Here is a 144179-nt window from a genome sequence, read left to right as displayed (position 1 = left end):
TCTTCACCAAACAGACGGATGTGCACTAATAGAAAGTTACACAGATAGGCTGTAGGCGAGTCTATTCCACTTTATTACTATTAAATACTTTGCGTTAATGTTTCACATAAAAATTCTCCCAAAATTACAGGGAGGTTTGTTGTAATGTGGAAAAAAATGTTTTTCCCATCCACTTTATCTCCATTTTAAACAACAAATGACCAGAGTTAGCTGCATATATCTTAATGTATCATAAGAGATCTAAAAATGTGAGCTTAAACCTTCATGGCATGATCAATATTATGCTAAATCAACACGTACTGTGACATTTCAATTCTGTATTGGAAGAAGAAAAAACACTTTCACTCTATGTGGCAACATTCTGCCCTTTGTGTATTCAGTGGTGGATTATAAAGAGGGAATACTGTATTTTATTTTATTTTTTTTCAAATTGGCTACAGTACAATATGCACTGAAATTTAACATTTTTACTTAAACTTTTGGTTTGTTGTTTTTTTTTTTGGCTAGGTGTTGCTACTATAAATATATTTTAACATGGGTGTGTCCAGATTCAGGAGTTCACAAATGAATTTTGTTTTTGTAACATTGATAGCTGAAAGTATACAAAAATCTGGCTGTACAAAAGTACAAAGCTTAAAGCTGTTGTGTTGTTTCACATTTGTATTTTGCATTAAGATGTTTTATAATGTTTTTAAAAATAGCAGTTTAGTTATCTTAAGTAAAATTTGTGTTTTCTAGGATTTTAGAGGTTTGAGGTAACTTTATAATATGACAGTTTGTGTTTTTCATCAGACTCATCATCTATTTTGGGGTGTTAAATGATTTATTTCATATTTCCCAGCTATGAGTGTGGAGTGATTTCAACCAGAGCTATTTCAGTCAAATTATCTACAGAAATGAAATTAATTAACTTTATCTTTTACTAACTGCTGCAGGTAAGATTTGGTATTTTAGCCAGTTAAGCATTAGGTCAGAGTCTGATAAAACTGTTAATGCGACACAGTTACCTGAAGATTCCCGCCACTCTTTTCTAATTAAAAGTTGAGAGAACAGAGATAAAAGGTTCAGAACTATATCAGAACGCCGATGCTGGAATGGAAACCAATTTTTACACTGTTTTGTTTGGTGCCACTTTATTACCAAGTCTGAAAAATGTTGTCAAAAAAATTTTTGTGATTAAAAAAATATTTCTTATGGTGTCTTGCTGGAGTAATTCATTGAGGAGATTCATTCGTATCTTGACACAATCCAGTGTATTTCTTAAGACGTAAATAGGAGTGGATTTACAGATGTAAAGATTTATGTTTATTAGAAAGAAACTAAACTGAACCTCAGGGAGATAGCCATGTTGGTCCTGGAAGGGTGGATAGGTGAATATTATTTCTGGATGGAGAGCAAACTGGCAGACAGTGATGGACAGGTGAAGGAAAGATAAGACATGGACATGAAATTGTTTTGTTGATGAACAGCAATCCGTCTTTTTAACTCAAACAAAAGACGTCAAAATTTGGTTCTTCTGCATGCAGAGGCTTCTGATGTGAACTTAGATGTTTCATTAAACCCCCCACCATGTAAAAAATAAATAAATAAATAAAAAATGTCCGAACTTTTCACGGATTTACAGCTTATGAGACTGTTTCTAATCTGGGCTGAGGAACAGAGTGTGCAGGAAGCATATTAGCATTCAGTGAGGCGCGCAGTGCCGTCTCATCAGCTTGTCAAACTAAATTACAGGTGCAGAATACACAGTGAATCATTCATCACCTCACACTGTCCTCCCAAGTCTCCAACTGCTTCCTCTTTGTTTAGCCACGATGCTCCATTGAAGATTCATCCAATCAATGTAATTGCTGGTGATTGTGCGACTCAATCCAGTGCCTCCTTACAATCACAGCTACGATCAATGCCCATGGCTCCCTTCCTTCTGCTGTCACCGTGAAGGATTATTCATGCATGCTACAAGGAGAGAAATTATTTTATGTGAAGATTTATCCGATTATTGCTAAAGTACCCGAAGGCAGCAGTTTATGTCTATACTACCTCAGGCTTTTGTCATGTTTTATGGAGGTGTCCCATTATTTAAGAAGGAGGACTGCAGATTAAGATGCTGATATATGTGCAAGTGGCAGAAAAGTGACATTTATTTATTGCCTTTATGGTAATTACCATTAAACTTTAGAAGGGGAAGTATTTTGTGAGTTCCCTGTACTTTTTTATCTTAAGACGGATGTAAACAAAACACAGGTGGCCTGTTCTTGTCAGTTCTGCTAAAAGTAACCATGGCCTGATTGGACCTCATAGTTCCTGGGAGGGCACCATGGAAAATAAGAAAAAAGCTAATTGTTTAATTAAAGAAGCAAATACTTTTTACATTTTTTTTTATTTCTTTTAAAACAATTGTTATGCCCTTTTTCACCATGACTGCTCTCTCTAGACAATTGTGATGTAGCTTCTGCTAATCTAAGAAATATAATCTCTTAAAATGAACACTTATGTCAGAAGGACTCAAGAAATACTTTTAAAGTAAGACTTGTATATTTATACTTATGAAGAAATTGGAGTTTGCTGAAATCTGGATCAGCACAAAATGGACCAGAAATTCTATGACTGGTGCATTTTTAAATATTTAATTTGTGCCTCAAATGTCAGCTTTTTAATTACTTTCTTCATCAGTGTTTTTATTTTTTTTCAATTTTAGATTTATTTTGTGACTCTGTGGCCTTTATCAAACTGCAAATTGACAGTAAATAGTGTAGAAATAGAGGAGGAAGACGTGCATCAAATGGCCTTGACCGTGAATTGAACCCAGAAGAGCAGCGTTGAAGACGCTACTCTCTACGCTACTTTCTACAGATGGTGTGCATGTTCCACCAACTGAACCATGCAGCGCCCCATTAACAGGATATAACTTTTCAACATCACAGTGAAATCCCGAGATTCTAGAGACACAGATGACTGCTGGAGGAACTATTAGTGTGTGGCCATCATTGAGATAAATTGCAGAAATGACTTTTAGAGTGTCAACCTAGCCGTTTCTAATTTGAAGTTTCATTGGAGAAAAAAAAAGTAAAAATTTTGCATCTATTCCATAAATCCTGTGTGATTTATTAGAATTAGCTAAATGATCTCATTAAATGCTTTAATAAAGATGAACTCTGATGGCCCCAGACAGCTACGTGGGACTTTGTCTGGATTCTCCTCCAGCATGCTGACAGCGTCTTAATCTCCTCTTTACATATCAGCCTCTTCTGAAAAACTGCAGCTTTGCTCTCATCAAGCTTGACCAGTTGATGGTAATGAGCTCAGAACAACACTCGCCCCGACAGTACCGACACAGAAACTGCCTTACGTCATACGGTTATAAATATATAGGAATTATAGTTTGTTTTAGCTTTAAATAAAGGGTGTCCAAACCTTTTGTCACGTGGGACAAAATTGAAGACTCAAAAGTAGTCACAGGCTAAAATGCCCACCTTATAATCAAGCAAAACAATCCAATATAGATAGAAATTTTCTAGAAAAAACGTAATTAATCACATGATTCCTGAGTTTTTGGCAGACCTTTACTAATTGTTTTCTGTTAATCTAAAAATTTTATTTTTTTTTCTTTTAAAAATAATATTTTTTTCTAGAAAAAATAATTTGGCAAAAATTAATTGTTTTATTTGTTTGTTTGTTTTTTCCCTTGCAGTGGCCGTACGTCATAGCAGATTTTCCATGATTGCTGTATTAAAAGAAAGAAATCTAGTTTTCATTTTCTTTTGGGCTCAATTAAATAAATTGATTTTCAGTAGTAAGAACATGATGTGAGTCACTTTTGTTTCAAAATGTTTGTTATATTCAACCAAGTTTAAGAAAAAAGAAAAGCTGATTTGTATGAAGCAAAGTTGGCTTTTCAGTAAAAGTCTCTTGGTTTTACTGTTGTTAAAACTTGGTTTTAAAATTACAAACACTTTTTGTTGTACTTTACTTTCTCCTGTGTAAGAAAATTATGCTGGTAACAATTTTTACCCTGATTACAAATTAAAAGTCTCTATGTGCATCTACGGGCCAAATGGGGGCCGTACAAAATCATTCCAAGGGCCATTTGTGGCTCCTGCGCCGCACTTTGGAGACCTGTGCTTTAAATGAAAGGATTTTTTTTAAAGAGCTCATATTTTGGATAGAGTTCCAGTAGTAAAAGAATCTATTAATTTGAGAGGATTTAAGTAATCACTGCGTTTTTGGGGAGCTCACAAAAATGTCAGAATGTGATCCAGCAGTCTGTAGCTCGGGCATCTTTCCTGCTCTCACTCCATTTCAACGCTGCTCTTAGTTGATGAAACTCAACATGTGCTTTATAAATCCAATTTGTCTGTGTATTTCCAGGTGGGGCACTGTGTGTCGGCCCCGCGCCTCGGCCACGGTGCTGAGCAGTGGCGATGTCCTGAGCTGTGCTGATAGATTGCTGGGCCGCAGGCTGCCGGGTGCAGGCGCTCGCATCAGCTCCCATCGACGCAGCGCCACCCTTTAGCCGAGGGGGATGGCTTAGAGTGCAGCTATTAGAGCAGCGCCCGAGAGTTCCCAGGCTCATTATGCCCAAATGTTGCATGCACACAGGAAAGCCAAAACTGTGGCCTCTCAGGATGCAGGTCCATAAACATCTAGGCCAAAAAAATAAATAAAAATCTGCTAAAAGCATGAGATTGGGCCTCATCGATGCACCACATGGCAACATGTACAGGAAATTGCTTTAGAGTGAAACAATTTACCAATTTTAAAATAGCAGCATCATTATGTGAAGAGCAGATATGCAGCGTTTAAGCCTCAGGCAGGGTAGCTTCTCTACAACTAGAACTACAACAGGTGCACTGTTAGATTTGGTGCCTGTTAATTATATTTACTTGTCTGAGCGGAGCTTGTAATTTTTGTTTGCTTCCTCTGCTGGTGTTTGCGCGTCTTTTGCACTCATTAGGAAGAGAAATGGAGTTTCATCAGAGCTGCAAGCAAGATGCCATGTCTTTAAGTACTTTCACTACTCGCTGTAGGCCTTCCTTAATGGGTTTGTAATGACGGCGGCTTTTTGGAGTGGTGTTAAAGTGATTACATCTCTTTTAATGTTTTAATTCTACCTGAACCATCATGAACCGTAGAGTGAGGTTGGTTTGGACAGATTTCCTTTTTCCTTTTCCCAGTGTGAACTAGAAACAACCAATCAGAGCCAGGAGGCGGGTCTTGGTGCTGCCAATCACTGTTCATGTGGTGTTTCTCATCCTGGAAGTATAACTGGGTTTAAACATAGATTGATTGAATTCACAATATAAAGTGATGCTAGCATTGTCATAAAAAGTTTTAATATAAATGTATTTTTGTTTAACTCACTGTTCTGTAAACATGTTGACTAATTTCAAATGAATCCATTTAAAGTCTGTTGGTCTTGACATTACATTTAATGATGTAATTACTAGACAAAGGGTTGTTACACCAAAATCAGCTGTACTCAAAATGCCAAGACATCAGGATCACCAGAGAGGATGAAACTAATAATGTCTGTTTTGAAGTTCAAATATGTTGTCTACCAAGTTTTATTATAGTGTTTTAACATTTTCACATGAGTAATGTTTATAGCACACTGGTGTAGGTGGAAGATATGAGTCATCTAAAATCAGAAGCTAATGTGGAAAAACAACAGATACAAAGAATGAGCAGAAAAGTTGCTTACCAACTGAAATGTTTGGAGATTATTCCTGGGCCATTTTCCAAACTGTCAATCAGCTCATTGCAGACTTACAAAGCTGTAATGAGAAACACTCTGCCCATGGCTGCCCCGTGAGTCCAGTTAGAGGTTTGATTTATTGAAATTTGCTGCTGGCTAGTGCTGAGTCACCAGCTCAGTGGTGAAAGGACCACTGATACTTCACAGTTCCTGTCACCACTTTCATTCTGTTTAGCATCAGTCAGACATTTTTCTTCCTCTCTGCAAAGGGTGCAATCATTTAGTCAGCAAAGCCACAACTGACAAGCGATGTTTGAGACTGGTTGGATGTATGAGAATAAACATTTAGCCTATAAATCCACTTATGTCTAACTGCATATGCACACACACACACACGCACACACGCCTGCCAGCAAACCATTTGTTTATTAAGAAATCATAAACATATTTCCATTTTTTAGTTCTTCTGCAGATGGACAGTCATATCGGTGCAGTCTGCATTTATGTGGTACTCTGGATAGTGACCAAAACAATGAGATGGAATATACAAGCAACTGAATACGCATGGATGAATGTTTAGAAAGTTGGTTTTTTTCCAGGATTCAAACATAGACCACTGAATATGAGACTGTTTTATTTTAATTATTTACTTGTGCAGCATTAATTCACAACAAATGTCATCTCATGGAAATTTACAAAACAAACAGACCCAATTTCTAAACAAAAATACTCAGTGAATTCAGTCCGTTTGACAGATTTAAAAACCTTCACGCCTTTGAGGTTGGAAACCCTCCCTACCTTCACCATAGTCTTCAGTTCTCTCCACAGAATCTATTGATCAGATTTACATCCTTAAATCCAAAACAGCTTCGCTGGTCACACACCCCCGGTTCCAAACCCAACGTTTAACCTCATATGTAAAATTGACTGCAAATAGATGTTCAATTACACAACCGCACATCTTTGAAAAGCAAAAGTGCAGGCTCCTGCACAGCCAATGATAATGTAGCAAGCGGTTTCTGAGTGGCAAGTCAACAACAAAACACATTCCTTCTCCAGCAGCCATTGTAAACCAGCTGACCAAATGTGCTGGAGCTCAGCTTCAGTTGCTAAGTGACGGGCAACCAAAGCTGACTTTACGTTCCAGAGTTTTTTTGAAATGGGTCGTTTTACAGACACAGCCTCACCACCCATGTAGCCCGTGTGTTAGCAAACTTGTGTGTTAGCAATGTTTTTTAACACACGGCTAATTCTCAAACGTAAGCAGGGGTTTCCTACTCAACACCAAGGGGTGTCAACAGGACAGGAGTGTAAGAAATAAAATGTACTTGGGGTACAGGTGACAGATTATGCAGTAATTGTGCATAACCCTTCTGAATGCCACTCTTATCAATTGCCCCAATTAACATATCTGATATATATTAGTGTATGCTTTACGTGTCAAAATCATTTTACATTCAGATCATTTAATCCATTTTACACTGTAGCTACTAAAAGAACATGAGCTTTGGGTGTAATTTTATGTACTTTTCCAAGTTTTAATAGCTGCACTGGTGAAACTGATGTCCTGTCATGCTGCTGCACAGAGCATAAAAGCATGATTATTTTCTTTGCTTATCTCTTCTTGTCTGTTATGATTCAATTTTCGCTGCGGCACAAGTCCTGGCAAAGACTTAGATGCGCGCAGGCCTTATCAGAGCTTTCCTTCAGTCCTTCCATGGCTTTGTAGAAAAATCTCTCCTGCCTCTCCCGCTCTGTCCGTCTTCCTTTAGCTTACAACCCTGAAACTGATGATAATCACTGGAATTTTAACATGCATCGCCTCCATCCAGACAAACACAAACAGTTCACCGTTGTACTCCAACACACTTGTCTTCCTCTTAATCGCATTTAGACGTGATACTCCATCTGTGAGCCTCCATTTGTCACAAACTCCCAGAGCTGATCCCTCGCAATTAGTCCTTGTTCCAGATTGAAAGATGAGCAGCCCATAATCAAGCAACTCAGAAACTAGAAACTCTTTGTGACTGATCACAACTTGTCAATAATGGAGATATAATATAACTTCCTAGAGCCAAAGAAAGTCTGTTAGGCAACAGAGATTAGGAAAGATGAATCATCTACACTTTTTCTTAGTGAAACTGACTGAAGAACACGGTGCCACTGTTCTTTCATGTGCAGTGTTTCCATTTTGTCCTTGAGAAAAGTTCCTCCACTTTCAAGTTTTAACACCTCCAATGAATAAGATCTAAAGAAAAACTGCTGGCAGGCTTGTAAAAATGGGAATCATTAGGTGTGAACATCATTAAGTATGTGACTTAATAACTTTTTTCTCTTTCTCATGTCTTTTTCCGTCAGTAGAGTTCTTCGCAAAAGTATTTCTACCCTTTGAGGTATTTTATGTGATAGACCAACACAGAGTTACACGTCATTTCAAAGTGAAAGGAATTAATGTATGGTTTACAACATTTTTGCAAAATAGACATTTGAAAAGTGTGCGTTTCTTTGCAGAGTCAATATTCTGTGGATTCTGCAAGTTTTTAAGCATATATTTCTAGCAATTTTAGGCTCTCATATTTGCCACATTTTCTTTGTGAAACTAGTCAAACCCAACTGTAATGGATGGAGAACAGATATTTTCAAGTCTTTGCACATTAATATCCGCCCCAGTTTTAAGTTTTCTGCAACTTCTAATGCAAGGGTTTTAAAACCTACACCTCAAAGGCAATGTAAATGACAATGGTTGCCTTTGTCTGTTTCCTAACTGCTCTGATTGCATTTCTGCCTCTACCTCTGACCTTTCTTTCATGTTGCTGAAATTTCGATCCCTGCCTCACAGATTTTGGTTTTGTTCTGCCTCATCGTTCTTCTTTATTTCTAGTATATATAGTTCCCTTCTCTGTATGGTCCAGCAGGTGAAACAATCCCCAGGAAATGGAAACTTCTGTATATTTTGTGTCCAGAATGTACTGAAACAATTACAAATATGTCATTTAGGAAATAACCACCAGCTGTGTTTCCATTGACACAAAAACCGTGAGTTTTATTTTATTTTTATTTTTTTGTGTGTGTGTTTTTGCTCTAGCATGAGGTTGTGCTTTGGTTGTATCAAAATTAGTGTATTTTGCAAAACTACAATGGAATTTTTTTTTCCTCATCACGAGTCGTGATCAAGAATTGGATGTTACAGCTGGCAGAAAACAAAGTGAATAAGCTCCATTTATTATTTCATAGAAATAAGAAATGTGAAATTGTTTTTGCTTTTTTTTGCTTTTTTTTACATTAGTTGAATATTGTCAAAGTTTTGTGGATATTTGTAATGTAAACACAACTAGTGACAGCTTTTTTAATTGCTTTAACCATAATGTTGATAAATGCTTTTCTTAGCCACTTATATAGATCCATTAAAAAAATTAAGACCAATGTTTTACATCTTTTTTTCTATTAATCAAGATGTTTTCCTGCTAATGACTAACGAAAACACGACTATTTCTAAAACAGAAAGATGGGCTCAAGAAAAAGTATGTCTAATACCTGTCTGAAGGTAATTTTCGAAAAGTATTGTAATTTATTGAGCATGACTGAATATAAATAGCAGAGCAACACTCAGTTTGTAAACACGGAGGAGCAAATCTTCTCTTCATTTCTGTGTGGGTGAATGTGAAACAGATTGTAACGCATTTTGTGGAGACTGCATATGTTTAGAAAGCTGTTGCAGAATATTTAACATTTACATTTCCAGTACTACATGGCAATCTGTGCAATTACTGACACATCTAGTAAGAGTGTGTAAAGAGGCTTAAATTAGCGCTTTTACACACCTTTTCTTTGACTACCTTAGCCAGATATGGCACTGATAATTTTAGATAAATCCAATCTTTGATCTGAATAGATTCATTCATTTATTGTTTGTTAATTTCATTGTTTGGATGAGAAAACAGTCCCATTACATCACACCTCCTCCACCAAGCTCAACTGTGAATATGAGGAGCTCTTCCACGTTTTCATCCTTTCTATCTACATTTGAAACCAGTTTCTGTCAAGCATTAACTTAGACTAAAAAATTACAGTTTTAATTACCAAACGGATTTGATGAATGCCACAAATACTGAAACTTTTTTTATAGCAATAGAAAAGTTTACACATCTTCCATAACATATTTTTTATTTCATTCTGTTAATCTTGATCGTTCTGTGATCATTTTTATTAAATGTAGTGACTCACAAAAGTAAGCGAGATATATTTGTGCTTGTTTGAATATTATCTCTCTTGCATGGCTCAACAAACAGCTGAGGCTCAGCGGGGGGTAAAGCAAACTACTGCAATATGTAGGCTGGAAGGAAGCACTGCGTGGAATACAAACTAGGACAGGAGCAGAGACTTCTGAGAGGGAACTGGGAAAAGATTTGCTTCAATTAGACTGAGAAAGGTCAGCTGTTTGGATGACAGATTGTTAAACAGGCAATGAGAGAATATGTTAGGGAAAATCCATACGGTGATAGACTCGGCAGCCATGAATGCTATTTATTGAAATAAAGCTCTCAGGGCGCCATCATCTCTTCACCTTTATTGGTTTTTATATATTTTCTGGGCATTTTCCAGTGATTCTTTTCCCCTTGTGATTCCAATACTGAAGAGCATTTTCTCTCTATCAAAACCATCCGTCTAATACTTGCTGTGTTAAAGCAGCTGTGATCCTTCATACTGTCCTGGCACAGCAGATTTTGCTTTTGGTTCGGTGTATCCTGCCGATGAATGATCAGATTTGCAGCTGGTTTCCTCTGCTTGGCGGTGGACATGCAGGGAGCTTTCACTGCAGTTGTTGGAGGAAGGAGAAGGAAACACACATCGGTCGATGATAGAACCAAAACCAAGAAACTTTTTGCAAACACACTTTCAGCAGACTGCCTTAAAATGTTCAATTATTCTATATTAATGTTTTTTTGATTGTGGGTGGAAGCTAGAGTACCAGAAGAGAACCAAAGTGCGCCTCAGGAGACGATGCAGACTCCTTGCAGAACACAAACTTGGCAGGGATTTTAATCAAGAATCCTTCTTGCTGTGACTCATCTGAAGCCTATTTCTTTTAAATTTTGGCACTACCGTACTACAAAAGTTAATATCTACAGTTTTTATAATTTTTGCTTTTGGAGGTTCAGAAAATAAGGACCAAAGAAAATAAATGGCGCTATCGGATTGGCTGTTTTGCAAACACCAGCCAATAGGGTGTCAAGTAGCGTTGTGCTCAGGTATTTCAGTTTCCCAAGCTGCAATGTCTTAGACATGCCCAACAAAAAAATTCACAAATAGGCACATTTTACATAAATAATATGGAGTCATGTTCCACAGAATATTACATAAATAGGCTATCTTTTTATGTCAAATGTAAATAGAGACGTACATTTTTCCAAAACCGAAACTCCTTTTTTCATTGTTTTATAATATTTCGACAGACCTGTGTCATTCCTCAAACACACATCTTTATTATGAAAATGTTTTTTTAAATCTAATCTTTTTAAAAACTCGTTTAAGCCACATTTCTAACAGGCAGAATGGAAAAAGATTTCTGGATGAAGGCTGAAAGCTCTTCCAAGAACCAGAAGAAGATGGGTTCAGTGGTTCTCTTTTTAAATATTCATTATGTTTCCTTTCCAACCGTGTCTGGTTTTAAAATTGCATCACATTTTAAAATGCAGAACAGCTGACATCAAATTGCAAAATATTTACTGGTATTGCTACATACCAGTTGTAGAAAACTCTCCAGGCTCTGGGTTATGGCAAAGACAATCTAGAAGGAGCACAAGCATCTAAATTATTTTTATTCATATGTATTTATACAAAATGCCCCAAAAGAAAACTAATTAGCAAATGGAGAAATGTTTGGGTCCCTCTGCACAGCAAGCATATGACATGCAGGACTAATTAATTAGCAGCTTAGTGTGATTATATCTCATCTGTTGCCTCCATCCTCTTTTTTTTTCTTTTTTTTTTTGGAAACCTGAATTTTCTTCTGTCTCACAGCAATGTTGGTGACGAAAGTTTTCTGTAATGTTTTTGTACGTACATCAACTTTGCCTGAGGTTTGTTGTATGTTGTGGTTGTATGACCACATGGACTGATGATGAAAAAATATATAATTATAAGTTCATTACTAGGAGTTTTTTTTACATTCTGTGTGAGTTCCTTTGGCAAAACAGTCGGAGATCTTTTACTGGAACTCATACAAAAAATATTTTGTATTTTTCAGGCACATAGTCGCATTTTAAAGCACAGTGAAGTAACTGTTAAGTTTGGTTATTAAAAAAAGGCTACATATATCAGATATTAAAGATATTAACGGCTTGAAATTGGGCCTCTGTCTCTTTAAAAAACGACTGAAACTCCACCTTCAGGAGGTCATTATGACATGGCTTCTTTAATAATGAAGAAACGATTTGATCAGCGTTGCAATGAGAAGTAGTTTGCTTAATGACCTCAGCAGATGTGGAGTTCCACCAGATGTTTGCTAATTGCTTCTTGCTAGTCTGGAGGAGCAGAATGGGAGAGTCGCTGTCTGAGGCAGAAACCTGGAAACTGCAGCTGTGAGGAGGAGCTGCGTCTCGAAGGCGAGGCTACGTCCCCTGAGGCGTTTAGCACAGGTGAATGGTTGCCATGAGAGATTAAAGAATTACTCAAACATGTATTGAAGAATAAAAGCAACACTCCATGTACGTTTTTGTTGAGGGAATAACATTAAACATGATGTAAATCTCAAAAAAGTTAATTTTACATAATACTGCCCCTTTAAACAGACAAATTGTTGGTTGTAAACTCTTATTGGAGCTTGCCAATAAATCACACAGATGCACAACAACAACCCTACCCAGACATGACTTTGCACCTCAACTGACAGAAGCAGCAAATAGGTCCATGGTGACTTTGGAGGAATCACAGAGCTCTCCAGCTCAGGTGGACAAATCTGTCAGGACATCTCTGTGTCATGCGTGCCTCACGGCTGTTGATTATTTAATATTGCTGAAAAATAAAATTTTTTTGAAAAATACAAGTTCTGTTTGCAAAAACGTCTCCCTGAAAAATATCTCAAATAATTGAATAAAATCCTTAAAATAATGACATTCATGCCCAAACTGAATGTAAGTAAACATCAGTCTGAAACTGCACATAAAATATCAAGAGATTGTTGAAATATCTTTCTGCCTTCCTCCAACACAAAGCAGCAAGCTTTTGTGTCGCCTCCTCTGATACATTTTCGTGTGACGTGTTTACTTATTTATATCCAGCTTTCATTAAACGAATTTCGTCGTTGTTTTTCGTGTTCAGGAAACCGTTCCAGTCTCAGAGTCACAGCTTTTTGTAGATTTTAAATTGCTTCAACCACGATTTTGTCAACAATGAGCTAATTGAGATTACAGCCAGGAGAAGACAGCGAGCAACATCAAGAAATCTGGGTTATATGTACATAATTACAGCATGATGAAAAGCTCTGGAACAATAACAAAGAGTTTGTTGTTCGTCTATTTGTTTTGCTTGTGCTCTGATGGTTCATGTATCGCCTAAAGAAAAGTCTCTTGAAGGCGTTCATCTTCCATGGATGGGGTTGTTAAAAGAAACACTTTAAAACACAAATGGTCGGAAGATGTCAACAGAGTGCAAAAAGAAATTGCTCTAATTTTAATATTTGTTTTCATGCATATCTGACATTTACTCTGTTAGGCTTACAGAGAAAAGGAGATACAGACACGATTAATATTCATGTGCAAATCCCAGCTGACTTAATGCATCGTTCTTGTTAGACGTGTCTGTTTTTGTGGAGGAACAGAAAGAAAAAGAATTGCTCTTTGCATTTCCCACTTTATCCTGCATTTTAAAAAAAAAAAAAAGATAATCTGCAATTATGTCAAATTACACAAAGGTAGGATTTTTTGAAAACAATGTAAGAAAGTGTCTTAAAGAGGACAATTTCGGATGATTGTTGATGATTGCCGTCAAAGTCGAACAAACAAGGCAAAAAAATAAAACTCTCAATCTTCCTCTTAGAAACAGTAAATACAAATCCTGCTTGTCTTATTTTTATTTTGATGAAAATGTTGAAACAAAGTAACAACAGAGAAGGACTGAAATCATATTTCTCGCATTGCCAGTTCATTTAGGTTCAGAAAAATGTACATTCCTGTTGTGCTTTCTGAGAGGGAGACAATCAGTTTTTACAGCATGAACTCACGCCTGAATAAACTAAAAACTTGTTTTGCATCTTTTTTTGTACTTTACTTTTTATTGTTGCCGTTTGATACCATTGGTTGTGGTCTAAATAATGGTGATTTTTTTCCTTACAGTTTATGTAAACAAATTCACTATTAGAATATTATATCAGACCGTTAAAAGCAAATGTGGGTTTAATGAAGTTCATGCTTAAAGGCTGTTTTCAAAAGAAATCTAATCTGACAAAGATTCACACGAATGCATTCAAATTTATTGACTTTGTAAGGTTGGAGGAAAAAAAATGTAGCTGTAAAAAGAGTGAAAAATGTGATGGAGGTTGAAACGGAAGAAGAGGACAGGACAACCAGAGCTACAATAAAACTAAAAATAAAACTTCAGTCTCAACTTTATCGCTTCATTCCCCCTGCAGAGACAGTAGCTTTGTAGCAAAATTAACCAATAAAATCATTTAAAAAATACTGGAAATTACAATAAAACACAACAATAACAGAAAGTGTCATCAATGTAAATTTTAAACATCAACACAGCTTCATTCTGCAACTCCATGAGGTCCTGCAGCAATCTCCTGCCCTACAGACTCTCTACATCTTGGAGCCAAGAGGTTTGAGGTAGCAGACAGCTCAGGTTGGACGTTTCCCAACTAGCTGAGCATCACAAGCCAAATGCACCAGGAAGGCATTCACTATCAATAAGAGGCCTCACTAGGATGGACAATCGTGGGCAAACAACCTCAGACTCTGTTGCCCCTTTCTTTCTGCAAAGTGGCTGCCAAACTACTGTTGGCCTCTTTCATGTGTGTTTCTTCCTTTCTTTCTGTTTTTTGTTTTTATCGTCTCTCTCCACTATCAGCTTCTGCAGAATCTGATTAAGAAGGATTTTCGTGGCTCCTGCCACGGCCGCTGGGAGCTCTTCTTCCAGACGCACCTGAACTGGCGAGCCAAAGACACTCTGGTTTGGCTGAAGCAGCAGAGCAAACAGCCTGGAAACCAGAGCACAGATGCAAATAGAAACACTTGATTTCTTGTATTATTTCACTTTTTAACTCTGAATTATTCTCATAGTTTATTTTTTCGCTGAATGAATGCTCTGTGTATTTTTAAACTTTAATGCAGCAGAAACAACTGCTTGTTTTTTTCCCCAGATTCTGCTTAGTAGCTCTTTGATGTTTTGCAGAGGAAACAGTCTGTCTTCTTGTCAGCAAAGAGTGAAGTGAGTGAGCAACGTTTTGGCAATTCCTCAGCTAGAAACGTTGTCCCAACTTAAAGGAAAACAGAGTTTGAGCCAAAACTGACCTGCTTTATTCCAGACAGTTGTGAAAAGTAAAAACATCTACACAACTTCTGCTGCTTTCAACTCGACAACATTAAATATTCTTTTCATTTTTCACTTCGATGCCGGACATAATCAGTTCGGTTCATGTCCTGGCCAGGATTGCTTTGATTACTGTTTGAGCAAAACTTTTTATCTTGGAAAAACAAGCAGAAATACCAGGAGAAAAATGTGCCACAATAAAAGAGAAACAAAATGACACTTTGAAATGTAGCTGATCGATTACAGTTACTGTCTTTAGAACAAGACAACTAGTTTGCTCTTGCATAGATTTACTATGGTTATGCTTTTTTTGTCACACAAAAATGTTTAAGGGCAAAAAAAATGCCAAGTAAACCTCTCCATATCCATAGTTCAACCAATAATCAACTGTGATTGACCCAATTTTAATTAAATTTCACTACCAGCACACAGAGCTGTTTACTGCCACACATACAGAATCAAGAAGTCACCTAAATAGAAATTGTATGACAACTTGAAGTTTGCTGAAAGTGCTGGTAAAATAACACATCATGCCCCAATCTTATAAAGTTCAACAACATAAAAGAAGCAAAGTCAATGCCAACGTCATTTCTAAGGCTTTGGAACTTCAGCGAACCATATTCAGTCATTATCCACAAAGGGAGAAAATACAAACCAGTAGTGAACCTTCCTGGGGTTGGCAGGTACAGAAACTGATCAACTTATTCCAGAGATCACAAAACATCCCAGAATCTAAACAACTTCTTCCTTTAATCAGCTGTGCTCATTATTAAAGTGAAAACCGCACTGTAAAACATTTGACGGTGGTTTAAATTGAAAATGAAGCTTCACCAGCAGCCTTGAAAATACAAGTCAACTAGAAAACTGATTTTGTTTACTTCAAATTAAAGTCCACTAAGTTGATTTAACAGGAAACAAGTTGTCCGAGCATTGTTTTCTAAACCCTGATATCTCATTAATATTGAAGTGAGTTATTACATAAAACTGTAATTTAAACCAAATAATTAGTTCACATTATGCAGTAAAACAGCCCTCAAGTTAAAATATCTGTTTGTTTTAAGTTAGAAGAATTTAAACATTTCACTCGGCTTGTATGAACAAAATATCTGATGATGCAATTTATTAAACATCGCTCTGATTTCTGCTCAAACTTTTATTTTTAACAAGGCACAAGCACTGTGAGAAGACACTTTCCTTAACCATTGCAAACTGATTAAATCAATAAAATAGACATTTGCCTTGGTAACGCATTAGAGGCTCTCATGGTGCAACGCAGACCCACACACTGAAGTTCAAAATATAAAACTTGCTAGATTTATTTTGACATAAAGAGTAAAACTTGGTGGAAACAACTACAGTAAATGTGGCTATAATAATTTACAGTGCACAGCTGGCAAAAAATCCCCCATGAAGTTGTGATTTAAGTTAGTTTGTTTTCTTGACATTGCTCAGATTAGCATGTGCAGCAGGTAAAAACTTTTCAAAACACATTAAAATCCAGTTATCACATTTCAATTCCACACAATTTATTCCCAGATGTCACAGCTGGACCAATTTCATGGTCCTGTGAACAGACTAGTAAAATGTTATCCTGTTATTATCTTCCAAAATAAAAATATCTTTAATAAAAAAACAACAAAAACAAACAAAACAGTCCTCTTTAAAATATTGCATCTCGCCATATGTCCCAAACATGTGCACACGAGAACAGCGGCACTGCGCGAAAATAAATTAGCTGTCATATTCATCTATAAATTAATCATCATGCTGGTCCGAGAAGCACAAAGCATAATCAACCTGTGTCAGTCATACACTGCTGGTTGCCGTGGTGAATTCAGGAGAGTCCTGTTACTTTGTGCTGAAAAGGTCAGCCTGCCTCGGTCTCTGTTGGTGCCTGCCACCGCCACGCTGAAATAGAAACGTCCCTGTGCGATGTGACAATTAAGCCGACAGCTGTTAACAAGCTAAGTACATAATGTGCACATTTTTTCAGCGTGACCTCTCCACTTCAGATTCACCCTCTGCTCCATTATCAGGTTTTTTTTTTGTTCGTTTGTTTAAGATGTGAAGAAGAAGTTCTGACGCCGTTTATCTTCCTTATTTTGTTCATGTGAACAACAGTTGTTGTCTACTTTCTTCACAGTTTATTTAAACTGCTGTTTGACAAACTGACAAAAACAAAAGGGCAACTTTTAATTTAATAGAACTTTAAACCAGCTATGTTTTCTGAAAAGTGTGAATTCAGTTGGTTCCCAGTTGGTTCTGGATGTTTCTAAGGCTCATCTTGTGAAGCTTTTTCTGCTCTTTTTCTCAAATTCTGGAGCAAGATCCCTCTTACTGTAGGGATTGCCAATACAAAAAATTATTAAAATTCTGGTTTGGTAGAACTTATTAAGCTGTTCTTATCATGAGTGCTTTATTTTTTATCTCTCTTTTTCCTGATTTATTGTAGGTGCTTATGTTTTATTGGTTATGTTTTATTTTATGGACTTGTACAGCACTTCGTTCACCTTGGATGTGTAATATACTCTATAAACAAATGCTGATTGATGTCATGTTATGTTGTCTAAAATCTTTTCTCTCTAGATAATGATCTAGTGTAATAAGTCAACAATGCAATGAAATGTTTGGCTATAATGTCAAGATGTAGTAATAGCATCCAGTAGGAGTAAAACAAATATAGTAAACAATATAGTAAAATATAACAGTGTGAATATGAAGTATTTCACAGGTGGTAATATTGTTTAAATGATGATTATTATTATTATTATTATTATTATTATTATTATTATTATTATTATTGTGTTGCAGGTTATTGTAAGTAATAAGTGACATTGAGATGAGTTTTAACAGTGAGTTGTGATGCAGTCGTGATTGAGCATTGATTTAATATTATTTTGACACAACTGAGATCAAACTAAATATAATTATTTCGGTTAACCAGTGGATTGCATGTGAGCATTGTTTTCTTTCCATGGACTTACAGTAGTTTGTGGATTTAAATCCTGTGCTGGAAGAGCAGAAACAATACAAACCAAAATAGAGAGGAAATTACTCAACATGACAATCTGAACGGCTTTTGTGTTGAAGAAAAGAAAAGAAGATTTGGGAGGAAGAAAGAAACTTGTAGATAATCTCTTTATGGAAAATTAAAACCATCTGTTTCTTAATTAAATAACCTTCTTAAACAGTCTATAGTAAGTCATAAAACCTTAATGGTTGGTGTAAGACTGCACCAGAGGCAGATGTTAGAAACTCAGACTCTGACTATTATTCATCCATCAGTAAACATGCCTTTGGTCTCGGCAGACTGAGAGGGGTCAGTCAGCTCCCTCAGATTTGAGGCATCGACAAGGATGAAAGAAAATGAGGCTGCTACATAAACACTTTGGAGACGCATCCTGCCGAGTCTGATGGATGTAATGCACAAGCTGACATTATACCCACTGACCTAGCCTGCACAAGCACATTCCAACCTTTTAAAATATGCATCATGGTGACAAAAAATCTTTTCCTGTAACGATTTCTTAACCGAGCCCATGCTCCACTGCTTATATTTGCAAACACAAACAATGAGAAACGGTTTCAGAATCTATTTATATTTTGTGTTTTTATTTTTTTTCATAATCCTTCCATGTCAAGCTCCGGATTTGTAAAAGCAACCTATTTATTATAATGAGCGTTAAATCCACTTACAGTTGTGTCTGCACACTCATTTTACTTTTAATTAAAACATCTTGCAGAATCTATGCAGACTTCTTGACAATTGCTAATTAAAGAATAGAAAATACGTCCCTAGTTTTATAAAGACATTAATTCCTTCCTTTTTTGTGCATAACAGGCTCACAATAAAGTGGTCCTCCATGTAGCATGGGTGATAGTAATGTCATGTCTCTTTCTAAAGAATAATTCATCTCATTCTACATTAAAAGGTTAGACTGGAAGTGAATATTGTGCTACTATATTTTCATCCTGAGCTTTGAAGATCTTTTTTTCCTTCACTACTATCCTATCAGAGGTCAGAGTAAAACTTGACTGAAATTAAATCACAACTTTCTCTTTTTTTCACTATTTCTATAAATAATGCAATATTATGTATCGATTCATGAACCTCAAGAGGAACAAGAAAGCTCAGAAGCCCCAATGTTTTTGAGCTTTGCCTCAAATTGAAATTTTTTTATGGCCAGAGGCAATGAATGGTCTTTGCACTGTATTTCTGCTTATCACAATTTCATTTCAGGTAATGAATTTTTTTTTTTTTTTAGCTTCATTTCTTATTTAGCTCAAGAAACATCCAGCAGTATGTACACAAGGATTGAAAGTGATTTTGGCGAGGCAGAGGTTCAGCGAAACCGAGCGCGTTACTGGCCTTGATGAGCCTGCTGATCGGGCCGACTCCGTGTCAAAAGGTTGATATGATTGATACGTCTTATTTGAGAGATTCACGAAGGTCATTAACCTTGTGAGTCTCTTTCTGGCGTGCAAGCAGGACCCCGATAACAGGAGCGGACCAGAAACCTGGAGCGAGCCTCACCATAAAAGTGACAGCGTACTCCAGCGTTTTACAGCCTGATGCGTAAATCATGTCGAGCGAAGGGTTCAGTCCTCACTCCTCTGCATATTTCACACAGTGTGAAAGTTATGCATATTAAGAATGGAAGAAAATATGATTTCAAGCCAAATGACTGTTAATAACGTTGAGTCAATAAAAATGTCAAGCATTAGTCATAGTTTATTATAGAGTGCAATACGGGATTAGATGGAATTATTTTGGCTGTGCTTTAATTGCTTAATTTTCTTCATTACCTCTCTGCCTACATCTTGGCAGCTGCATCTATTTATGCTCCATCCAATACCTGAATAAGACCTACTGTATGTGTCTTTATCACAAGCAGCACGGCTACAGGACGTTAGTAAAGCAACACATTCAAATTCCACTGAACTATTGAGTTAATATGCAAAGTTAAACCAGATGAATATCAATAAAAAAAAATCTATGGGTTTTTATTCCACTCCCAGTAGTAAAAATGCACTACTTTCATATTTTATTCAAATGCAGAATTGCTGGCAATTAAAAATTTTAACTTTATTTAAATTTAAACTTTAAAATTTCAAATTTATTTGTCAAAATAATTATAGCTCATTAAGTGAAACAAACACCCAAACTAAACAATCTAGAGGACAGAAATCCTACAACCAGGCTACAGGCTAACAGGGAAGGTTTATGACAAGGCTATAAAGTTTAATGAAATCTAAGATCCATTAACAGCGTAGATGTCTCTCCAGAGTCTTAAGAAAGAGCTTTTATAACCTAGAAGTCTGAGTTCTTGCATCTAACATTCAAAGTTTTAAACCATTACACAGCCAGTAAAAAAAATATTATTATTATGAAGAATTAAACTAGAAAGAGACCGAAAATATCAACAAACCATCATTGTAGCTGCAACGATTGTCATGACCGCAGCTGTTTTTCCATTTGAAATTTAAACATGCAATCAAATCTATCTGGACGTAAAATAAGTTCATGTCCAGTACAGAGCTATTGCATTATGGGTAATGTAGGAATCAGACCCAGAACGGCCCAGAAAATGGTTAAACAAGTTTTATTGACAAGAAATAAACTGTGCAAGATGGACAGAAACTTTTTAGGGTTTTTTTTCTATGAAAAACACAGATAGCTGAGCGACTGATAAAATAAATGATTCATTATTCATCTTCCTGCTCAAGCTAGCAATGGAGTAGCACAGCTAGCTGTTACGAAAAGAAAAAACAAACTAACACTGCTTGAAAAGTAAGCCAACGGTTCATTAGGTTGTTGAGTTTTTGTTGCTTCAAGGAACATAAAATATTACAACAGATATTGAATCTTCACTTGTTATTCAAGGTCACTTAGAAGTTCTCGTTAATACAGCAGCAAAGCCAGATGCTAGCGGCTAATTAGGAAGTAGATGCTTAGAATAATACCAATCATTATTGGTATTAGGTATTCTGGTATTCCGACGCACCATTTCTGGTTCAGAAAAAATGCAAAAACCTCAGTTGCATTGATTGACCGTCTAGTTAGTATATTTTGTAGAGAAGCAAAAGAGAGAAAATACAGGTTGTTTCATTCTGTAGAAGCAGCATTGCAGCCAAAACAGCATCATAAGCTGTTAGCAGAAGCCAAAGAACGGAAACTTTATAAACTCCAGATAACTATTTATAACATTGAGTCAACAAAAACATCAGGCATTTGTTATAGTGTGTCATATTTGGTTGGAGGGACCTATTGTAGCTGTGCTTTAATTCCTTAATTTTCTTCATTACCTCCCTGCCTACATGTTGGCACAATAAACCATGAACAGTCCAGTTTCTGAATCAGACCATGTGCACCCTCAGGCATCAACAATTAAAGTGATGTCCTGCACAATGACTCACAGACCACTATCTTTAGTTTTCAAGCCCTGGACTGCCATGCAGTAGACAAACAGTGAATGAGCATTGCTAAATGCTGCAAAAGAGACCTCTAAGCAGCTTCAAGGGCTAAATGAAGAAAGGAAGCAAATGTGTGCGGCGGTAAAATTGCCGGAGTTTGATCACTGTACTTGCATGTATTCTTTGGGGATGGCAGAGATTGTTTTTTTTACTTAGTGCCTCCCACAGGCATGGATGTGTTTTGAAACGTGAATTAAATTAGACAGTGCTTAAGGTGGGAGCACTGCACCGACCTCCGCTCTGATTTATGAATGGTGACAGTTGTCTCCAACGCTGTGTGTTGCATAAACTCGTTCTGAATTCTGTCTGACAACCGCAGTCAGACTCTAATGCATCAATAGCGCATTATTACTTTTCTGTCTGTTGCCATCAGCGATAACCCACATTTCTCAGGTGTATTTATTTAACGGATGAGAGTGGGAGAGCTGTGCATGTGCGGGCTGGCGTGTGTGTGTGTGTGTGTGGAGGGGGGGTCTATGAAGAAAGTTGGGATGATGCTTGAAACTTTAAATGGCACGATACAACTTAATATTAGTATTCTTTGGCCCTTTTCATGTAAAAAAATACAAACAAATACCTAATTAGGCAAAATCACAGTGTGTTTAAACATAGCAATTTTACCAACCTTCCAGCAAAACAATTATGTCTAGCTGTGCAGCAATTACTCAGTTTTAGTTCCACAGACAGGCTTCTAATACACCGCTCATACATGGGTTCAGAATTACAGCCAGCACAACCTTTACGCCTAAATTGTGTTACACCAGTTTAATTTCAGCACCAGGGACAGAGTGTCAGCCACACACTGCTTGGTCTAATTGTTCTGCAGCTGTTCAGCTTCGTCCATGATACGACTTTCCAGAGCTCTGTGGGTTTCAGCACCATGGACAGCAGACTAACTGTTTCTGTGCTGAACAATTTCAGCACCACTGAAGAGACTCTATTAAACGTTTTTCTCTTTTAAATTTAACACTGAGGTGAGATTTGTGTGCTTTACTCATGTTAAAGGCCAAGGTATCCTACTGGAAATTTGCTTTGTTGTATAATCCATCCTAGTTTCAGATTCTTAGAAAGCACACAACATATATATATATATATTTTTTTATTATATAGATTTTATAGACAAGGTTAGCTGTGCTCTAGTGTGTTATGCTTAAGTGTTGAATTTCTTATTAGGAACTGAAAAGCAAGGACTGTGTGGCATAAAAGTTCCTGTTTAACATTAAAGTTGGTAGATTGAAATTGTACTTGTGTTGCTTTTAGGAAGCAGAAACAAACTACCTGCTACACTGTAGCAGCTACAGGAAGGTGGAAAACTGGAGACATAAAAATCCTCATGAGCTGTTTTTTTTTTTTTAAAGTAAGCCAAAGACTTAGTTAAATTAAATTAAATTATGTTGATATATCCAGCACCAATTCAAAATAAATGTCAACTTAAGATACTTCACAAAAAAGGAGATCTAATTTATCTAAAAAATTATGATAAATCAAATTATTCATGTAGATTCAAATCCAAATGCTTTTATTTGTAGCAATCTGGTCGCCTGAGCAAGTTTTCAAGATGATTCTGATTTGATTATTGCTCTAAATATTATTAAATGAATTTCTTTCCTCAAAATTCTATACAAAAATTATGACAACGAGGAAAGAAGAATAGCTTAATCTTCCTTCAGATGTTTCTACGACTTACACGGAGTTCACCTGAGGTAAATTCAGTTGATTGGACTTGATTTGGAAAGGGACACACCTGTCTATATAAAGTCTCATAGGTGGCAGTGCAGGTCAGAGGTCAAACACCAAGCAGTAAATCAAAGCAATTGCCTGTAGACTTCTGAGACAGGGTTGTCTTGTGGCACAAATCTGGGGCAGAAACAAACATTTCTGCTGCTTTGAAAGTCACTATGAGTTCAGTGGTAAACGGAAGAAGTTTGGAATCGTGAGGAGAAAACATGAGAAATGAGATTCTCTGCTCTGATGAGACACAGATTGAACTCTTTGGTGTGAATGTCAGGCGTCATTGTTTTGAGGAAACCAGGTGCGGCTCCCTATAGTGAAGCATGGTGGTAGCAGGATCATGCTAGGTGGATGTTTTGCAGCAACAGCAACTGACAGTGTAGTCAGGATAGAGGAAAAGACGAATGCAGCAACGTACCGAGACATCCTGGATGAAAACCTGCTGCAGAGCACCTTGACCTCAGACTGCGGCGACTTCTCATTTTTCAGCAGAACGACGACTCAAAACACACGGACAAGATCTCAAAAGTGTGAATCTGACTGAACGTCTCTGGAGAGATCTGAAAATGGCTGACAGACGTTTCCCATCCAACCTGAAGGAGGTGGAGAAGAACAGATCAAACCGCCTGAAGATGGCTGAGCTCATCTGGCGGAGTTGAATTCAAAAACACTCGACTGTCATTGATCCCAAAGATGAGTCAACACAGCATTACACACATACTTATGTGAATCTGATTTCTTGATTTTCTACTTTCAATAAATTTGCAAAAATGTTAAACTTTTTTCCCCCACATTGCCGTAATGGGATATTGGTGTGAAGAGTTTTGAGGAAAGAGATTATTTTAATACAATTTGGAATCAGGCTGTAGAATAAAGTGTGAATACTTTCCAGACGTATGTTTAATTTATTCATTTTTGTTTCTTATTGCACCGTATTTTGTTCTAGGATCCATATGTTGGCTAATAACTCAAAGTGTTTTCTAACCTGCATCAAGGCTTCACCGTAAAGGACAAAGCTTTGTTAAAAATATGATGCTTCAGTGTTTTTTTTTTCCCCCTTAACTGTTTATGCATCAGACTGATTCTTCTTTTCCCATCCATGCCTTATGTACAAGCTCACGATGCCAGCGAATGAATAAAAATAAAGAAAATCCGCATGACTTGATCGTCCCGTGGCGCTGACACAAAGAGAGAGCTGTGCATGTTCAAAATGCAGCAGAGACGCGAAAAACCAGCTCAGTTGTAACCGCGGCATGATAAGGAGCGCATCTTTCTTTCTTTTTCCTTTTTTTTTTTTTTTTTTGCTCCCCCGTACTTTTGTAATAAGCCAAGCCTTTATAGGAGAGCATTCGGCATCATCAGCTGTTCCAGGTTGGACTCTCATTGCTGGAAGTCGGAGCTGAAGGAGTCACATGACAGAACTGGAGGCAGGGAGCTAGAGAGAGGAAAAGGCACAGCATTCCGCCTCGCACCGCCATACTGTAGCCTCTTTTGAGCCATTTCACATTTTTATTGCAACATTTTACTCCCGCTCGGTGAGTACACTTCCACTGGCTATTTTTTTTTTCTGTTTTTCTAAACAAACATTTTTTTTTGGTCTTCTAAATTCACCCCCTTCTTTTTCTTTTTTTTTCTTTTTTTTTGGGTTGTTTTTCCTCCTTTTGCTGGTGTTTGAATTGAGCATTTGCCGTGCTGGTTTCAAGCGTTTTTTCCCCCCCCCTCACCTCTACAGTCAGTCCATCCAGGCTTCAAGTTTTCAGCATGCGGTGATTCAGATCGAGAGGGTATAAATTGAAAGAAAAGAAAGGAAACGAGTGCGTTATCGGTCTCTGAGAAAGCCTCTCACTTTGCTTGCAGTTTTGCAGAAACCGAGCAGATTTTATCAGTAGAGAGATTTTTCTTTTTCCTGCGCATTTACTGGTGGGTTTTGGGACATTTTTTTTTATTATTTTGATTTTTTTTTGTTGTTGTTTTCTGTCGACTTTTGCTGTGGCTTTGGTTTGCATTTTGGCAGTGTGGTTTGTGATTTTGATGAATCTCACCGGTGAAACCTCTCGCTTTTACTTTGTTGCTCTTTTCTTTATCTTTTACCAAAAAAAAGAAACAAAGCAATCCTTTTTAAATCCCCTCTCTGGCGTTTTAACCTGACACTTTTCTTGCAGCTGAGCTCACAGGTTTGTGCTTTTTGTTTTATCTCTTTTTTTCCCCCCTATTTCCTGTTGTACTCTTGCAGATGGCAGTGTCAAGTATTTTTGGATGTAATTTTTTCTTACTAGATTCTTGGGAGAGTTCAATGCGTTTTTCTTGTTTTCTATTTCAACGAGGATGAACAGACATTTTCCCACTTGCAGGTACATTAACAAATGTTTGAAATAAAGAATGAGGTACCAGAATTCTGCACCTGTGGCTGATGTGTTATTTTGTAAAGCTGATGGAAATTGTTCGATAGAGCAAACAATTTTCATTGATTTCACCTGAAGGTTACCTGCTGAGATCACAATCAAGTTTCATTCATTTGGATTCCAACAGTAGTTTGCAGACATATTGACATCCTTTGAACTTTTTCATATTTTGTCACCTTACAGTCTCCAACTTTAATGTGTTTTTGACTCGACAGACTGACTTACAGTAGTGATTGCGAAGACATAGTTCTAAAGAAGGATGCATGGTTTCTTAAATAATAAAACTGACACCCCTAAATGAAATCCAGTGCAGTTAATGGCCTTTAGAAGTCGGCTAATTTGTAAACCGAGGTCAAAGTTTGTCACTCGTCAGAGCTAGTATATTTCTACCAGATTTTTCCATATAGGGACTGAAATTTTTTGCCCATATTTCTTTGAACAGAAGCTCAGGCTGTTAAATTGGACAGATAACGTTCAGTAAACTAGTAGATGGGATTTAAGTCTGGATTACAAATGTGTACGGATACAAACTAGTAAGACAAACATTTAAAGATTTTTCTTACCTTTAAATTTTGATCATCATCTGAGATTTGAACCAAGTTGTTAGATGAAATAGCTTTGGAACAACAAATTGCTAAAAATAAATAACTAAAATAATAATTAGACACAACTTGATGCTGCTAATCATTGCAGGCCATAGCAATTGTGTAATGAACCTGGATTTCTTCCAGGATTAACAGTTTTTTCCCATCGTGCTTTGCATTAGTTTTGACCTGTTTGCATCCCCACAGGATGATGCTGCCACCTCCATCTCTCACTATAAGAGCGGCTGGTTTCGAGTGATGATCAGTTCTTATTGCTTTTAGGTCATAAAGATGTTTTAATTCATCTCATCAGAATACCTTTATCTGCATGTTGACTCCATCTCATGCATTACTTCAGACAAAATCTTACCTAAAATCCCATTAAAGTATGTTCAAGTTTGTGTTTGCAACTTTGATAAAATGTTGAAAGATTATAAATACCGTTAAGTAACTGTTTTCAAAACCCTTGGAAAGGATGCACCTCTGAGATTATAAACTAGTATCCAAGCTGTATCTATAGATCGATCGGGAAGGGGCAGAAATAATCAATTCCTCTAAGTTGGAAGCATAAGTAGCTGAAGCAAATATATCGCCACTCATAAGTACCTGCTTTATTGCTGGACAAACTCAAATCGGCTTTCCCAGCCCTGCAGATACATAAAGTACTTCCTGGATTTGTCAAATCTGATTTTTGCAGGAAATTAATAGAACCACAGACAGGACTAAGAGAGAGGCTTAGAGGAAATAAATCCCTCAACAGGAAGGTTTGACTTCAGATTATTGGTGTGCTGCAGAAAACGCAAAAAAAAGACATTGTATGGTTGCGGTGAAGGAGGAATTTGCAGGGAGTGTAACTGAGCCAACATGAGACTATGTGAGTTCATGACAAGTTTATTCCTGTTTGCCTTGAATCCAGCTTTAAATGCTATTAAACGTCACCAATTAACTCTCCGTATGTATCCAGCTTGACAGAACAGAACAAAGGTTTCATCGCCATAATATGGACCCATAAAACAAACGAGAGCGGACCATTAAGTCCGTGTATAGACCGTTAACTCGGGGAGTCATTAAACAGCTCGCTGCAGTAGACCGGAAACGACCACTTCTCTCTTTTTTTTTTTTTTTTTTCCTTTTTTTTTTCCCCGATGGAATTGAATTTTGATAAATACAGAATGCAGATCTCTGTGTGTAAACGTACATTTTTAATAAGGCTGGCTAATTAGAGCAGTTAAATTAAACATTGTATCCAGAGCTGAAAGGCTGTTAGTGTGTATTGATTCTGCTGCTGTCTGTTAAATCTATGCGGGTCATAAAGCAGGTGTAGATAAAAAGATGGGGTTGGTTTTAATGCCTTTTAATTTGCGAGGTAATTTGAGAAGCAGTGTATATTATCAGTCAGGGCTCACTTGTGTTTGGACTGACTAAAAGATTAAAACTATCAGTAAATGTAAAAGGAAAAGTTACCATAGTGACTCGTTAGTTGTTTCAGAGAGCCACAAGTTTGATTTGTGTTGTGTATTTTCTGTAATCCGCACAGTAAAATTCATACACGCCTCCACTAATGTTTGGTTAGACGTCAGGTTACACTCTGAACTCAGGTTTTGTAAAACGGTAATTGGTCTGCACTTTTATATCTTTATCAAGTCCAAGGACTCCAAAGCACATTACACTACAATCAGTCTTTGTCCCACAAAGGGCAAACGCAGGTGTAGCAAAGTGACAAGCAAACGAAGCATGTAGATTCACACAGAGACAGAAACATAAATTAAGACAGATTAAATATGAAATATTCTACAGCACGAGTCAAACTCAAGGTCTGCAGGTCAAATCAAGACTAAAAAGAGCCACATAAATAGAACTTCAAGATGAGATTTATTTTATCAGTCGGTTTTTATTTGGATAGTGCCGAATTACATAAATCTGAAAAGATGCTACATATTTTAAGATTGCAGAGAAGGCTAAGATGTTTAACAGGTTCTTAATATGTATTTTTTTTACCTTTAGATTTTGCCACAACCTGCCCTTTGTATCTGACTGTATAATGGTTCATAATTTTGAATAAAAATGAGTTTGGTACCTAGGCGCTACAGCAAGGACAAAATTACACAAAAAACTGTGCAGTTATTTCCTGAAGCGTAATCTGATCCAACACAGTTCATAAAAATACAATATCACTGAAGTTAAAGCTGTTGCAGTGAAGTTAAACAATCTGTCCTACTCCTCCATTATTCCATTCACTCTTTGAAGTGCGTCAGTTATGCTAAGAGTGAATCAGACCTCAGCATGATGCTTCCACCTCCATGCTTACCTATCAGTACGATGCTCCTAGATTTAAATATCTCACTTTGACTATATTAATTCTGACTTTGTAAATAGCTGAACCTTTGTTTTTCACCTGAAGATATTTGGCAGCTGCAAACTTCACTCAAGCTTGAAGGAGTTGTATCTTCTTACTTATAGTCTATTTTAAACTCACTCTTGTCTCAACGTCTTCTGTTTGTGTTGGAATTGATGCTAGGCTTTGTCTTGAACATTTTAAGCATTTTTGTTTACACAGTTTGGGTTAGATGAGTGTAGCATTGGTCCAATTGGATGTTCTGATTCGACAATTGACCCAAGCATGTGAAAACTGGCTAACATTATGCTTGATCTGAGTCCAACGGTGTTGAAAAATAGGATAAACTTTTTAAATATCCATCATCTATCCCAGTGGTTTCAAACTCCAGTCCTAATAAGCACCATTTAAAACTCAAGTTTATCCAAAGTGTTTTACTGGAAAATAAAGCAACAAAGATGAAGAGACTTACATTAAAACAACATTAATTTTGACTTGCGTGAGTTGAATACATGATAAAATACCACATTTGGGAATATTTATTCAAATGTTGGGATAAATTTGGACATTTGAGCCTTTAATTGTAACTCTGGTTCCTAATGAATTCCTTCTTGTTTTTAAAATTGATTGACTTTGTTGTATGATCCTTTAAAATCCCCACCAAAAGCTACAAATTAACTACATCAATCTGAACTTTATCATATGTAAACTCGCACTGAAGTAGATTCACTCTATTTTTAGCAACTTCCAGAAATCATTTAAAAAGAGATTTAAATTCACTCTTTTCGCATAGCCGATAGTCCTTTTCCACATTTCCCATCCCTTTACCTAAATCAGTCCATCTTGTCAGCTTTTAAAACCTTGAGCCACTGCATCAAAACAAACCGACGTGTCCTCACACTCTGAGCTGAGAGGCGTTTCCGTCTCGCCGCCACGAGCCGAGCTCCTGCTAAGCATTATGATAGCTTCCATTACGTCCTGCAGTGTTGGTGTCTCTCGCCTCCAGGCAGGTTTGCTGTTATCTGGGCCAAGCCAGAGCTGCACAGGAGACTCAGATAGAGAAAGGGAGAGGAGGAGGAGGAGGGTGTGAAAGCTCATGTGTTGCCTATACCTATGCTGGCATAAATAAAATATCACGAAGGAATCTGTTGTCTGCACCTAGCATGTCCTCGGCTCTCTCGGGTGTGAGTGTGACCACATGGCTGCTTGTTGGCGTGAATAGAGATTGAGTTGTGGGGTAACACATTTCATCACATAAAAAAATCGTAAAATATGCGAATTACTGTGTATTTGTGACAGGATGAGATGAGAATGGCAGATAGGTACTATTTTAATTTATGCAAAATTCACATTTTGCATGTTTTTGTATTTCCATTTGAGTCTCTACTGTTTCTAAAAGCAGCCCAAACGCTTTAGAAAAACCACCCAGCTATTTTATTTTTGGTAATAAGTTCATGTTTTTTTAGTGTCTGGAAAATGAGCCATTTCAAAAACCTTCTGAATGTAAATTCATATGCACTGCCCGTTACCTAGCAACGCCAGTAAAGCCCAACCCATTGCCTAGCAGCCCAGTGGGTAAAACCACCTTTGGTCAACTGCTTTTACTGCTGTATGCTGCTGGAAAAGCGTTTTGTTGTTGACTTGACATCCAGAAACCACTTGCTGTATTCTTGATGATTGTGCAGGAAGCTCCACTTCTGCTTTTCAAAGATTTAGTGTTGCATAACTGCGCATCTGTTTGCAGCTATTTTCATGTGCAAGTGTAAACGTTGAGTTTGGAGGCAGCAGTTTATTTGGATTTAAAGTGACGGAGACCCTAAAACAGCTGAAAGGAGCTGAAAATAGGCAGGACTGACCAGGATAAAGTTTTTATCTAAGAATGATTTCGTGCAGCAAATGTAAAATGATTAGTCCGTGGACCGATCCTAATAGGTCGCCTTTGAACTTCCTATGCCCTAAACCTGTATTGGCTGCCATAGTAAAAAAAAATATCCTGTTATTGTTCATTATCACGAGAGAGATGTTTAACTCGGCTCAAATATTTTCTATAGGATTTCGGTCTCAGATTACCATGACAGAAAATTTATTTTGTCTCATTTTTGTGTAGTATCTGAGAAATGTCTCTGTTCATATTTTTGTAGAGAAACGAATCGTGAACATTTTTCACCCTTCAGACAGATGCCAATAGATTTTAATTCAACTTCCCCTGGTATTTGGAAGATGTCGTCATGCTGGGCAGTCTTAAGAAGCTACCCAGGGTCTTTTGGAAGAGACGGGCCCACAGCATCACACTTAAAAAGTCCCGTCTTTCTCTCATGTGTGTAAGTATGGGTGTGTGTGCAAGAATATAGGTGTTCGTCTCCAAAGTGCATTCAAATTTGGGTTTTAGATGGGTCACTCCAGTTAATGTTTTTTGTTTATTGTGGATAGTGCAGTTGAGAGTGAAGAGAACAGCAGATATGAATGAACTTTTTCATTTTGGAGCACAGATTTAACATTTTTTGAGTCAAAATCATTTTGGTAACATTATTAGATACATGAAAGAACTCAATTTGGCATCTTTACTGAGTCTTTAGGGGAAATTGCTCATTTACTGCTATTTTTGTCAAAATCTTGGAAAGAATTACATATTAATGATGTTTCAGAGCTTATTTTTCCTTCCCTGTCACCAGGAGAAAAAGCTGTCATCTTAATTGGCTTTGGCAACATTTGGTTGTTTTCCTTAAAGATGAAAATTTCAATGCAGATTAGGCTTGCAGGAATTCAGGAAAACATGTATTTTTTTCTGATGTGAACGTAGCAGAACGGCTTCAAAAGTCTGCAATCTTTTCCATTTTATAATCCGACTTCAATCTGTGTTTACGAGTTGCACTGTCTGTCTGTTTAGTGCAATATTGTAAATGAAAACAAAATAATGAATCTTATTTATCATAAAAGAAAATGCAGAAAACCAAATAGCATCTCAATGAAGCTTCATCACTTTTTATAAAAAAAAATAAGACTCATGGAAGCATCTAAGCATTTATTACAGCAGATAGTATCCAAGTTGCTTCTAATGTAAAGGTAATGAGCTGTAATTAAGCCGTATTACCACAATGATTTTCAGTTGTACAGGCTGTAGTTTCAGCCCTCGACTTTTCTACAAAGGAGATTATTTTCCATGATTTTAAAAAACATAAATTTATCTTCAAGGCCTGAGTTGACTTCTGTTTTTTTTAAAAGCAGACAAAATCTTCTTTTAAACCATTTCCTGTAGTTTAAACTCCTTTTAGTGAGAAAGCAGAGGCGGTGGGGGGTTTTCCTCAGGCCAGATGTAACCTTGAGTAACACTCATCTTACCCCGCCTGCTGCTGCCAGCTGTCAGTCAGCTGCATGTGATCGCTGAATGAGCAGAAACCTCCTGAACTTTTACCTCTGTTAAAAAAGGAACAGTAGTTTGTTGCTATTTTTGTTGTTTTGGTTTGTTTTTGTTTAGGGGTGGAAAAGGGACAGTCATGCCTCGGCTGACTATTTGTTCTGTTTTTATATATACTGTATTTGCCTTTAAGAGTATTACTGTCCTTTGTACTGAGTCACATATGATCATGTTACAACCCCAAATGTAAATGTGTTTTATCGGGGTCAACAAAACATCAGCAAAACCTGTTTGTCAACAAAAAAGCACTTTTTGCCTCAATTCCAGCTGCAAATCTTAGAGTTTCTACCAGCTTTACGGAGCTAAAGAATGTATTTTTTATCCGTTTATCTTAGGATGTAGATTGTCTGTGAACGTTGGTTTTCTAGTGTTTCCTCAGATTCCCAACTGGATTTAGATCCAGACTTGGACTGAGCCATTCTAACACATAGAAGCTTCTGGCTGAACCTTTCCAAAGTAGCTTTGACTCTTTTACCTCTTAATTTAACAATAAGTACAAAACACTTCCATTTTGCAATGATTAAACTACAGGACATACCTGGAAAAATTAAGTCTTCACCCTTAAGTGGATTTGAAATCTGCAATCTGTGTTTTCTTAAACTTTGATAGATTATCTTCTTCCCTGCTCAGCGGCATTTCAGTCACAATGTGGCTTCAGATGGCATCTTCACCAAGTCTCTTGTTTTAAATTCGATTTGCACTAAAACATGTCGTTCTCTGGGACGCCGACCTCGTCTCCTCCATGAACGGCTGGACGTTCGCTCAGTGTTTATACTTGTGCATTCTTTATTTGGGGCGATGAACGTGCCACCTAATCTACAAGGACTGAAAAATACCTTAATGGGGAATCGTACTGCGTTAGGCTCCCGTATACCAAAACAAAATATTAAGCATGTTTTAGCTGCATTATTAAACTTTTATGTTTCAGTTTCAACGTAAAACACATACAGAACAACCTGATCCAGTTCAGATAGGTGTTGAGCACCTCACTACCCTTTTTTGAGCTCTTAATTTGATAAGTGAGGGGATGTCACAGCTCATATTCTGGGCAATTAAACCCGTATTGAAAGAACTGGATCACAGTGAGTGTCTTCCTCACATTTTTACTGCTTCCTTTCGACATAGAGGACAGCATTGAAATGAGTACTGCTGTCTGACATGCTGAGGCCTGATTGTAATTTCAGGATCACACCAGAAAATATAATTTTGGTTTGTTTCATTACTAATTAACACCGACTGTGTCCTTATGCTCAATAATAACAGAGACAGGTTTGTAAAGAAACTGATTATAATCATGTTTCATTTTTGATTTTCACAGAAAACAAGACAGATGCTGTAAATGTGGTGTGTATTTGTGTAAAATGCTTAGTTTAGAGGTTAGGAAGGTCTAATTAGGCAAGAGTTACATCTGGTTCCCCCTGTGGAGGGAAAACTAATTCACAAAGCACTTTCACAAGGCAAGCACAGTCTATTCACATCCAGATATTCTATAATCAAACTCAATCCAGGCAGGTATGCTCACATCCATTTATGTCAAGTCAAATTTATTGCAGTTATAATACAAAGTGAAATAAAATGGACTATAATATGGCAATTGCCTGTAAAAAATAAAAAATAAAGGCAGCAGGTTGAATCATGTTGCAACAGATGACATTTTCAGCAAACTTCACTTATTATGAGGAGGCATCTGCCTCGACTGGCTGGTAGTTTAGAGGACAGGAAGGAGAAGGAGACAGAAAATAAACACAATTCTCAACGAGAATTAACAATGGGATAAAAAAAAGAAAAAAAAACATATTAAGGAAATACTATGTTAAGCGTGGAAGCCAGGATTATTTTTGCTTGTATAACTGTTTAATTAATGACTTCATCTCTGAAAGAGGAATGGTTTCTAAACACAGAAACTCTGTGCCAGTTGCACTTTCTACACTGTAAAGCATTTGAGCCTCATTTAGTTTTCTACTAAGTCCTACTCTTTAAATCAAATAAATTCACAGTTTTAGATTTTGATCCTAAGAGTGTTTGTGAAAGATAAACGTACAGCAGTAAGTTGCGTTAACTTTTTATTAATTCTGTCAAACCGCCAGAAGTTGAATAAACAAGTTTTTAAGTCAGCATTTATAAAAAACTGACAGAAGAAAAGGACAGGAGTGGGAACTGTTTCCCAGAATGCTTAGCGGCATGTTTCTGTATCCTGAGATGGAAGTGCGGTGCATTATTAAGGCAAATGTTTATTTTAATTCCTGTAAAGCACTTTGTATTGCCTTGTTGCTGAAAATGTGCTACAAAAATAAAATTACCTAGCGAAAAGGAGACTTTTAAAATTTTGGTTTTGTTTCTGATTAATTTAGAACTGAAAAGATAAAAAGGTTCATTCTGTGCAAATCACAATCACGTTTTCTTAGATGTGCTTAAAGAAATGCCAGTGTTATTGATCAACTTCAACATCTGTGTTGAGGGGCGAGTTAACACATCCAGGACGACTTTTTAATCAAATTACAGGCTGCAGCAGCATCACCAGGGATTCAAACATGAAAATTTGTTTTTAGATTACATATAGATTTGGCGCCGCTGTCGCTGATACATATTGTTTCCTGATGACTTGGTCGGTACCACAACAAACTCTCGCCACAGCTCCTTGTAATTAAACTGCAGTGCTGGAGAATGATGGTCTGCCTGTGTGTAAATCTTGCTCCATCAGTCTTCTTGGCATATTAATGCGTGTTGCTCACATCCGTCTGCCAAATATGATCATTAAAGTTTAACCCGCAGGCAGGCGGGTGACCTTGCCAAAGATGATTCCCTCCTGTGTTTTTTCATGTGCTTGTCTTGTCTGAAAATGATGTGAAGTCTTGGCTCCTGTACATGTGGATTGTCTGGAGATGTGACAGAAGTCAGCGTTGCTCCGTGAAACCTGTGAACGTGACATAAAACCTGCTGTATAGTAATTTAGACATGCAAGAGCAGCAGAAAGAACAACGGAAACAAAGAAGCTCAGGAAATTTTTGCATCTGCCGTCCTTCACAACACAATATTTTTTTAATTCCCTTTTTAATCACATCATTTATATTTAATTTCACTTTTAATGAGCAAGCAGAAACTATTTAATGAGCATCAAAACTATTTGTACTGTAAACTCTTAGCGATATTGAGATGAAAATATGAAAAAGAAAAGCAAAGGAAAACATTTAAATCATTAAATTATTGTGTTAATGATGTGCAAAACACTTTAAAATAAATATATCTTTTATTGCAGCAGTCTAATCTCACAATGAAGAATTTTTTTTTTTCGTTTTGAAAGGAATTTATTCAGAGTGATAAAACCATATAGATTTTTTACATTATATGTGCCACAAACAGTGCGATATGCTACAATTTTTACAAGCAGGACTTATAACATGCGATCGATAGGATTTATGTCTAACTTTGTAATTTTTGTCATTTTAACCACTTTTGAGATGAGGTGGACAAATGTTTTATCCTGGAGAAGGATCTAGTGATGGTGTGCTTTCTGCCAGAGACGAACATATTTGTATTTAAAATGCCCCGGTTATTCAAGACGTTTATGATTATTCACTTAAATAAACTAAAAAGACGTACAGCTTCACAGTATGAGGTGCTTTTCCGCGGATTAATCCCGTTTCACATTAAACCTATTGCAGAGTCTCATTTAGAAAAGCTTAACTGTAGTCTCAACAGAACAACATACACAGTTCAGGTTGCATTTACACATGTTTATACATGTGATAGTAGAAAACCTGCCTGTTTGCTGCAGCTGTGTTAGTAATGGAGAGAAAAAATTAATGTTTCAAGAAAACTGTTTATCTGAAGTCATCGGTGGCCGTGCTAGCAAGAATGCGCATTCACAGTATAGGCTCCTCTATGGGTGGTGGAGAGCTGTAGCGCAGGAGAGATCAATGGGCAGGGAGTGAACAGCATACACGAGCATGATTGACAGCGCTAAGACCCTCCTCCTGGCTCTGATTGGTTGTTTCAGACAGGAAGCGGTGTACAGCAGCAGGACCACAGGAGCTTGACTTTTTCTCACAGATTCTCATATTGTACTGTCAAGATATAATGACAGTTTTGCTAAATTTGTGAAAACATGTCTTTATAAAAGGAACATACTGCAGCTTTAACTGCCTCCAGCATCTTGAATTGGTAATTATTAGCATGGTTAGTGGAGCTAGCATTAATGAAAAAGCCATTTTCACCCTGTTGTATTTGTGAAGTTCCTAAAGAACTGCTGACAATCCTGTTAATTTATTAACTAACACTGTTGATTTGTTTGAAAAAAATAGTTTTTAATGTTGGATTTAAAGTAAAATTCCAGTGTGAGATTATGCCTATAACTATAAGCCACTTCTTTAAAAAAAAAAAAAAAAAAAACTGGCTTAATAAAAGGTGAACACATTTTTAGCTGGAGATAAGACAACACATGCAGTTTATATGTTTTTTAAATCACTGGAACCTAAAGGTACATCAAGTATGGAAGAGCAACATAAAATAGAGACCAAAAAACAAATAAAAACTCCAAAAATTCAATATTATTATGTGTCTGGGAGTGGAGGCTAATTTCTGTTTAAGCAAATAGACCAAAAGGCAAATCTTCCATAATTATTTTATTGCTGTCATGCAAAAGCGAATAATATACTGGTAATTTCAAGCTGACCAGAGAATGAACGTAGTAAGTGTACGACCAACATCTAATTGGTGGGATCGTTTCTGTCTGCAAGTGTAGAAGCAATTGGGCATCGCTAACAGCAATTATTTCAGCTGAGACAGTTAGAGGACTGGTTTGATTGTGGCGGCACAGCACAAGTCAAGAGCTTCATACCTGCTTTTCAGGCACATATGGTGTCTAAATGGCTGTGTGATGTTGTTAGCTGAAAAAGGGAGGCAGAGTAGTGGCGTGAACCCCTCCAGATGCTGCAGAGAGCCACCGAAGCAGATAATGTCCTGCCTGGATTACCACAGGGATGGTGGTTACAGCGAGAGTCCTCCCCTCCTCTGGGTCCGGTCCAGCCGGTTCTGCAGGGATCAGCTGTTCTCTCCAGCCTGCTGCTGGCCTCAGCTGTCCCTCACCTGCATCTGACCGGCTGCGGATGTGTCTGCATACTGACACGCTTCCAAATTATTGACAGCCGTGACGGCCAGGTTTATTTATGGCTTGGACTGTGCAGTTTGTCCTCTGGGCCAGCTTCATCTCTGAAAGTTGCAGCGTTGCAGAAAATCAACCAAAACAAGACGCAGCGTGATGACAAAGTGATGCAAAAAGACAAAACTCTAAGCTGGATTCCAACACATTCTTCATGGCTCATTTTTATGCTTTTCCTGAGTCCTCGTAGCTTTCTTAACCCATCCCTCAAAGCACAAGTACAAAAACTTTCAACAAATTTTTGGCAGAAATTTTTACACTTTATGGATGAGTGGAAGCACTGTAAAACCAAATTAGTTCTCCTTACTTAATGCAAACTCATTGCCTCAAAATTCTTTAGCTTTCATTAACTTGTGCAATTTTAGTGAGTGTAACTTAATAAACTTAATACATCTGGTATGTTGTAGTGTCTTAAACAACAGCCAAAACTTTTTTTTTAATTTTGCATAAATCGCAGAGCTTTCTGAAGGCACTTTTTAAAAACATATGTTAAAAAAAAATTAGCTAATTGAAGCAGTACCTGACTTCTGCTTTTTATTTGTTTCTCTACTCAAACGTTGACAGAAAATAAAGCAGAAATAGTTTGCTCACTTTTTTCAGTTAAACACACAAAAGCATTTGCAAGGCCGCACCCTCTGGCGGAGCAGGTTGGTCATAAAAACAAACATACGACTCACTCATGGTCCAGCTTCATGCATGCAAATATAAATAGCAAAAAAAAGCTAATAAGAGCTGCATTGCTCTAAAGTCGGCTCATTATTGATGACCTGACTGCAAATGAAGCTTTGGAGTCCCTCTAAACATCTTTAAACTAATTTTTGTGACAAATAAAAAAGTGGTTTAATTAGTTGCTGCCTCAATTCACCACCAGTGCCACTAGTAATTTGAACTTCAAATTAACGAAGTTAATTTTTAAAATGTTTTCTACGTCAAAAGGCCCTCAGTTAATTTAAATCATGTTCTTATTATAACTGAATTTAAAAAAAAGTAAAATCCACAAATTTATTTGATTAAAGTCAACATTGTAATTCACTATACATTCAAAAAAATCACTGGACTTTAATGGAGTGTTACAAAACCTTGACAAAAGTCAAGTTAATGTTACAATTTACAGTGTGGATGGACAAATGGATGGGTTTTGGTGAGATAATACTACTTGTAAATATTTACTTTCAATATATTTTCTTTCTCTATACTTATGCAGACCTATAAATTACTCCATAGTTGTTAAACTATGTATGAAAGAAATGCTAGCTGAGAAGAAAGCACACGCAGCAACACTAAACAGCTACTGGGGCCACAAAATGACCACACAGAGATACAAACTATCTTTTAACAAGCTAAATGCCTGCAAAGGGACCAAAATCAGACCAAATATTACAACATAATGGCTTTAATAAAATACTAACCAGCGTTACGGAATACAAAAATACACAAGAGACAAAACAACCACAGAGAAGCACAAAATGACCACAAAGAGACAGAAAATAACTACAGAGCACCACAAAATGACAAAGACATGCAAATGGGCTGCATGGGGCCCACAAAACAGCTGCAAACAGATTTAAATAAAACACAAAGAATCACTTGAAAGTAACCTTAAAGAAAGATGAAAAAAATCTTCTTACAGAGACAAGATCGTTGTGGAAAAGAAGAGAATTAAAAGATGCAAAACAAACCTATCCGGGGGCAGTTTGGAGGTTCGGCTCGGCTGCTTTGCTTTGTCTGGACATCGTGCTTGCTCGTCGCTTCAGTGAAGAAACCGCTTTGGACTTAAATTTCAATTAGTCTTTCAGCGTTTGTGGGAGTGCATCAGACACAGAGCTAACCCTTACACACAGACTGCAAATTGAACGGGGCGTGATGGTAATTTTGTTGCAGTGCTTTTAAAAGGATTTGCTCCAGTGACTCAGGTGTATTTACATTAAACACTTCCCCCAGAGTTTGGTGCAGCACGAGAAATTAAAGTGAAACTGTTCAGGTTGTAATTTATACAGAATCAGTTGAAAGCCACATTTGATTGTTGTCCAATTTAAAGGTGATTTCTACAATCCCGGTTTGTCCTTTATCATACTGTATTGAGATCCAGGTTTTGTATTTTGACCTTTTATCTCCAGAGATTTTCTGCCCACTTCAGCTAACCAGCTGAACGTTATGAGTCATAAAATGAACTCTTAGTTTAGCTAAAATAAAGCTTCCTTTTTATAGCGCTAACAAAATATCTGTCTGCTCTCAAAACTGTTGTGGGATCTGGAGAAAAAACCTTAAAGGATAATCACCCATAATTATTCACTGTAATATTAAAGCTGGATCAGTTTTAAAATTAGGATTTATTAATAATCTTTTAATTGAAATGAAAATCTAATTAATTAGAGGCTTTATAATGAAGTCATCTCCATTAATCTCTCTTTTTCATGTATTTGTTGTATCTATGATGCTAGATCTTTAATTTTTCAATTTCAAATTGTTACCCCTCTTCCTTAGAGGGGAAATAGGTAATTAAACTGAAAATGTGAAAAAACAGAAACACTGTAAAGAAGGTTAATGAAAGGTTTTTTTTTGTTTGTTTTTTTTAAATCCTTTAACTTAAGAACAAATCTGTTAGATCAGTTGCCTTTTGATAACTTCAGGCCATAAAATGTTACACATTTAAGAGAATGTAAACTGAAACTGACACTTTAGACATTTTTTGCAACACTAGAACTTAAAGAGATTCTGATAATTAAGAAGATGCCTTCAAACACTGAAATATCTCAGAGCAACTGTGGGGAAAATTCCCCAAATAGATATTTCAGGAAGATCCACACTGAAACGGAGAATAAAGACGAGCATTTCCACATCGAGGCATCTTGACTCGCATACTCACGAGGAGCATGACCTCAATTTTCAGCCGCCGCCACTGTAAGAGAAGCACAGGTGCACTCGAGGAGAGACGGCTATGCTAGCACGCTAGCTATTGAGTTTGTGTAACCCTGAGGGCAGAAACATGTTCACCGAGCAAACCTTTTTATGTTTCCCCCAACAAACGGATCACTGTGGGAAGCAAGGGGACTGTCAGTGGTGGTGGAAATATATTCCTCCGCACGTTCAAACTTGGATTTCTGCTGACAGCAAATCTTTTCCAGAATGCAGCGTATGGATAAACACGGGGCTTAGTGGCAGGAGAGATTCACATGCGGTTTAATCTGATTTAGTTTCTAACTTAGAAAAGTTATCTACATCTATTTCATTATCTTAGATTTTTTTGTTCTGTTTTGCACTAAGAGCAAAAGTGATCTTGGCATATCTTCGATTCACAGATTAAAGTTTGGCGTTCCAACTTTGTGATTACCGAGCCGTCTGATAACTCAGACTCCGTTTCCTCTGAGAAATCTGCACTTAAAAGAGAAACTCTCTTCCTGTGGTTTAAGGTTAAAGCAGAACTTCTGCTGCTTGATTTCTCCCAATTTGCTTCAAAGAAGGAGTCCACTTCAGACACATTATTAGCTTGTCAAGACTTTGCAGAGAGACACTTTAACTGCAGCTGGTGTGGTGCAGGTTGTCACATCAGAGGAAATCCAGGCATACATTGCAGTATGTGTCCTGTGTTGGTGGCAGCCACTTCTGATTTTAAGCATACAAGAAGTTTTAGAAACTCATAAAGGAAAAATATTTATAGAATAATGTAAATGAAAACATAAAATTCAGTTTCTTTGACATAATTCCTCTCATTTTTGCACTTTCAATGGCATTGCCTTGAAAATACTTTAAACTTACTTAGCAATAAGTGTGAAAACCACTGATAGAAGCTTACCAACCTTGTTAAGAATCTTGTCCATCTTTTTTTTGCTCACTAGTAAGAGGTCATCTTTCTGGAGAATTTATTTTCTTCAGTTCACAAGTACTTTATTAATCCCATAAGGAAATCAAATGTTGTTGTCACTCAAGTTTGTTCAAAGAGTTGGTGTAGATGCTGACGGCTGAGGGCAGGAAGGATTTCCTGTAGCAGTCTGGGTCTCAACAATCCTTGAGAAACCTCTGACTGAAGACACACAGTTGTGTGTTAAGAGTTGTCTGTAATGTTTTTTTTATTATTGTATTTTATGAGGAATTCTTATTTGTTAGTGGTGCTACAAAATTAAAATGTTTAATCAAATTAATTATAGGTTTAGTAATTAATCACATTTTAATTGAATACTACAGTATATAAGAAAATAACATTTTCAATTCAAAAATCCATTTTGCTGCTACATTTCTGAGTGGACATGAGTTAAATATCAAATATTTATTGTTTTTAATCTGTCATGTTTTTCAACCATCAGATTGGTTCAAACATCTTTTGTGCTCATTCACCGCAACCCCTGGTCATCCTTTGGAAATATGGACTGTTGACACTGACGTTAGTTTCCAGGATGTCGGCCCTGCTGCTGCATGTTTACCATCGACTTTAGGCAAAACTCACTTTAGAACAACCGTCGTTCTCAGTGTCCCGTCAGGTTGTTTTTTGAAGCAAAAATTAACAAGAGAGAAGCTGCACAATTGTGTCTCCGTCAGATTTACGGTCATACCAGAAACAACTGAATACAAAGGTTCCATTTGGAAACCTCTGGCCCACCTATGTGTCTCTTCTGAGTGCGTTGGGCCTGGAGACCCTCCACAGGGAGCCACCCTGGAAACATCATGATCAGACGCTCAAATCACTTGAACCGACTCTTTATGATGTAGAGAGGGAACGGTTTTACTCCAAGCTCCACTTAGATAATCTCACCTTCACCTTTTCTTAAAGTCTGAGCTTGTCCACTTGACCTAGTAATCTCATTTTTAGCCACTTCCCTCTGGGATCTTGTCCTCTCACTTAAGTTTCCTTTCTCTTCACCGGAGACATACGTGGACTGGTAAATCATGAGCTTTGCTACTTAGCTCAGCTCTTTTTTCACTACAGCAGACAGAAGCACTGCCTGTATTAGATTCCAAGATGTTTGAACTCCTCTTTTTCAGGCAGACGCTGATCCCTGACCTAAGGGACCCTGCTTTGGAATATTGATTTGTTGATAAAGATTTGTTGTTCTCTTTCCATTTTCTGTACACTTTTTAGGATTGTTTAAAATTATGCAGTGTGCGAATCTAGGCTAAAAATAGAGGAAAGAAGAGAAGACTTGTGTATGTATAAACAAACGCAAAAATAAATTAGGGAACAATATTTGACTCTTTAAGCTTTTTTTTTATATAGTTTCAACCAGATCACTAAAGAGATCTTCTCTGTAGATGCTACCTGGAAAGAAAATCAATATCTGCCAGTCTGTGACAAGTCAGCAGATGACAGCGAATGTACTTGACAGGAATAGATGTAAAAGTCTGGAGCTGCAGGAGCTCGACAGCTCCACATCACAGGTGGAGTCACAGTTCCTGCAAGATGCAGAGCAACATCTGCACAGATTTCCACATCTACCCCTCTCTCTCTGCAAGACACCTGTCAGTGACATCATCAGGGCGAGCATACGTAATTAAGTAATCAAGAAGATGCATCACATATGTAAATGACATTAATTGCAGACATGGGTTTGGAATACTCATTCAAATTAACCACATCGTTTAGGCATGGATCTCCTGCCAGCGTTAAAATCATTGTACTAATTAGGTCAGTCAGTGCGAGTTGAAACAATCTGAAAAGCAATTTCAGTTCCAATTAATTGTAAACTGAGAGAATGGGACCAATAAGGGATCCACATGCGTGAAGGGACAGGAAGGACACAATAACACAGTCGCACACACGAAAATAGACAACAATTACTGGAAATCATAAAGCAGTGCTGTGCTATTATTTGTCAAGAGCTACTGACTCAGATGTGACAGTCACGATTTTGGGGAAAAAATAAATAAATAGTTTCTAACCAGTTGGAAAAATTGCACCATCTTTTTTCCAAAACCAACTGATGTTGTTTTTTTTTAGCTGTCTCAATTTAAAAAGTCAAAATATCAGCTAAAATCCCATAAAAGGTTTATTTATGAAGAAAAATTACTTTTAAATGGCAGCTGCAAATATGGACGTGGATATTGCTGCATTTTGGGAAATGGAGCAGATTTTCTGAAACCTTGTCACTTTGATTGATGTATGTTTTTGCTGAATGGTGTGTGTATATTGGGGTCAAGGCTGTGAACAATGTTTCTCTTTGTTTGATCAGAGAGAATGGTTGCAAACTACAAAGGTCTTCATTTGTTGTTTCAGGTGTGTTTGAAATGGTTTTTAAAGGTCATGAATGCATCTAAAGTCACAGTTGGAAGCATAGTTTGCAAGTTTAAAGGTAAACGAATTAGGGCGGCACCATAATTCGTTTATGGTGCCGCCATGGAAAGATTTATCTTTCTGAAGAGAAATCTTGAGGAAGTTAGTAAGCAGTCTTTGATTTTCTATTGCTAAACTTCAAGATGTACACCACTACTGACATCAGAAAAGTAAGCTCCAGTTTTCGCACAACTGTGTAAATAAAATAAGGTTTCAGGATTTGGTTCAGTAAATGATGGTTGGATGGATAAATGAATGATTAAGAGATTAGTGATAAACAAACACAGCTCTGGAAAAAATGAAAAGCCCCCTGCACTGAACCCCATTGGAAACCTCCTGGTGATTCCACCAAATATTGATTTCTGAACTCTTCCTGAGTTAAAACATCAGTATTGTTGTTTCTAAATGAATATAAACTTATTTTCTTTGCATTATCTGAGGTCTGAAAGCTCTGCATCTTTTGCATCTTTTTCCTTATTTTGACCATTTCTCATTTTCTGCAAGTAAATAGGAAATTTTTGCTTGGCATGTTCAGAGACATGTTGTCAGTTGTTCATAGAATAAAAGAACAATATTCATTTTACTCAAACATGTACCTATAAACAGTAAAATCAGATAAACTGATCATTTTAAGTGGTCTCTTAATTTCTGTCAGAGCTGTAGATATGTGGATCAATTAATGTTGAACAAACAGGTCAGTGGATGAATAAATGCATGGATAGACAATGGGATTTGGAATACATTCTGGAAATAAAAATATTTTTGCAAACTTTTATAGATCTGGAAAAAATCTAAATTCCATGTTTACACCAATTCTGCTGTGTTTGTGGCGTGAAGTCACATTTTGAAAGGATAACCAATAGAGGATAATAGGTCTGCTTGGATTGGCATTCATGCTATTTGCTTTGTGAATTAAACACTGGTGCTCTGCAACATGATATCTACATATACAATGGGGTACAGTACAGTCTTACAGATTAAGAGCTTGTGTGTTCACTTTATTGGGTACAAAAATTGTTTTTGTAATTGTGGGACAAGTTTGCCCCATTTTTTGCCAGCAGTTTCCTCTGGGTGTTGCCATGGAAACATGGGTCTGAGTTCAGCATTAGCCTGTGGGTCTGTGGATAAACACTTGAAATATGTCAGTCTTTATTTATTCCTTTTTGTCGACATAGCATAAGAATGGGCTTCCTGTCCAGGGAGCCAGTGCTGGATTTATCAAATCAAACAATAACAAGTAAACAGTTTCTTTCCATTGGACAGAAATGAGAACACTTTTCCAAACTACAATGAAACAGCTGCTGAAACAATGTGATGTGTCCTTGGAGATCCTCCTACACTTGTTTTGTCTTTTACTTCCTCACCTTTCTGTTCAAGTTATCCTGATTCTCACTTCCTTCCGTCCATCCGTCCTGCGGCACTTCTTCACATCCCCTGTCTTAGAGATCTCACCTAGAAAGACAGCTGCTTTGTCTGTTCGTTCTGTAATTACATTCCTCTGCCAGATCCTTTGCAGGCTGATTATTTAGCTGCCTGCCGCGCCGCCTTTATCCGCTGCCAAGCCACTTTGTGCAGGTTAGTTCTGATTTGATAGAGAAGGAAAAGACTAATATCATGGTTCAGACATTAAAATCAAGGGGAAGAACGTGAATGACCTGCCCGATTTGTGTTTACTGCATTAATGCGAATGTTGGTGATGAAAATAATGGCTGAGAGAAAAAGAGAAATAAAATATCCTGCCATTTATTTCAGCTGACGACGCATCCTGCAAAATGAAGAAGAGGAAAAGGCATAAAGTTGGCTTGCAGAAAGCCAGGATCAACCGCCTCCCGGCTTTATTTCTTGGCTTTCTCTTTCGTACTCTCTTTAAGTCAGAGCATCACCAGCTGTTATGGCAGATGGGCAAAGCGGCATCCAATTCAACATCTATCCATTTCTATGCAAGCACACATGAAGCCACCCCTCCCGCTGCCTGTCTCACTCCCCCTCTGGCTCCAACGCCATCTAAGTTGATTTCCTCTGCGACCCCACAGGAGGATGTCGGGTCGCTGCCTTTTTGATTCCAACACACAAACGTTGTCAACTTCATATGCAGAACTCTGCAACACCAGCTGGTCAAATGAGAACTCCTTGTTGTTTTAACTTTTAAACATTTAGTGTGATTCACTTGTGTTTTAAACTAGAGATGTGCCAATCAGATGGCTAGAGGTCAGATTGTGATTCTAGTGATAAACTTTGACCTGTAATCTGTGATGGTTATAATAAAAATTAAAAAGTCACAATTTTATAATATTGACTTTTCTCAATGACTTTATTCTCAAATTATTTCAACTTTATTCTTGTATTATTTCGACTTTATTCTCATAATATTATGAGTTTATTCTTGTGATTTCATTTTTTTAATTTTAATTTTTTCTTAGTGTGGCCGTAATATTTCATTATATTAATCAGCTGATCAGTACTGAAAAAATATTTCTTTTTCCTTTTGTTTCCGGTAAAACACTTTGAGTTGCCTTGAGTTTTGATGATGCTATATGAATGAATTTGTTTTGCTTCATTCCATTTATTGAAGAAATGAAAACTAACTCCAAACATTTACAGCCTGTAAAGACATCAGTTAACATTCAATTTGTTAATTTAGCAAAAATCAGAAGGAAGTTTAGGGACATTTGATCGAAGTGAAACAAGGCCTGATTATTTGTATCATCATCCAAAGATAAGACAACGCATCACGCTCTACTGATCAAATATCAAAACCTTTAAAGTTTCTCTAAAAAGAAGCTTGGACTTTATATGTGCATATTATTCAGTGTGTGGAGGAGTGAAGAAAATGGGTCTAGATGCTCATTAAACCAAGGTGAAAAGGTAAAGCCAGAGGAGAAACGTTGACGGCAGTGCTGGTCTTATTCTGAAATTACCTACAGCAACTTTTAAAGAGCGTGATGAGTGGGTATGTGTTGGGTTTTAGAAGGCATTTCTAACCTTTTATGCATATTTTACTAAAGAAACCTTTGGTGTCAGATATTCAGTTTCTCATGCAATACTTATTAAATACCTGCAATACCTCAGTGGAATGGCACACTTACCTGTCTTCTTGCCGTCTGGTGTGATATTAAAGAAAAACAGTGGAAATGGGAACGCTGCGTGCGTTTTCACACACTAAGATCTGTCTTTACCAGAGCTTCACTCTGCTGCAAAACTGCAATTTAGTTCATGGATCCTACAGGATTCTGAGCAAATTCATTATCTTCCACTTCACCGCATATTACAGTAAGGCGGTGCTTGTTTTCTGATCATGTTGAACCTTTCTCAGATTATTGCAGGATGCATTGTATTTCCTTCTGTCTACAGTAGAAAGCACTGCATGTAATTTGGGGCATTTTAGTAAATTTCAAATAATTTTGATCCAAGACTTCAAAGTAACAACAAAATACTATTATTTTGTCATTGCTGTCTCTTCAAAGTGAAAAAAAATACTTTAAAAGGGCAGTTTTATAGAAAAATGACTTTTTTGAGTTTTACATCATGTTATTATGTTATTTCCTCACCAAAAACATACCTGGAGTTTTGCTTTGATTCTTTCATTCATACTGGAGAAATCCTTTAATCTCCTGTGGCAACCATTTGAGGGTACCTAAATGTTTGGGGGACCAAGCGGCACCTTCACCGCTGCAGCTGTACCCCTCCTCTGAGACTCCTCCACTCCTTCAGACTAGCCAGCAGCAATTAGCAAACACCTGGTTGACCTGCACATCTGCTGAGTTCATTTTACAAGCTCCTTCTCAGTGCAACGCTGGTAAAAATGTTGTTAAACATCAGCCTGTCGCAATAAGGACTAAATCAAATAATTGCATGATAAATTAAAACAAGCTCAATAATCTCTAATTGCATCATTTATCTTTTTCTACCAAAAACTGGATGATGAAAGTCTTCAGTCTGGTACTTTGGTCTCAACTAGCCCCTTTTTTTAAAGCACAATTTTGTTTACAAAAACTTTATAATTAACTTTATTTGTTGTTTCTGTTATTTTCTTTATGCATTAATAAATTATTTTTACAAATAATTCAAAATTTTTTCCAGTTCCAGTGTTCATTTTAATTTAACAACTTAAGGTAACATATGTATTATATGGGCACTATACATAACACGGCCCTATAAATAATAAACAAATAGTGATTTAATAGAAGAATTAAAATAAAGTAAATTCAGTAAAATCCTATGAGCCAGTGGACCTTGAAACAAGCTGTGTAAGGCTGCTCTCATTTAAAAGGAAATAAATATATACATAAAATGGACAATGATGAGTATTTGCATGCCTAAAACAAATATTTTTAATTTCTTAAAAAAATGCTTAGGTGGGATTTATTGTGTTAATGTCTGCCTTTGGATACAGTATTTAGATTTTCTGGTTTTGATTGGTTGTTTTGTCTTTATCCAGTGTTTGCAAGGAATACTCTGGATTAAAATGGCTGTTTGTGATTGGCTAGTGATGCGGCTCATTTACATAATGATGGACACCTGCTGTTAAGGTCAGACTTTAGATACCAACGTCTTAAACCTTTACTGACTAATTTCTCACCTTATCCTGCACAAGTTTTATTCAATTGCATGTGTTGAGAGCAATGGGTTTACAATGAAACTGCAACTATATCCTAGAAAATGAGAGAAACACTCAAACCGTCTCATCTAAACCCGGCTCACGTTGGTGATTCAAGACCCAAAGTGTGCAAAGAAAATAATCCTATTGCATAAAATTTTTTTACTGTTTAGCTAAGGCATGCTGGATCAGTGGAGTTATTCTCTTTTTTCACTTTTCTGTCCAGCTTTTGTGACTTTCTGCAGTGTCACAATATTATCTTTTTTTTTTGGCTCTGAGGATTGAACCCAGCACGGTTCCTCTGCTGTTGTATTTCTCATTACATGTCCACAGCAACCATTGTCAACAGGACTTTTCTGAATTTAGTTTTTCTTTTTTGTGCAAATTTCAAGGAAGAAATCAGAACTCCTTCCACACTCTAAACACACAACAGGGCTAACGTGTGCGTATGTCTTGCCACTCTGGTTAAATAAGTGGGAATGGAGAAGGTCACCTTCCAGAGAAAAGCCTTTTGGGACAAAAGCAATTCAGACCTTATAATGGTAACAAGGTTGTTTTAGTCAATTTCAGCTTGTTTCTGAGGCTTTATGCGATATTGTTTGGCTTTCAGCTAATGGAAGGCCGCTCTGGAGTACAGTACTTGGTCAACATCCCATTCTTTCTCCTTCTGAAGGTAAATTTGTTTTTCAACCCGAGCCCATGTCTTATCTGAACGCAAGTCTAGAAGATTGATATTTAGTTTAAAAAGGAAAGAACCATTAAATGTAAAACATTTGTATCTGATATTAATATGAAAAGCTTGTTGAGCTTGCATGGAAGGCTTTCAGACTATTGGCTGGTTAAACACATGTTTTGAAGCTGAAAGAAACTGAATAAACTGCTGAAATAGATGAAAAACAGTTAGTGGGATGAATAGTTTAAATAAATACAACAGTTTCAAACTACTCTGGTGTCTTCTAGGCCTTTTGGAAAACATGTTTGTACAATATTTTGGACGATATTAGAAATACATTAATAAAATACAAAGTAACAAAATCACTTTTTAAATAAGAAAATGAACATTGTGTTGTCTAAAATGCAAGTGTACGCTTGATCATTTGTAACATAAGATGCATCTGCAGCTAAAAAAAATACCTGTAGCATCAACATATGAAACTCCTCTGGCTTTTCTTGACATGTATAAAATTCAAGGCTGATTTCTTGATTATTTTTTGTGTCGGCAAATATGACACGTGAAATGCAAACGATGAGCTGATTAACAACTGGAAAGCAAAAGGTGCTTTGATAGATTTTTTTCAGAATTTAAACCTGGTGTTGTGGATAGATATATCTACAGAAAAAGAAGGATTTTGTCTTGTTAATTTATATATTCAAGCCAGTTGTGGCTTAATTGCTTCTTAGAGTGTGTTGTCCTTGCAACAAATGGCATGTAGTCTAGACGGTTAATAAATTAGTTAATGATTATTTCAATAATTGATTTATCACTTACACAGCTCTGGAAAAAATTAAGAGACCAACTCAAAATCATCAGTTGTCTGATTTTACTTTTTATAGGTATATGTTTGAACTACTGATAACATGTCTCTGAAATTCTAACCAAAATTTCATATTTATTTGCAGAAAATGAGAAGTGGTCAAAATAACGAAAAAGATGCAGTGCTTTCAGACCTCAAATAATGCAAAGAAAACAAGTTAATGTTCATTTAGAAACAACAATTCTAATGTTTTAACTCAGGAAGAGTTCAGAAATCAATATTTGGTTGAATAACCAGGAGGTTTTTAATGGGGTTCAGTGCAGTGAGAGCTGTATAGAATCATACATTGAGACTGCCGTCCTTTTGCCCTTTCCACAGCGTCCAGCTGTGGGAGTCTGCTGACTTCAGGGATGTGGGAATGTCTTGGTTCGGGTCCAGCATCAAACTCCTGCTTTGCACTGGGCTGGGCATTGCGTCTTATTGCAGAGGCTCGTTCTGTATCACTCGCCTACATTTGTAAACAGCCCAATACTTCACATCCCCAACAAACTGCCTCCTCAGAGAGCAAAACACGCTTAACATTTTCAAGCAGTGCTGAATCATGTGCTCTCATATGGGAAATCAGCACATCAGAAGCAGCAAAAATACCTCATGTAAACTCTCCGGATGGCTTTCTGTATCCCGCTTGTGCCTTCAAGTCCCGGCTCCTGGCCTGGATCTCTGCCAGTGTCACAGTGATGTGTCAGAATGTGTCATCGTCTTATCCCTGCAACACTTTGGAGAGGAATGAGTCGAGAGCTGCCTTTTTTTTTCTTTTTGCTTTTTTAGAGAGCTGTTGTGATGCAGCAGACGCAGTATAGACAGAACTGGGTTTATTTTTAAATGGCCTTTCTGCTGATTGTGTTTTGGCTGATTTAATGGTGTCCTGCAATCCAGAGAAACCTTACTGGGTTAGAGACGTCAATCCAGAAAGGTCAGCAGTGAATTGTGAAGTAGGAGAGAAACTTAACCTTTCCTTGGTTTGACTGGCAGACAGATGGCGGTGGCTTGATTGCAGCCATTGTGTACACTTGTGTTTGATGATAATTACATATCCTGTTGTTTGCTTGGATCCCTAAATAGATCACAAGCCCCTGTTGTAGACTCAGAGAGAGCAGAAGTCATCCATAGCTCTAAATCGAAATATTCCCACCCTCAGTTTTTTCGGTTATACTGCCTTTCATAAAATTCACAGATTTTTCTTTCCTCCAAGCATAAAAACAATAATTTTTAACCAACTTTTCTGCACAGATTTAAAGGGGACCTGCTGTGCAAAATTCACATTTTGCATATTTTTATGCTTCCATTTGGGTCTCAAATGCCTCTGAAAACATTCCATTAAAAAAACACTGGTGTTTTTTGGCAATACGTTTGTTTTTTGGTGCCTGGAAAATGAGCCGATTCAAAATGTTAAGTCACAATCGACCGCTGTTCCCTAGCAACCCAAACCATGAGCTGTACAATGGCTGCTGGAAAAGACAAGTGTTTTGTTGTTGACTTGCTTCATCCAGAAACCACTACCTGCATTCTTTTTGGTTGTGCAGGACGCTCTACTTCTGCTTTTTAAAGATGTACGGTTGTATAATTTTGCATCTGTTTGCAGCCGTTTTCGTTTGAGTGTGAACGTTAAAGTGACAAGAGGCCCTAAAGCTGCTCATTCCAAGAAGAGCTCAAAATAAACAGAACTGAGCAGATTAAAATCTCATTATCCAGGAATACATTTGTGCAAACAAACGCAATGATCATGTTTTGTAGCCTATAGATCTATCCGAACCTATTCAAGGAAGCATAGTAGGCCACCTTTAAATATGTAACCTTCAAAATCTACAGACAATGTATGGATTTATTTAGACAATGCAAAACGGACCAAACTGTCACTTTACATGACAATTTTACCACTCACAGGCATCTGTTAGCTCTACATTGCATGTAGTAATTAAAACAGAGGCAGAACCCCTTTACGGCTACATTGCAATGTTCTTTCAGTAGGACACAAGAAAAACAAAAAACTGACATGCTGCAGCATGAAAACGCTACATGATGCATCTTGATCAACAGCTGCTGGGATGCCAACCAGGAGCTTCTGGCCAGGCTGCAGGATCTAAAGGGATAATTGTTGCAGCACCTTTCTTCCTGCAAACCGCAACATGTCAGTTTTACAGTTTGCTACCAGTACAGATTAGACAAATGAGTTAATTAGCGAGTTTTTAGAGGCTGGCTGTATCCCTCTGCTTCCAGTCCTTAAACTAATTAGCTAATCAGTGCCTGCTGCCTAACCCAATGCACAGATATTGTGTAAGTCTTCCAGATTATGTTTGTGAGCTCAAAAGAATCTGTAATAAACAAGACTCTCATTTTAAAGTTGCAATCTGTCTTTTTGACACTTTTCAAATTTAAATTCTAATAACCCTGGGAGTCAGCATGTATTCATGAGATGATATAGTGATTTTGCATTTGCATTATTGACTTTTTCAGATCCAAAATTGCAAAATTTAAATATAAATTTGCATTTCCTGAGTTATTTGTAAACACTGTCTTTGAATGGGGGCTGGGAAATTATTGTGCCATCTTTCTGTGGGGATACTAAGTTGAGTTTTATTAGCTTCCTTAATTAAATCCTTGTGAATATAAAAGACTGTTATGATGGGAGTTTAGTGATCAGTGGATTTCCAGAACCCTCTGCAGAGGATTACAGTACGCTCATTTTTTTTTTCTGTGGAGATGAATTGTACCTGTTGCTCTCATGAAATGGTTTAGTTTAGTCTTACCTTGCAGGGTACATTACGGTTGTGTAAAAACTAGTCACACATTATTTATGCTTCCTTAATATTTTTATTTAATTGATTAAGTCACACAATTAAAGGGGCAGTATGTATTTTCCAGGCACATAGTCCCATTTTAGCACAAGTAACTGTGTTACCTTCAGTTGTTATAAAAAAACCAATTTCACACCCTGAAATTGGCCTCTGACTCTTTAAGAAGCTCATGCTCTTTTTTGACCATTAGAAAATAGAAATTATTCAGATGAGGAGTCGATGTCAAAAAAGAAAATACAATTTTATAGAACAAAACGTACATTTCTGCCTTTAAAATGTATTTTACATAAAAAGAAAACAAGTAAGCTTGCTGCTTCATTTTACAAAGAAAGCTAGAGCACTCCCTGACTATTTTTCTGTTATTTATCGTCCCAGTAACTGGAGATTTATAGGGCTTTTTGCACTGCATAGTAAACACGCATAAATCCTGGCTAGCGAAAGCACCATGGGTCACAAATACACTTTTTAAAAAATGACACCTGGAGGCACTGTGGACTGCTGATGAACATACAGTTAAACTGAACACATTCAGATGGATGTTAAGTGAATACTTTCTGCAAAAGAGTATCAATAAAACACTTGGGTAGGAGGGAATTTCAGAATCATCCACTTTAAATTAAAACAATTGAAACGCAGCTTTAGCTGTATGTTAATGGTGTTATTCACAGGGGTTGGTGGTCTGTTTCTTATAGTAGACCTGGTATGCTGCCACTTACTAAGCAGCTGTTTACGGCCAAAGTACAAACCCTGATTACAAAAAACAACAGTTTAGCACAGAAGTACTGAGACACGAACCCTTTCTGGACACTTCCATGTTTCATGAATGTTATATAACAAGTGAATTAGTTTTGTTTGTAAAGATGAGAAGCATTAAGTTAAGAGTACTTTTTACAACAAGCAAAAATAAAGAGAAAATTCAGATGTATTGCAAATTATGCATATGGAGAGCAGTAGGAGAAAATAGCAAAGTGAAGAAAAGTGGGAAAAGATACTGAAAACAGTCACTCTGGACAACTTGTCTTATGTAAATAGTTACATGACAAATATTTATAAAAGTAGCTCAAATTAAAAAAAAGTATGCATTATCACAAAACAATCCAGGTCTAAGTGATTTTCCTTACAATTATAGTATCCAATAATTTGGATTTTTAACATCTTTGTTATTCTGTTTGGCTTCACTGCAAAAAACCCAAAATCTCATCAAGTAATTTTTTACTAGTTTCTAGCGCAAATATCTTAACACACTTGAAATGAGACAAACTCAAAAGTAACTTTTCAGCAAAGCATAGAGGCTTGTTTTGAGTAAATAATTCCTTAATATTAAAGAAAAAGTACCAGTTTCATTGACAGATAAATCAACTTATAACATGGGAAAAATGGCTTATTAGTAAAATAATCTACCAATATAACTAATACTTTTTCATCAAAATTAATGATATATTTCTATATCTTTCTGAAAAGTTACTTTGAGTTAGTTTGACTTATTTCAAGTGTAATATGATATCTGCACTAGAATCTAGACTAAAATCTCTTGGTAAGACTTTGTGTTTTTGTAGTATTGAAGTGAAGTTATCTTTATTGTGAAGACCTAGACACACAGACTCAGACTACATACTGACTTGAAGGGGGGGAGGCTATTTATACAACAAAATATGTTTTTATTTGTCAATATTTCATAGAAATCAGTTTTCACTTTGACATTATAGCTGTTTTTTATTTTTTTAGTCAGAATTTGTTGAACATAATTAATATGTAAACAGAAAAAGACTTAAACATCCAAAGATGTGAGTACATTTTACATACACTGCATTTAGAAAATTATGTTGTCGTATTTATAGAAAAAAAATACACTTTCAATTACTAAAATAAAGACATGTTAGAGAACAGAAGTGAAATGCTTAAGAGGCCGCTCGCTGTTTGTCAAAAGCCGTCTGCTACTAACAACTCATAAAATCAATAACTTGGTGCTTTTTCAAAACACCTGACAGTCTGCTTCAAGAAATATGGATGTAAACTGGAAATTGGCTGTAAAGTGCACAGCGGGAAAATGTGACAGACAAGAAACAAAGTGCTTCTAAGTAATCCAGTTGATTTTTTGAAGCGTTATTTTACATCATGTTACGGTGACTTGACTTCACCTGGCTTTATGTGTCCATAAGAATAACAAATAGCCTGTTTTATCACCACATTAGCTAGTACAGTCATTAGTTTCATCTAATATTCAGATTTTTCTTCCGACTCCCCCTGCATGTCAACAATTTTGCATTATGCATTTGCGAAGGACCCACTTCCAGGAAACTCTCTCATCAGCCTCAGCTGTAGGAGTTTTATTCCCAATTATTTCAGTTGCTGCTTGAAAGCCCATTTGTTTGGGCCCACAATAATTTATGTTGTAATTTTGCCCCTACTGTGCAGTATGTTTTTCTAAGATCTGTTTGTCATATATGTTTATACTTTTGTCTTTGTATGAACCTAGACGCATCGATTGTCTGTCATTTTGCTGCTGACTTAGCACCTCCAGTTTCCCACTGTGGGAGTATTTATTTTATTTTCTATTCTGGTCTGAATGGTTTAGGTTCTATTTTGGGTAGTGGACACAAAATAGTGCCATTTTGCTGTCACGTATAGCTTTAAATTAAATATATTGTCTGATATTTTTAGATATATTATCGTAAAAATCTTGTGCCCTCTTTCAAAATAGAAAGAGGATACAAAACAAATTTGTACAATAAATTGTCCCAGTATAAACAATAATATTGTTGTTTTGAGACCATTTTCAAGTAATATCTTGATAATGCCATAATAATGGAATTTTGTTTTAATTTTGTAAAGAACTCTTAATACTGGAACTGGAAGATATTTGAGATAAAACATGGCAACCAAAAACCAGTAAATATATCAGAGTTATAAACCATTTATAACCAAAACCATAAATAAAATCGATCATAATTGTCTCTGTAAACAAAATTGGCCTTCAAAAAATATAAATCATCAGAATGGAAGTGATCAAACTCATTTTAATTCATTGTGAGATTAATTGATTGAAGCGACAGATTTAGTCTCAAAACAACCTAAGGTTTTATTTTAAGAATTTTGGAGAATATGTTTTATTATATTAGTCTCCAAAGGCAATGTAGTCAGAAAATTGTGTTTTAATTACCTTAAAATTTGCTGCTTATATACAAAAAATAAACAGTATTGTGTTGCAGCAATGACCAGCATAAAAGAAACAAGATCCTACATTTAGACATAATTTATTCTTCTTCAGAAATTTACAAACTGTTTTTATTCTTGTAAGCACATTATAAGACTGTTGTTGTCTAAATCAGTTTATACATTTATAATTTATTTGTAGTTCCTAAGCTCTAAAATAGTAAACTATCTCGACATAGTTGTTCTCTGCTCCACTGAAACCCATCTACTTTTATGTATTAAATCCAGAACATATGCAACATTCAGACTTGGAATTGAGATGCAACATCCAATTTAAATGATAAGTGTAGTACATTGACCTTAATGATAACCTCTCAATACCCATTATTCATGCAAAGAAGCAGGAAACCATGTCACTACCGGGACTGTCTTTGCATCAGGTCTATCTATTGATGTTCCTGGTAACGGTTAATATTCACTTACGTTGCATTTTTGCTGTTACAAAGCTACTTGTAAATGGAGATATGAATACTTTACATTAGTGTGGAAACATTCAAACTGCATGTTTCCTGTGAGTAAAGATAGTTGTGAGTTTTTATTTTGGGGAAAAAAGAAGAATGAGAAGGAAGAAGAGATGGAGAAAGAAGAAGTTACAACTTGCTGGTATTATAATAGAAAATGGAAAATTTTCTTCTGTCACTGTGAAATTATTAGATAACTGTCTTTGGAGTCTTGGTGTGACCAGTTCACACTGATCTGTAAAAAAAAAAAAAAAAAAGGTATTGAAACATCTTTGCTTTTGTCAAGAAGTGAGAAAAATACCCATATTAAAACACCTTAAAATTAATGCACAGAATGTGAAGCTTGGTGTTGCACATTGTTGTAATGAAAACCTTTTATTCTTACAAAGAGATGCTGATAAGCTGTGTTGGTTGAGTTTAGGCTCTTATGTTACTGATACATAGCTTTTAATGAGAATTCAAAGCAGATACGCTGATTTACACATAAAGAAAGATCCTTTCTTGTTTGAGTATTTTTAGTTTTAAAGATTGTCTTTACTGTACTTTCTGTTTAATTACCTGATTTCTCCATCAAAAACCACTTCAGCCATATTCTATTAGGCAAGTCAAGTCATCTTTAGAGCCAAAAATGTCTCTAAAGATGTTATGACAAAATCTTGAGCTTTAGATTTAGTAAAAATGTTTCGGGTGTTTGTTTTGTTTTTTTGTCAGTGAACATTGGATACCTCAAGCAAAAAAGCTGCTCACATTTGAATGTTGTTTTATGTGACCCTTCATATCATCTGGGATTTAATCTGAACTGACAGCAGTGTCAAAGAGGCACTCGGGCTCTGCAGCGTCACATTTTAGAACCACGCAGAACCGCTGCTGTTCTTTCCATTTTCATTCAGCTAAATCAGATCATGCATTTATATTTTGCAAACTACCAAAAAAAAAAAAATCTAAGAAAGTCAGTAAATTTACATTTTTCCTTCAATTTGAAACAGCTTCTCTTTTACGTTGCATTTTAAATTCGACTCCATCTGATTTTAATCCAATGCCAGATGCTGTTTTTGCATAAAAAAAGTTAAAGTCCCAGCATGCCATCTGCCCAGGAGAAAACAACAGACAGAGCCAGCGTGCAGCCAGTGACCATAGCAGAGGATTTAGCAGCCACAGTAAAGAGCAGGCAGACATCTTCCTGGGGGTTTAGGTGTCAACTAAAGCAAGGCTAAAAGGAGAGTAAATATTGAATTTACATTCATAGCTGTGACTTCAAACATGACTGCGGATGAATATTAATGTGGCACCATGTTGAGTGGATCCATAACAAGTGACTCTTCGAGTAATTAAGTGTTTTGTGACAAAGGAAAAATCAGTTGCATGATTTATTTTCTTCGGCTTCTTGCTCAATCTCAGATAAAATGTTAGATTTCTGCTTTATGTTATGTTGTAAAAAATAATAATAATAAAAACATTTGAATTGTGCTCTGAACCTGCAGAATAATTTGCCTTCTTTTATTCCAGTGATGATTTGTGCCTTTAGGTATGGTAGTGCATAACTAATAGAGATTCAACAATTCAATATTAATCTCTGTATTGGTCCGATATTGAAAAAGATCTAGATTGGGTGACAATGTGCTCAATCTACTCAGTAATTCTATGCTTTGTGCTCTGAGAAACATTATATTTTTAATTCCTAATTGCATTTCCTGAGCCATTTCTAAGAAGGTTTGTTGCTGTTTATTTTTATGTCTGAAGGAGGCAGTCAACCTATTGTTTGATTATTTATTTTAAATTGGTTTTTATGCTCCTAAATACACTGACTGAACAAAATAAAGTTGTTTTTACATGTTTGACCAAACTTATAAAGCTTATTGGTGCTATACTGGAGCAGAGTTATCAAATACATTTGAAATACTGTATATTTATGTCTGTGTTTTAAATAAAGAAACATTTTATGTTTTTCTGTATCAGATCGATATCGATCCCAATCTTAACACTTCAAACACGCAAAATTTTACCAGCCATTTTTTGCTTAGTTTCTAGTGTAAATATCTTGGTACACTTGAAGTAACATAAAAACTAACTTACAAATAACTTTTCAGTAAGATTTATCAGTTTGTTTCCAGTAAATAATTCCTTAATATTGATGAAAAATTATTCCATTGGCAGATTATTTCACTAATAACAACACATTTTTTCCCATGTTACAAATGAAATAATCTGTCATTGAAACTTTTTCATCAACATTAAGGAATTATTTACATAAAGCAAGCTCTTATATCTTGCTGAAAAGTTAGTTATATGTTAATTTTGTATTATTTCAAGTCTACTAAGATTAGGCCTGTCACGATAGCAAATTTTGCTCAACGATTAATTGTCTCAAAAATTATTGCGATAAACGATAATATTGTTTGAAGACTTTCTTACACTGATTTAATGGAAATGATGTAATAATGCATGCGATTTCCTGCCAAAGATAGATACACTTTATTTTCAAAAGAACACTAAACACTGGAACTGATAAACAAAATAAACAAAACAGCCAAAAACAAAAATAAAATGGATTCTCAGTCTCCATTAACAAAAAACTCACTTGAAAAAAAAAAACTAAACAACATAAAGCCAAAGTGGAAATAAATACTGCATTCAACCAAAATAGTGCAGATTATGAAGTCTGTATATTATGTTGCCCTTCAGTAATAATTAGATTTAAATAGAGAAGATGGGCACATCGACTACCTGATGCAATAGTTCACACTACATGATTTTTTGCTCCTATTTTTCCCCTTACAACAATCTTAGAACGTTGGTCTTTCTAAGATTGTGTGGTGTGTTACGGTAGATCGTCGTTGCCGCTCTGATCCAAATCAGGGGTTTTTCCCCGACTGGGATCTTAACGCAGCCTGTTGAATGTGACAGGTAACCAATCCTCCGTGTTTTCTGAGGGGAAATTACGTCGGGGAATCCCAAAGAGCTGACACGGCGCAACCCGAAGTCCAGCGGACATTGGAGATGATATGTGGAAACAACATTAATGTTTATTCAACATGCAAAGAATATAGAAATGACAAGGGGAGGAGTTGGAGCGAAATTGCTACCCAGTTGATAAACCCGGTAACGTTTCAGCTGTTCTTCGTTAACGTGACGTAAATAGGTTCTAATGATTTTCATTCAGTCAGGACTTTACGCTGACACTAGCCACATGCATTGCAGGTGCATAGATTGTAGTAAAGCATTGATTAATGCCTGGTTTTAAAATTAGTTCACTGGACTTGTAGCCATTATTTTGTGCCCATTGTTGGACACCACACGGCAGGAACGAATGGAACCGTTATACCTAGGATTTCTGTCGGGTAATGTGTGGTCTGTCAGGTTTTGAAAATGGGCCAACAATCGGCCGATAGCTCATGTTCGCTGGGCTTTACACTAAGTAAAATGAGGAAGGGAGGAGTCAGTGGAGAGCACCGGAGTTGAGCCTTTTTCCGTTCGGTGTCATTAACAGAAAGAGAAAAAGGCCGGAAGAGACGATAATGCCGATAATTAAAATGACGTCGATAGTTTTAATTTATCGTACGATTAATCGATTTACCGTTTATCGCGACAGGCCTAACTAAGATATTTGCAGTAGAAACTACTTGGTAAGATTTTGTGTTTTTGCAGTGCAGATATTGGTATCCATGTAAAAAATGGATCAGTGCATTTATTAAGAGTTTTCTGTTCCAAATTATTTATCTTCTGCACCAACCATTCACATGTATGCTATTAAAGAACAGATTAGAAACATTTTCAAAGGTACTGTTTAAAATGTGAGAAATATAAATAATAAATTGGTTCCTAAAAACACAGGCCAAAGACCACACTACATGTGATATCAGAGACTTGTTAAAAAAGTCTAAATGCCCTGGGGACAAAACAAATCTCCATTCTGTATCACAGGCAATTGAGATGCCTCCTGTAGCAGAGGCTGTGAAAATGGTGTCTGCTGTTGTCCATTATTTCTCTCACTTTGTCCGTTGTGGTCCTTTACAACACCGTTTGTAATGACTTCAGGTCATTGCCAAAGCACAGCGCTGGGCCTTTTTCACCATCTTATCCAGACAGCGTCCCCAAAACACCTCAGCAAATGTTTGCTGTGTGCTTCTGTTGGCAGAAGCCGCTGAGGTTCTCACAGTAGGATAACATTTTATTTAAAGAAATGGCACGATTCAATATTGTCTCACAAAACTTTGAAACGAAAATGCATAATATGATCTACTTGCTTGAAATTAAAACAGAAAAACAACATAATGTTTGACGAGATGTTAAACTTTTAAAAATGAATCTTTAAAATCTAAAATAACTTTTTGAAATCTTCAAATTTCACTTGATAGTACAAGAAGAGGACTTACGATGCAACTTTTTCCATGTTTTTATACTTTGATTTGGGTCTCAACTGCTTCTAAAGCCCAAGTGCTTAAAAAAACAGCCATCCGAATTTTGCCAATAAGTTGATGTTTCTTGGTGTCTCTAAAATGAGCCATTTCAAAAAAATTCAGATTGTTGAGTCACAATTGACAGGCTTAGCAACTAAATCAAAGTTCCAGCATGTTTGGTCAGCTGGTTTTATCGCTGCATGCGGTGTACAATGGCTGCTGGACAAAATGAGTGTTTTATTGTTGATTTACCATCCAAAAACCCCTTGCTGCATTCTTGTTGTTTGTGCAGGAGGCTCCATTTCTGCTTTTCAAACATGCACGGTGGTATAATTGAGCATCTCTTTGAAGACATTTTTATGTGTGGGTGTAAACATTGAGTTGGGGTCGCGGCCAGAAAGTCATAGAGGCCCTAAACCAGCTCATTGTGAAAGGAGCTCAAAATAAAAATACAAAACTGATTTTATGCAAAAAAAAATTTAATGACATGTTTTGTGTAGCCCATAGATCAGTCCTAACCTTTGAAGATTGACAAAAGAGATTTGCTCTTGTATTGTGATGTATCAATATCAAATACCATAAAAAAGTTTGAGCATAATAGGATTTTTTTTTTCTTATCGCCAATCCAAGCATACAAGCAATTTGATGTTTTTCAGTCAGTGTATCAGTGCAGTTTCATTTCCATTCATCCAAAACGGACCTTCAGTTTACTGTCTTGCTGGATCTGTCCGAAGGGGACTGCTACTGTCTATAAGCCAGAGCAGAAATCCTGCAGTTCGATGGAGCTGTTTGCATTGATATAATAAAGGAGAGGTGCAGTGCAGCAGGTATCAGTGAGCTAAGGAGGAGCAGAGGTGATAGACGGAGACACATCGGGCCTGCCGTAGCCGTGCCTTCAGCTCCTCTGAGAGATGTGAGGCAGTAAACACTATAAGCCGCCTGCAGCTGTGTCATACATATTATTAGGTTAGCCGAGGAAACCCAAGCCTAATCCTCTTCAACTCTGCAAGGCAAAGCAGGGAATCTGCGCACATTCATTATCACACTACGGTATTTATAGATTTTATTCAAGTAAATCCGTAACTTTGCGAGTGGCACATAATACCACGTGATAAGCAGGAACTTGATATTTAAGGTATTTTATTTGCAATCATTACAGGATTGTAAACACCTTAAGAATTGTAAAGAGGAAGGAGGAACATCTCAGAACGGGAGTATTGTAATATTTCCTTGTACCTTATCTGCACAAAATATTAAACAAATACTTTGTTTACATGTAGTGTTGAAATGAGGACTCACAATCAAAAGTGTTTAACTGTATTATTATGCTGTTGGTTGATTAATTTATTGGCCAGTAGAAGTTCTTAGTTTAGAGAAAAGAAGAATAAACAGATTTGTCAGTATTTTAACCTGCTGATCACACATTGTGTGTCATAATTGTCCAATTCTGGGTGGTAGTAGGTGAAGATTGTCCTAAGATTGAGCCTTGAGGAGCTCCTACTTTGGCGTCAGGAAAAGTAGAACTACTGTAAGTCTTTGCTCCACCCATCCTCCTACTCGCTAATTAATCTTCAAACAATCCACAAATAGAGATATTTATGTTTTTATTTCCAACATGACTAAGTAAGAGAGAAGAGTAATAACCTTCTTTCTGCCAGTTGACTAGATAGTAGGCAGCAACCTGTGGGGGAGGGGGTAATGATGAAGCATTGCTCTGCATTTCATACAGGCAGAGAAAAATGATGACTGCAGCTTTCTGTGGCCTCTGTAAGACTGAAGGATGAGAACGCTTTCACCTTATTTATTTAAATTTTTTTTTGTTTAGAAAGAATTACAAAAAAATCTCTATTTTCTCTTCTTTGACCTCTTAGTGACCCTTCCGCCTCGTTGGTTTATTTACATAACAATTAACCCACATTTCCACCTACACTGATTATACGGCCTGACAGTTATCGTTTGAGGCCTTGCACAAGGTGTCACTCAAAGCAAAATACAAGAGGCAGTGATGAAGACGAGCGACAGGGAGAGGAAGATCAAAGGTTTAGGGTTCATTTAACCTCAAGTTGTTTTAGTATTTGACAGATATGCAGCTACTAATCCTCATGAATAACGTTTCCTGTGTCATCATTTTCCATCAAAGAAGTTCACAGACATTTTCGGGGAAAAAAAGTCTCTTCATGGAGTCTTTTCTCCGATGCAAAAGTTCTGACTGTTCTCCATTAGTTTCAGTTAAATTTTTAAAAATATTGTTTTAATTTTGACAGTCTGGACTTCTCAAGCTGTTACAGAAACGTATGGAAATTCATACAGGCCTAATTTATGCACCTTAGTTTTGGTTTTCATAATGAGGGTGGAGCACCATGCATTTATAAGACTATTTGCTATAGACTGATTGGGAATCGTACACTATCTACTGTATATATTATTGGATAACTAAAGCATTTTTGGTGTCAACACAGGAAATAACACGTTTCCTTTTTGATGCAAAGGTATTCATTATTTTTTATTTGTTATTCAGGTTAATCAATCTGTGCTTTTATACCTATTCAACTTTCAAGACCCGCTGAATCAGCCATATAACTGAAGAAAATGCAAACTGTTACAGTCGTGTTGGGAACATCAGTGATGCTGCAACATGTCTAGCATTGAGTTGATATTTTAGCCTTGAATATCTTCGTTGTTATGCTAACTCCTTTTAGCACAACTTTCACACAACAATACTTTTATTTCTACAACCCATCAGATTATGTTTTGAAAAACCTTTCTTAATTCCCCAGTGGAACTAAGAAAGGCGGCTTCGTCGTCCATTGCTGTTTGCTGATGTTGCTTGTGCGTCAGATTTACAGGTGTACCAGAAACATGTGAATACAAACGTTCCACCTTGTGTTAATATTTTTAATACGTTAAAATCTATGGAATCAAAATTAACATGTTAACGTCGCATCAATTATTTTGAAAACCATATTGTCTGCTGTTAAACTTATCAAAATGTTTAGCAGCTAATAGACCCCCTAGACCCCCTAATCAAACTTAAATTGTGTATTCAATAATTATTTAATCTTGTTTATTAGGTTGCAGTCTAACTCTTCAGGAAGAAGGGGAAACCATGCTGCAGTTTACTTTTTTATTGATTGATTGAGATTTGGGTCTTTTAAATTTCTTATCTGTGCAGGTTGAGTTAAAACAGGAACAGAGCCAGAAAATAAATAAATACTGTCATACTGAAAACTGAGCCACTGACCGGTTAAACTGACAGGCCAGAGATATCTAGTTCAGGTTAATAGTTTTGAGTTTTTTCCCCCTTTTTTGGCATCCAGGTATACTTTGTAATATCTCCAAATTTCAAAAGTGGTTTGACTTCTCAGTTTCATTTGACTCATTTTATTGCACATTAAGTGTTGCATATTAATTGCTTCTTTTTCATAAAACTACAACATTATGATTTTGTAAAATGTTTATTCATATCTTCCAGGGTTGTTCTTAAAGAATTGCACGTCATTCAAACACTTTTGATCCTGTTTTATATATTTTTTTTACTTTCGAAACAGGAAATATATCTTGCTGTGATAAAAATAATTTCACAGATTTGCAAACCATTTTTTCCACAAACATCAAAACTTTCTTTTATGACACCATTAACAAAGAGTGATGTCTGGCTTCAAGTAGAGCTGTTTCAAATGCATATGATGATGCCCTCTCTGACACTGAGTTGGTAGTTTTCTTCAGTGTCTATTTATATTTATTGTTTATTTCTTCGCTTCCAATTGAAGTTTTTGGAGCTTGTTGTGCACAAAGCCAGTTGCGGCGTAGATTTTTTTTTTTCTTTTATTACTCGTAGTTGCAGAATAAGTGTCGAGGGCAGCAAACTCTGTAAGCCTCCGCCGCAACACAAAAAGCAAGCGTGTGCTGTCAAACTGTCAAAACTCAAACTTCAAGGCTTGTGATCGGCCTGCCATGTAAGGGTTCTCCGTCTCTTTTATATCCGCGGTGTTTGTGTACGCTGTTCTGTACGAGTGACTACAGGACTCCTGCTCATGTTTGTGTATTTTCTTCCTCAATGTGTGTGCATTTGAATATACTCGACTTGAATGTTTATGAGTTTCCCTCTTGTGAACAAGCCTCACCCTCTGATCCACTTTACTGACATTATACTCCACAAACAGGCCCGATAAATGGAGATATTACCCAGCGCGGTTCACTTGAGCAATTCTCAGAGAGCTGCTGCAGTTTCTGCTTTTGAGCACAAATGAAAGTTTAATATTTACCGTCAGAAATGAAGCATCTGTATGAGAGTCCTGATTGTGATTTTATTTAAAAAATGAAAAACTAAATATCATACACTCAAAGGTTTTGCTTTTATTTTCTACCTATTCATTCATTCCAGTCCTGCCTCCCTTTCTTGTGTCCTAGTTCAAGTCCTTGCATCCTTCCTTCTCTTCTCGTCCTTATTTCCTGCCTCTAATCTCCCATTCCTTTCTCCTTTCCTTTTTGTGTCCTTCATTTCTTTCCCTCCATCATGTCTGCATTTTTTCCTGACTTCATTTCATCACTTTTTCCTTCCTGTCTTCCTGTCTAGTTTTTTGCAGGTGCTGTAATTAAATCCCGCTCTTTGAACTTTAACATTTTATATTTTTAAATGAAGGAATGAGTTTGAGACTTCGTACATTTTTCTACTCTCCAGCTCTTCAAGTTAAATACATTTTCAGGTTGTAAACAGCGAAAGTTGAAGTGGACCCTGCATGAAATATTTCAATTTGATTTGTTTGAATTAAATTATGATGTACCCCTTATTTAATCCAAACGTTAATATCATACACTTATTAATCCTTCCTGTCAACTCCTATTGAAAAGTAAACAGATCAAATACTGTGTCTTTAAGCAAATGAGTTAACACTCTTAAGTGTGTTTTCCCCAAATCTGTGCAGTTTACAAGAATGGAGTTGTAAGAGGCGTGATGGAAGTGTTTACAGATGGAGAGGGAGGGAGCCTTATGCTCCATATTAAATATAGATTTAACTGCTGCTGCACATGTCATCTCTTTTTGTTTCACATTTAATTGCTCCTGCATGGCTCCCAGCATTTAGCATATTGGTGAGAATACAAAAAGCCCATTTTCTCTGCGACAACAGCAACTGGGTCCTTGTGGTATTAAGATTCAACTCTTAATCTTTGGGACAGCAAAGGCTGTGCCCTTCGCCACAAGAGGCTACTCTGATATGCACATTCTGAAAGGAGAGAAATCAATTGAATTGAACTCCTAGTGAGCTCAGCTTTTGTCTGGGTTTTTATTCAAGCTTGCAAAGAAATATTTGATTTTCACACCTTTTCTAAAAGCTTATAAAGGCTTAAACTGGGATGAAGCAGGATTGAGGATTAGGTTTGGCTTTGACCTGCTTTGCAATAACATAAATAAACCTCAGATGGAGCTATGCAATATTTTATCTAAAGAAGTATGTTGACAACATTGGATGAGTAATAATTGAGAAGTTTAGTTGGAAAAGGAATACATTTATTCAGTCAAAGATGGTTATACGTTTCACTGAAGGACGTTGTCATTCTTTGCAAAAAATTACAATTTTTGATTCACAGATGAGAGACAGATCAGAGATAGTACAGTCGACTTTGCACCAAATCTCTGACCTGCTGATACTAATTTCTCTTTAAAAACCTTGAATGTCAGAAAACATTTTCAACACACCTGACTCAAACAATGAGGCAGTAACTCTGGAGAAGTTGACTGCGTACTGAGGAGGTAATTCAGCCATTTGATTCAGGTGTGTTGGACCAGGAAACTTCTGTCCTAAATGAATAATTACCACCTCCATTTAGCAAGTCATAACTGTAGTATAGTCTATTTTTGTGGGGGAGAAATTGTGTATTCAGTTTTTTAACTTTGCCCTATCTTAGTTTCTATTTTAATAACATGTGAGATGCACTTTATCGAATATATTAAAAATATTTTTGCTTGATATACACACCACTATAGGCACTAATAAAATCTAGTTAAATAAATTTTGTTTTGCCAGCAAAAAAGTATTTTTTTTGCTTTCTGTTTATAACAATGCAGATGTTTCAAAGTAAAGAAATGTATCACTGAATTCTTACCAAACAATGCGTTTTCTCCGGTTTCTCTGGTTTACTCTCACAAACCATAAAATGGATAAAACTGTTACCAGCTTCATTAGTCACTCTGCTCTAATTTTTTTTATTTTAGAATTAAATTAAGCACAACCAAATTCAATTATTGCGCTAATGAAAACTGTACTTGAAGCATTTTGTCTGGAGAAGCACAGCTGATAAACCATTAACTTTATTCTCATTTATGTTGTTCAAAACACAAAGTTTTGCACAGAAAATTATTACTAAATGACTATTACTAATTAAATTTGAGAGATAAAATGATACGTCATTGTTTCCAGAGTTAGGACTGATCTGGTAAAGGCATTGATGAAAGACAGTCAAGAAGAGAGTTTTATCTGCCATTGCTTTTGATAGTTATGGTTTTATTACCTGTTTTTATTATTTCATGCTTTGATGATTTTAAAACTTAACAAATCTATTTTTCTGGATGAATGTAAATGATGATACTTGTAAATGGTGCTGCTATCCTTCCAGGTTCCCCTTAAGAAAAAGAGAGATGGTAGATCTCAACAAGTTTTTTATTTGTTTAAATAAAGATTATTATTATTATTATTATTATTATAAAATACAGGGAATAGCAAAACTAAGGATGTAATATAACTGAGAGTTTATGCAGCAATTCAGAGCTCTTAGAAATGACAGGTAATGGGTAGGGAGCGAGTTGAAAACTACATTTTAACTCAATCAGTATTAAAAACAAAGACTAATGTGAGCCTGAATAGTAACTTTAGAGTTTCGCACACAAGGCAGTGAAGAGTTTATACAGAATGCTCTTGGGTGAGCAAGATAAACCCCCAGATCACCAGTAATAGCCCAGTTCACCTCAATGTTTAGTTTCAAGCTCTAATGGGAATTTCATTTGACTTATTGGTTCTCTGCTGGCTGTAATTACCGAACGTCTTCAGCGAGGCTTTGTGCTTTCTCTCCAGCCAGGGACAGACTTTGTCTCAATTAGCTCTCGTTTTTATCTCCTCTCCCAACGCCTCACACCTCAGTGGCAACGACGAGCATGTTTGTACCTGCTGCCTGACGCCACGCCGCTATCAGTTCCATCCTTGGCGTGACTTTGAAGATTAGTCACTGAAGCGTGAAGAAGCTTTTGAAGTGTTGCCGATTCTTTGAAGTTTGTGATGCAAGGTTGGTCGGGGGTTCTATTTTATTTTTTTCTTTCCACCTTGTCAAACTGTTACACAAAGTTTCTGCCAGCTTTGAACATTTAAGGAATAAGTGGAGGGAGCAGTCAGAGGCATGAACATAACATGATAGAGATTTGGATCATCAAAGTCCATCTTAGAGCTGTTTCAGACACAGGAGTACGGATGCTACAGGTCCCTTCACACTGACCTGTCAGTGTCATTTGTATGAGAACCGCAGGTACATGACAACCTGTTCAGCTTGTATTTACTCATGTTCAGATTTAAATGTTGTGTATGCTTCTCAGAAACGAGTAGTGAATTGGACTTGAGCGGGAAAAGAAATACGCTCGATGTCTCCAGTCCTTTCACTCGGGCCTGTGAGCTGGTTTTCCCAAGAGTGTGTGATATTTAGCCAGTTTAATAAAAAAACTGAAAAATGGAAACTCTAAAATAACAGACATAAACAAGGAAGGCAAGAGACAGATACTTATTTATAGCCACAGCAATCATAACATGTTCAAAAATTAGTTAAAAAAATATATAAATCACCCCATAAACTCATATTATGTTTTCAGATGGACCCTCAACAAACAACACATTATTCATGGATCACAGGATATTTTTAACCATTCTAAACTTAAGATTAGGAAATTTTGATCATTTCTGCATCATAATGTAATGGGTAAAAGTGTCAAATGCCTTTTTAAATGAGGAAAAATTACTTCAACTACTATTTTATGAATCTTAAGGAGATACATAGGATGTAAGTAACTGGCTGATTTAGAGTCCCTGATTCAGTGATAAGGAAATAATCCTCTCAAAAGTCAAAGTCAGTGTTAATTCAATCAGGGTTGCAGGATTTTAATTTGTTTGTAAAAAAGTCAGTGAAAAAGTAAATGTGACACAGAAATCATAACTAAAACCACATCTCAAGATTTCATTCTTCTCATCGTAGAAAACAGAACAACACAACCATAAACACAATAGTGTTTTCTAAGACGCTTTTATTTGTCCACTGGTGGGTTTTTCACCTCAGGGCCACCATCTAAATGCTAATACCGTCTTAATATTTATTCTTCCCTTGAAACTGGCATAAACTTTGCATATATTGTGCACTTGGCAAAATGATTATGACTAAAAACAAAATTGACATTGGAAACAGCAAAATGAGAGAAATCTGCCCACAGAAAAGTAACGGCCACGAAAAAAGGAAAGTCGGCGCCAACTTTTCCCGGCCAAAAATCAACAGCTACGCTACACTTCTCCGGCCTCGTACTTCCAACATGAAACTGATGAAATCCCGGCGACTTGATAAATCGTGCCGCTTGCGGTGCGAACGTATGTCTGGACCAGCTGCATGTCACAGCAGAACCTCGCCTCTCGGTGAGCCGATCAAACGGCTTCAGCATCCAGCTGTGCTGCAGGCAAGGGCAGCAGCTGCTGGACACGGCCTCTGCTGACCCTCTGGGTCACAGCAGCAGTGCAGATGGCCGACCAGCAGTGCTGCGCTGCACCACCAGAGGAGAAGCCATGCCAAATTTATCTTCTTTGTATCCTATTGAAATTTGAGTCATAAGCAGAGGAAACTGCTGACTGCAAATAAAAGACAAGCTGCATTAAAAAAAAGGATTTTGTTTGTTTTTTCGCTTATGCTAATAATATTTTAGGTTTCTTCATAGTGATTCTGCAAACAAACCAATTTTAAGGTTATTTAAAATCCTTTTAGCTGTTGCCAAGCGTTTGAAGCCAGAATATGTCTGTCATCGTCTTACAATACAGGCTCCTGAGTGCACAGCTCTCAGAGGCAGCAATAAATTGTTCTGCAAACTGTTAATTGTAGTGAGCTGACAGCAAAATTAAATGAAATGCCCCGTTCAGTGGCGACATTCACTGACTGACTGAGATGATGAAGCCCAGGCTGCAGCTTGTCTGCTTATTGCGGTACATTTCAGATGGATGCTTTTAGTGAAACAATTGAGCATTTCTATCTTTCCTGAAGATGACAAATGGTTTTTTAACTGCATTTATTAGAATGCTGTCTCAGAAGCTGCAATCTAGCATAAAACTGATGATATATTTTCCAAGTTTACTAGTTGCAACGATTATAATCGTACAAGAATATTTAAATATTTTAGTTAGTGTTACTGGTTTGACTTTTCTTTCTCCTGTCCGTGTTAATGAAATAGAATATCATCAAAAATACATTTTTGATTCAATTCAAATTAAAAAAGTGTGCAAGCATGCAAATTGCATAAAGCTCGATAGCTCTAGAAATATCTACTATGAGGGCTTTTATTTTTAAAATCTTAGGTTGGACTGAAAGTATGGAAGGGAGTTATTTCATGTACGCATGAAACCGATTTTAAATTGGTGTCAAAAGACCACGGCTTAAAGCTTCATTCCGTCTCAAGCACTAAATTGAAAGTGGAAGTAAATGCCAGCAAAACACCCTGGAGCCAAAAACTTGTTGATTACAATAGTGTTTTTATTTTTTACTAATAAGTGTAGATTCAGGTGGAACGCCGTAATAAAAATCCAGGGTAAAAATCTGTTTTACTTATAGTTCTAAAGCAAACTTTCTAATCTTAAAAAATTTTGTTTTTCTTCCTTTTCACCGTAAAATAACAAAGCGCTGTTAGCTGGGGTAGCTAGCTAGTAGCAACCTGTTAAATCTCACCAGTAGTCTTATGTAGCTTGTTGTTAACATCTTTTACAAATCTGAGATATTTTTCTGACAAAAATGTTACTTTGTTTTACTGTTTATTGAATCAGAAATGTGGATCCAGATGCTTCTGTGGTTTATTTGTCTCAGTCATTTTGCTCACTTTAAATGAAGTGTGTAAAGCTCAGATTACGCCAAGCAATGTTGCCAAGAGAGCATCAATAAATATCAATAAGTTCTAAAGTATGATTAGTGATACGGGCCACATTTCCTAAAGAAGCCTATTTATTCTCTTGCAGTTACATGCAGTCAAAGCAATACAGTTGCCTAAAAAGACAGAAAAGAAGTTCTAAATACTTTTTTATTAGCACAAAGTGTTAAACTTTACGTTCATATTGCCGCCTATAGCACCTGATTTTATGGCCGCTCTACCTCTCACTCTATCCACTTTATTCTTGGTAATGCTGCTGAATAGCTGATCATGTTAATAATCTCTCATAGAATCACAACAGCTGCAGTAAAATTGTTTGTTTTGGGATGAAATACTTTTTAAGTATTCTTCTAAGTAAGTGGTTAGCAGATAGCTAACTTTCAAAATGCTTTCTTCTGTTACACTAATTGTGCTTCTTTGGACATGTCCGCTTGAAAATAGTTTATGCACATTTTGTTGATGGTAATATTATTGTTGCATCTAATGTGTAGAAGTTGATGCTTCCACATGTTTTTGTTTTCTTGTATTTTCTTTGTAAGAGACCATTAGTTTCCACATGAAATTGACAGACTAAAAGGATTAAGGCGGAAACAAAACAATCACAAATAAGAGCTGCTAAATAGAAAACAGATTTTTGTACTTTCCTATTCTAAAATTACTTATGTCTTTTTTGCACAATGCACTAAAACTCATGTTTATTCAATTCCAGGGACAGATTGTTAAATTTTTCTGGTTAATCAGATTGAATTAAAAACATAAATTATTTATTCTGATTCAAAAGCTGACCAGATTATTTTCATACTTCCATCTGGTCATTAATTTTGAAACGCTCCTTGTCTCCAACAAGCAGCAAACTGTCTTTGAACCAAAAAAAACCCCATCAAAATCATACTTATCTAATACTCTGCAGCATAAATGAGTTTCTCCCAGCTCCCAGGTGCAGGTAAATGAGAGCCAGCAGAGAAATTACTCCATTTGCATGTTAGCTAATTGTGTCATTGCTCTAGGCTTCCTAATAGTCAATGAATTTTCTAAGGAACAGAGTTCAGAGAGAATAAAAATGGCTGGAGCTTCAAAGCATGTAGCGACTATTTGTTGTGAAATAGGATTTGCCGCAGGTGAAAGGAAAAAGAGGTCCTGCTGTGAAGGGCTGTGGTATTGAAGTTGGGAAAGATATATGAGGCAAACATGGTATAATCTTTCTCCCAAGTCCATAACCACCCAAGTGAAGAAGAAGAAAAAACAAATTATTAAGCACATACAAAACACTGAGCATTTATTTGGTCAAACTTTTGCATTTAATGTTGCCTTCGAGCTCCATTGTTACGGTTTCATTTCACATCACCTGCTGCTAAATAAATGTAGCCAAAAATGTGAGCCTAAGTGAATAAACACCGAAGCTCTTCTAGAGAAAACAAGACCAATGTTTTTTCTACTTTTACCATGTCGCAACCGATGCACCACACAATACATCACTCAGTTATCATTATGAAGAGTGTAGTCTCTATAGATGCTTCAACAGATTGAAGGATGAATGGAAACAGTTTGACCATGTTATAGTTCCCATTTACTCTGGGAAAGTATAGAAAATAAAATATGACTATTGGAAAATATTTTCACACTTTATTCCCTGTCCTGCTGTCTAAATCTGACTTTTGTTCTGTCCTTCCTTGTATCTTCGTTTCTCTCTTTACTTTAATTTCTTCTTTTTTTATTCCCTTCTCTCTGTCCTTCCTCGTGTCCTTTTTCTTCTTTTGTATTATTGCTTCATCCTTTGACCTTTCCTGCCTTCCTGTTCCACTAATGTCTTTATATCCGTCCATCCTTCTGTCTGTTTTTCTTTTCCTTCTCCCTCATCACCTCGACCTTCTCTTTCCTTCATTTGGTCCTTGTTTACCTTTTTTTCTCACTTTTCCTGTGTCCTCCACCCCTTTTCATTCATTTCCTAACATTTGTCCTTCTTCTCTTTCATCTCTCATGACCTTATTTCTGTTGTTCTTCACTTCCTTACATCCTCCTTCCTTCCTTATGCTCCTATTTCCTTCTTTTCTTTCTTCCAATTTCCTTCTTGTGTTCAACTTTCTTTCTTGTCATTTCTTCCTTTCTTTCCTCACTTGTATCTTTTACAATTTCGTTCCTTGTCTCCTACCTTGCTTGCTTTTGTCTGTCCTACCGCCCTTTCTTCCTTCCCTATATCCTCTCTTTTTCCATTTTTTCCTCCCTTTCATATTTTCTATCTCTCTTCTTTTCTTGTCCTTTTGTTTCTTCTTTCCTCAGCTTCTTTCTTCCATAGTTTTGTTCTTTGCTCTTTACTTGTTTCTTTCACTAAAAAAACACAAAATCTGATCAAGTATTTTTAGTTTAGTTTTTAGTGCAAATATCTTAGTACACTTGAAATAAGACACAACTAACTTATAAATTTTTTGCAAGAAACTGACGCTTATTTTAAGTAAATAACTCCTTAGTATTGATGAAAAATTTACTTATAACATGGGGAAAATATCTTGTTATAAGTGAAATATTCTGCCATTGAAACTAAAACTTTCTCATCAGTATTAAAGGATTATTGACTTAAAACAAGTTCCTGTATCTTCCTAAAAAAGTTACTTGTAAATTTCTGATATTTATGCCAGAAATTAGACCAAAAGTACTTGGTAAGATCCTTCACCCTGCCATAATTTCTTAATATTTTTTTTTATTTTACCATTTTATATTCTAAGACCTTTGATCCACATTTTCCCCTTTGGACATGAAAGATGGATAAACCCTTTCCTGTGGTGTTTTTAACTTTCTGTGGGACTCTGCATTGCAATTTATATAGCATCTAATTCCAACATTGCCAACAAAACCTGCTCCACATGAAAGGAGGAAAGCTGTTTATCCTCACAGCTGGTGGAAAGCTGCCATGACACAAGACAAACAAGTTTCTTGTTTCTCTGTTTATTTGATTGCACTACTTGTATATGTTTATCCAAAGCCACTTGGAGGGAATAAATCTAAATATAAATAGACTTTTTTTTTTACATAAATAGGTTTGACTAGCATTTGTGCTAATCATAAAAGAATATGGTGAAACGGTAATACAGGAACTAAAATACTGTTGTGATTTTTAGACTTGATTACTTTTCATTTAGGCTCCAACCTCCACTGAAAATATTCTATTTTCTGTCCATGTTTTACGTTATCCTATTCCAGCTATGTTTTGGTTTATGGTAAACCCCTTCAGATTTGTGGTTCAGTTCTTGCAATTTATTTTTTTTTGTGTGTGGAGCATATCTAAAATATTAAGGGGACAAAATGCAGCTTAGGAAGCTGGAATACGAAGGTTAAAGCCTGGCGTTGGCATAGCAGCCAATGCAGGAGTGCAATTCATTTTCCTTTTAAGTAAATTCAGTTTCAAGAGTCCAATAATTGATATGTAACAGGAAGAAGTTACTTAATGTTAATCTGGATTGGCTGTGACTTATAATCTCCCTCATTTCCTAGAGTTGACAGGGATCAGAACCACATCAGTGGAAATGAGGTGAAATAAAATCCTCACAATACGATGTACAACTATGTGACTGTAGGTTTGTTGTTGGCATTTTTATGAATTTTTTTAAGGATTCAAGGATTTTATTGTCGTACCATTTCGCAATTGCTTGCTTGTGGTACAAAATTTGAATTCAGGTCCCAGATCAAGAAGTCTAATAAATAAATTATGGAGAACTGTATACTATATATGTGTGTAAATAAATTAATGAATTAAAACAAGTAAGAAGTAGCTTGTGCAGCTTGAGTACAGCAGTTTGACTGCTGCAGAGAAGAAATTGTTCTATATAACAGTTATATATATATATGCTATTATTTTTAGCAATTGTCAATGAAAATATTTACGCAAAAAATAAGCAAGCCGTTGAACTTCAAGGATGTAAAAGATTTTGCAGATAAGAGACACCCTGCAAAAGCCTGTTGGAAAAACACATCTGCACATTTTCTGAGAATGATTTAAACATAATTAATGAACAGCATGGGAAGCATTGTTTTGTTTAGGTCAGTGTATTATGATCTGCTGAAGGCAGAGTGTCAGAAAGAGTAAAAGCTTCTTAAAGAGACAGAGTCCAATGTTAAGGCTTCAAATTGCAAAGTCAAATTTCTTTTAAGTTATATTTAATAAGCAGAGCATTTTTATAAGGACTGAAGGGAACATATTTACTTGATTGTGCTATAAAAATACACAGTACCATCCATTTTAAATGTTTTATATCATTAAATACATTTTAATCTTGTTTGTCTGATCACTTTTAGGAAGGTTCACCACTTTCCATGTTGGATACCAGCTGTGACTCAGGTTTTCTGAATATTGAAGTGACTTTGTTGATAAAAAAATAATAAGAAAAAACATCTCTTCTCAGTATTTAATAAACTAAATTCAGTTCGGTAGTTAGATTATCTGATGTAATATATTTTGATATCAGCTCAAGAGTCAAAGAGGAAAAATAATATGTTCAGTTTCAGGGGAAGTACATTTTACATCGTCTCTATCAAACACATAAATGAAATCTCAGTGATGATTTATGATAACCAAAAATACTGAGGTAGGATTATAGTCCCATCGAGGGTAATTTATCTCACATTTACTAAACTTCAAACAGCTTTTAAAGAGAAAATTCAAGACGTTCCTTCTTCTTTTTATAGACCCATGTTGCCTGGCCATTTTAAAATTTTGAATTGAATTCCAGCCCAGCAGTGTGCACCTCTACTCATAAAGCCAAAGGCAGTGGGTGATTGAAAATGTGGAGAAAATTAGTTTTATGTCTCTCCGTCTTGCGGACGAGAGCCATTTTTCAGGATAGGGGTTGATATGTGAAATGTATAATTTGACATAAAATTCATTTAGTATCTCCTTTTTTCTCATTGTGGATTTAATTTCTTACTCCAAGTAAGGCAGAATGTGGCAACTGCAGGTTATCTTCGTAGGGACGAGTCATTTTCAGTCATGGTCCACAAACGTGCACAAAAAAACGACGTGCTGTGCCGCTGAGATGCTTTGGAGGCCATCATACAAATAGAGACATTGATTTACAAATAGATGGGGAGCATTTTCACAGCTGTTCGCATTGCTTTTGCTGCAGACACATGCAGACAGACAAGATATTAATGGACAGAACCCACAAGGCAATTATTTCAGCTCTGCAGTACATGGCAGCAAGACCAATGGGAAAGGTGTATCAGGTTACCTTTCAGTGTTCTGAGTCAGTAAACAGCATCTCCAGCTTTCTCTCACCAGTCGAGCTGCCTTGGCAACAATCAGAGCAGAGTGGCTGAGGAGAAATGTACAGCGGTGGAGATTACAAGTGGAATCAATTCGGTCAGCTCCCTACCTGTGGAATAAATAAAGAACGGTGGCGTGTACTTATGTGTGCAACATCGGCAGCTAGAGGAAATTATAAAAATGATTTTAAAAGATTAAGCCATAATGAAAAGAGTGAGTGCTATTCAAGATTCAATGGCTTGTTGAATCACTTTAGTAGTCGTTTTCTGTCTGACCGGATCAGTCTCTCAAGTTGTTGTGAAGGAATTTTCTCTCACTTCCCTCAAAGCTTTGCCTCAGTTCTCAGGTATTTCTGGCCAGGTCAATTAAGGCTGCAACATGTGACTTTTTTTGTACATATTTGCTAAAACTGTCATCATGTCGTGACAAATGATGTGTGAAAAGATCAAGCTTCTCTACCTCCATTCCAGCAAATGGCTGTAAGAAGCTTTTCTAAAAAACATTTGGTCCAAGTCATAGAGTTTAAAAATACTTAGGAAATGTGAGTACACTTCTAAATTTGAGGAAAAAAAAAAAATCTGTAATTATCATCATGTCTCTGGAAATAATTTTGATGATCCTAGCTGACAACATGAAACATTTGTTCCAATGTAACAGTAGGGGGAATAAAAGGCTATTTGTCTTTTTGTGCAACATGCATAAAAGTTTGATTTTAACTGCTTGTTAGTAGCAGTTACTGTCAACGTGTGTCAGACGTTTGTGTTTTGTCATTTTTAAAATGAGACGCCACCTTTTGAAAAACTGAAACAACCGCGCGTACATGAACATCCTGGAATGAAAGAAAAACTAAAGACCTGCCTGTTTTGTGCTTTTTATCGACAAGTTGTGACGCTGCAAAAGCTGCAGTCGATTTCAAAGATGAGAGTCGCTTCAAAAGAAATCAATGAAGATCAAGATTTCCGGGATGTGGTTGTTTTATTCTGCTCTTTATAGGGGCAGTATTATGTAAATTTCACTGTTTTTTAGCTTTAAATCATGTAGAGTGTTAAATTGATTCTTTCATGCATGTCTGAGAAATCCTATAATCTTCATAACAAAGCTGAGCAAAACACAAGGATGGACCTAGCTCTGCCTTCGAGTTGCACCCCTTCCTTGAGGCTGCTGCACAGAGGAGCCCTATCCCTTCTTTCCACCACTTTGCTCCCTCAGACTAGCCAGCGGCAATTAGCAAACACCTGGTGGAACTTGCGCACCCGCTGAGCTTGTCATACGAGCTACTTCTCAGTGCAACACTGGCAAAAAGGTTAAAAGAGGAGCGCCGTTGTGATAACTTCCTGCAAGTGGACTTTCAGAAAGAGCAGGAGCTGTTAAAGAGACAGAGGCCCAATTTCAAGGCGTTAAATTACAAAGTCAAATTTCTTTAAAGTTCTATTTGACATATATAGCAATTTCATAACTGAAAGAAACACACTTACTTGATTGTGCTATAAGATGCCCCCATGTGCTTAGAAAACACATGCTACTGCCACTTGAAGTAATAAAGGGGCGGTAGAAACTTAACTTAAATGTAAAATTTTCTGAGACGGTTCTTGAATGCACCTCCTACTCTCATCATGATGTGATCACATCAGAGAATGAGACGCTTGATGGAGGTTGTAATTTTAGTTTAAAAAAGAAAAAGCAAGGTCAGATGGAGAACCACCGATGAAATAAATGTGCGTCCTTCCCCTAAGAAAACAACAGAGTCAGACATGAAGTACACCAGTACGGAGCTGTAAAATAGCCCTGCGACCAGCACCCCCTCCTGATTTATCTGACAACAGAAGCAATCTAACGCTTCTGCTCTGATTTGTCATGTTCGCTGTGACCTGTCTGCAAACATCAATTTGAAGTTGGTGTCAGACTGCTGGTTGGAACCTCCATAGGATGGAGGGGGAGCATGTACGTCTGTGTACCTGCAAGCACATTAATTTTCGACATCGGCTTCAGATAAACATCAAGGCCACTTGACAGACTGCGAGCAGCTCTGGTTCCCCCCACACACACCAACCCACACAGAGGAACGACAAACTGGAGCAACATCATCACTCAGGCATATTGTTGTACAGAAAAACAACCGTCACAACCTCTTATCTACTGATGAGTTGCTTCTGTTTTCACATATAAGAACGGGGAAAAAATTCATTAAAAGGGATTTAGTCTGAAGTCATTTGCTGGGCTCTCACAGAGGAAGGTGATCCTCCGATTTATGCAGCAGCATTCAGAGGTCAGAGGGGTCAGGTGTTGAACCTTCACACATGATCATAAAACCGCAGATCATTGTCACCGTGTGTTTGACTTAGAGCTTTTATTTGCTATCTCTTTTTTTTTTTTTAGTCACATTGCTGTGAAAAAGTGTGTTCTTCACTATTTCAGATCAAACAGATTTTGGTATTAGATCAAGATAGCATGAATAAATGCAATGCTCAAGTGATATTTTGATTTTATCCAAACAATGGTTAATGATTCTAAAACTTTCCAGAAGTGGGTAGAGCACCCAGAAATTGTACTCAAGTAGAAGTAGAACTAGTTCAGCATATTTGTACTCAAATAAAAGTAAAAAGTAGCCAAGAAATTACTCAAGTAAGAGTAAATAAAAATATTAGGTAAAAAGTCTTCTCAAGCAGTAAATAACTGATAAAATTATCAGTCACTTAATATTTTAATATTACAGAATAAGACAGACCAAAATATAAAGTTAAGTGAAAATCTGGGTATTTTAAAGACCAAAATTCCAATAATTTATACAACAAAAAAATCCAAAATATTTTTTTTTTCCAGATTAGTTTCTTTCAATAAAAAAACTTACGAAACTTTAACAGAAACTGGAGATGTGTGTCTGTGTCTGCTGAATTTTTGGTTAAAACATTTTTGTTTTTCAGTCAGCGAGAAGAAAATCCAGAAATTTTACTCAAGTAAGAGTAGCAAAACCTGATAATAAAATTACTCAAGTAAAAGTAAAACGTACAGAGCAGTAAAATACAATTTTTTTAAAAAAGTTACTTGTGTAAATATAATTGAGTAAATAAAACTAGTTTATAATTGCTCCCTAAGCCTATGACTAGTTGTGTCTTGGTGACTATAGCTATTTCAAGCAATTGTGATAACTTGCGTGGGAGTTCGCCCAACCGGTCTGCATGTGTTTTGTGGACTTGGAGAAGGCGTTCGACCGTGTCTCTCGGGGGAAATGTTGCCATTTTAGTCCCAAAGCGAACTGAATCTACTGGACTATCAGGTGTGAAAACAGCCTTCGATCCCATTGTGATCGGTGGACATTAATCATGACAAATCAAAACATCCACTCAACATCATAGTGCCAGGTTGTTTAACTGCTATTTTTCTTAATAACTACAATATTTATATGCCAGATGTAAGTAAGTTTGGTAGACCACATACTCCTGGAAAGGTTCCCTCACTATTCCATGTTTTCTCCATTTTCTCTCTTTGTGGTTCACTGGAGATCTTCTCCAGACTGATGAATGTCATTGGCTTTATTTATCATGTTTTTGGATGTCTTGAAATTGGGGCAAAAAAATTTCTGCTTTTTAGATCATTTAGTTAACAGAGAAGTTCAGAAAATAAATTTATGATTTTGCAGGCGTGAAAAAACTTTAACTCCATCCCTCCATTATCTTCCTCTTAATCTGGGAACTTCTGCACATCATCTCCAACCCAGAAAGGACACTTTACCCTCTGAAAGCTGTCCATCACAGAACCACACCGCCTGCAAAAATCAAACTCAGCTTATTAAAAGAAACATGGTTAATCAGTTATTTCATGTTTTAATAAAGGAGGCAATTACTTTCTCGCATTTATATTTTGATACCTTTATTTCCCCTTTATTAAATTAAATCAATTGGCAGTGAGGATTTATCAAGGTTTTCATGGGCGCAACCGAGGAAGTCCTTTCTTCTACAAATGTGGCACCAATTAGGAATAAGTGGGTTTCCAATGGTGTAAGATTTATTGCCAAAAAGCAGTGTTGCAACAAAGAAACTAATCAAATAATCACAACTGTTTATTTTTGTTAAAATTAGTTAACATTGATGGAATGAAAGGTGTTGATTATGTCTTTTATAGCCTCTCCTGCTACAAAATACACTTAAAATCCACATTTCTCCCCACTGGGTTAAAAAAAAAGCTAATAATCTGTTGGACAAAATGCAAATCAAAATAAAATTTATGTGCCCGATAGGAGAAGGCTGTTTAGCTAGTCTTTCTGAGTTGTATAAACTAAGAGTCGTTTTAGCATAAAGAGTGTATGCAATAAAGGAAGAAAGACACAAGTATGAGAAATGTGTGTCTGTGTGTGAGCATGATATTCCAACATCAGTGTTTCCTTGGTTACTAATCCTATTTACTGAGGATTGGATCCATTATTTAGGTTCTCAGTCTCAAAGCTGAGTAGTTGTTATCACCCTGTGTCAGGGACAGAGACTCAGAGCAGGTAAATATTGAATATTTAGTGTTTTCTCCACACCACTTCTGAGTGATTAATTCACTAAAGGGAACCAATTCGGGGAGCATAAGCTGTCATAAAAACCTAAATTTTTACAGCTAACCTGAAACAAGCATTGAAGAGTTTCTTGTATCCATGCACCTATTGGTTTAATAATAGCTACCACAGATACAGCTGTAAGGTTGCATCCTTTCCACGGACTGGAATAATTTTTCTGATCCTGCAGCTCCTCGTCTATCATAAAAATACAACATTCAGGCCGTTAAAAAGAAAAAAAAAAAACAGCCAGTAAAGTAAAAATGATCGCAGAGGACTCTAACAAAAGCAGACGATGGTGTTTGCTGCAGAGTTGACACAAACAGAAAGTCTGAACAAAACAGCACCACAAATTACAGCCTCCTCATTTTGCACTCGATAAAAGGACACAACAATATGTGCATTGAAACAGGAAATCTTTCAAACTGGCGGCCTCTATGTTTGGCTTCTCACAAAGCAGAAATAACCACCATGACATTCACATATTGTTGCTCCTTCTTGTGTTGCCCTCAGTCACCCAGTAATAACATTTCAGCCATGCAAAAAACACTGTGGCATGGTTAAACAGTTGACTGGCCAATGACCTCGTGTGTCACTTTACATTATTTACAGAAACTAAAGTGGATCTTTAACAAGACCCTCTTTCAGCAAGACTGCGTCTAACTTCATTTAGTTTCCGGCAAAACACTCAGCATGTGTCATGAAGTCTCAGGCTTTTCCATAGTGCACGGATAAAAATGAAATATGTAATTGCTAGAGTAGCATTAGTTTGCAGTGCTACAGTATAATTTAGCTCATCAACTGACAGATTGTTCAACTATTGCATCTCCTGTTAAAGATGTGTACAAAAGATTGAAAATAAATGATGCCACTCTTTGCTCTTCTTCTTTAACAGAGAAGTTTGCAAAGATCCTAGAAAGTCTGGAGAAGTCTGAATGAAATTTAAAGTTTTTTTCCAGGTTTGAATGTAAAAGGATAAAAAAAACAGAAAGTTTATATTTTCATGCTACTTTTTTTCTTCTGTCAATCTCATTTTTATTTAATTTTGTGAAAGAGATGTTGGTGGATTTCTCACTAAGATCATCTTCACTATCAGATTTTGTACAGTACAATTTGTTTGACTTACTTAATGAGATATTAACCATCAGAAGTACAAACTACCAGTCCAAAGTGTATCTGGAGTCTGGGGAAGCCATTTTGAGCACAAAATCTCACCTGATTCAAGATCCAACTAACAAAATAAATTGAGATTGTGGCCAAATGCTAATTTCCATTGGCAGGTTTTATTATATTTAAGAAGAAGAAGAAAAAGCAGCCTCAGAGTACTGCACAATTAACTCTTCAAAAGAGAAAAGGAGGCAATTAAACAGTAATTTGAAAAAAATAAGCTGTTATTGGAAAATACAGTACATCAGTAGTATTAGTCTCTAAAAGTTACTTCAGAGTTACAATATATATTTGTTTTTTTACCTGGACTGGATACTTCTGAGTAGCGTTTTCGTCTGTCTGCCATATTGGATTTAACCAAAATTTTCTTCCACTTTAAGTGGGTGGCCAGTAGTTGATAGTGTATTGTGTGATGCACTGGTGTCCACTTCAGTGGTCTGTGTGCGTTTGTAACATAAAAATCTACAGGAAACCCAAGAAAATGGCCTTCAGATAGCTGTCCACTGCAGTGATCTCTATGCGTGAAAAATTTATTTTAATTAAATTTTGTTTGGGTACATAAATAGTTGTGTTATTCAACTTTTAACCCACTATTCAATGTAATCTAAACATCAATGCATTTAGATGAAATTGCTAATTTAGTGTGCCACCCTTCTACAGTTTGTGCCCCTTCTGGACTCCCCTAAGAAAACAAATCTGGACACCCTCTGCTAAAAGCATTTGGTCCATTTTACATTTTATATTAAGATTGTGCTGTTCAATATCAAACATGTTTGGTGTATTTTTCTCAGGAGCAGAATAAGCTGGATCTGGCCTGTCCAGCCACTAAAGTTCTTCCCTTCCGTTCCTTCCTTCCTCTGTGTCCCAGGAGGGCAACTGGAGGAGAATGACTGGTAAAACCCAGACCAGCAACGTGACCAATAAGAATGATCCTCGTTCCCTCAACTCCAGAGTCTTCATCGGGAACCTCAACACAGCCATCGTTAAGAAGACCGACATAGAGGTCATCTTCGCCAAGTACGGCAAGATAGTGGGTTGCTCTGTGCATAAAGGTTACGCGTTTGTACAGTACATAAACGAAAGGAACGCCCGGGCCGCCGTGGCAGGAGAAAACGCCCGGATCATTGCTGGACAGCCTCTAGGTGAGTCGTTTCTTGCATTTCAGTTTTCATTTGAAACTAATGAGCGAGTGGAGAACTACAGCCATTGCTGCACTTTCCCCTTGAAACAGAAAACATTTCAGCCAAGCCGGGAACAGGACTGCCTCCCCTGGGAACACCGAATGCCTCAGGCTTTCCTCAGACTTTCAGTTCAGAACCTCTATTGTCTCTGAAGTACTGAACCCACTGAACTGTCTGTTTGTGGTCAAGCTGTTTTGGAGAAAATCCCCTCTGAAAGTGTAAATCATCCACTTGGGGGACTTGATTTTACCATTTACCAAACAGCAACGTGGTAACAGCAAGTCAAAGCTCTCGTACCAAACAATTTAGAGCAGAACATGATATCACTGCAGTGGTGTTTGAGAGTTTCCTTTTCTCCTGCACACAGACTTTGCAGTGGATTGTTTCAGAGGATTTTGAGGCTGTAATTTATCCTCTGTTTTATTATATCCAAAGAAATTAGAAAAATGTGGAAAGCATTAAAAAAAATCTTGGTTAGGGGCATGCTGTGGTGGCGCAGGGGGTTAGCACGCCCCACGTTTGGAGGCCTTAGTCCTCGACGCGGGTTTGACTCCTGGTCCCGACGACCTTTGCCGCATGTCTTTCCCCCTCTCCTCACCCTCCTTCCTGTCTGCCTACTGTCGCAAAAATACGAGCCACTAGTGCCGCAAAAACTCTTCGGGGAAAAAAAAAAATTCTTGGTTGTTCAGATTTCCCTCTCCAAAATGAAAGCTGGAGTATGTAACTTTTATGAGACAGATAAAATGTAAAAAATAATCAAGTTCCTCTGCCTTCTCCCAGTAGGGAGACACAACCAATCAGAGCCAGAAGGAGGGTCTTAGCGTTATCAATCATCCTCTTGTACGATACAGCTTCTTCCTGAGTGTGCCAGGACTAGTTAGCATGGCCATAATGACAGCAGATAAACAGTTTCCTGCAACGTTGCATTGTTTCTCCGCCACTATCACGTGTATCAGAGTGTACATGAGGCTGACTAACAGCGCTAAGACCCGCCTCTTGGCTCTGATTGGTTGTTTCTGACCGGGAGCAGTATATTTCTGGAAGCTCACAGAAGAGTTTGATCTTTTCACAGATAATCTGTGTCATATCTCATTAGAACATAGTAATAGTTCAACAAATATGTAAACAATATATATTTTGTAAAAGGTACATACTGTAGCTTTTAAAGAGCTATTGCTCCTGTTTATATTTTGAAGACGTTTTGTTTGTTCAGGTGGTATCTTACATTATATTACATTATTCATGGGTGGCTGTGAATGTTGGTAGTCTACTGTTCAGTTATTTTAGTATGACTTATGGCAGCGCAGGTTGCAGGTGTTTTTCTTCCAGTTTTTCCATCCAATTAACTTTCCTTTAATAGGCTTAGATACAGTACTCTGTGAACAGTTATCTTCTTTAGTAGGAACCTTTTGTTACTTTCTGTCATTGGGAAGGGTGTCAATGACTGTCTGCTTGATTGTGTTGGCCAAAACATTTATGATTCAAAATATTCTTTGCTGGTTTTACGTAATAATATAATTTTCTCAAAAACTGAATTTCGGGTTTTAGAAATGCTGTTGCCAAAACAGACACCAGAATTCAACCAGCTGGTATAAAAGTAATATTTTCCAATAAAAAGACAGAAAATACATGCAGCAGGAAAGCTTGTGATTTCTTTCCAAAAGTCATTCTGCATTCCTCGTGTGTTATTGCCTGCTTTTTTTATTATTATTATTTGAGAGAGCAAATAGAATTGAAAGTACTTTTATCCCCAGTGAGTTTGGTTCACACCAACAAGGGGATTCTGCCCTCGCCGTATTAGTCAATCTGCAAGTTAGGTGGCGGGGGCAGGGATGGGAGATACATCCTTAATTGACAATTAAAGCCACACTCGGCCTCATCCTCTCAAGCTGATCCTTCTAATAATAACACAGTGGAGAAATGAATCGGCTATATAATGATTTGGGTCGAGGAAGGACCTCTGCAAAGGATGCGGCTTCCAGCACAAACACATTTCATTAAAGTGTTATTACTTGCAAGTTGATTGCATGCCGGTTTCAAAGGTAAACTCGTATATTGTTGTTTCTGAAGGGACAGCGCTCATATTTTTCGATTTCAAGACATTATTGAGCATGTTTACTGAGTTCAGTCACACTGAAGGCAGAAAAAGGTGAAAAAAGCACTTTTTTGAAAAGGAAGCGACTGTTTGACTTCAGAAATTGTTTTCAGGAGGTCAGAAACACCGACTAAAAAGTGCCTCTCCTCTCAGTGACACATAAGACTGCAGAGTCATTGCATGCTCCCACCACTGGAAATGAGACTGCGTGGAAACTGAATGTGTTTGTCTGCATCAGGATGAAGAACAGGATGAAATATTCTACAATAACACAGCTGGAAGCACCGCCTTCCACTGGCGCTGAATGAAAAACTCAATGGTCCATTACTCCGTCAAATATGAAGAGGAGTTAATGACGTCATAGCTTGGATTCAGAAAACAGCTCCCACTACTAAATAATGCTACGTGTAATGCTGTTCTGAATTGCATTTTGCTCCTCTGTGGTGAAGATTGTACTTTGCATGAGGCAAGATGTAAGATATTCTTAAATGCAGTTCTCTCTAAAATATACAGTTAAAGAAATCTCTAAATGTAACAAAATGACAAACTAAAAAATAAATACAAAAGCCTGTGATATAGACAAACATATATTTCAGTAATAAGCAAATGGTTTAGTAAGATGATAATGTATATCGATATGGATGTTCAGCCTTTTTAAGTCTGCTTTGGATTTAGTTTGTTAGATATAACCATAGTCCTAGATTCATTTTCCTACACATTTACAAACTATTAAAGATGTGTGATTGAACTTAAAATAAATTCCTTTTGGACTGCATTAGTATTAGACTGGGTAAAAACGGCACATTATTCTATGCTTTGCTTAGTCCAGAGACAAAACAATTACTCAGTGGAGGTATGGACTAATTTTAGATTTAAACATTTATCCATTTGCTACCTTTTGGCCAAAGATGCATGTGATGTGCCAATCGGATGCTTTGAAGTTTACTAGAATTTACCTCTACTATGAAGAGACCCGAACAAGATAGCTGTTAACGTTAAATCAATATTTGGAAGCATGACCAACATGGACTGAAAGGCTTTGTTCTCTTCCTCTGCTGCTATTAGTAAAACTACAAAAAATTTAATAAAATTGACATCATCATTCACAACATTTCCTTCTGTTCTCTGATTGGCCCAGTAGAAATTCTTCGGGAGAAATCCAAGTGAATGGGAGAAAGCACCAACCGAGCACTGTAGGAAGATGAGAATTGACCAGAATTGCACAGGAAAGATATGGGTACATAATAAACCTTAACTCGGACATGACTGCATGTTCATTTGGATCTGATGACCGAGGAGGGAAGTGATTGATCGGCTTTGATACTTTCCTTCTGATCAGCCTGGATGCAGCTTAAAACCAAGAGTGAACAGCATCTTAAGGACAAACTTCTGCTTACAAAGTGCTGTTAGATGCGATCCAAATTGGTCTCTTATTGACACAACACTGTTTGTGTCTGAAAAAATTATAAACTTTGGTCTGAATAGTTACAATAGTCAGAAAATGAGTAAAAAAGCAACCAACCAAGGTCCCCCAAAAATATTACAACCTCCAGAAAGTATTACCATTACAAGAATGTCTACTCAGTGATAGCTAAATATAAAGAAAAAATGGCAATATGATAACCTTCTGCCTCTTATTGTTTGCTTTTGCAATTCAGTAGATTTATTGGGCTGCTGCAGTGATGATAAAATTATATATTTTACTTGAAAACTGATGATCTGAACAAAATATAAACCTTATTCAATGTCAAATGATCAGTCAACATGAATTAAAATCCGTTTTTCAACATTTTTAGGACCTTTCTGCATTGATTGATGTTAAAACACACTGCTTCAGCAAATATTGCTGGAGCTTCTGGTCTTATTTATGGTGAAATGAGCTTCAGTCTTGTTTTTCCCCATTTCTGAAGGTGGTTATTACAGCCGTGTCTTGTTGTGGCTTTTTGTGTATCTGCCCTGAGCCGGACGATGAGTGATTGGCAGGAGGTGATTGAAGTCCTGATGGAAAAGGACAAAGAAAGAATAGCATCCTACATTTTTCTGAGAGCGGCCTTGTGTAAAGGTGAAAGGAACTGTGCAAACCGGAAAGATTCGGCCTCTAACAACATCTCCAGAGAGCCTGTCTTTTATAGTAGCAACGCATGATAATCTGTCTGATGTGGACTTATTTTGAGTAGCTTGACCCTCCCTAAAGAGATCTGCATTCCCTTCACCTGGAAGTTTCATGGTGAAAGTCCATCCCATTACAATATTAATGACCACAGTGAAGGATAATGTGTGATGGATCACCAATCATCCTGCCTCCAAATGGCATTGGCAAGAGTTGGGCACATAAATAATAAAGTGATTTAGATGCAAAATCCATCCTAAGCGGATTACAAACGCAGTGGCACTGCAATCAATCGTCATTTTGGGCCAACAGGATGCATAGCAAGCAGGATTCTGAGAGTAAACTATACGAGTAAGCAGCAGAGGAATGAGCAGAGACAGGTAGTGGCAGAAAATTCAAGGAGTATGCAACTGAATGGCGTATATAGTCACACTTACTACCTCATTATTTTTCAAGAACAAGCTTTTAAAGCAAACCTTTGCACAAAGAATTACAAACCTGGCGTGACAAACATAATGACTTTTCAAAATCTTTTGGAGAAATCTTACTTTAATTAATTTGAGTATTAAATAAAAGAGCTGTCAAAAATTAGATCAAGGTTTTTTCACAAAGGATTGATTTTACGCTGCTAAAACCCTTTGAGTAAATACATCATTTGACTTTTGTTTTCTTTAAATGTGGTTGTTATGTATTTTCTATTCATATAGTGTCATTTTATACCACAATCAACCAGGTTATGTTACCTTCAGTAGTTATAAAAATGCTGTATAAGTAAAAGAAAGACAGCTATATCTGATGCCTTAAAATTGGTTTTTATCTCTCTAAGAAACCCCTTTCTGATACTCCCACATCAGTGCTACTCCATGATAGAAGTTGGACTGAGAATTAGTTTGCATGATAAGCTCAGCAGATGTTCAGTTACAGGTGTTTAGTAATTGCTGCTGCTAGTCTGGAGGAGTTGAATGGGGGAGGTGCGCATGAGGTGGGAGCTCCAAGAAGTAGCTTTGTGGAAATAGGTGACACTTTCTATTGACCCTTTGCAACTACATCACTTAATCATTGGAGGCTCCATGATGGACGTCGGAAACGAGGGACGGGAGTATTAAACAGAGCGACTGAAATTGTTTTCCTAAGTAGTTTTTTCCAGTTTATTCGTGGCTTCTACTTGTTCAAGTTGAGCTAATTTGTCTGTGAACGTAACACACCTGGTTGGGGCTCATAGTCGGTGGTGTTTACAAAAGTTGGAAACAACTAGCTTAGAAACCGACCCGTACCTCCTCCATCCTGACGTGTTGATTAAATTGCAGACTGCCTGAATTCACATCACTTTATTTATATCACTGTGTCATGAACACTATTTCCCCTTAAACCAGTGCAGCCTTAAAAACGTACAAAAGACGAGATGCTAACCAGTTTTTTCCATACATGCGAGGCCTACATGTTGGTGCGGCATTGTCTCCATGGTTACCAATGGTTAGATGCTTACCTTCTCCATAATGTGATATTTGGTATTTTTCTACTTAAAAGGTATATGAATGTTAGTCTTCTTATAAAAAATGTTAGCTGCTAATCCACGGTTACACCGAGGGCTGCCAGTCATTATGATTAACGGCTCCTTTCCATCACCGCCTTATTTCTCCTCATTAAAAGTTATAAAATAAAATGACAAGTTGGGTTTGCGTCCTTGCAGACATTGAGGTTTAAAGAAAACTTGGTCCACAACATGACAAGAGGCTGACATAATAGAAGTTATTGCAGCTACATGTGACTTCATGTGGTTTTGTAGTTTTGTCGTCTTTGTTTAAAACTCTGTGAAACCAACAGTGTAAAAATCAGACTGGATGTTGCTTTGTTTTCAGACCTGAATGTTGGCCATAGGACTGAGAACAAAGCTGGTTTTGTGCTGAACTCCACCTCTAACATTCAACAGGCTTTCATGTGTCTGATTTGCCTTGTGAAAAAGATATTGATTTGGCCCCATCTCCTTCAGTATGACACCAAATTCAGTTGTAAAATGATTGCAAGATGAAAAGACAGTTTAAAAGAAACGGCTACTTACCTAGACAAATATTAGGCAGTTGAGGCAGCAAAGAAAAATGCAGCACCTCGGTATAAAACTCCTGTGACTCAGTGAATAAATATCACAGGCTTAACATTGCGTGAGCGCCACAGCCCGGGGGGATTTCTTCTTTAATGTCGATCCAGCCCAATCCTCCTTCGTCTTCTCCACCTGGCTGTTGTAAGTCTTTCCATTTTCACCAGCAGCATTCACAGGCTCGCTCCCCGCTTTGATATTTGTGCGGATAATTCAAAGGGTGTCTACAATGGCTGCACACTTCACTAACTTAACTTTGAGTGCCAGTTTTTTGAAGCATGAACAGCCGTGAGTGAGAGTCCCTGTGGGCGTTGCAGCGAGATGGGCCAATTCCTCCTGATCTGCTGGACTGAGCCGTGCCAAAGCTAACCCCACGAGGAAGTCTCGGTATCTTTCATGTCCCTTCCTTTGCCTCCGAGGCCATAGGAATATTTAATGCATCTGAGCATGTGTGTGCAGGAAGCCATGCGAGAATTCAGCTTTGTGCCTCATTCGATTAAAGAAAAGAACTACTCCCCACAAATTGCTATATCAATATGTAATCTATTTCTTCTCCTTCCGCTCTTAGTCCCTCTTGCTATCTTTCTGTGTCCTTGTGGGTGATTAGAATGCACCCTGGTTGTCTGTCTGCTTCCTCATTAATCACGCTCTGAAGGAGAGGCCCAGACGTTGAATGCACAGTTAGCCTGACCCGGTCCTTAACAAAAGCCTCTAGATGTAACACCAGGTATTGAGTTGCACACAGGCTCATGGTCATGCCAAACCAAAGCTTCTTTTTCTGCTATGACGATCAAGCTTGCTATAACGGTTTGCTATTTACCTCGGCTGCAAGATGCTTTTTCTTCTTTTTTTTCAGTCTCGGTTTCATACATACTGGCAAAAATGCTTTGCTGGGGCCAGAGCCACTGTGTGGACTGGAAGTGAGATGGATTACCGTGTGGATTTTGGCATCAGACACTGCGGCTAATTCTCTGATTAGAAACCGAGGTTTCAACAGTAGAGAAACACTGAGCTGTGAGTCAGAGTCGACTCTATGGGCTCTACAGGCTCTGGTGGTCTGAGTGTTTGTTTCAGCTGCATTTTCTGTGTGCAAATTCATCTTGAACATGTAATGGAGATGTACTTAGAATAATTCAAGTATAACTTAACTAACAACTATGTATGAATCTATTTTTATCAGAATTAAGGGTGTATTCACTAGGAAAGCCTTCAATCTGCTTGTTTGGTCCAGACCAAAAGAAGACTTTTTTCTTTTGTTTGGTTTCTTTCACATTTTGCCTTTTTGCAAGCAGACTATGTCTTGCTAACAAAGCTAAGCGGTTGATGATTATTGCTTATTATTGCCATTGCTTACTGAATTTATGTTGTACACATTTGTGCTGTTATTCAAATTCAAACCAAAAACACTTCATTGATCCCAAAGGGGAATTAAATGTTGCTATAACTCATATTAATTCACAATTCTTAAAAACGTACAACTGCAATACTGTTTTGAATGACAAGAGCAGCTTTTCCTCGGATCAAGGAAAGTTTTGTGATGTTTTTATCTTTGGAATGACACCAGCAACGAATAGGGAGGCCGGTGAGGCAGAGCCTCCCCTGTCATCATGGAAGAATAATATAATGATAAGATAATTTATATAGCTATTTTCATCCTCTGTTTTGTACTGTAAAGTATTTATTTTTCATTTAGCTTTACCAATTTTGATTATTTTTTCTTCAAAATTGCTAAATTTTCGTATTTTTCCATTCAAATGCTCGGAAGCAAAGCCGGTAAGGCAGCAGTGAGCTGAGATTGTGCAACCTCTGGCTAACTGCACTGGCTGCCACTCGATGAGAGCATGTTCCTCCTGTCTGTACGTCGCCAATAAAATGGTTAAAAAACATTTCATATATAAACTGATTTTCCATCATTTAGCTTATGTATATAATGTACAGTGGTTTTCATCACCAACTGTGTGTGTAAAGTGATTCGTGTGCAGAGGAGCGATCAGAAACGGCAGAGAACAGATTCAAGGTGAGGCAGGCAGTTCTCTTGCATCATGGCAGGGGGCGCTCATGATCCCAGACATTGTGACTCCACAACTGCAGAATAAGAGACAGTAACAGCAAGCTAGCCATACAGTAAATAAGTGAAGCTCCACGCAACGAGTCTACGTGAAGCTGGGCCGATACGGAGAGCGAGAAAAAAGTGGTTTTGAGTTGTACTTCAACGGGTTTCCCCTTTGCTGTGCAGCATAACACTAAATTAATAATATCTATATTTCCAAGTTTCATTGAGTTAATGGAATTATTCTACCATGGCAGCGCGGCTATGGATGGTATGTGAAAGTATAGTCTTTTTGGCCTTCAATGTTGTCCACATGCGCGAAATTTCTATATGTAAACAATAACATGCAGAGAGTCTTATGATTTTGATTGTCAGTGCCTCACCAGCCATGAATCTCACCGCACGTCACTGGTTCTAAAACCTTATAAATGTTCTTGTAATGTTCCTATGTCAATGACTTTCTCATCTGTTCTTGAATTTCTTCATCTCCAGACACAATATGTTGCTTTTTGAGATATTTTACGCAAGATTCAATGTAAGTGATTTCTTGATTTTACAGCTCTGATAGTAAAGCGCGAAACTAAACTCAGTTGCCTCATGATTCAACAAGAGGAGTGATTACTTTTCCCACAGGGCCAGGTTGGTTTGGGTAGCATTTTTTTTACTCTGGCTGTCTTTAATATTAAAAATTTGTTGAAGCACAAGTGAAGGTGATAAAGTTGTTGTATGAAGTTCACAGCTAGGTCCTTTCATGATGCATCACTTTTCATTCGTGTCCTAATATCTTCCAGCTGACCAGCTCGCCACCTCAGATTTCAGGGAAATTCATCTTTCCTTTAACCGACTGAGGTATTTTTCTAGTTGATAGCAGTTGCTAAATAGGCCTGTGGGGGCCCACTCTGAGCTGGGTGGTGTAGATGGCCTGAAACAGGATTAACATTGAGACTAACAAGCATCCTGCAAGCGTTCATTAATATTACATCTATCTGTAGAAGCAAAGGAGAGGAAGACGACGAGCTTGGAGAGGCGTTGAGCCGACGAGGGATCTCAGAGCTGTATAATTCTCATCTCTGCATAATCAAAGATGCTGGTGTGCTGTTGAGAGTTCAGGTTCACAACCGGGGCTTACTGATGCAGCCGGATGAAGGAGTCACAGGCTGATTGAGCCGGACTTCTATGCAATCAAAGCAATATCGAACAGCAGACATGAATTTGGGCAACGACTGGGTAACGTAATTGAAATAAGCACATTAACATAAGAGTTATGCATTCGCGGGGACTTTATCTACGAGTCTCAGCGATGTGCGTTGAAAGTAATGAGTTTTTTACGTTGGATTAGTGTTCTTCACTCGGGCATGCTGGGAGATAATACTTCAGTAAGTCGGTTGTGTTTGTGGCAGGTGATATGATGAAGACCTCTGTGGTGCAACCTTTACTCAAAGCCTCACTAAATGAGCATCCTCATAATGGGCCCGAGACATGGAAAATCTGCCCTTTAACACTTCATACAAGTCGAAGGGGGTTCGTCGTGTCTTTCTCTTAATTCATATGTTGACGCACAGGATGTGAAGGAGGAACCCGGGCGTTTGAAACAAGGAGTGTACAGTGCATGAGTGATGATTTGTGACTTGTGATTACACATGCAGCGGTAATTACTGGGGCCCTGGAGCATTTCTGGGGACGCCAGGGCCCAAAGCCTAGACCCTCTGACTCTTTGCCTTTATCTTAAAGAGCACAACTTAAGAATCAGTGAGGATCAAATCAGGGCTAACAGAATAAAATGAAAAACGGCCCATAACCTCGCCCAGAGCGGTATCATGCTCCTTCATGTGTTTACTTTCCAAATTTCCTTGTTTGACTTTGCACTGATTCTCCCTCCATGTCTTTGCTCTCTCGCTCTCTCAGTTGCTGACTTCTTATTCCCTCATACTAATTACACTGCAGAGATGAGGACTGGTGACTTGGGGCATCCACTTCCTGCTGCAGGAAATCCAGATTCAGGGTGTTTCAGTGTTTTCATATATATCACACCAGGTTTGATGCCTGCAGTTTTTCTACATCAGGAAAACTATTTCTATCACTTTTGAACAGAATCCAGCAAAATCTCTCCACATTTTGTTGCGTTACGACACAAAACCTTAATGTATTTAAAATTTTATTGGGATTTTATGTGATAGAGCAACAGGAAGTAGTTCTTAATTCACACCAGCCATGTTTAGTCTGCATTAGTCAAACTCTAGTTCGTCTGGGGAGCTGTGAATCTAACTCTGATATGAACGTAAGAGCACCTAAAAACCTTGGTGTCGGTTCAAATAAAGTGAACTCTTGTAGAGTTTGAATGCATTTGTGAACAACAGCACTTCAAAAGCAGAAAGCGAACTATAGCGCACTGCATTCTGGGTAGCGAGAGTGTGGCACTTGCAGTCGAAATGGGTTGTGATCTTTTACCAAAGACGAAAGAGAAATCCTACATTCTCTGAAATATTACACCATTACATTTCCTGAAGGAAGAAGTTGTGCTTCTTCCATCTTGTGTTCACTTCATAAACAACTTCTTCGTGTTGTTTCTGTTTCCTTCAGCAGTTTTTGGTACAGCGCCACCACAGGCCAGGGGGGGAACAGGTTTTTCAAAAGGTTTGATTCATTTGACATTAACCAAGAAATCATGATCTGACATAAATTTGTTATAAAAATATTACTGATTAAACTTAAAAAATTATGTAGCTTTATGTTATTAAAGCTAAAGTTAAATCAGTAATACTTTTATAACAAATTTATGTCAGATCATGATTTCTTGGTTAATGCCAAGTTGCATAACGAAAACATTTTGAATAATGTCAACTTTGTATTAAAAGTGTCATGATTTACCAAATGACACTTTAGGACAACAGTCATAAATATTCATGAAGATTTACTCATGTTCATGACAGGTGTTACGTCATGTTTACGACGGTGTTATGACAGTCTTATTCACAACCCGTCAAATAAAGTGTTACCAAATACATTCATGCTTCTGGTTTCCTCATAACAATCCCCAAAAGTTTAATAGTCCTGGTGCATTAGAGTCACCCAAAGGTAAGAGAAAACCTTTACAGAAGCAGAGCATGTACACAAATGGCTACCTGACCTACTGAGACGAGCTGTAAGTAATGGAGATAATTTCCCCACCTTATTTCCTGATAAATAACAACCAGAACTTCACTAGTTAAATACAGTTTTGCAGCCTCCTCCTATTTCTATTAAAATCTTATCTGGAAGCTTAAAAGTATTACGCTCAACTCAGCCTCTTGTGGTTTATCAACCTCCTCTCTGCGACTGTAGGGATTTAATTAGTGACATCACTCAGAAGGGGGGGGATGATGACTTCCACCTATACTGACCTCTTTGTAAAAAAGTGTCCAGAATATTTTGCATAATCTCTGCAGATTTGATTAAGACACTGAACTGTCTGCTGACTCGCTGAGACTTGCCTCAGATAAGAGTTGAGTTGCTGGAACCAAAGACGTCCTTATTAGTAATAAGCGCAGGGAGACGGGGAGAGCAGCACACAGATGTTGGCTGTTGTGTCTCAGAGGGGAAACGGACAAGCGGCAGCTTTACGGATGCAGATAGCAGCTGGTTAGAGGAGCAGTCCTGACCTTGGCCAATCCTTGTAGCTCGTTCACACTTCTTTAATACGCTGCGACAAAGAAGGTGGGAAACAGGTTTCAAAGCTAATTATGAAGTGGGTATTTTGTGCATCATAAATCTTTAAATTGATGGACACTCCAAAACAAAGTGATTTAAAGTGGATTACTGCGAAACCTAAGCACCGTATGGGTTCCAGGATCTAAAGTGTGTCACTGTTTGCTTAGTAGCCCACCTGTGTGACAGAACTATTAATGAGCTCTGTCTGGATTTATGGGCCTCATCTAACTGAGGAGGATGGGCTGTCTTTGTGCTGCCTGTCCTGTCAAGTGAAATTTGAGGCCCGGCTGAGACGAGCGCCTGTTATCATAAAAAAGGCAAATTCATCAGGTATTAATTTGTGTTGAAATGATGGGTCAAGACAGCCGCAGTTGGATGTGAGCTACATGAGTCTCATTGAGGCAGAAGCGTTTTGTTTGGGAAGGCTGGCCTTGAATGTGTGGTCACATACTGCCACCCTGTGGTGGTTGCTAGTTATTACAGACCTGCACAGATTGTAATTTTATTCATTGAAAATCTTATATTTGGGTTTTTCTGTTATTGTGAGTTTTCACACAGTTTGCAAAAGCCTGGAATTTGATTTTAGTATTTTCTGGTTTGTGTTTCCACTCATATCTTCCTTGTGTCTTTTTTGTTCCTTTACATTTTTCCTACTTTTTGTGGAGTTTCTTCCTTCCTTACATATGTCCTACTTTTCTTTTTCCTGTTCTTTTTTCTACTTATACTTTCTTTGTCTTTCTTTGCATTTGCCTTTCCTTCCTTGTGTCCTTCCTACCTACCTGCCTTTCTCAAGTCCTTTTTTCCTTCTTTGTACTCAACTTCCTTTTTTTCTTCATGTTTTCCTCCTTTTCTTTGCTTGGTTAATGTCTAACTTTTCCCTTTATTTCTTTTCTTTTCTACTTTATTTTTTACTTTATAGTACTTTATGCACTATTTTCTGAAATATTTATACAATATATTATATACTGCTCAAAAAAATAAAGGGAACACTTTAAGTGTTAAACACCTGTTTAAGTGTTCCCTTTATTTTTTTGAGCAGTGTATATAATAGTGATTACAATATTACCTCAAAACTTTTAGTTCCTATTTTACATTCAAAAGTGATATAACTGCTTCAGTTATATTGAATCAACTAAAATTAGCATATTTCATAAAAAATATGTTTATTTTTCGACTTTATTTTCCTACATTGAAAAAAAAATAAAGTGCTGTTTTGGAAAAAGAAACAATAATAACCCTAGTTAAATCAGGGATTTAGTTATTTAAAATGATAAACTTTTAATACTATTTTGCTTAAGACTACTTGTAAGGAAGTCAAACACATAAAAATAAAATTAAAATCTCCTATTTAGGTTTTCTCATTTTAATACTTTAATAATAAACAAACATGAATGAATGACTCCAATACAAATGATGCTACTACTATTACTACCTTCCAACTCTCTTCCTGCTAGTATATTACTGCTCTTTTATGTTAACTTTATGCATAAATCAGTACAGCTGACAATACTACTCTACAGCTGGGAAAAGAAGTTTCTACTTCTAACTTGTGCTTTTATAGAACATTGTTTTGCATCTCATATTCTAACAAATATTGATGAACTTCTCTCTCTTTGACTCTCACTGCAGATCTCAGGATCATTTGTGAACTTCATTCTCCATGAGGAATCCTGCATGACTTCATCTGTCAACCTGTCCATCACCACTGCAAACAAAATGGGGCCCATGGCTGCTGCAGACGCATTCACAGCCATGAAACCATGAATCCATGAATCCATGTAACCATGTAACGCTCCCACCACACACCTCACTTCCTCCTGACCTTGTGCATGTCTTGCGCCGCACCTCCCAGCCGTCCATCACTTTATATATATATATAGATATTGATGCACTTATATCTATAAATATGCATGGGAAAAAACTAAGAGTACTTTTAATTTATCAGCTCTCTGGTTTTACTCTTTATACGTGTATATATGTTTGAGCAAAATTAAAATTGTTTTTTATTCTATGAACTACTGACATGTCTCTGAAATTCCAAGCAAAAATTTTGTATTTATTTGCAGAAAATGAGAAATGGTCAAAATAAAAGCTTTCAGACCTTATAAAAAAAATAAATAATAATAATAATAATAATAATAATAATAATAATAATAATAATAATAATAATAATAATAAAAGACAAAAACAAGTTCATATTCATTTAGACACAACAATACTAATGTTTTAATGCAGTGGCCTACATATGTATAGTATATATACATTAGGGCAATTGTAGTTGAAAATATTTTCAGGTTAGTCTCAAAATTACTTTGTCTTTTTTTCTAGCAAATTGTAAACTTTTGGAGCTCATAAATTTAATTTTGTTCAAATAAAATTTCTTTTTTTGGCAGAAATGTACTCCTGTTTTTTTGGGTTTTTTTATCTGCAGTGACCCTAATACGCAATAGTTTTATAAATAATTGACTTGCAAAAGTAATAGAAAAAGCTGTAGCATCCAAGGGGGTGAATATTTTTTATAGGCGGTATAACAGATGAAGCATCGTTGGGTTATTCAGCGGGATCCAGTGAACATGTGTGCCGCTTAATGATTCACTAAACCAATTGAAAAGTTTCTGAGTGACCTAGTCAAAGTCTTAATCAAATCTGATTAATCTGCTGTGGAATATCTATTAAAAAAAGACAATTTATGCTAGAAAACTTTTCAGTGTGGCTCAATTAATGTACTCCAACAAAGAAGAGTGAGTCAGAACTGTTATGAACCATTTAAGGTAGGGGTCTCCAAAGTGCAACCCAGGGACCAATTGTGGGTTTTGGAGTGTTTTTTTTTTTTTTTCGTGGCTCCTTAATGCATTTTAGGAATGGTTTAAGTGGTACTTCAACAAATGACTTTTTGTGTTTTCTTTATGAGTTTTTTAATAAAAAATTTATATCTTAAATAATAAATTTTAGGTATAAAACAAGTGTTTTTCTATTATTAGCTGCATCTTTTTGGTTTTTGGTTTTATTTGTTTGTTTGTTTTGTTTCATTTTAGAGTTATAAGTAGGGCCACAAATCTCCAACAATTTTTTAGTCACATCCAATAATTAAAACGGGCTAAATGCAGTTTAGGGTTTTCAAACGTTGCTCATTTTTGCTGCAGGGAATGAACTAAAATCTCTACCAACATGTACAACTTTGAGACCCTTTTCAGGCATCTTTTATTAAAGTACATGTTTTGTTGCTGAGCAGGTAAAAAGAAAAGAATTCACAATAAAATTGTTTTGCATTTTTAACTGGAAAATCTGTGGCCTAACTTGCTGGTTTTGCTCCGTGGTGCAAATATATATATTGAAATTGACCAAAGTACTCTATGGTTTGCTTAAGATTTCTTTGTTTTTCTCACAGAATACAAATCTTTAGGACTTTGCACTGTTGGTGCTGTCACAGACAGACCACCTTTAAGTTGGTGTTTTCCCTGGGTACTCCTGCTTCCTGCTATAGTCCCAAAGAATTAACATTATTGTGTTCATTAGTGACTAACATGCCCTTAAATCAGTTCACATTGTTCACTGTTTTAATGGCTCTTCAAGCTCTGCCGAAGAATTCACAGCCTCGTTAATCTCAGATACTGGAGGTCAGAGTGAGAAATGAAGTGAGATCCATCAGCCTTGCTCTTTCTTTTCACGGCCGTTTGCTTAAAATCATTCAGCAGGCAACACTTCTGTGTCTTCTAGCTCCATTACGTCCTGGAAACGTTACTGTACGCGTATTGGATTTATCTAACCCCGGCCACCCCGTGCGGCTTCTATTACCTCTGCTGAGTGGATGAGCGACCGCGACACCGATAGCGTCAGAGCTGACTTAGATTTGGCAGGCGATAATGCTTGTGTGAATCCCAATTGCAGCTACAAAAATGTGCATTTCCTGGGAAAAGACAATGTGAATGTTGTAAGCTGAATATTTTTAGTGAAAATTGCAGAAGCATTTGAAGTCGACGGCAGAAAACATGCAAAAATGTAAGAAATATGGAGAAGCAATAGAATAAAGCAAAAGCCTGTGAAACACAAACACTGGAGATAAACTGTAAGAGGAGTGAAAACTTTCGGTCAATGCAAAAATCTCAGCCAAAGAATATTAGAAATTTGTGCAGAACACTGTTTACAAATCTGTAAGGTCACAACAGTTTATGAGCTAAAGTGTGCTAAAAAGCTAACGCTAGTTGTAGGTCAAGACAACTAGGATCTTGACCTACAATAACATACTCCATGCAGTATAAAAACATCTATGTTAAAGCTAAAATTAGCTAAAAAGCTAAAGCAAGCTAAAATAATAATGATAGCAGCTAGGCTAGCACTAACATAGTGACTTCCAGTAATATATTCCATGCAGAAATGTAATAAGCAGAAACATTAAAAAAAGTAAAATAGTCTTCAATCTTCTTTTGAAGCTAAACTTTCTGATATTCTGAAGAATATAAACAGTAAGAAAATTTATTTTTAAATCATCTAGTACAGAGCAGGTTATAACCTGAAATTAGCTAAAGAACATTATAGATTATGCTGTGGGTCACTACTGTGTTTCATAACATTAAATTGTTAAAATAGCAATGTATGAAATGCTAGCTGAAAGCTAATGTCATATAAAATGTTGTTAATAGTATGTTGTCTAACATTGGCTAAATTTAGTAGGTTTTCATGAAATGTAGTCAATATGATGTTAGCTAAAATTTTAGCCCACATGACATCACTCGGACGAGGGTTGGAAGGTGGGTTGGAATTGGTTCTAAACCAAGAACCAACGGTCCATGTTTTATGAAACTGTTTTAAAGTGAAAGAAAGTAAACTGTGCATAGTTGTTAGTGAAGGTCTGTGGTTTTATTCCAGTGTCAGAAAATCCATGTTTGATCCAGAAATCAGAAAAAAAATATTTTTTTACAGTCAGAAAGACTTAATGGAAAAGTACGGTTGGTCAGATTTTATACATCACTGGATGTTTATGTATTTTTTTTTATTATTGTGCTCACTTTTTGGGGAATAAAAATGTATAAAGAATAAAATAAACACAAAGATAAAAAAATATTTTTATATGTATTTTTTATTTCACTTACAGAAAACTAATGCTGTGTGGGGGGAAATGGCCACACTTAGAAAATTTATATTCATAATAAATAAATAAATTATTATTATTAGTAATAATAATAATAATAATTGAATTGCCTTTCAGTGGTTCTGTAGTCTTCATGTCTTTTAAGAAAACTTCCTCACACAACGTTATAATTTATTTCCACATTTTTTGTTCACAAAAATCATTATTTAGAATCTCAGACTAAGAAAAATTGCCCTCCGAGTCACATTATGTTTTTCCACAGGGAAACAGGAAGTCTTTGCAGTTGAGAAGTTTCCCTCGGGTTGATCAGATGTGATGTTTCTCTTTAGGCTAAATTTAAACAGGGCATAGACTTAAATGTATTACTCATTATGACACCTGCAGCTGTTTTTTATGTATATGCATCTTCAGATTTTCATTTTAAATCTCGATGTAGTGTACATTTTTGTTAAAATGGAGACAGAATTGCCTTTTTTATATATTTTCTCAATAAATCTTTGATTAAGGGGTAATGTTGTCATAGTAACAGATGAGAAGCTGAGATAAAACATGGAAATATGTAACATCCTATGTACTAAACCATAAAAAATTTTAAAAGCAAAACACAAGATAGTTTTTCACACAATTTTGTCATCAAGATCTGCAGGAGCTCTTTTTTTAAGCTACTTTCATTGTCATGCTTTGTTTTGACCACTAGGGAGTGCTCTTGTACAGGTTTTGGTTGCAGTTAGCATCTGAGCCGGAGTAATCCTCCCATTAAAACCTTGGGGCGATATTTCGTGTAGCTTCAGCTCAGACAGGAATCTTATTAGTAGCTCTTGTGTTGCATAAGCCTTTCTTTGTCCTTGTAGCTCTGCAGATTTTTGCTGCATCAACGCCAGCATAAAATATCGCATGCAAAAGAACCAGAGGCCCATCCAAGTCCATCAAAATGGAGCCAAATTTCACTGTTTACAGGGAGCACCAGGACATTTATGACACAGATGGGCTTGAAAATTGGCTGATGAGTCGCCTGGCCTCTGTAAGCGTGATGTGAACAAATACTGACAGTTTGCTATCAGCTTCAGCAGTTGATATGTTTGTAATGACTTAGAGCCAAAAGCAGCGGCTGTCAAATGAGCTAAGAAGATCTGCAAGTCGCAGGCCGACATGATTCGATGGCTAGAGCAACTTGTATCTATCATGGAGGAAATCTTCCCCCTGGGCGTCGTCTGTTTCCCTTTATCTCCTGCATAAATTAGGCTCTTTTTTTCTCTAAAAAGGCACTTTAATGCTGGTTGTGCTGTTTGAGAATGCAAAGCAATTGAGATTCAGAGCAGCCTGAAGTTTGTGTGTATGTTGTGTAGCTCTTTGTGCTGGAGTCGGGTAATGATGTGCTGCAGGAGTTCAGAGATGGCTTATTGTTTCAGAAATTATATTAAAGCCCCATGTGAGCTTATCTACATCAGTCATAACTCAATATAATTCTCAGCTGTTATGAAATTAGCTTAATGGGAAGTAGTTAATGCAGTTATGTGGGAAAATTGCAGCTCTTCATATTAAGCATATTCCACACTTGGTATAAATGTATTTAGAAAAAAATAAACCTTATAATAAATCTGCTTCATGCAGCAGCATTATCCCTCATCAAAAATAAGCTGAAGATTTAGTTTTTACGTATTTATACGTAGTTTTAAAGTTTATTAGAGACTGTTGGAGGCATCTTAGTTGTAATCAATGTCCCAAAGACAAGTTAGTCTTCAAAATGGAAAATGCTATTCAGAATGTGTTTGTTTTCATGAATCAGGAAAAATGTTCAAATTTCACTAAGGATTTTTCCTGATGGATTCTTGAAGAGAAATCGGCCCACAGCATCACATTTATTTCCACATTCTCATTTTTTGCTTCAAAAGGTTTATGCTTATGCGAGTTTAGTCTGAAGCAAAGTGAAATGGATCTGTCACATCTTATTTATACCACAAAGAAACAGCTAAATTAAAGCTCCAAGTAACTCTGATAACAAAATAAAAGATGAAGTTTCCGTTTAGAAAAAACTTAAGCTACAGTTATTTTACAGATCGTTTTAGTTATTTTGACCATTTCTCATTTTCTGCAAATAAATACTAGATTTTTCCTTGGAATTTCGGAAACATGTTGTCAGTAGTTCACAGAATAAAAGACCAATGTTCATTTTACTTAAACATATAACTCTAAAAAGTAAAATCAGAGAAACTGATGATTTTAAGTGGTCTCTCAATTTTTTTCCAGAGCTGCATAAATAAACTCTTTATTGATCCGATGGAAATTATGTAAATTGACAGGATGCACTAATCTATAATGGACAGCAGATGTCCCCACTTCACTAATAAAAGCACTTCTATTCCACTATTGATTGATTCTGAATGTAGCATGTTCAAAAGATGCCAGTTGTAGTTAAAAAATAATGTTTTTAGCCGAGATTCACAGCATAAAAGAGACAATGTTTACCAAAAATCCCTTTGACCTCTAGCCCAATGCATGGAGCTGTAATCATATTCTCTCCATTCTGTGGGATTTCATTCTTTCTTGGCTTTAAAGCCAGAAAAGTTAGAAGGAGACTTTCTCATTCGGGTGTGATGTGAGAGCCAAAGCAGTTTTAGAGTTATTGATCGAATCCCAGCTACGGCCAAATGCTTGGCTTTAACTCCACCACACATCTAATCTTGTTCCAACCAAAAACAATTGTTGGTATTCAGTACACAACGCAATAATGTGATATAGTGGAATAAATTACACAAATTCAGCCTGCTTTTGTCCATTCATCTCCTTGGCAACACAGTCTACCTCTGCAAGCAAAATGAGATGCGCTTTTTTTAGTGATGTGCTGGAGGTTATTATTAAATCACTTTTATCCCAGTGACATTGTTTGCACATTGGTGTGATAATAAGACTGGTGTTCCAGCTGGCAGTGGTTGAAACCTTGTGTTGAGTCATATTTTAAGGATTGTGGTTTAATCAAAGCAGCGTCGTTGTAAAATTCTGGTCCATGTTCAAATGTCGTCAGCATCTTGAACAATATAAATGGTATTAAGAGCTACTCTGAAAGATAATAGGCTTTCATTATATTTTTATAAGTAGTTTGTCTTCATTACTAACATTATCATTAGTTGCTGTGAAGACAAACTGGTTTATGTCCAACTCTGGTGTTTTATAGTATACAGGCACTGATTAACTGGCTATCTAATTTAATAAATTAGTTGTAATCAACTTTTGACAAAGCTGATTACAACACATTGATGGATGGACAGGAAAGATTTGTGGAGTTGTTGGATACTGTAAAAAAATTTTTTTTGGTTCATATCCTACTTAATAATAAATCAGAGAGAACAAAACTCATGTGGGGTTCCCCACGGCTCCATTCTCAGGTCACTTTATTTTACACTTGCAGTTGAAACCAGAGGTTTACATACCCCAAATAAAAATATGCACACCTTTTTTTCTCACTTTCTGAAGTTAAATCAGACCAAAACATTTCATTTTAGGTTAAGCAGAATAACCAAAGTTGTTTCTTCTTGCTAAATGTCACAATACTTGGAGAACACATGTCAGAAATGTACATACATTTGGTCAGTATCTGGGATAATTCTTCTGGATTTTCAACCAAGCTATAACTCATAGAATTGTGAAACTCCCTAAATCCTGTTCATTCTTGGGTGCTGTGTCCAGACTCCTGGAAATGTGATGTTAATTGGTTTAAATAACTGTTCAGCAAGAGGCTGTGTCCCAGAGATAAACAAAGAGTAGGTGTAAAATGTGTGAATACACGGCAGGAACAAAAAAATACCATCAGAAAATCCTGTTTGAATCTGCTAAGAGAGTGTAATTATTCTCAGAGGAAAAACAGCCCTGAAGAAAAGCCACCTAGTAAGGAAGAAGCAATTACTCCAAAACTAACACATAAAACCAGATGGCAGTTTGCAAATGCAAAAGACATGTCCTCTGGTCTGTTGAAACTAAAATGAATGTTTTGGTCATAACCCATTGCTACATTTAGAAGCAAAAAGAGGAGGAAGCTGAAAATGAACAACCCCTTTCTGACTGTGAAGTAGGGGCATTAAAAACGTTGTGTTGCTGCAGGAGGGTCTGGTGCGCTTCATAAAACAGACGCCTATGGAAAGGAGATAATGCGGAAACATTGAAACAGCCTGGAATTTAACTTTCATTACAATTGAATCTTCCAAACAGACAAAGAAAACATGAGAAACCTGGAAATTTTGTTACAAATTTGTAAGGATTATAAAGAAAATATGTGCAATCATAAAACTCCAATATCTCAATCCAATCTGCAAGACAATCCAAGCCAATATATAAACTGACTCAGTTACACCAGTGATATCAATTAATCAGTCAATCAATCAATGAGGTTTATTTATGTAGCACATTTCAGCAAAAGGCAGTTCAAAGTGCTTTACATCATACAAACACAAAAATAAGAAGTCATAAAAATAACATAAAGGGGAATAGGCAAAAAATCCAGCAAAATATTGTAAACAAGGTGTGATAATTCCTCTTAATCTAGTACAGTTTAAAAATAAGTCCTTCCTAATATAGACAAATATAGGGATATGTAAACTTATAAATATGAACCACAGAAAAATAATAAGATTTATTTTAATCCCACCTGATCTAAAATAGACAAAAAATATTTTTAGTTTGATTTGATGTCAGTTTTTAAGATCTTGATTAGAGGGGGGAAAAAAATCTTGATTATTATAAAATTTATTTTCGATTATCCAATTGATATTACCCTCCGCTTTTGTCTGAACTTTATTAATGTACCAGAAATCGATGTCACATAGCTGACAGCAGGGATATTTTTAACCTAATATACAGAATACTCTCTTTCTTTGGACCACGAATGGCGCTGCGGATTTGTCCGCGGAGGAGACGCTCTGACTGTACCCCGGGTCCGCCCCCTCTCCCCGGTCACATCATGGTACGATCCGCGCTGAAGAAGCGCCCTCAGTTCCTCCGTCTGGCAGTCTGAGAGGCTGATTCACGGCACACTTCTGCCCCGGAAAGTCTCGCCGCACGCCGCGCTCTCGTCTCCTCCCTGCGTCTCGTTGTTGCCTGTCTGTGAAAAGCGCAAAGCTGGACCGGTACATAATGACCATGTACAAGGGGAAGCGTCGCAACCATCGCTGTAAGTTTGCACGGCATCCTGAGCGGACAGGTGATAATAACACTGGGGACATTTTCTCGGCGCTGCTTTGCTTTGCTTAGAAGCTGCAAACTGCTTCAGGAGACAAATATGAGTTGCTACTGTGTCTGTGTAATACATTGATCTGCACTGAAATATTTTTGCTGCAGCCTATATTGCACCTGCTTCTGCTTATTAAGACTATGGAGGGATAAACAATTACTTCTGTTTTGCAGTTGCACTCAAAAACTGCAAACACTGCATGATCTTTGGAGGGATGGAAAGTATTTAGGCGGTTAGTGAGCATAAATGTCTGCTTATGTGCATTATTTTTCATCCAAATTATTCCAGTTATATTTTGTAGCTTTTCATGTGGGATATTTTAGGTTTAATGCCTTCAAATATTCACATTTATAGTTTGATAATTTCTCTAAAGGATAACTGTGGTTCATGGAAGAGAGATCTGTACACTGCTTTTGCTTGACAAAAGAAAATTGAATCTGCAGAAATGGACCCTGCTTTACCTCTTTCTGGTTCTGCACACATTTGAACAATACACAGAGGAGTAAGTGTTGAGAGAGAAAAACGGCAAAAACATTCAGGTGTTTCCAAACAGAAGGAAACCTGTGCAGAGTCAGATTGATAAAAAGCTGTTTCCAGCTGCTTTTTAGGATTCAAAATTACCAGTTTGCTTTTAATTTCATGTTTATCTTTGCAAATTGCATATAGTCTAGTAAATTCACAGCTTAACTGATTCAGCATCATATGCAGCTTGTTTAATACTCAGCCCATCCAATACTCAGAAGATATATATATTTATATATATATATATATACAGAAATTGCAGGGAGAGCATGTTGAAGGATGAGCAATGTCAAGCTGGGTGAGATGATCAAAAAGTGCCGCGGTGTTGCTGTAACTGATGAATGAAAATGTGTTCTTAGGGAGAGGAGTGTGTTTTCTTTCTTTTTGGCTTGTTTATCCGCCTGTACTGAACATTCCCCTAAAGCAGTCAGCAACTTTAAGAATGCATCAGCATGAAACTTTAAAGGGCAAATGTAACCATTTTCACAACTTTTTATGTTCAGTTGTGTCCAGACTGAGATTTATATTCATTTCTATTTCCAAAGTTGTTAAATATGTTTTTTTTAAGGAATAAAAATTAGATGAAAATTCCCCAGAATTAATGATGGAACACTGAAATTGGGCATCAGTGCATAAGATTGGCCACCCAGTAGAACAGTAGTGATATGGAAGTCTCCAGGTTGAGTGAAATTAATGGGTGGAAGATTTAAATGATGATTTCTCTAGTGAGGAGGAGGATGTCAGGAGAAATGTTATATAAAAGCAGCAGGAAACAAAAAAAAGCCTCCAACCAGGGATTTAAAATCACTGTGGTGAATACAGACTCTATTTAAGTCTGTAAGTGAACAGTGACAAAAAAATACAAAACAGCAAGCAGCAATCAGACGGATGTTGTGATTTCTGCTCCTGTTCTGACCAGCATTTTTATATTAGCAAGTCATGCTACATGAAACTAGCTGAAAGCCTCACTGATCTACACATAATCAGTCTGTTCATTAGTGATAAGAGTGTAACTGCAGCAGAATAGTGAATCTGTCATGATATCATTTCATTCCAACTTTAATGTTAAAAGTCTGCCACTGGTTTTCTCATATCGTTTGTTTTATCTGCTACACGTAGAGCTGCATACTATTTAATCACACTCATAGCCATTCATATCACAACTGCAAAGAACTGCTTGGATCCTATGGTGGGTCAGCAATGCAAAGTTTTGCATATCAATATTAAATTTGGCACTCAATGTATAGTTTTAGTAGCTGTGATGTTAAAGCTCATATTGTACTCTATGAAATAAAAAGCAAAAATTGAATATAATTAATATTGTTGCAATTTTCAGCAATTCACACTTATATATTTTCCTGATATTGTGCAGATCTGCTTGGAGCGCAGCGAGAATGCTGATTTATAAACTGTTGTTCAATAGATTAAGACGCTGAGAAATAAACACATTTCAACTGGAGCAAATAATTGAGTGAAAACATGCAGAAGGAATGCTTGGAGTGAGTGAGTCTTTAGTTATTAAAGCAATCCATAGATGACAGCAGATGGTTTGTGGTGAGAAACAAAGCAACACATTTTCTTACCTGAGAGACTTTATAAGCTTTATAACCAAACCCAGACGTTGTTCTAATGGTCTGGCTGTTGACTCTGGTACAACTATCTGTGGTTGCCATAAACGTTCTTCTTTCCCCTTTAGCTTTAGGTTGTGTCTGTCATTGAATAATTTAAATATTTACTAGAGAGAGACCATTTTTGCTGGATGAGGAAAACTTTTCCAGCAAATAAAAGTGGTTACCCAACTTTTTTTTTCTGTACTTATTTAAAAAACACTGATTTAATTTAACGCTAACTGTAGCAGGATACCTGTCTTCCAAAACTTTCCACATTTTTCTCATCAGCCCACAGCATATTTTCCCAAAAGTCTTAGGGATCATGAGGATTACTTTGGCAAATTTGAGATATTCCTTTGTGGTGATGAAGCAGAAAAAAATAATAGCATACCCTGCTGTCAATGGAAAGGAGGCAGTTGTTTTGTATCTGTTCTTAATCGAGGCATGCTATGTTATTTTTTGAGATCTTTTAGCCTACTTCATGTTGTCAGACAGGTTCTATTTAAGTAATTTCTTGATTCTATTGGTTTAGGAGTAAAGCCTGAGCTACAATGAAATGGTTTTGATCAAATTATATTCATATGTCAGAATGGCCTAGACTTTAATCTAACTGTGGAATCCTGAGCAGAATTACTGTTGCAACAACACATTATCAGTAGGATAAAACTAACCTGTCTCACGTTGGTCTAAACCCAGCTCACGTTCCCTATTAGTGGGTGAACAATCCAACGCTTGGTGAATTCTGCTTCACAATGATAGGAAGAGACGACGTCAAAAAGGACCAAAAAGCGACGTCGCTGTGAACGCTTGGCCGCCACGAGCCAGTTATCCCTGTGGTAACTTTTCTGACTCCTCCTGCTTTCAAGACTTGAAAATTGATGTTTACAGACGTTTTCCATTCACTGTAACTGAGCTTGAGCTATATAGCCGAGAACAATTAACAAAAATGTAAGTCTAGTTGTGCAGAGCTGTATGTGTAGAGAAAGCTGGTTGAACTAAGTTGAATAGATGCCAGACTTTGCTTGAAAACTTTGGAGCTTTGTCACAAGCACAACCAAAGGCTGATATTTGGAAAAATGTTTTCAAAACCCTTTTTAATAAAAAAATATTAACTTAGTAACTTCAGATGCTTGTGGTTGGCAGCACAGGCCAAATGATTTTACACGCATGTACAGAGTAGCTGGTCTAAAATGTCTGGGCAAGCTGCTAGATTTCCAGACATATTTCCTCTGGGACAGTTTTTTTTTGTTTTCAGAGTTTGTATGTGACACTGTGCTGTCTGTCTCCACAGACTACACTTCTTTGCCCAGAAATTCAGCGTGCATGTTCGTGAGAAGGCATGCTAATCAGGCACAACACAGTGCATGCTGCAGCAGTTTGAGGGGGCAGCTTTACTTCCCTTTAATAAGCCACCAGCAATTCCAGGATTTAATCCGTTCCGAACATTTTAGTTCTCACATAAGATGCAAGTTGCAGCTACTTAAAAAAAAACTCCAGCTGTGCCAAAAATCTGACTCCCCCTTTTCGGTTCAGTTCTGCACAAGCCGAAGGCAGCGCACTTATGTCTGTGCTGGAAATATGATTTCATCTATCTGTCAGAGAAGACCTAATGTGCCTCCCTTGTCGATGATGAAATAATGTGACAGAGCTGTCACAAGATGTTGCTCCCGAAGAGCCCTAGTCTTTCCCACCAACAGCATTATCAAGGCTCTTTGGACCACCGGCTGCCAGGACATCAAGTAGTGACACAGAAAGACGGAGAATTAATGAGAAACAGACATCTGTCTATCTGTCTGTCTGTCTAGATAAAAGAGTTAGCTTCCTCATAAAGAAAACTACTATACTCGGTTTGTTTTGGCTATATGTCATTTTTATGTCTTGTTTCCCACCACTAGCCTTCCTCTCCATACTGCATTCATCTGTCCTGAGTTTTCTGCTTTTTAGTTGCTACATCTGAGATATTTAAATGTAGTATTTTCCAGGTTTGTATTAGTAAGGAAAAAAGTCAATGGTGCATGAAAAACGGCTTGTATTTCCAGACTTTAGTTTGTCTAAAACAGGCCAGTCTTTAAAAAATTTAAACTTCCGTCTTAAAGGTGACCTTTTGTGCTAAAACAAAATCACCAAGTGTGCTAGAGCTCCTCTTGGGTTGCTAGGTGACGGGCAGAGCTGCGCTGGGGTTGCTAGGTTACGGTGCTGGGCCTGTGATTTGTGACTTTACATTCCGGAGGTTTTTGAAACTGGTCATTTTTCAGACACCAAAAAACATGAACTGATTGCCAAACACCAGCTGGGTGTTTTGTCATGTTTTACAAATAGTTAAGACCCAAATGGAAGTACAAAAATGTGCAAAATGTAAATTTTTCATAGCAGGTTCCCTTAAAATGATTTTATCAAACATAAATGAAAGTGAAATAGAAATAAAATTTCCATCCATCAGTTAGTACATCCTTGCATTTATACATATCCTCCTTTATATTCTTTTGTCCACCCAGCCATTCTTCCAGGGTTTGTAAAGCTTGAGCTTCATAGAAGAAGCTCTTTTTGAGCCTTTGTATTTATTCTACCATTTAACTTGCAGAAAGGTATAAAAGCTGTGGAACATGGGATCTGAAAAAGCATGAAATGGACCTGAAATGTTAAGAACCAAGAGTGCTTCATTGTTCAGTCGCATAGGACAGCTCCTGGTGTTTATGGGTCACACAGAGGGATGTGATCTCAGACTAATGCTGTGCCTTTATCTGTCGAGCTAGTGCCTGCAGGTGCTGTGGATTATGAGCCGATTCTCCCATATTTTGGGAGAATGGGAGAGGGTACTGATGGTACTGTGCAGAAAGGCTACGTTCTCAAATAGAATAAGTTTTGTTTTTTTTTTAATGCTGAACTCTGTAACACAATGCAGTTCAGGTTTGTTTTGGGGTTCAAAGTATAAATGATGAAATGCAATCCAGTGTTGTTCAACAATAGGTGTAATTTAGCTATGGATAACTATTCATGAATGCAATTACTGACTAAATAAAATGATGTATTTAATATAATAAGAACAATAAACAAAGGATTTAAATTTAGCATTAGCATATAAAAACCAAAATAAGCACAGACTACTTCTTAAATCAACAAACTCACTAAGCGAATAACACCCAACAATTATGAAACAGCTAATAAACTACCACAAAGTTAAACAGTGCAATTTAAAAAAAAAAAAGTAAGAATAAGACCAATAGAAATGCTGCAATTTAAAATTCAGTATGAACTGTAAATGTTAATAAATCATGTTTATTTAAGCAGAAACTGGTAAAGAGGACAAATTAGCTTTCAACCAACTTAGATTAGCTGGCGCCAAAAAGCTGTTGTGATTAACTTACACACCCGGACCAGAATATATAAGAATAAAACCTGAACCATAAAAATAGAATGATATAGTAATATCACAGTCCAGTAGGAATATATGTGTTTATAGACCAAGGTTTGTATTGATGAATTTGTTAGGTGCAAATTGATAAACATCGCCCATCAAAACAATTAGTTCATAAAGCAAAGCAGATATGAAGATAAAAACATTTTTAAATTGTTGTCTTTAATAATTTGCTTAATTAAAATCAACAAACTTTTGGACCATTCATTCTTGATCTAATCATCAGTCACCTCAGTGATGGATTTTATTTTAGTATTTGAGGATTACAAAATGGCGTCCTAAAACATATTAGACTCAAGATGGCGGCTTAAAATAGATATAAAGAAGCTAGCATTTTGCTATAGGAATCTCTTTGAGCTCTACATGTATTTTGAGCATCTTTACCAACAATATTTATCCGTTTTGAGTTCCAGTGCTACAGCTAAAACAGTAAAAGCTATTTTGTAGACAACCAAATCAATAAATAGTCAGCTAGCGTTTAGCTCTTACATTAGCATTCCAGTTAACGGACGTAGTTTAGCTCTGCTTTAAGGAATATTTCATGCAGGCTAGTGATTAGACAGGAAAGGAAAAATACCAATAAAACAGAGCTACCAACTGCGCCACTGTCCAGCCCAGCAAGGCCATTTACCTCATAAAATTACTTTTTCACACAGGGCCGAGGTAATTTGTATTCACAGTGGGTAGCTCTGTTTAGAAATGATCTGGGGGAGAAAAAAAAGCAAAAACAAGAAATCTGTAAGAGGGAAAATGTTTTTGTTTTTTTTCATGATGATAAATAATAACTCCAAATTGCAGGAAGACAAAAAAAAGGATTTTTGTCTTTGATATCCTTGTATCTCCTTCTGTTCAACTGAAGTCAGTATCAGCAGGTCAAAGCAACACAAAAAGCAAAAGTTTCAAATTGGCAACAAGATCTGATTGGTTCATCATATTTGGACTAGAAAGAGAGACCAGATTAATAATTTTAACATTTACCAATTCTTTGTTTCTCCATAAAGACAAAATCCTGCTAATGTTTCTTTGTTTGTATAGAAAAAGGAAAATGCTGTTTTAGCAGCACTTAACATGATTGACGTTTTCTTATTATTTGTCTTGCAGGGAAGAAATTTGTTCTTTTGTTCGGTGATAAATTAATTCATTTCTCACTTACTAAAAGCATAATCAAATCAAAACCTCTCAAATGGTCTATAAAAGTAAATTGGGTCTCTGGCGCTGACAGATAGCTGTAGTCAGTTTACACTGAAAGCTAGAGACGATTCTAGCTTTATGAACTGGCTGCAATAAATGGACTGGAAACTTAATTTTGTGCTTACAGTGTTTCTGCACAGAAACTAAAGTGTCAGTCACAGAAATGAATTAATTAGCAAAGCAGTAATGGATTTTTTTCCCTCCCAGGTTCAGATGAGGTGTGCAGTCCGTCTTATCTCTGCTTTTGAGTAATTGTTTAATTTCTCTGTCCATAAAATGTAATAAAATAAATTATGAAACTCATTAAACCTTACGCCCCAAGATGACGTTTTGAAACTGCTAATTTTCTTAAATTAATTGCGCATAAATTATTCTTATATAGTTCCCTGAACTATTATGACAATAATAGTTGTCATAATAATGGACATATTTTAAAACCATTATATACTGCTGTATTATTTATTGTACAGCAAATGATGTTTGAATTAGTTTGTGTTGTTTTTCAGCATCTCAATACATTTGATTCTTGTTGAAGTTGGTTTACAATTAAATTTAAAAAAAGAACTTATTTTATTCCTTACATAAAGTGATATATTTTGATTGTTTATTTATTTTTTTAATTCTAATAATTACTGCTTACAGTTAATAAAACCCAAAGCTTTGCTTCTTGGGAAATTTCTCCTTTACAATCATGTAGAATCCAGGAATTTGAGCCACGAAAAGCTGCTGAAACAAGCTAAAGAAACCAACAGTTCAGAAAGATGAATCCAAGCATTTTATTGAAAAGTTGAGTGGAAGGAAAAAGTATGTTAGAAAATTGTGGGCACTCTATGTGTTCTTTGCAACTCTGCACCTCTAGAGGCTAACTACATGCATGCCATGCTGCATTGATGCTAACAAATGTTAATATCTGTTAAAAACAATTTATTGGTCTTATGTAATATAATTTTTTTTGTGAGAAATCTGAGTTTTTTGACTTCATTTGGTGTATTCAAAATGAACAAAAATCTTTTAAATAAAATGAATCTATAGCACTTTTTGAACTGAAATGGATCAACGTTGCGATGAAATTCATCCTTTCCTGACTTCAGTCTAATTTCACTGTAGTGTTGTGAAATAATACAGCACGTCCACAATTGAAAACTTCAGCTTGAACTCGTTCTCCTCAAATGTTTGGTGTGATGTTTGATCTTCAAACGATTGACGTGCAACACCTTTGATATGCAGATAGCTTCCTGCTCCGCTGCTGTCTTTTTCCATGTAATTAGACCAGCAGTAAAACCAGCCTCTGTTGTTGCTGGGAGGTGTCGGTAAACAAGGCAATTTTCTGCCGATGTGTAAGATTTTTAAAATTCTGATTCAGGAAAATGTCATGTTATATTTACTCTCCTGTCTGAAGGGACTGATGCGTGTTTTCTTCTTAACTTGCGGCTCTGCAAGCAGAGAAAATTAAGAGTAAGGGCTGGGAGTGAAGGAAGGAAGCGTGAGGTCTGTGTGAAGCAGAAAGACCTTTGTCTACATCTCCAGAATATCGATAACACGTTTTATTGCCCCTGTGAGATTCAGTGAAAATCTGCCCTTGGAAATCCTTTAGTGGAGCAAAGATGAAAGCTTTTATGAGATCCAGACTGACTGCCGGTCCTCAGTCCTTATTAGATGCAGAAATTTCTTTATCTCAGCCTCCTGCCTTCATCACACACCTGTCCAGCTTCACAATTCAGCGAGAGACTCGTGTCCAAGACATCTGAGCTAAATCTGGAGCAAAGATATATTCCCCATATCCCCACCTTGCTCCTTTGTGTCTTTGCTAGGGAACAACTTCGTAATATTACTTTTTACAATTAATTATTGGAAAAATAATGTGCTTCTTTTTCCTTTAGCAGATGAATGGCAGCCCTTTCTATGTCCTGCATTTTTTTTATTTTCCACCTCTACCGTTAATGTTTATCTCATCAAAATGACTCCTGGCTCTTGCTTGGAAATGGGGAACATTATAAAGGAATAAAAGAAGCATAAAAGAAGAGAACATTGTGATATGGAGTCACCTTGCAGGGTTCATTTGAGACTATTTTTTCTTCTGTTTTTGGAAAAGAAAGGAGCCATTACTCATTCCCTGAAGGCTCTAGCTGATATGTCTCAAAGGTGGCTTATTGTAGTCAATCACTTGTGCTGCACGTCTAAAATTTGATGTGCTGCACAGGCTGTACTAAGGCACTTTAATCAGGTGGAGACAGACTCTCTGTACCTCATTAACAGCAGGATGCTCTGCTGGAGAAAGCCAATTTTGCGCATTTTTGGTTTTCAGAATTGAAAATCATTCTTATGCAGTGTGGGTATTAAAAAGTGAACGAATATTTATAAGCATTTCATCAGTCTTCCTAAAAGCCGTCCTGCAAGGGGTTTCAGTCTTCATGCAGCCATTGTGACAGCATTTTGTGAAGTACAGTATTTTCTCCTGCAGCAAAACACACTACTGACATGATGCTGCCACTTTTCTGGGATGATGCTTGTATGCTTACAAGCTCTTATTTTTGTTTCATAATTTCTTTCTTCTGAAAACATGTAGTTCTTGTACTCAAAACTTCTGCTCTCTTTAAAATATTCACTATGCTCTCTCAAACGTTTCTCCTCGCACTCAAAACTTGTCTCTGCTCAGATCAAATCTCTGCTAGTTTGCAAATCATTTTCTGCTTGCACTTGGAACAGAAAAGTACCGTCGCCTAGTAACCTCTCAGCCAATAGAATGAAAGTGTTGTACTGGGTGCGCTTGTTTCCTTCTAGTGGGCGTGCCTGTGTGGCTACTATCAATTGTACCAACCTGCACTAGAAACTAGACCAACATACTTGGTAAGATTTTGTGTTTTTTGCAGTAATAGGTAGCCACTCTGTTACCTGCTCTACTAGGATTTATACTACTTAGTTTTTTTTTCTTTTCGTATATCGCTTTCACAAATGAATGATGCTCCTTCATGCATCTTAAAACTGAAAACGATACAGATAATTACTAAATTACTTTTAATTCAAAAATAAATAATAAAATCCTGCCTTTGCCTACTCAAATGTACCCACTTTTTCACCTGACTATGAAGTTACAATGGATTGCAGCCTCGGTTCACCATGGAGGCAAATGTTTCCTGCTAGTACCTCCCAGAACCCCAGAAATATGTGGCTTACATTGTTCTGGGAATTCAGATTGACCCTTTGACCTGCTGGTAACCTGTACAGGTTGTATGTCGCCTCTCCCTCATTAGGTTGCCAGGCCTCACATTAAACTATTATAGAGATTTAATGGAAGTCACATTTTTCTAAAGCATTTTTCTAGACAACAAGCGATCTTTAGCACTACAGAAAGAAAAACATTCTAATATATATTAAATATGGAGCAATACCTTTATAAGAATGGTGAAACCAAGGCTATGGCAGAAGTTTTAGGGATTTTTAGCTTATATTTTCTTGTACTTCAGAGCAGTAGATTGATAAGAAGTACTCTAAATTTCATGAATTATTTTTTATTTTCCTTCTTTTTTGTCGCTTTTCAAGTCTGTATATATATATAAAATAATAAATAAAATTATCATAGAACTGGATGGTTTATTTGTCTGTCTTTTTACTAAGTTAGCAATTGGAGCATGGCAACTTGAAACAGGATTTTAACCAAGCATATAATTGCTAATAATGAGCCCAGTTTTACTGCATAGCAACATTACACACACAATGCCTCGTCCGATTTTAATCTCCAATGTTTGCCTCACTTTGGAAATAAGTCCAGAAATAAATCCTTAATCTTTTAATATGATTTCTTCCGTTAGTGTGCAGAAATACTAATGGTAAATTACCACTACAATAAATGTGATTATGTTGCAAACATTCTCTTTGTCTTACTGGGTCATTTTATCTGAAGATTAACCCAAATAGCTCCTGAATAAGCCTATTATAATACAGAAACATTTTTTAAACTCTTTGATACTAAATAAGATAAAGCACGTGAAACAGCTGATAAAAAGATTATTTTTTTCTTTTTAAAAACTGATTCTCCACCTGTTTATTTCCAGTCTGTGGATAAAGACCCACACACACACACGCACACACGCACACACCCTCACACACATGAATAGCTATTGTCTCAATCATAGCCTCTGTTTCTTCGCTGCTGGTGTACAAACAGGTCATTTGCAGCAATGGAAACCAACGAAGTCAGTTGCCAAGGTGTTTTTTAGTAGGCTGGATATTTCCTTTATTTTTCTTACAGAAACACACGGTAGCTTGGCAGGAAAATTACCGCTTTCTGGCTTACAGTGGGTGTAATTCCTAACAAGGTCATTCTCTTTCTCTTTTTTGTTTAATCATTATGTAATACAGCTGACACATTTCGATTCTAATCCTTTTCTTAATAGAAACAAAAACCAAAAAGAATATATTTAGAATAGAGAAATCATTCATTAGAATTGTGTTGGTTACTTGGAGCTGCAAACAATTTCTGTTTCAGATGTTGATTGGTGCTATAGGCCTGAATTTTTTAAATACCCAGTTACTAAGGACAGATACCTGGAGCTAAAATCACTAACACAGTTCACTGGGAATTGTTTTATTTACTTTTGCTTTTTTTAAATAGGGCTAGGTTAGCTTTTTCTTTAACTGCATTTTGTACTTTCTCAGGTTATTTTTGTCAAAATATGTTGATCTAAGTCATGTTTATGAGGCAAAAACAAAACATCTGTGCTTTGTATCTAAATCAAAATCACACATTTAACTATTTACAACTGTTGATTTTTTAATGATTATGGATTAATCGTTAACTTGAGCATGCAGACTCAGAAAAGGTTATTTTCTGAAAGAACAACAGAGTTAGAGCAGAAATTTGGCCAAAACTATATATATATAAAAAAATATGTACAGCTATGGAAAAATTAAGAGACCACTTGAAATGATTAGTTTCTCTGATTGTAAAAGAATGCTGTGTTATTGGATTTTAAGCAATATATGTTTGTTTTTTTATTTAAAAAAGGAATTACTTTTTAATTTTTTGGCTAATTTTGTATAGAAATGTCTAAAGTGGTTGAATGAAACACCTGCAGCATGTGCCGATTTTTTTATCCAATTTGTTGTCTGAATAATCTATAGAAAAATCTGTCACTACAATAATTATATATTTAACTGAATCACAAATAAACTAAGTGTCATTTGTGGTTTTGCAAAATGAGCCTCAGGAATCTTTAAATCTTTCAGTAAACACCTAAAACAACAAAACGTGGCAGTATTGTTGCTGAAATAACCTCCATCCATTCCCTTCTGACCTTCTGTTGACTTCTGCTAGCCATCGCCTGTTAGCTCCTCTCTGAGCCTTGGGCTATTAGCTGGTGTTCCCCTTGTTCCATCTGAAGGAGGGAGAGAGATTTTCAGAGAGGAAGATAAAGCTGCGGAGACAGAGTCAGATTTGTTGCGGCTTCCTCTGGTCTGACAGCTCACACTCCCTCCAGGAATGAGATTTGCATTCCCTCCATTCCCTTTTCTGTTTGTGTTTCCAGTAAATTGTCTTACATCTCGGCTTATGGCCTCGATTTATTGGGAAACGCATTCTTTTTATTGCGCTGCTGTTTTTCCACCCTTGTTAATGAAGGGAGATGGGAAGTAGGAGCTTTCTTCAGCTGTGCAGGTGTCGCACAGAAAAGGCCCCGCAACTCTGAAACGTCTCATAATGAGCCGCCTCAGTGTGAAGAGACAGAGAGAAGAAACGCACCGTCTGATAGGGCGACAGAGGGTGATCGAGGTTAGATATTGTCTTTTGTGAGTGCGAAGGAGATGGAGGAGACGTTGAAGGATTGGGTGATACTCAGGTTACAGAAGGATGCACGAGGAAGAGGAGGGTGAGGGAGACTGAGACGTAAGGCAACAAATGAGACCAATAAAACACATGGGCAGCTTCCTCCGGGGAGTCACGGATCCTTGTTTTCCTGACAGAGGAACACAAGCCTGTCTGGGTGATTACTTACACTCCGTGGCTCAGTCTTTCCGCTGCAGTTTTACTCTTCTTCTCTTTTTTTTTTTACCCATAACAACGCTCACTTAAAGAAACAATGCTCTGCTCGTCGCAGTCTCTGCTGACGGACAGGGACCTTCCTTTTGAGAATAACAGTAAAGGAGAATCAAGCTCAAACCTGCCTAAGCAAGTTGTTAGGGCATCAAAATTCACATTGCATCATGTGCACATTTACATAGCTGCGAGCTGGAGCTGTCTTTTTGTTTTTAGACCAGAGACAGAAACCTTAAGAAGCCTCTTTAACTTATGCAGCACCACAGACAGCTCCATCTCCTTCTCTGGCTCCCCCAGCTGCACATCGAGCTGCCAAACAAGTCAGAACAACAGAACAAAGGGAGGAAACTAAGTAAAGAAAAAAAAACAACCAGTGTGGTCACTTACCCAGGGAACTGCTCAGACATACACCGGGGAGAGTTTGTGGCTGCAGGGGAGCAGCGTGTTCAGAGAGAATAAACTGAGAAAGTCCTCAACAGAATAAACTGCAGTTGGTCTTCACAACACGTCCAAACCATCTGTTCTTTAGCACAGATGGAGATTCATTTATCCATCTGTCAATCTATTGATGATCTCATCTATCAGTCTTATCTTTTTGATCCATCAATTCATTTATCCATTCATTAATTCATCAAACCAGTGTCTCTTCTGCCTTGGTCTTGATGGACCTCGAGATGTTTCTGAAAAAGTAGCAATCGGTTCTTCTAGTTACATTTTGGTCAGTCACTGCGGCTCTTTGCAGAAGTCGATGCTTAAATGGCCTCAACTTCTGTTTTCACACCTGATCGTCTGGGATTTTGTACGATTGGAGACCAAAGTTCACTTTCCACTGTGTCAAACGATCCAAACCCTTTGAAAAACTTGTCCCACCCCCTCACCTGTGGGGGCGCTGCACCAAAACCTCTGAAGAAGTCACCAAGGGCAACTTTCTTTTCTTCATGAAATGTAAGCAAAAATGGAGTGCAGTCAGATTTTAGCAGTTGTACGATTTCTCTTTTGTCTTTGGTAAAAAGACAACAAGAAGAGATTTCTCCCATTAGTGATAGACTCACACATTTGTTTTGGTTATATTTACCCAGCATGCTCTGTATTATAGTCCACTTCCTGCTTTTGAAGGGGTCTCTAGGTCGCTTGGTGTTCACATCCATTCGAACTGAACCAGCGTTCACTTCAACAAAACCAAGCCCTCGATTGAGAGTTCAATCACACATTCACGCTTCCCCAAAATGAACCAGTCTTTCTAATTAAACCAACTAAAGTTCAATTAAAGAGAACTAAACAGGGCTTGTGTGAATGCAGCCTCATTTTTAAGAGGGTAAGCTGAGGTTTTACTCTTCATCTTATGTCTAATGTTGATCTCAGATGCTCAGGAAAGAACCTGCCTGTAGTTGTGGTTCTTGAGTTTCAGTTCTGTTCCTTATCTTGTGACCATATTCGAGTGTTAGAAACTAGATGGTCCAGGAAATCTTTGCCTTTCTGCACTGAACTCGGTGTTTGCGCCTCACTTTCCCTGACAGCTTCACTCAGCGAATGTTGAAGCTGTATTACCCCAAATCCCAACACAGAACAGGAGGGATATGAGGCACATGTTGTTTAAGATCAAACTTGTTGTGTCTGGGATTGTTTTTAATTGCTTTTGGGGTTCGGATGACATAATTGCCATGCTGGCTGCCTGGCGCTAATTGAAGGTTTGCCTCCGATGTCGGTAAACCTCCAGGTTAATGAGCAAAACTGTAATTATCTTGTAAGTCGGCACTGAGGTCAAACTCTATCAAGCATGTTGACACAAAAACACGCTCATCCGGTCGTTCCACTCTTAAGCAGTAAACGTAGAAAAATGTTTCTACGTTTACTAACCCGGATTTAATCTTCTTGCTTCTGGTAGAAGGAGTTTGCCAGCAGATTATTTCTACCCCAGTGCCATCAAACTCTGAGGGATTTGGGCGCCTCCTTTTATTTGGCATCGGAAAAGCAGAGGCATGAAATATTTAAGCAAATATGTACAGCTGGAAGGATAAAAGTGTCAGAGAACATCTTTAACGTCTATAAGGGAGTTATTCTGAGCTCTTATTTAAAATAACTTTACAACAAGGTTTAAGTTTCTTTGCAATGTTCATGACAATATTTCTGTTAAGTCATCAACTTAAATCAGTTATGAAGCAGCCTCTCGAGTGTTTCTGTAAGTGTGATCTCAGGGACAACATAAAAAGAAGAATATGACGAGATTCTTGCTCTGCCTTTAGTCAATTTACAAGGAAAGAGTTTTCTCACTTTTTGCTTCAAGTCTTTCATTTTTCACAGCTTTTATTGCATCATTTTAACATTTAAAAGAGAATATTTGCACTGCCTATTTTACATCTTGTTCATAAAACTTTAGCTCACTTAATACAACTTTAAATACTGATGCTAAAACTGCATGTGTTGCTATAAGGTGGAATTAAATTAAAGCTAATATTCATTTATTTAATCTGGAACATTTTTGTGCATAAATAATATCGACATGGAGAAAGAGAACACAGAATCATGTATTTTCAATCACTTTCTGTAAACTAAATCCTAATACAATACATGTGGGGGAAGAGGCAGCACCTCTACAATTTTATTAAAAAGGAATTTTTTTAATTAAACTCTGACATTACTAAATTTTTTGTTCCTTTTATCTCTCCTCTCTTATTTTAATCCTTTATCATCTTTATCAGATGCTCATACTTTTTGTTGCTGCTTATCTAAAAGGTGCTTCAGATATTATTGGCTGTATGGAAATTAAATTTAGCATCCAAATTAAGCAAAGTAAATCTAAATAATATTGGAGCGTGATCATTGTCCGTTAGTGACCCATGTATAAAAACAAATCTTCTCTTTTTACAGTATTTATTCTGCTCTGTATGACTGCAGTTGTTCCCTTACAGTACAGATGGTGTAGAGTTGAACTTCTTTCTGATTTTTCTCCATTTCTCTGAGTGATTTTTAAAGTGAATACTTTATTGTTAGTTAACACTGTAACCACTTAATAATCACAATAATCAATCATAAGTACATTGATAAGAATGTTTAGTATTTAAGAGCAAAATAAACATTTGTTTTACTTCTGTTGTACATGAGATCCTCTTGGTGCAGTGACATTGTGAAAAAAATACAGATGTTGCCAATGTTGCTGGTATTTATGCCAAATAATTGAAGAAAAAAATCAAAAGTTAGTGCTTTTAAAGCGTCAATGTGATGTATAAATACCATTGTTTGTTCAAAAATAAACTGATATTAGTAGGGCTAAATTAGTCAGGATATTTGCTGGGATAGCTAACCTGTTTAACAGATATTCAACTTTAGTTAACTGTTATGATGGGTGATTCTCCTTTAGCATGTTTTCCAATAATATAAGATATTTTACTGATTAAGATATTAAACTGATATTTCTACTCTTTTTTTTCTTTTAGATTATATTGCATTTTGAACAGTAAATTGACAGGAAATAGGTTGGAGAAAGAAGGATAAGACATGTGGGAAATGGTCCAAAACTCAGGATGACAATACATCCAAGGTCTACAGCCTCTGCACATTTTCACTATTTCTCTTCTTTTTTCTTAGAAATATAAGGTCAATAAATTGAATCAGGTGTATTTTGAAGCCAGGATGATTCAGATTCACGTTAGAAATAAGTGGCCTTGCAATCAGTGAAGCATTTATCAGAAAATAATCTATAAAAATACTATTTCTGGTAGCAGACTTTGCAGAAATGTGGGAAGTTTTTAGACTCTTCCACATTGCACAAAGACGTTGTGCAGATTAATTAGACAACCCAGATTGAAGGGTAACATTTTATTTTTGCCGTGTGGAGTGTTATCTGGGAATCTTCCTTTGGTGCACCTTCACCGACGAGTTTTTTCTCTTTTTGTTCTTGCAGACATAAACATGGCGGGCGAGCCCAAGCCTTACAGGCCCAAAGGCGGCTCCAAGCGGCCGCTCTCAGCTGTTTACAGGTACGACTCATCCTCCTTTCAACATTCAGTGAGTTCATTCACTACTGTCATGAATATTAACCTGCTCTCGCATCCAGCTGCTACTGCTGATGTAAATCTGCTGTAATCTTTAAAATATGAGGATTTCTTATTATGCTTCCCTCCTTCCCCTCGTTTGAACCTTGCATTTCCAATTAACGGCATGATTTTTGCATTTCTGAGGCCTGACTTCAGTTTATACAGCAAAAGCAGTGAAAGCTCAGAGGAATTAATGTTGTGTGAGCTTCATTAAGTATGACCCCGATTTTCTGCCCAGTGCGCGTTTCATTTCATGCAAAAACCCTGACTGCATGTTTACTGGCATCTAACGTGACAAAGGTCCATATTTGTTTCGTATTCAAAGGGACGCTGATGTTTCCTGATACTTTTCCTAAAGTTAACAATCCAACCAATTGACTCCTGCTTTTATTGCTAGTTTGTTTAATTACACGTCTTATTTAACTAATTTATCAGCTTGTGTAGTGTTGCCATGGACCCTCATTTGCATTTCGTTGCTTACGAGAAGGATGTGAAATGGTAATTATAGACCACAAGTGAGAGAGATTTCTCCGAAATGAAACGCCATAAATCCCTATTTAAATTCCTGCATGAGAAACTGGACTGTTTTATTTTAATTATTTTTCCATTTTAGGCATCATCCACATTTTTCATGTCCTGTTTCTCTATTCCTGGAGTTTTTTAACAGAAACAAACTGTTCCATGGTACATATTAATAAAACAGAATGACATTAAAAAGTTAGTCCAATGTTCTAGCTCAAAATGTCAAAATGTTTTTCTAACCTTTTTGAAATTACAGAAAATACACAAACAGCAAAAACAAACAAAGAAATCTATTACAACTTTAAGTAAAATTTAATAAAAAAGCAATTTCTGGTAAGGAAATTGGCAACAATTACTCAGGTGAATGTGAGTCAAACATAATTTCTCATGTAGTTTGATTTCCTTCTGAGATGAGAAGACCTGACTGAGGCTTTTAGTAGCAGGTAAAGGATTGAAAGATTTCCCCAAAGAATATAAAAATATCCATTCCATTGTATGGAAAATAAAAGCATACATGCCGAGATCCGGCTATTCAAATAAGTTCCCCTCAATAGCAGTCCACAAGATGAAAAAAGAAGTCTCCAAAAACCTTAGAATAGCCTCACTGAACCTATTTCATGTTGATGTTAAAGCCGCAGTCTGTAACTTTTATAAACAATTTATTTTTCCATATTTGTTCAAACTGTCACCATGTTAAGAGACAGATAATCTGTAAAAAAAAAGAAAATGCAGTTTACCATCTCCTCCCTGTGCTCTTTTTGTCATCTGCAGAACCAGGAGGTAGGTCTTAGCGCTGTCAATTATGCTCATGTATGCGCTGGTCAATGTGCTAGTAACGTACCGTTACAGAAAAACAGTTTATCCGCTGTCATCTGTGAAAATGCTAACTACCCTGAGCATTCACAGCAGTCTGCAGTGTGGAGAATCAGCTGAAGTGTAGCGGTGACAGTTTTAACAAATATGCATAAAACATATTTTTTTATAAAAGTCTCATAAAGTGCATGGCCTGAAAGCTAGCTTTCAACTCAGGTAAGCGACAAGGAAACCATGAAGGTTTTTTGTTTTACCTGTGATGTAAAATCCCTTCATATGTGAACATTTCTCAGTATACAGCTGAATATTTAAGAGTGCGAAGAAAAAATTTTTATAGGACAGAATGTGTTACACACAGTGTTTTTGTTCTCTCAGTGCGATAATTATGGCTTACAGCAAATGAAAACAAAGCAGCTGATCTTACAGACAATAAGAGAGTTTTTCTCTTTGTCTCTTCTGTTTCTCTTGTAGCGGTTACGAGTTTGATTACGAATACTACAGGGATGATTTCTACAGCAGGTATGCGTCATCCGTTTTTATATCTTAAGATTGTTATTACTTGTTACCCGAGCCAATCCCGTCTCAGTTAATGTTGCTGGAAGGTAAAACTGAAATACAGTGAAAGGAAGTATTTATAATCCTTAACATTTGTCATATTTGATCGCATTACAACCACAAACTTTGGTGTGTTTTATTGAGATTTTATGTGATTGACCAAGACAAGTTGTCAAATCTTACAAGTGCAAGGAGGTTTTACTGAGCCTACAATTAAGTCTTATGAGATAAATTTCTACCAGCTTCGTACATCCAGAGGCTGATTTGTTTTCTTTTTTCTTGTGAAAAAGCTTGAGCTTAGTCAGACCGGATGGAGCGTCTCAGAGTATCAGCTTTCAAGTCAAGTCCACATATTTTTAGTTCGATCTGGACTTTGACAGGACAATTCCCATGTATTTAGCTCAATCTATCTTCCCATTACCTCAGGTTTCTCTGTCAATGCTAAAGGCTAGCATTCCCACAGCATGATGCAATGAAAATGTGTGTGTTTGTTTGTCTTTGTACTGTTCCTCCCTCAGTGTTTATGCCCAGAGTTTAATCAAACTCCAGTTTGTTTGGGGAGGTGTGAACGCGCAATCGAACTCTGATTAGCTTTCAGTCCGCCTAAAATCGGAGTTCTCTGTTCGTTGGAACTGAACTCTGGTACAGTTTGAATGCCAAGGAGACTGCGGACTATAGTGCAGGGCATTCTGGGTAAATACAACCAAAACAAACGTGTAAGTCTAACGCTCAAAGTCTTTTGCCAAAAACAAAAGAGAAATCCAATAAATACTCAAATTTGGCACTAATCCATTTTTGTTTAAATTTGATGAAGAAGGACGCTGCGCTCCATGTCTTCTTCTGTGGTTTTCATGTCATTTCCTTCAGTGGTACTTGATGCAGCACCCCCACAGGCCAGGAAGGGAAACGGATAGTTTGACAGTGCAGCATGAAAGCGAACCAAATGAAAATGTAACAAATGTTGTAATTTTGGCAAATCTTTGAGGCCTTTACTGAACCCTTTTTATTTTGTGTGGGGACCAGCAATTGGAAAATAATCTTTTTTGCAGCCGGCTGATTAAAATTCTGCGTCTAGCCAAATACAGTCGCTTGAAAACGGAAACTGTCAACTTCTCAAAATGGTTGGACATGTGAGCGCCTGACTTAAACACGTTGATGAAGGAATGTTTTGTTATCACTCATTTATGCAGCGGCAGCAATCAGAGCGCTTATCTGTGGAGGCTCTTTCCATTTTCTAAATGTCAGCCGTGTTGAGGTTGAGCTGCGACACCATTTGTAACTGAGAACAATCAAAGATGACGCCCTCATTTCACATTTAGCACCCTCTTCTTTTCATTCTCATCATATCCAGAGGATCTGTGGAGTGGGAAACTCTCATCCTTTCAATGGTCTTGGAAACTCGAAACGGAAGATATTGGTAGATTTAATCGGTAATTTCTGCCCTTTGTTTCCCTTTGCTGTCTGAAAAACAGAACAGAGAGTAAATCTATCTTGAAATACAATACTGGGAAAAAGAAAGAGTCGACTTTAAAAAGAGCTGATGTGAGATAAACCATAGAAACTCTTTTTAGCTCTAATAAATGCGCAGACTCTCAACATGATAGAGCCTCTTGTGATTTACAGAAAAAGTATAAGTGTAATAATATAGGTTTTTCTTTCTCTCAAGGCTTTTCGATTACCACGGCAGAGTGGCCCCCCCACCCAGAGCTGTGATCCCTCTGAAACGCTCCAGGGTCCTCGCTCCCTCCTCTCGCCGTGGGAAGACTTCCTTCCCTGTCAAAACATCCTCCTCTTCTTCCTCTTCATCCTCCAGACCTCCAACATCATCCTCCTCCTCAGGTGTCAAATGTACGTACAACAAGACTTTTCTACTCTTTTTTTTTTTTTTTTTGCACCAATTACACTTACGATTTTTGCAAGCTGTGCTCCTGCAGTTCAGGACAAGCTGAACCAAAACGCAGAGCCGACTCGTCGTCTTTCCACATCTGGATCTAATTTGCTTCCCTAATTAACTCGATAGGCATTAAAACATGCTCGGTGTAATTAAAGCGAGATTGAGAACATCTCTGTGGGTCAGCTGTGCTTTCCCAAACATTAGTCTCTATCTATCTAGTAATTGTTTGTTTCACAGTTGGCAGTCTCGGCCGGTGTTATCAGCGTTAGCAGCTTGGTGAGTTCTGTCACGAGGACTCTGCTGCAGCTGGTATTACAGCCACGATAGAGGGAAAAAAGCCAATCTCCTGTCCTCTCTTTTTGGGGAAAAAGTCAATAAACTCTCGGCTCTGTCTAAGCTGAACTTCTGTATATTGGGGAGACTAATTTTCCTGTGCCAAGACCATGAAAAGTTCTGGTTTGTATTGACTTTGACTAAGATAGAATACATTTACAATATCTAATCTGTCTGCTGGCAGGTTAACCTGTTATAGATGCACAATAAATAATTCACCTTAGGAAAACGAAGCAAAAAAACAAAACAAAATAATATCTGTTCAACTATATTTGTACTTTAGGTGCATTTCCACTGCAGGAAGCTGGGCCAAATCTCACAAATGAAGGAATAATCTATTAACCACTCTGAAGTAAAAGTTTTATCACAATATTTTGTAGTGCTATTGTGATAAAAACAACAATGAGAAGTATTTATTACTTTTATTTAGGTAAATATATGGCTGCGACAAACAAATAATTCTCTTGGGATTCAGTTCCTTTAGATCAGTTCCTTTCAAATAACATCCAAAGAGACTCACTTTATTTTTTTAATTCATATATTTTTAAGAAGCTACTCTTACATAACTAATTTTATGTCTTTCTAGCAAATGTTACAGCTGCAAAGTATCAAATTTGTTGGGCTAATTTACACTAGGTGTAAATTGCACCTAGTGATGAGTGTATTTATGCACGACCCTCCCCTTGTGCCTGTTCTCCATCCCAGTGGTTGCTGGACTGTGACAAGACCACCATGCATACACACACACACACACACACACTTCTATTTTAAAGTTAAATTCATATTTTTGGACTAGAAGAAAGCATGAGCACTCATGCACTTGGATTAGATTTAAACTCCATGAAACCAGATACAATACCAGGATTTTATCTGCATTATGACGCATCGTGTTCTGCAACATAAGTCTGCCGGAGTTTGACCTTGCTTGCCTTATGTGGGTTATTTAGGTAACGAGTCATTTTATCACTGATCATTCTTAATTTTCACTGCAAAAAGTTATATTCAGTTCTGTTTTCTTAATCTTCTCAATCAAAGCAGAACATTCTCAGCTTTTCAGGCTCCGTGTCCTGGTGGTTTTGTTGTAAGGAAGTGAAGCAACAATGGAGATATTAAAACAAAGTGTGGAGAATTTGAAATAATGAAAAAGTCAGGTCAGGATTTTTGCTGGAAAGCTGACATGAATAATTTAGTGCTGAAGTTCTTGTTAGTGCGGATTTGCAATCGTGTAGACAAATTTTGCTGATGTGCAATTAATTTGTGTAACACTGATTACCATTTTGTAGTTTTAAAAGTCACTCAGTTTTCGATTCTTGTGCAGTTTTGCAGGATTTACTGAATATTCCTCAAATAGAATATTTGTTTGTCACAATGAGGTCATAAAATGCCTAAAATTAGACCAATTGCTCATCCCCTAAAGCTTCCCTGAAGCTTCCTAAATAACAACAGATTTTTCCGTATCCTTCCCCTGAAAGCGCAGCTATCTAAGATGCAGTTGATGAATCATCTGCTAGATACGACTGTGTACGTTTCCTCTCAGCAGCTTAGCAGTTGATAACACAGAAGGAAAGAGGCCTGGAGGTCCAGATAAATTAAAAACTGTTCCACTCTGTTCTATCATCAAAGGACTTCCAGTGAGCTTCCCAGAGCAGGCGGAAATATTGCTGGAATATCGCTGGACTTAGAAAGAGAGTGTATTCACAGATACTGTTTTGTAGGTGATGCAGGAGATAGAAACACATTACTATTCCCCCTGCCTTCCCCATATAGATGTGATTATATATCTGGAGTCTTCGCCCTTTTTTATTTTATCAAGAATAAGTAGCAGCTTTAGAAAACAATACGAGAACAGCTCCTGCGGTTTCCTATTACATATTACCTTTGGATTCTAATCAGTGCAGCTATATCTGCTGAGCTTTCTTTCCGTTTTACATGGACATATTAATCTAAAAAACATCCTGCATTGACGCATATGTAGCAGAGGGAACTGGATCCTGCTGGGACAGCTGTCTTGTTGTGTTTCAGTATGAAAACTGGTGAAAGATTAAAATGCGCTTTAGGAGGCATGCAGCTCACTCTGGGGGAATTCGTTTAGTTTTTTTTTTTATTTTTAGACGGTTATGTTTCATTCATGATTTCTTTTTCTTATTCACAAACTTTGGCAGCGATCTGTGTTGTGATGAGTGGGTGTACATATACACATACATCAAAGAATCATGGTTTCTTGATAACAAACTAGTGTGTTTCTGTTTTATTTCCTGCGTGTTTCCTTCGTCTGGCTTCCAGCTCAAGCTTTGCAGGAACTTGTGGGCTTGTTTATAGATTGAATCTGATAGGTGTCAAGCCGAATTTTCTGTTTTCTTCTCAACTTTGAGCATCTGTATTTCCGCCCGCCTCTTCAGATATGACACACTTCATTCACCGAGGGTTGAGAAATAAGATTATGTTATTACCTCATGGTCTGAGTTCCTTAATCTGCTCAGCTCAAGCACGTCCTCGCTTCAGCTGTCTGAATTTATTGCGGCAGCTCCTCTGATAAGTGCTTTTATTTTCAGCTGCTATTTCCTATTTCCTTATGACATATCAAGGTTAAGTCTCAAACTTTGACATAATCCAGTTATGCTTCAGCCCCTCAACTTAAATCCTCTGTGCGTTGTTGAGAGACAGCTTGAGACCTAAACGCAAATTACTTAAAAGTCTGCAAACAGACGTTGCAGGGTGAGGGAGTGGGGGGTAAAATTATCCTGCATCTTTCAGCACTGACGTATGTAAAAATATAAAGATACATGTCTAAATATATGGGATTTTGTGCATTTAAAGACATTTTGACTAATAAAATGATTTATTCCCTAAGATGTAATCATCTAATTTTGATTTTACAATTGTCGGATTTGGATTAATGAACATAATCCAATAATAATCAACATAAAGAAGAATAGTTTAGATTTTTAAGGTGGGGTTCTCCGATATTAAAAGTATAAAGCTAAATTTTGGTGTGAAGTAATTAGTACTCCACAATTTCTCAAATTAATAAACCAAGTAATACACTGCAAAAACACAAAATCTGACCAAGTATTTTAGTCTAATTTCTAGTGCAAATGTTTTAGTACATTTGAAGTAAGACAAAACTAAATTACAAGTAACTTTCAGCAAGATATAGGAGCTTGTTTTAAGTAAATAATTCCCTAAAATTGATGAAAAAGTATTTGTTTCACTGGCAGATTATTTCACTAATAACGTGGGGAAATGTTTTGTTATAAGTGAAATAATCTGCCAATGGAACTAGTACTGTTCTGTCAACATTAAGGAATTATTTACTTAAAACAAGCTCCTATTTCTTGCTAAAATTGCATAATATCTGTAAGTGCTTGCTTCTAAGACTGAGAAGTCAAAGATCCACCTTAGCAACATTATGCATGCTTTAGAGTCTGCGATGTCATACTGTAAAACCCGTTTCTTTTTTTCAGCTGCTGGCACTGCTTGTGGGAAAACATGCTGTTGCACAGCATGGTGGGCGTAAGCTGTGCACTAATCTTTAAATTGAAAAACAGCACGTCCTCAGTCTTAGCTGGATAACCTGTCAGTAAAGTTCTGATTGAGACGCTCTTTCCCCGTGGAAGATTTGACTCGCTGTGATGAGGGGATTAATGAGAAACATCAAACAGTAAAATTAAATTACTGCAGAACCAGAACCAGCCAACCTGAGGTAATCCTTTGTGTTCCTTCTTGTGCTTACAGTGAAGACGGACCAGCTCCAGACCATTAAACGAGAGCTCACCCAGATCAAAATGAAGATCGACTCTTTACTGGGACGCCTGGAGAAGATTGAGAAGCAGCAGAGGACAGAATCCGGTGAGCGGCAGACACAGGGCGAAGGGAGGGAGGAGACCGAAGCACGGCGAGCCGTTGCGGAAACGGAAATTAAAACGCTCACGTTGGCCATAAGTCTTTTTGACATGTTGGGAGATAAGAGCGGCAGAGCTCTCTGTCATATCAGCAGACAGATGTCAGCCCCACGCTGACTCTGTTTAAATGAGGTCTTTATAGATGTCCTACACTGTGGGACAACCTCACAGCAGATCACTGTGAAGGTTATTCAGGAAAGGCAGTAAAAAGGCCATGTCACGTGATTTTTCACCAAAAGTATTGCTTATTTCATGTTAATTCCTCACATATTGTCATAAAGCTTCAGATTTCGCCAACTAATTTAGTAATCGATAAATCTGTAAGTCTTTCCTCTGCCTACGTATCCCAGAATGCCGTGCGGTTCTGGATCGGAGTTCAGTGAATATGCCATATATTTAATACTGAGTCTATTAAATATCAAACGTATTATCTACCGGTATTGATCACATGTCTATCATAATACATATTATTTTTAATTTATTGTTTAGCCCTAAAGCAGAGCAGTAATCAATAAAAAACTGTAGAAAAAATACATATATTTTGAATTTAAGAAAAAAAAAACGTATTTTTCTGTAAATATGTTCTATCCAGAACTCAATAGCTTCACTCGGTTCAAACTCCTTTTAAGTACCTTTTGCTATCCAATTATTAATACAAAAAAAATAGTCAACGGAGCAGCCCTATGCTGTACTGATGTTAAGTCAAGCAGAAAAGCGCTGAGCTTTTCATATGTCGATGTTAGAAGCATTTGTTTTTTACCTGCAGATGCGTCTCTTGTTAAAAATGATCAAGTGTACACCAGAGGAATACCGTTATTGAATTTTAGGTGAGAAATTGTTACCTTTTATTTTATAAAAGGAGTTTAATTCGTTGCAATTCTTAAATATTTGTAATATTATGTGAAATGATTGTAAGTGGTTAAAAAATCTGCAGAATGTACCAAATTCTTTTTATCCAATTACTCACCTAATCAACAGAATAATCGATACCCAGTGGAATAGTAGATTACTAAAATAATCTTTAGCTGCAGCCTCATACTTATATCCATGGTAGCTTAATATATCACTGGAAAATAGACAGTTAAGCTGCGCTGGTGAAGTAGATGGAGGATCCATATGCAAGATATGGAAATGCAGACGAGAAAACAATTTGCAAGGAGCTCAAACACTTCCAGTCCATGTGATTGCAGGAGTCAAGGAGCATTGGCTCAGGGGAAAAGAGGAGCAGCCACATTGATTGGTTGGGTTGGTCGAACACGGGTAAACGAAAAGACTAACAAGGAGCGAGACATGACCACACAGACACACAAATGCTGAGCAGGTAGATAAAACCAACAGTGGGTCTCTATAAATGAGCAAAGCAAACACAGGTTCATTTAGACTTTGAGAAACAGTGAATGTTTAATTCCAGATTACTGAGTTGCTACACAGTGGGTTAGGGACATGAATATCTGGAATCTGAAAATACTCCTTATAAATGCCTATTTTAATAGATCAAACACCAAATATAGCTTCATTTCCATTAATACACACGGTGGAAACTGTGTTAGCTCTAGCACTAACTTCCTTTTTTTCCGCTCTTGGGGGTTCAGCCAATCAGCATGACTGAAAATAAAGGGCACTCCTGGATTGGCTGGTTTATAAACAGCAGCCATAAGCATGTCAAGTAGCATTACGCCTCAATGTTTCAGCTTCCCAAGCAGCATTCTCTCACAAAAAGATCCACAAATGGGCAAATTTATCGCAAATTATTTGAAATTACGTTCCAAAAAAAATAAATCCACCAATAGTTGATTCTGCGAAAAGTGAAGCATAAATAGTAGTACTCTGTACAATGTAGGTCACTTTTTCACTGTGTTTAGTTTTCGTAATTTCATTTCTGCAAATAATTTGGGTGTCCAGACGCCTCCACGTTAGGTGATTCAACCAGACTGTCTGGATGCTAGAAAAAACTGTAAATCATCACAGGCTAATTTATTTCAGTTTTTAAAACTGAACACATTAATTACCTTTTATAATTATATCTTAACCTACAAACTTCAAAACAACAGGAACATGTTAGCATTAGTTATTGTACCATACTTAGCTACAGTTTGGCTAAGGTGAATAACTTTTGTATTTTCAAATGGTATTGGCAAAAAAAAAAAGGTCGAAGTGTAATATGAAAATACAGAAACTCATATAGTTTCTTATGCAAAACTAATTTTCTGCACATTTTTGTGCTTCCATTTGGGTCTCTACTGCTTCTAAAAACAGTCCAGAAGCAGTCCAGCCATTTTCTGGCAACAAATTAATGTTTTTTATTTTATTCATCTCCCAGATTATACTCTGCAATTTATGTTTTCAATTACCTTTAAATTACAGAGCCAGAGTTCTGTGTTTTTGTTGTAAGAACATCATTTACACCCTACTAATTTGCATTAAATTGCGTTGCTAAAATCCCCTGAACTTAGTGGAAAGCACATATGTTGCCTCCCAATGTCTCCACAAATACAGAGATAAAATTGTTAATTGTCTATTGTTAATGCCTTTTTTAAAGTTTTAGCCGGTAACGTAAAAACACTGTTTACACCGTTTATGACCCGAGATACAGATAAAAGCAATAGCAACTTCCCTCAGAGTGTTGATTATGCATTGGCTGTGGTTGTGGTCCTACAAGACACATATTGCAGGTTTTAATTATTCAAGACCTGTGAAAAATAAACTTTTTTCAAATTAAAATTGCTCTAATCTAGTTTAGAATCCTAACTGCAGTAAAATTGCTTTTTTTCTTGCATTTGGGATCCTTGCATCATGTTTAAAAATTGTTCACAGTTAAAATTGACAAATCTTGTCTTTCATAACCATCAAACCAAAATGAACTTTAGTTTGCTCGCATAAAAAGTTTGGTTTGTTTGGGGAGGTGTGAAAGCGTAATCCAGACCAAACAAGTGAACCTGGTTCTCGGTTCGGATGAATACGTAAATGTAAAGCGGATCAGAGACTTCCTGCTCCAAAAGCAGGAAGTGGATTATACTGCAGAGCATTCTGGGTAAATACAACCAAAACAAGCCTGCATGTCTAACACTAATTTGAGAAATGGCTCCTGATTAGTTTTTTTGTTTTTGTTTATTTTTGTACTAAAGGCAAAAGAGAAATCCTAAAACTGCTAAAATCTGACTGTTCTCCATTCCTGTTTATATTTTGTGAAGAAGGAAGTTGAGTTCAATGTCTTGAGATTTTTATGTCGTTTCCTTTGGTGGTTCCTGGTGCAGCGCCACCACAGGCGAAGAGGGGAACAATTTTTTCAAAGGTTTTGGTTCGTTTGACGCAGTGCAGTGTGAAAATGTAACAAATGGTGCATGTTTTGGTCTCTAATCGAAGCAAGTCTACTGGACTATCAGGGGTGAAAACACCCTAAGAGTGCAATGCAAAATTTCTGAAGCTCTTTGCTTGTTGTTGAATCTTATTATAGTATTTTTTCCCTAAACCTTTCACAATAATTTGGAGATCTCATCAACAGTGCTCTGAACTAATTCAACTTTTCAGTAATATGAACAGTTTATTAATATAAATGCTATTCAAAGTGACTTATGAGTTCACATTTAACCTGGTTACCTGTTTAGGCTAAGTGCTAGCTGCCTCCTGAATGAAAGGAAGGTGCAGTCTGTTCTCATTTTCCGTGCCCGGCTCCGTTTCAGAGGCTCAAAGAAAATACGAAGACAACTGCGACTCCCTGCATGAGGAGTCTGTGTCGGAGACAGCGGAAAACTCTGGGGAGGAGGCAGGCGAGGGGGCGCTGGACGTGGAGGCGGGCGAGATGACCGATGGAGGGGAGGACGACTACGACGAGGAGGGCAGCCACCATCTGGTAAGTGGAAAAAGGTTGACAGGGCTGACGCACTTTGGGAGATCTCAACTCGGCGCAGCCTTCACCGACTGAAAGCTAATCTTCCAGAATTATTCATGAGCACATTTCTGACAGATCAGGGCTTCGCATGAGCAAATGACACTCTATTCCAGTCTGCCCTGGCTGAAACCATGGAGGAAAGGCTCTTCAGAGGCCCGCACTGCGATGCAGCAAGAGCAGGAGCCTTTTCAAATACATCGCCTACATTTACAGTGAAGTGCTGGATGTAGAACAGCAGAATATTTTTCTTCAACAAGGTCACTGAAAGAAAAACAGAAAGAGATTTCTGTTCAGATTTGAAAAGATTAGATTCTCAGAATGCTTGTTTCAGGAGTTATTGGGTTTAAACCAGTGTAAGAAAGAAAAGTCAAAAATCACATTTAAAACTGAAGTATGTAACTTTTATTTTAAAAAAATTGTTTTGCATATTTCTCGAAACTGTCACCAGGTAGTGACAATATGGTATAAGACAGATAATCAGTCAAAAAAAAGACTGAGTTCCTCTGTATCCTCCAGTTCTGACTAAAAACAACCAATCACAGCCCGGAGGCGGGTCTTAGTGCTGTCAATCACAATCTCCTTCCACGTCCCCATCTGTGCTCTCTGCTACAGTTTTCAGATCCTATTGTGAATTCTAGGCTAGTTAGCATAGCCACCAATGATGGTAGATAAATGGTTTCCCTGAACCAGTAAGTTGATTTTCCTGAGCATTAAGTACATGCGGTTGATTGACAGCGATAAGACCCGCCTCCTGGCTCTAATTGGTCGTTTTTGTGCATTTCTTCAGATGGCAATAGTATCTCAGGGAGGAGATGGGGCAGATTTAGCTTCTCACAGATTATCTGTTTCATAACAAACTGTTTTGTCACGGTAACAGTTTTAACAAATATATTTTTTTAAAAAGTTACATACTGCAGCTTTAAGTCAGTAACATTTAAACAGAATGTCATGATCAATTTGTGTCACAAACCCTAAATTCTTGAGCAGGTTGGTGTTATTACATTGTATTTTACTGCTTTCCATTACAAATAAAGAAAAACGGTTTGAATCCCACATTGTAGAAAACAGAAAATTAAATCAATCGATAACTTCAGTGAAGGAGCGGGTCTCATCAGTCTTCCCTCTAATGTGATTGTTCTCTCAAAGCTGGTATCGATTGAATTCACTGAACCATTTGATCCCAGTGAGCTCGCGCTCCCAACGCTCATTTGTCACAACATTGATTCCAAAGGCAAACTGCAACTAGAAGCCAATTTTTATCTGCATGTGGTTTTTCTAACCAAAGATAAACCTGCAGGTTCACTGGATTGGTTTGTATTTTCTTTTCTTTTATGTATTGCATGTTTTCTGCAGATTTAAAAAGGTGGAGATCACTGTTGCTTTATAGGCAAAATTTAATTCTGGTATTTTTTTAATATGTTTTGCACAAATAGATGCCCTTGTGGCTTGAAATGATGTTTTTGAAATTATTAAGAGAGCTCTGAAGCCGGAGCTTTTAAACAACCTTTAGTGTTTAACATTATTCCTGTAAATGATTTACAGTGGTTCCTTGACTACTTGTGGCTTTTTCTTGCAGAGCTGAAATGGAAAAACCTTTTAACAAAGACAGTTGAGACATATATATATTTCTATTAGTGATTTCTATATATATATACTATATATAAATTTTCTCAGAGCTCGTTCTGAGTATTTATTTTCTGGTATCAGATGTTGAGGCAACATTTGAGAAGCATTTTCACGATTTTAATGTTGTTGATCAAATGCACACGGTTTCAGTTGTTAGACTTTAAGCCCTTTGATTTTCATACGTCTTATGGTACAGATTCACTCATCTGTGCTGCGTTTAGGATAAGCTCATGCGAGATACATTGTGGAACTATTAAAAAATGTAAAATGGGATTTTTTTGTTGTTGTTCGAAGGGTAAATCTGTGGTTTATATCTGTGTAATCAGAGTGCTAAAATGGCTTTTTTTTAAAAATTATTTTACATTTACTGAGTATAAACCAGTAAACAAAACGGTGCGTTTCTTCATGAAAGCTTCCCCTACCTTCCTGTTGGAGATTATTTTTCAGCAACATATTAAAGCAATTTTGCTCCCAGAAGGTTTCTTGATTACAATTTATGATAATGTATCACAAAGACTGCTTTGTAAGTGGCTGCTCCAGTTGAGCTTACATCAGCCGTGACCTTTAGAGAAACTGAAAGTACAACGAGTGAGTTCAGACCCTTTCTCTGCATGTTCTGCCTTTCAGATAGAGAACCACGTATCGGACATCGACAACTGAGATAAGGTAAGAGCTCTGGACTTAAAAGTCTGCATTGTGACCATTACAGCGTGCGGTTGTTCAACAAAACTCCTCGTTAAAAAGACTTACATCCAGACCTGATTAAAACGCAGCCACTGAACTGTGTGTGGAGCATTTCTAAACATTCGTTAATCATCTCAGTAGTCATAAGCTCCATGACATTTAAAGAACCGGCTTTGCTGAAGGGCAGTTAATATGGAGTTCAGCAGAGGGAGCATTAATGGCATTTCAATGGGGCAGAACAGCCGATAAACAACATTCATATAATTGAATTGTGAGGTAGGGGAGTGTGAATGGTTGGCCTAAAGTAAAGAGTATCGTGGCCTGCATGGTGTGGATAATGATCCAGCACCGACATCACGGCTGTGCTTCACAAATCAAAGATGTACTACTTTGAAACACTCAAACCTTTTCATTTTGTCACATTCAAAACATTCAGTGGATTTTATTCAATGCGACTTATATATGCAACAGAGCACATGTGTCAAACTCGAGGCCCGTGTGCCAAATACGGCCCGTCACAGCTTTTTATGTTGCCCTCTAAATTCTAAATTAATTTTTCAGACTAAACACTAAGTGTGCTTAAATATTATTTTATCAATCAAATCAATGGAGTTTTTATCTGTTGCCAAATTATATCAATCAGTCCATCTAGTTTCTTACGAATTATTGTGGAAATTGGTGCAAAATCAACAAATCCCGCGCCTTTTCACATTAATGCATAATTGGGAGTTTATTGCAGATTTTTCTCAAAAATTGTCAAAAACTTTCCCACTTGTACTAAACAGCTGCCTCAGCCTTAATTAATGTCAGATTATTGTCAATAATCTACATAGCGAATAATAAAAAGTCGCATTTACCGACGTAAATAAGTGCAAATATTTCCAAATTAGTACCACAAACACTTTCATATTTATAGCAAAAAGTCACAAAACAATTGTAAAATTGTGGAGAGACTGAAAAAATGTTCAATATTGTTTATTTTTAAGAATTCATTGCTATTTTAACAATTGGTGAACGGGTTTTATCAATACATTCTGGCACAACCGGCCCTTTAAGAGCACTTATGATGTTGATTTGGCCCAAAACAAAAAGAAGTTAAAGTAATTTTTCAGTAAAATATAGAGACTTGTTTTAAGTCAATAATTCCTTAATGTTGAGGAAAAATAACTTGCAGTGAAACTGGTTTACAACACGGGGGAAAAAATCTTGCTATAATTTGTCAATAGAACAATTAATTTTTCATCAATATTAAGGAATTATTTACTTAAAACAAGCCTCTATTTCTTGCTAAAGAGCTAATTGTAGGTAAGTTTTCTCTTATTCGAGGAGTACTAAGATATTTGCACTAAACTAGACCAAAAATACTTAGTAAGATTTTGAGTTTTTGCAGAGTATAAATATATTTGCATTCAAACAACCTGCTTCACATTACACAGAAAAAAGCGTCACCTTTTCATCAAATTGTAGCTTCATTATCCTCAAAGAAAAAGAAATTTTTTAGTTTCGATTAATAATTTATAAAAAATAATTTAGCTTCAATTTGAGCCTTCAGTTTCTTCGTCAATATTTGCTCCTCATGAGGGAAAAAAAGGTTGAATTTGCATCTGATTCACATCCTCACATGGATTTAGGACTGAACAGACACACGGGGATGTTCACCCTCTTTTATTCTCCAGGGCTGCCGTCAGCGTGGCTCTGTGCTTTGGATCGCTGTCATGTTGAAAGGCAGACACTCTTCTCATGTTCGCCTGCATAATGCAGGAGAGTTTTCCCCCATCGGTTGGCTGGTTATTTTCTCCAATTCTCCTTTTCAAACAGAAGACTGTCATACTGTGCATATAATAGTTTGGCAATCCCTCATACAGTTGTGTAAAAACCCTTAAAATTATTAAATCTTTTAGTGCGGTGGGAGTATCTTCAAATCAAATCTTTAAAATTAGTCAATTTTGCTTTTTTTTACCAATTGGGCAGCATTTTTATACTTAATTTTAAGTTTGGTAAACCATTTTGGGTTATTGTTTATTGGTATCCTGTAAACAAAAACAGTGAGGACCCATTTTTAGTTTTCTACTCAGAGTCGGGCAGAAAAGGTTCCTATTAAAGAGATTTAGACCCACAGCATCACACATCCTCAATTATACATTACAATAAGAATGAGGCACTTTTTTTCATATATTACCAATATATTCGTTGTTCCAGTTCATTCCAAGTAGCGTTCACAAAACTCAACATATTTGTTTGTTATAGAGAACAAAGTTACTTTTGAACAGTCCTCCCAAAAACATAAAATGTTTTGGATCTAAAGCACGTGTGTCAAACTCAAGACACCAAATTACGTCAATCAATTCATCCAGTTTTTCACAATTTTGCAAGCGTGGAAATTTACAGATTCAATTTTAGTGCAGTTGGGTCTGCAAAAAATTGCGTTAGTTAAATTTTTCACACTAATGGGTAACTGAGAGTTTATTGAAAATTTTTTCCAAAAATGGTGAGAAACGTTTGGTTTCATTCCCACCTATTTATTTAATTTGACACTCATTCCTCAGTCTTACTTGATGTCAAGTTGTAATCGATACGGCGAGTAACAAAAAGTCACATTTACTGTCTTACGTAAGCACAAATATTTCAAACTTCCTCAGATATTTCTAGTGGCTCCACAAAATCAGTGATTTTGATTTTTGTAAAAATCACAAAAATAATTGTGAAATCCTGCAGCGTACTTATCGAATTTAGTTATTAATATTTTAACAACTTTTTAATGGGTTTTATCAATACATACTGGCACAACTGCCCCTTAAAGACATTGAAGATCTTGATATTATAATAAAAATTTGTATGACACTCATGGTCTAAAGGACTCATTATTTAAAGAGACAGCAATCATTATGTTCGTAAACTTTTAAATTTCTAAATTCTTAAAAGATAATTGTTCTAAACTCCTTTATTCCTGTTAAACTTTCTCTAAATTTAAGGCAAAATGTTTAAAAACAAAAGGTGGATTTTTTCTTCTGTCTTCGGTATAATGATATTCACCCCAGAGCTGCTTCTGGCAGCTGCTTGACCCACTTTTATACAGCTCTAGAGAAATCACATAACACTTGTACTTTCCACATCCTTTCCATTTTTTTTTTTTTTTGTCAGAGTTCACTTCAGAAAGCCTCTTTGCATGACATGTATTTAAAAACTGAAAAATCCCCCTTGAGTTTGGGCAGAATGCATGGATGGTTTCACTTGCAGGCCAGGGAAACCGTTTCTGCATTTTTAAGTCTATTTATAACCGGGAAGCTTTAACATTTCTGCCTAATCCGCCTCAGATTTACGCCGTGTAAACAAACAGTGAGCATGTGGGTCTGCAGGAGAAATGGTCATCGTGTTTCTTCTTTTCCTCTGCAGGGCAAAGAAGCGAGCTCTCCTGGTTGTAGGTTTTAGATTTCATCATCACCTTCGAGAGGCAGAATAAAAGGAATTTGTGAAAGATGAGGATTCGGGGACTGTAAGTTGTGTTTTGGAGATGCCAAGTCGTGTTTGCAGCACAAGACCTGTTTTAACGTTTTTCTCCTGGAGTTTACTTCAAAAAGCAGCTTATATCACACGGCACGAAAGGAAACAGGAAGATTTATAAATATTTGTTGATGCTTTTATGAAATGTGCTTGCGCTGTAATCTTACTACTCCTTTCTTTAAGCGTTTTTATTTCTCAAACATCAAATGAATAAGTGAAGGTAAGGACAATCTCCGGTCGCAGAGTGGTGTTCAGAAAATAAATGAGATGCCGCCGCCGTCTGCTTTTGGATTTGGACTCATGCATAAGCCAATAGCTGTGAGCAAAACGCCATCCAGCTTTATCCATTTATCACACAAGCGTCCCTGTGGGGCTGTTCCACCGTGCATCTCTGCTCCTGCCAAGTTTCAGAAGCAGCGAGGGCTTCCTGTGGCGGAGCGAGCCAACCCTGGCAGGGACCTCCTGATGGGGAAGCAGGGCCCCGCTCGGCCCCGTGCATCCCAACATGCACTGCTGCTGTTCTCCCGCTCCATCTCCGTCATTCTGCGCTGATTCACAGCATCTCATTCAGGCGAGAGCGAAGCAGGAGCTTTCAAAATGATCGAGGGTTTGTGTTTTTTGTTTATTTCATGTTACAATCATAAGTTTCTACAACAGAGTATAAGGGCCAAACTAAGAAAATCCAAAAATATAAGTTACGAGAATAAAAGTCTTAATATTATGGAAATAAACAAGATTAAAGTCGCAGTGTTACGAGAATAGTCATATTACGACTTTATTCTCCTCACAACTTTATTCACATAATATTTCAAGTTTATTTTTGTAACACTGCAACTTTATTCTCATACAATTTTATTCTCACAATTTTATTACGTTAATCTCATAATATTATGACTTTATTCATAATATTATTTCAACTTTATTTTCTTATTATTCACATTATTTCGACTTAATTTTTTATGACTTTATTCTCATAATTCTACAACTTCATTCTCATGCAAGTTTATTCCCACAATTTTATGACTTTATTTTCATATTTATTTATATTTTCTTAGTATGATCCCAATACTCCATTGTAAGTTTCAGTGTGTTTTATTGGGATTTAACTTGCCAGCCCAGCACAATAAAACTTGGTTCTAAAACGTTTAAATATCTTCAGCCCATTTTAATATAATGAACCCTAAATAAGATGAATTATAACCAATTGCCTGGTCATTCCTGTCGTTTGATTCAGGTGTGTTAGTGCAGATACGATTAAAAACACGCCATTTTGTTTCAGAGTCATGCAGCTCTAAATAATTTTAGCTGAGCTGGACCAAATGCAAAAGTGGCTCCAGAGGTTTTAAAGGTTGATTGTGATTTTGAGTAGAATTTGCAACTAATAAAATAAAAAAGTCAGTTTTAGCAGAAAAATTTAATTATCTCTCTTAGACAGTAGAACTTTCTTCAAAATCCTCAAGGCCGCTTTTATCCCTGTCACTTCTGCCACATTTTTTCCTTTTGCTAAATTTCCCAGCTTCTTTATAAACTACATTTTGTGGCCTACCTGTCTTAGTTTCGGTGTCCAACTTCAGGTTTTTGGTGCCGATGTTTTGTCAGTTTTAGATGTATTTTCACTCCAACGCAACTGATTCAAATATCAAAGTTCTGCAGAGGTTCTGCTACTAAAGCATCATCTGATTCAGGTGTGTTGAACCAGAGAAAGAGCTACGTCATGCAGGATACCGGCCCTTGAATTTGGACACCACTGCTGTAAACAAATTAAATACATTTCTTATTTAGGGAGATTTTTCATTAGCTATAAGACAAAAAAAATATCAAAACTAGCAGAAATACAGGTTAAATGATGTTGCATTCTTAAGTAAAATACAAATTTCTCTTCTTAAAGTGAGATTAAAATTTATTTTTTGACTTTGTAGCCATTATTTTATTAAAATAAATTAAGAGAAGCAGATGTTTAAACTTTAAAGCAGAGTGTGAAGAAAAACTCTCTCACTTTCATAAACTAACCCATCAGTCCTCGCAGTGCTGCCAAAAAACTGCTTAAAAAATAAGAAACTGCCTTCAGCTCATTCAGTGTCTGTTTAATAATGATAAAGTGTAATATTTAGCACTATTTTTGTATCAGGACACATTTATTGAGCGAGATCTGGTTCATGTTTTCTCTGTTTTGTTTTATTATTAAACAGTACGGTGATGCATCACATCTTTTGCAAATAAAAATAATCACACTCACAAAGAAAAAGAAAAATTAAAAAAAAAGGAAACACTCGTTTCTTTCATCCGTCATCGTTTATCTGGGTCACGTTGGAGCGTCTGTGGCTCAACGCGTTCACATTCGCTGTAATTAATCCCTTCCATGTTTATTTCAGCCAATGACGACTTGTAGCAAAGTGACAGTTTGTTGAAAACTGGCTCGCTCCAGTATTGTGGGACTTGTAGAGACGTGTAAGTGACAACTGTTGTATAGAAATGTACATTTTTTTTGTAAAGATATTTTTATCAAACGGCATGTTTACTGTAACTTTGTATTTTCAGTTTTCATTATTACTCTAACTGTTGTGAGGCTGCTGGAGTCATTGTCCTTGTAGATAACTTTGTGTTCTTATTGGTGAATAAAACTATCGTGTCCTGTATTTAAATCTATCCGGTTTCATTGATTTTCCTTTTCATTTTAAACAATTAGTTTTGAAATTATAATAATAAAACCCTGAAATTATGCAACAAAAAAAACTGTCACACTGTTAAAAAATTAATAAAATGAGTTTAAGTTTATGGCTTCTGGCTGAAAATGATAAAGTTACGTCTTTAAAATATGCTACATGACAAACCAAATCCATTTGCTTCCTAATGTTTTCCTAATGTAATTTTAATGGCTGAATATAAATGCTGTTTTTTGAAGATTTTAAAGCTTCTGCAGGATGTTGTTTGTTTACTGTGTTGCCATAACCATACGAAGTAAAATCACGAATTTCAAGGGGACTTTTACTGAAATTACTACTTAAATAATTAAGTATTTTTATGCTTAAACCTCCCCTTTAAAGAGTTTAGTTTTCCAACATGAAATTTTAAAAAAAAAGTGAGATGAACAGACTTACAGATGTCCGTCTCATAAATGTGTTTTCAGATAGATGGTAAAGGACTTTCTAGTTTTTTCTAGACTTGTCACTTACACTCTGCAAAGGTGAACTGTCAGCAACAGATGGTTGATTTAAAGTACTCCAATTATCCTGAGTAAAAGGTAATGGTTAAAGGTTAACAAGGGCCAACTTCAGTGCCACAAGTAATTAGCCAGCTGAATAAAATCCACAGCGCTTAGCATGACTGGGCACAGATGTTTAACCTACACGAGAAACTCTTCACTTCTTATTAAAGCGCTGCAGTGTCTTCATCTATAGTTAAGACTGGAAACTCTGAGGTAAAAGAAGTAAGACACTCTGTTAGCGACTATTTAGTGAAAATGAAACGGATGATTTGCACCATTTATAGGTTTGTTCAGCCGTTTTTGATTAATGTGGAGCAGCAGTCCAAGGAAATCAATCTACCTCCTTACTACTGAACAAAAATGTGGTTTTGTTATTCAAAGTTGTGTTAAGTTTGCGTAGTTTTGCATTTTTTGTCACACAACAGTAAATTTTATGGTTAAGAATTAGAATTTCAGAGCTGAAACTAAATATTTACTTGTTTTTACAGTAAAGTTGAGTCTTTTTTTTTTACCAATTTAAGGATTTTTAATAGCAGTTGTGTTTCCACTGATTATATAATTGTACAAATTGAAATTACATGAATAAATTTGCTTAATGCAAACACGTCAATTTTGAAAAAACTCAGTTCTTGTAATTTAAATCAGTGTTGCGCTACAATGAGGTGGTTTTTCGGTTGTATCAAAACTAGAGGTGCACCGACGGCAGTTTTCTGGCCGATCGCCGATTCAAAAGCCTGACCTGCCAATTTTGGCCCATACCATTTTCTTTTGTCTAAAATATTGCTCAATATAGCAAGGAAGTTGCTGAACCGGCAACAGAGGTGCGGCTATTGTTAACTGTAAATATGTGGGCCGGTCTGTTAGTCAAACCTCTCTCATGGTGGAGCAGAAGAGGATTTTTAGATCTTTACTGTAGTAGATAAGATCCGTGGATAAGATCGGCTTCACATGTAAAAATCTGCCGATCACCGATCTCTTATAATTAAGCAAATAGGGATTTATAAATCAGTGCATCCCTAATCAAATTAATGTATTTTGCAAATATGCAATTTTTTTTTCACGTCACACAAGTTGTGATGAACAACCAGATGTGACTACTTCCGAAAAAGATGGAGGACGATGATTTTTAATGTTTAAAGTTTTAATGACTGATTACAATAAGGTCACACCTGCTAGGTGTTTTGCTATATGTTTATTCTAAGTTCCTGTATATTCCCACCAAGTTAAAGCTATT

At 36.8% G+C, this 144179-nt stretch overlaps 1 protein-coding gene and 2 long non-coding RNA genes across 7 annotated transcripts; 2 read left to right on the top strand and 1 right to left on the bottom strand.

Annotated features, from left to right (window-relative positions):
• The first annotated feature begins 24713 nt into the window (after positions 1-24713).
• ralyl (RALY RNA binding protein like) lies at positions 24714-142386 on the top strand. 5 transcript variants are annotated; one of them, XM_032551226.1, is made up of 9 exons: positions 24718-24966; positions 82559-82832; positions 121889-121964; positions 123828-123875; positions 125578-125759; positions 129874-129987; positions 133721-133890; positions 136183-136221; positions 139633-142386. In XM_032551226.1, exons 2-8 carry the CDS (start codon positions 82577-82579, stop codon positions 136213-136215), a joined length of 879 nt encoding a protein of 292 aa, XP_032407117.1. In that variant the 5' UTR covers positions 24718-24966; positions 82559-82576; the 3' UTR covers positions 136216-136221; positions 139633-142386. The 5 variants fall into 5 exon arrangements, with proteins under 5 accessions (XP_032407119.1, XP_032407117.1, XP_032407116.1 ...); XM_032551225.1 differs by having other exon boundaries at positions 24718-25605; XM_032551224.1 differs by having other exon boundaries at positions 24718-25782.
• Positions 84553-108103, bottom strand: LOC116711749 (uncharacterized). Its single transcript, XR_004337323.1, has 3 exons — positions 107999-108103; positions 96136-96145; positions 84553-84563 (listed from the first exon to the last, which is right to left on the bottom strand). It is a non-coding gene; the product is annotated as an uncharacterized LOC116711749 (long non-coding RNA).
• Positions 98519-108211, top strand: LOC116711748 (uncharacterized). Its single transcript, XR_004337322.1, has 4 exons — positions 98519-98531; positions 100695-100705; positions 102322-102326; positions 108010-108211. It is a non-coding gene; the product is annotated as an uncharacterized LOC116711748 (long non-coding RNA).
• Positions 142387-144179: the final 1793 nt, after the last annotated feature.

The sequence above is a fragment of the Xiphophorus hellerii genome, chromosome 21 (genome assembly GCF_003331165.1).
Source record: "Xiphophorus hellerii strain 12219 chromosome 21, Xiphophorus_hellerii-4.1, whole genome shotgun sequence".
NCBI lineage: Eukaryota > Metazoa > Chordata > Actinopteri > Cyprinodontiformes > Poeciliidae > Xiphophorus > Xiphophorus hellerii.
The sequence above is the reverse complement of the archived record's forward strand: the minus strand, read 5'-3'. Positions and strand labels throughout refer to the sequence as shown.

Bases quoted from the DNA above. Each gene is read 5' to 3' on its own strand.
- ralyl (XM_032551226.1), top strand. From the start codon at position 82,577: ATGACTGGTAAAACCCAGACCAGCAACGTGACCAATAAGAATGATCCT. The intron at 125,760-129,873 runs GTACGTACAACA...TTGTGCTTACAG, and splicing joins CTCCTCCTCAGGTGTCAAAT to TGAAGACGGACCAGCTCCAG. The intron at 133,891-136,182 runs GTAAGTGGAAAA...TCTGCCTTTCAG, and splicing joins AGGAGGGCAGCCACCATCTG to ATAGAGAACCACGTATCGGA.